Here is a 118,786-nt window from a genome sequence, read left to right as displayed (position 1 = left end):
AACTTTTGACGGGAACATTTTCTGTTCCTGTGGGCAAACTCCATCCACACTGAGTGGACACTCAGTGTGGGTGGAGGAAACATAAATACTGTCTGAATGACTCATTTGTCTTGATTTTAATCACCGGGTCAATTTGACCCTGAACAGTATAAGTGTCTCAAGTTCAATTATAAAGATCACCTATTGAAAAAAAATCTAAATGTAATATAAATATTTTTTTACAAAAGATCAATTTCAAGGAAATTATTGTTTTTTTGTTTGTAGGTTTTTTTCAGTGGACATAAAAAACGTAAATTCCATTTTTTATGTCCAAATGAGTAAATTGTCGTTATTGATCCTTTATTTGTGAGAAATAAAACACCATTGCACAAATATTGATTGAAATGTTTAGTACTGGAGTTAATAATCAGATACAAAAATGTTTGAGGAATCTTTTGGTTTCTGACACTATTGCATGATTAAACACTCCCTGAGTCAAATTGACCCACGAACATTATTGCTGTAGCCTAGAAACAAACATAACAGGAGGGTTAAAGACAGTGGTCTGCATGAGTGAGGTGCTGATAAGTAAGATCATTTTCAACACTGACGGAAAATTAACCATCTTTAGTCAAACTTTACAAATGCATTATACAGAGGAAAACCTAGTCTAAAATGTTACATTTTTTGTTGTTGTTATTCCTAGCTATAAAAGGAGAGGAACATATATTCCTTTTCCTTCTTCTGATTGGCAAAGATTTGTGTCTGTGCATTATCGTCAGCTGCACGCTTCATTGTTGGGCTGATCGACTCCTGCTGCAGGGCAAGAGCAGGGCTATAATAGTGTATGTCAGATAAACACACATTGATATGCAACTGTAGGGCGAGGGTCAGCCATGTTGGCTCAAAGCGAGCTCACATAGACATCAGGTTTTTAAATGGTTTCTCAGCACACTTTGGATGAATCAGGCAGTCAGATCTGCTTGTTTGACTCTCTGTTTGCTTTGGAGCTCTGCTATCGTCAACAATTTGCAGCCCTGAGACGTGCTTCCTTAAAGGGTTTAGTTAAATTAAGGAGACATTTGTCTTGCTCAGAACAACAACTCAGCTCCCAGATCTACTGATGGTGCCGATTTCCTACCATGTAATTGTGTTAGCTTCAAATGCTGCAAAGAATACGTGAGAGAAATTAGAAAGCTGCTGCAGGCTGTCGCTCCCAGAGGACATTACACACCCCACTGTGTCCCAATTTCAGGGTAAATAACACGTTTTTATGTTTGAGCACGTTGCATTTTAAATATGAATTCATTTATCTCATTTATATACACACATTATTGCATATGATATAGCTTAAATCCAAATGTATCTGATTTTCATTTATTGAAGGTATTCATCATTCTGTTTCAGGGTTTTACATTTTCGATGTCTGATTACTTTTATAATACCCCTATCTCATGTACTGAAGTCATTTGTGTGATATCTGTAACATTTTCATTTACTTTTACATATTTTTCCTATTTTTATTTCATTTAATAAATGTTTCAAAGCCAGAAAAGAACAACTCCAAACTCAGACTTCCTCTGATTTAATGCAGATCCTCACTGAGCGTTAAGCTTGAATGCCCCAGGAGGTTTAGGTGTTAGGATCTCAGGGTTGTTAAATTGTTTTGTTGTTTGATTTCATTTTAGTTTCATTATTATTTTGTGTTACTTTCTTATGATGGTGAAATCTGTCTTGTTCCTTATTTCAGTTCTTTTTAGTGTTTCTAGTTATGTTGATTTCTTATAGTTATTCTGTGATACTCTAGTTTTGGTGGTTTGTTTTTTTAGGTCAGTTATTCTTTAGTGTTAGAATTATTTATTGTTCCTCTTTGTACTCTTCCTTAACCCTGTGCCACTTTCTCTCTCTCTCCTCAGTGTGCCTCCTGCTCCCTCCACTCTTGTTCAGCGTTCAGCCTCCCTAGTATTTAAGCCGCTCATTCTCACTCACTCCCTGCCGGATCCTCACGTCTCCTCCCATCTTTTCTCTGTTTATTTTCCAAAGTTTCTTTGTAGTTTTCCTGACTTCTCATTGTGTCTCCTAGCTGACTTTTGTTAAGGTTTATTTTTGTTCACCTTTGGATTTCCATATTTTTGTAAGTTTGCCTTTTCAGTATTTTTTCATTAAATATCATAAAATCACCCGTTGCCTTCCACTCTGCTTTTGGGCCCACTTTAAAAACATACAACATGATGTTATTCTCACACCAAAATAACAGAAAGTCTCATTGCATCTTCTTGACAAAACAGCATTATTTTAGATCACTTTCACTTTTCTGTGTTATTGTCCTCCCATTCATGTTATAAGACAGCAAAAAACACCACCAGAGACTCATTTTATTTCTTTAATGTGCATATTGTCACATCACATCGTTAAAAGCCTCTATATTTCCATGTTTAGCGTTTCAGCTGAAATATTTCTAAAATCTAAGCATTCCATTGACAGTCAACGTTAGTGAAGTAATGTGATGTATTTAATGTGTTCCAGGTTTTGATGAAATATAAACCTGAAGTGAAGGAGCTGTCTCCTGTTTGGTTCCTGTCTCCTGACACAAGACAGGAAACCATGTCTCCTTCACTTCAGACAGGTAGGAGAGATATCTGGATCTTTTACTGTAGACATCTTAATTCTTTTCTCTGAAAAGTTCAAAATATCTTTTTCCTTTGACATCTTTGATTCTGCCTTTCTTGAAAAGCCATCAAAATGTGAACACAGGTGATTTCATAGGAAAACTAAAATGAGATTTTCTAAAGATTGTATAAATTTCAATTATGAAGTACAACTGAATATAGGTATTGTCAGAAACATTGATATAAAAATTTTACATCTTTTTTTTTTCTGATTGTATGGCTTCTAAGTCATTTAGTTCTAACTGATTGTATGTAAATTGTGTAGTGTGTAGATTAGATGAAGCAATGGTGATTTTCAACATGCAATAAACCACAATATACCAAAAATATCAGGTTGCCTATTTATTTACTGGATAATATTTTCCTATAATGATGGAATAACCTCTCCAGTTTATACTAAATTCATTTTGAGGTATCGGACAGTTGAACTTTCTTTCTTTATTTCTTTTAGCATAATTTTAAGTTCAGAATTTTTTCAGATTTAAAGATTTCACCGATATTTTTGCAGCAAACGTAACAGGATCCTTTCTACTATTTTAGCCAAAATAAAACTTTGTGCTTGTGATAATGATATCGATTTGATATAAAGCAGGATGAGAAAGACAGAGGAAAAAGTTCTCCATTGAATTGATGCTGTACTGCATCCAAATAAACAAAAACTAATAAAAAGGTGACAAAAATGCTAAATAAAACAGCAACACTGACTGTAAACATCAGAAAAAGAGACAACATAATAAATAAACATCTTTTGCTCTGCTCAGAGTAAAAGATGAGCTCCCAGCTCTGCTCTTCATCTTGATAGACCCAGAGGATTTTAATGCTGCCAAATGAATTCAATTATTTTATTGTGCATTTAACATTTATTTTAGCAAACTGACCTTTCTATGTTTGTATGCTAAGCTGCCGTGTGGGTTTTTTTCAGTCACTAAATGAAGTTTTCTAAAGGTTACCATTTCATTTTGAAGTTTTGGATTTGTGTGGCTCCTGTAACTAATCATTTCTGCCTTAGAAACAAAACAGATTTACTGACTGATTAGATAAATGACCAAATAAATAAATATGAAGAAGGACACTGATGACTCAGCTCAGTCGGATTGGTGATACACAGCTAGTGCAAATGGAAATGATGAAACTGAACTCATCTTCTAGCCTCCTACACACCTGACTGCAGGAGGAAATGTGTGGAGGTGAAGAGGAACTGACCTTGAGAAATGTATGGTACTATTAAAAGCTGTGTAAAATAACTTGCTCTTGAAAATATCAGTTCCCAACGAGTGAAATGTAAAGATCCAAAAACAGAAGTAAGACTGAACTGAGATTTTATTTCTCCCTCTGACATCATTAATGCAATTATTCAACTTAACTTGACTCTGATATGGAGTTGCCTTACAATTCTGCTGTTACATACAGGTATGAGTCAAAATAGCATAAAATAAGTCAGCTTGAATAGAAAAGAATAATCTGATATTGGAATAAATAAATAAGAGCAGGGAAAGTGTTTTGAAATTAGAGAGAAAAGACATCTGGATATATGAATATTTAATGTCAGCTTTAACAATGCTGAAAACAAAAAAAAAATTCTGTAAAATGCAATTAGAAGGTTTATGTGATGAACAAATTAGAACACTCCCATATGTATTCTCTCTTTAAAACACCTAGCATTGCACATATCAATCATTTTGAAGGAGGCCTTGTTTATACCTCAGACATTTAATTTGGTCTGCTCCTGACTGTTGATGTGGTTGTTTGAGGCCCTGAGAAGGAATTTTGCAGCAGATTAGAAGTTTACAAGGGTTTTAAAAAAAATTTTAATGTGCAATTTCAGTACACAGAAGAGATTGATTCAAAACAGCCAACCTGCCCAGGTCTAACTGTCCAAGCAAATTCACCCACAGACCACAGGATCCAAAAAAAAAGTCTCCATAAATCCTGAAAAGTCATATTGCAGGGTAGATAGAAGAAAGAAAAACAAGTGGGAAAATGGCTCATTTGTATTGCTTCTTTTTTTTTCTTAAGAATCATGATTAATCAGAATTCAAATAATAATAATAAAAAAAAAATGGAATGAATACCATCTCAAATTACTGCTGGTCAGACCTCCGGATTTTCTCAGCAGTGTTATATAATTCAGCTGAACGAGGTTGGTATATAATTTAGAATTTGGCTGCAGAGTTAGTCTGAAAGCTCTGACTTTATTTATTTTGTCGTTTTTCCAGCATGAAAATACTTCAGACTAAATCCCCATTAGATCCATGAGCATGAAAAATGACCACTTTATATCCCTTGTCAGGCTCAGTGCGGTTTCCCTTCATTTTCTCCACTTCATCTGATCAGTTCCCTCCTTCTTCACACATCAGTCTCCTCCTCCCACCCTCGCTCCCCTTTTGCCTCATTTCTCCCCTCTCCTTCAGTTTAGTTGTTGCAGCGATGTACCGGCTGCCTGGACTCCTCTGCTCCTCCTCCTCATCTTCCTCCTTGTCTCCTTACTGGTCATCCAGCAGGGACTCTGAAAGAGCGTTTGGGGGGAGCGACGCTAAAGTGGACCTGCTGTGATCCAGGAGGAGAGAAACACCCTGAAACCTGGATCTGAAGGTAAGACAGCAGATTGGAAACTAATAAATGTTTAAAATATTAATTTTCAAGTGCAATCAGGGCTTTTACAATTAAATGATTTTCTGGATTGGGAGAAATTTTCGAATCATAAGTTTCTCAAGAAAGCAGGTCTGCATTATCTCAGTTTTAAAAGTTGACTTGAACTATTTTCTTGTTATTTTACCCCCACATTTTTTTTTCCTAAAACCCATTCATCATCATATCTGGTGTCAGGAAGTACTTCTGGATTCACTCTTCTTCTGCGCTCCAACCGCAGGTCAGGATTTTGGCATTCAACTCAGTAACCAATCTGCACAGACATTTTTTTTCCCACTGTCATCTGTTGGCAGCTCATTTTCTCAGGACTTCTTCGTCTTCTTCTTCTCCCCGTAATACATAAATAAACATTTTACTTTCCTCCAAAACATTTAAAGACACGAGCCCTGTTGTCATGTAAAACACTAGCTGCTGTGCAGTTAGGCCATGAGCACACAATGTCTTAAAGCACTGTTGTTTTAGGTGATGAATAATTGAGAGACGTGCAGGCAGAGTTTGGTTCGCCATCCTGGGCTCCGAAGCCCCCTGCAGAGCCGCGTCCTGCAGCCTCCAGCTGCATCTCGAGAATAACCTTTCAGTCAGTAAGGACCATCCCACTGATCGGACGGAGCTCATCTGTTCAAACACTCATCTGCTGAGAGGTGGAGATGATTCTGTTGAGACTTTGAGTTGTTTTATTGCCTGTGCAACATATCTAGCTGCCTGAAGGATGATATAATAAAACACACCTGGAGTGAGAACGGTTGATCTCTCCTTCCAGTATCCACAGCACTCTCGGGAATGAAGGTGTCAGGAAAACGTCTGAGATAAAGGAGATTTTGGCTGGTCTGCAGGATGTCTGCAGGATTATTGATCACCACGAGTTTGCAGGTCTTTTGTCTCACGTTTAGCCAGCAGCCTCACAACCTTCTTATTCATGGTGATCATCTTTCTCATTTCTGGTCCTGAGCTGAGGCACGTGAGGAAACAGATCAGGTGTCTTCACACCCTGAGCGTTAGTAAAAGTCTTCAAATTAAGCTCCAAATGTAGAGAAAGTTTTGTATTTATAGACTCTGCTGGGACACTTGCACACAAAGAGATGTAAATATTCCAAAATATATTTCTCTGATGAGTGACAGGACTCTTGGATAAAAAGTAATATTTTAGACAGATCTTTAGGGATTCCAGTTTGTCATATTTTTTATGTTACGACTACTAACTTTAAAAACTTATTCCCATAAATGAAATCTTGTGCAATCAACTTATGCTCATCACATTTAGTCACTATTATACTCTAGTATTTCTCTCTAAAAGTGTGTTTTCTGTGGTCATCACTGTCATTGACTGAATTTTTGGTCTCTGTTTTGTTCACATCATAGACTTTACATGTTTCCATTGTTTCTACTTTGCTGTCTTACCTTCCTGGAGTTAGCTGAGCAATTATTACCTTTTTCCCTCTCTTCAGGTTATCCACTTAGCTCTGTCTTTCTCACTTTCACCCTGTCTCACTCCAGTATAAAACACCTGATGGGACTACTCCTGTCTCTAACTATATGTATTTTGCTCTTCATGGTGTAGCTTTTACTACTTACTCAACCCTGTAGGTTTAGCTGTAGTTATCTACGTAGTAAATTAAGCTACTACAGGAGCTTCTGCTGCAATTAACACTTTAAGTTTTCTTATCATAGAAAATACTCCTCGTCCAGTCTGTCAAAGTTTTTATTGTGTGTACTTTGTCTACTCAAACCTCCATTTGGTTACTGCAGTGGCTGGTACTACTGGAGAATTGCTACGAGCTGATGACATGTAATCAACTATCCACTGTTGTTACATGCTCATTAAGTATGAAGGATAACTGTAGAGTCAGTGACTAGATGCAATCAACTTGGATTCTTTTGAAAAAAATGTAACTACTGCCAGAGTAAAACTGCCCTTTATATCTAAAATCAAATTGGGATTTATATAATTGGTCTTGACTCTGTCTATTTTATTGGATTGAATTGACCTGAAACAGAAATTGCAGGAGACATTTTGAGGGTCCTGTATCATTTTCCTTCCTCTTCCCAATTACGATTAGTAGTCTGGGGTTTTAATGTCACAAAATGTGGAGAAATGTAAACAGCACAAATTTGTTTGCAAAGCAGTGAAGAAAATAATAAAAAAAATAGGACGGAAATTTTGTCAACTTCTGAGGCAGACATGCTGTATAATATCATTTGATCCATTTTGATTATTTAAAAAATAAAAACTTAAATTACCTTGTTTTTACTGTTAAAATAGCAGGCAGAAAGATTACTATTTTAACTCTGAGTAAAGAAATCTGGGATGTCATGCAGGACTGCAGATGTCACATGCTGTTTGTAAGACTGTGGCACCTTGTGTCACACAATGCAGGGATGATGTATCCCTGCAAACACACACTCCACCTCCTGCGGGAGCCGTGTGTGCCTATTAATACTGAACAGGACATTTTATCTCATGCTATTAGATAAGGAAAAATGAAATGGGAGAAGGTTTTTATCGATAAACAAACTCCCTAAAAAAGCAAGAAACTGGAACGAGCCTAAGCTCTTGTTTCCTCCAAAAGTTCAGGGATATGGCAGCTATTTATGGTCCCGGATTGAAGTCTCTGTGAGAGTTCAGTCTTGACAAAACAGTAACCAAAAGTCATGTTCTGGAGCTTTGGTCAGATGAATGTTACGTAAATATCTTAGTGTGTCTTTGTCCCTTCCTCCTGACCTTGCAGATGTTCTTCTGTTCAGTCTCTTAAAGCCATATAGACATTATTTCTGCATGACAAAAAAAGCTTAAAGAAACCAATCCTCATTTTACTATTTTTTTCCTTTAAATAGCACAGTAAGATCACAATATGATAATGGTTTTATTTTATAACGTGAATCGGTGCTGAAGAGCTGACAGGCTTCATGTTTATCTTAATCTTTCAAGTTTGCTTTAAGTTTGCAGACAGTAACTGGCTAAATCTAGCATTCACAAATGTCCAAATTCATTCAAAATAGAGTGCATTAAAATCTTGTGATGCAAAACATTGCACATTTTAAAACTCCACAGTATCTCTTATCTCAATAGCGTCTGTCTCTAAAAGCCCGTTGCAGTTGCCGTTACCATGTGATTTCATCTGGTGGAGCATGTCATAGTGCCAAAAGTACTGAGGCGACTGCCTTCACACATAAACTTTAATGACATCACATTTTTTATTAAAAATTTGTTAAAGCTACAATAGGTTTAAATCTTCCAGGAAGTCTTTTTTTTTATATGGTTTAGGAATCTGTTAACTAGGATTTTTTAACATCCTTCAGAAATGCATTTGTGAGCTCAGACAATGATGTTGGCTGATAAGACCTGGCTCACAGTTTCCACTCGAATTCATCCAAAATATGTTCTATAACTTTGATGTCAGGACTGTGTAGATTTGAGTCAAGTTCTTCCACATCATACTTGCTTATTTGTGTCTTTATGGCTGTTGCTTTGTGTACTGGTGAATGAGTGCGTTGACTGACACTGTTTATATGTGTGTTTCAATACCACTCTGCAAGTGGTATTGAAACAGGAAATGGGTAAACCTGCAACCTTTACCTCAAAGGATAAGGTTGGTTGGGGCTGAAAGGTTGCACCACACAAAAAACTTTCTTTCACCAAGCTGCACACATATCACAAAAAAAGGAAGCAAATTTCACAAGAACTCAAAGTCAAATGTAATTATCAAAGCTTTATCAAATTACTAATATAATAATGATCCATGGATATTCAGTGCCACACAGATGATGAGTAGATCTAAGTGGACAAAGTGAACACTGAACACACTGAGTTTTAACTTAGTGTGTTAAAACTAAAACACTAAGTTTTAACTTTTAATTACTCTTTTAAATTCTGCTCAATTAGCAGAATTTGATAAAACTTTGAAATTCCCCCTCTGAGCTAGCAGACGGCAAAACCTTTCACACTGACAATAAAATGATATACAAAGAATAAACATCTTTCAGTTAATGAGTCTTTCTGTACATATTTGAAGCTTTGGGATGATGCAGTCAGAAAAAGATGAATTAGATGCAGGAAATTATAACAAAAATCATTCCTGTTTCATGTGAAATCTTAAAGCTAACTGGAACTCTATCAAAACTTAGCAAAATTATTTTAGTTTTAAAATATCTCATAATGAGTTTGGGAAATCATTAAAGGTCTTTTCAATGAAATAGTTAAGAAACCTTAGGTTTTGAGGAAATATTAAGCACTAGTGCCTGTGAACTGGAGCTTTATGGAGCTGAAAAGCTGACAGGCAAATGTGGATCGATTAAGGACCAATGGTTCTACTGCAGAATGCCTGCAGATCACGAGGAACTCATTTCAGAAGGACATGAAGCTGTCCTATTCCTGCTGACCTGTTCTCTTTATATGCCATTAATTACATTCATCTTCATAACTGCAGTTCGGTCCAGGCCTTTCTGCTGGTGCTAAGATGAAATAAAGCAGCCATCCACAAAGCAATTCGATGCCCCTCTGTTTTATCAAATTACATCTACAGGCACTAAACGTGCCAGTCATCAGGTGCTTGTGCAGAGTTTTGGCACATAAACAACCTTTATGATGGCCTTAATTAAATACGACAAACTGCTTGTAGTGGTGATTGCCCTGGTTGAATCGGGGGAGCGTGCATGAATGAGTAGACTTTAAAGTGCTGTTTATACTTGCTGTGTATCCGCGCATGGCTGAGAGATAATACAGTCCAAATTTGGTGACATGGATGAATGAAGAAAATTAGGAAAGCACGTCCTGGATTGGCAGATGAAGAAAGGGTGAACAACACTCAGGTGGAAAGGTCAAACTGGCAAGATAGCAGTATATATTGAGAAACAGCAGGTTAATAGGGTCAATGAGTCAGTCCCATCTGTTGTTGTGAACCTGCAGTTTAATTGAATGAGTGCATTGACTGACACTGTGTATATGTGAGACTGTTTGGCCGTGCAAACAATGTTTCTCTGAGATTTTCCAGAAATCTCATCAGCACAAAATAGCATTTCATCCACGATTTTGTAGTTTTCTAAGTGAAAGACATGACAGGGACAAGAGAGAAGACTTCCACTGTAATGTTCGCACATTTTACATCTAAGACCAAAATTATTCATGCCCCTGGCAGACGTAGATTTCTAATTATTGCTCATGTTTGTTAAAGGTTGTATGTTGCATATGTGTGTGTGTGTGTGTGTGTGTTTGTGCATGGTTGTTTGTCTTGTGTGTTTCTGTGTTGCCATGTGTTAGACTGGTGACCTATCCTCTAAGAAAGTCAGCATCTCAAAGTGACTAAGTGAAAGCTCCAATATGGGTTTTAAAGGCTCCCTTTGTGGCTCAGAACAGAAGAAGTCAGGTAGGTAACGCAGGACAGCAACTTCAGTATGGTTTTAGAGTGCCTTGTTATGTGAGCTAATGAGTCGGTCACTTTGACATTTTACCAGCTCAAAAATGATGACAGCAGATGTTTTTCAATCATTGCTAGTACAATAATTTTCCAACAGATCCTGTCACAAAGACTTCTAAGAGAACCTATAATCTATACTTCTATTTTATGTTGTTTTTTTAAAATACTTAAACTAATTTTTCTTTGACTTGTATTTTTTTTGTTTTGTTTTTCAGAAGAAGCACAAAGGCCATGATCGACTGGCCTAATGTGACGGCGTCCAGCTACGAGGAGCTGGTCCTAAAACCTGAGGAGCTGCAGAGATCCAAATGTGTCCTTGGCTTCATTCCGGTCATTTACTACAGTGTTCTGCTTTGTGTGGGAGTACCAGGTATGCTGTTTGTCTAATTCACAGTTTGTATGTAAATTAAAGGCATAACTAGAGAATGAATAGAAATGTGAATTAGTGGCACATTACTGGTGCTAATGGGTCAATTAGTTAATATACTGGTCATATGATGTGTTCTTCCAACATAAGAACCAACAGCATATTTGTGGTCATAGAAAAATATATAAATTAATTAATAAAGCCAACCACTGTTAGATTTTTTTTCCGCATCGCTTATACCAGCCCATGGCATATAGTATAAGCATATGACAGATATGCTTTTGTCATTGCTTCTTCCTATATAAAACAGATTTTTTGGTATCAATCTGAAGGAGATTTGCAGTAATCCTAAAGACAGGCAGAGGTATCAGTGACCACTGAGCTCACTTTACTATTTGTTCTCAAAGGTAAATAAATCTACAGTCAAGAAAACAGTTTGACTTTTAACCAATGATAGGAAAAGTCCCTCTTTTGAAAATGAGAAATTAAGCTGAAAAATAAAGCTGAATAAAGCTGAAATCCACAAATACTTGAAACTTCCCTAAAAAACAATTAGAGCTGCCTAATTTAATAGGTAAAACACCAAAAATACCTTAGTATGCATTAATATGCGTATTGGAAGCCATCGGTCACAGAAGCTAATATCCACAGATTTCTTTTCACCAGCCTTGTGTCAAGTAGTTGCACTAAGGTATTTCACCATGCTACATTTTCTTTTGAATATTTTAGATACGCTCTACAAGAAATCCACAAACAAGCACATTTCCAGAGAATAATATGGAGTTTCGTTCCACGAAATCCACGAATAGATGATATTAAATTAAATGCAAGCATGCCAGTAATTTTTTTACAATGTACTGAAACAATGCAAAAGGAGAATTTCTTTTGAAAAGAAACTTGAGTAAAACATGTGAGACACCAGGCCAAGAGGGCCGTAGTTGGACACTCTTGCTCTGTGGCTACTGACATTCCTGCTTCTGTCTTTGTTTGATGTTTCAGTAAACATCCTCACAGCAGTGGCCCTGTGCAGACTGGCATGTCGCACCAAGAAACCTCTGTACTACTACCTCTTAGCAGTGACAGGCTCAGACATTCTTTCCCAGCTCTTCATCATCTTTGTTGGATTCCTGCTAGAGACGGCTGTTTTTCACCGCGACGTCCCTACCGTCCTGCTGCACGTGGTCAGTGCTGCAGAGTTTGCTGCTAACCACGCCTCCATTTGGTCCACTATACCCCTTACTGTGGACCGGTATGTTGCTCTGTGCCACCCCTTGGTCCACCGACAGATCAGCTACCCGGCACGGGCCAGGAAGATCATTGCAGCTGTGCTGGTATTGTCGCTAACGTCGGGCATACCTTTTTTCTGGTGGTCAGACGTGTGGAGAGACAGTCACCTTCCCACAGTGCTGGACGCAGTCCTCATATGGACACATGTTACCATCATCTACTTCCTGCCATGCAGCATCTTCTTGGTGCTGAACTCTTTAATAATCCGCAAGCTGAGGATAAGGCAGAGGGAGCAGCCCTGCCAAGAGGAGCGTGGGCCTCCACGCCGTCTAGGAAAAACCACGGCCATGCTGCTGGCGCTCACCTCCGTGTTCTCAGTTCTATGGGCTCCTCGGACTGTTGTAGTCATCTACCACCTCTATGTTTCCTCGGTTCACCAGGATTGGCGTGTCCACTTGGCCTACGACCTGTCCAATATGCTGGCCATGCTCAACACGGCTGTCAACTTTTTCCTTTACTGCTTCGTCAGCAGACCTTTCCGCAGCGTCGTGCGGGACATCATGCTGCTCAGAGGAGGGCCACTGCACCCTCGCCGGCCTCTGCCCCAGCAGCAGGCCCCCAACAATGCCTCCAACTCATCTCTCTACAGTGGGAACAACAAACGCTCGCGGCGAGACTCCACCCCCTTGTCACCTCGTAGAAACAGAAAGCCCTCGTGACCTGGTGTTTCCCCCTATTAATCCAAAACACCCGTCGTCCCACGGTCCCGGTGCACATCAAACCCCAGGGACCAGCACTGCGTTCAGGCCACTACTGTGGACAGTTGCCAGTCAGCCCTGGAGCTCTCTCCCAGGGCTCCAAACGATCTGAACTTTCATGGTTTTTTGTCTTCTCTGACCTGGAGTTGTTTGTTTTAGTAAATCAAGCAAAATGGCTGTTTATTTATCTTTGCAACAAAGAATTTGACAAAATTAAAGTGGGTACTTTTTTCTTTTCCATATTTGGTAGAAATTTTACATGTTTTTCAATCTGCTTGTCGTCAGGGGTAGAAAAATAATAGAATAAATCACATGCTTGCCGCTAAATGTAAAAAATGAGTCTGCTGTGTCGCTACAGTTGTTACGCAAGTCTAGAAAATGAAAAAATGGAGATTGAAATGTGACCAGTTCATTTGCAAGCGGTTTGTTATAAACCACAGATTTTAAGCCAGTCGAGCAAAGAAATTGTACCCCATAGCACGCTCTCAGGAACAAAATCTGCTTCTATTTGAATTACGAGTAGATTTTCTGTGAAATGAAATGAGAATCTGTAAACAAGGCAGGAGTGAAGACCTACTCTGTAAACAAGTCCTCAATCTGTGGTGACACCAACCAACTCGACTTCAGCTCTGCCGAAGCAAACTACAGATCGGCCATGGATGTGTGCACAAACACACACAAAGAACACGGTACAGCTTTTCATGCATGCATGATCATGTGCACGCATAGCCAGCTAGTACATTTCCACTTTCACCAAAGCACCGAATCAATGAAGCCTCATGAAAGCTGCATCAGTTATAACTGTATTTAAACGTTCTACCTGAAACTGTACGAGTTATGGTTTAATGCCACACCTGAATTTTCAAGTGGCTTATTGTATATAATATGTTTTGTATTATTCATGCAGTACAAAAGTAAGCGTTGGATGTTTTTTTTCTGCAAGTCATTTTACATAAAATTTTTATTTTTAAATTAACTGAATACATTTTTTATTGCCTTCTTGAATGATAAACTGATGCTGCAGTTTGTAACATTATACATTTCCTTGCCATACAAATAAAACCAGTACCCAAGCAGACTTTATTTTTCTTTAAAGATTGTAATCATTCTAGTGGCCTTTATTGACAGTTAAAAGAGAGAAATGGACAGAGATAGAGGAGGAAAGAAGACGTGCATCAAATGTCTCAAGGTCGGCAGTTGAACCCAAGATGGCCGCTTTGAGGACTGTAGCATTGCACCACTCAAAAATTAAACATTAAACATTTTTGAGGTTTTGATATTGTCTTTACTTGTTTCATTGACACTGAATAGTCCGTAATCCAGGTGTACCAATCAAAAATTCTTCAAAGAAAACAGTTTTACACAAGTCTTTGTATTTACTATAGAAATTCAGTATATCCTTGATATTTTTCATAGACAAAAGTGGCTTCTGTGCTGCCTTTGGCAAGCAAGCGCCTTCACCTCCCTGTCCAATTAAATGCCCTTCTCCACTCTGCTACTCCAGTCTAGCAGCAGCAGTAATTAGCAGACACCTAGTAGAACGACACATATGCTGAGCTTATCATTTAAAGTACTTCTCAGTCCAACACTCCTAAGAATGATTGTTAAAAGCATTATGAGAAGAATTGTTATGATGATGTGCTGAAGGCAGAGTTTCAGAAAGAATGGGAGCTTCTTAAAAAGACAGAGGTTCAATTTCAAGGCATCAATTTACAAAGTCAAATCGGTTGATACATTCAGGATTTTTATAACCATGGACGATAACATAATTTTCTGGTTGTGCTATCAAATGGCATTATGTGCTGGAAAATACATAATACCACTTCTATAATACTGAAGAGATTGTGGATCGTTTTGTATGTTTGGTTAGATTGTTTTTGTTGCAGCCAAAGCAATGGCAGATCGAGGTGTACATAGCAGGCAAGCTGGCAGGAGCGCTGCCAGCTCTGTGCCAGATAATTGGGTTTAGCTCTGGCAAGATCCCCTCATGGTCGGTCCAAGTTCAAATTCCCTGAACACCAGTCCATAGTGGTAAACACAACACAGATTAGCTACCACATCTGCTGCCAAGCTACTCTAGGTTTAGGAAATTTCCAGCAAGTAAGTAATAGTTTAGTAACATCATGTGACCAGACGATTTTGTCAGCTGACTACATGGAATATACTTAGTTGTTTTTTTTTCCTGGCTGATGTTTGAACTTATTCTAATTGCCAATTCCAGGATTCAGACTGTTAAAATGAGTGGTTCGATAAGAATGAGTCATTGTTTTTGGGTTCCTGATGAATCTTCTTGCTGGAGAAGACTTCACACAGCTGTTTAACTTTCAACAACATTCAGCTCTGAATGGGTGTAAATGTTGTGACATTACTTAAATTTTCTACATTGAATTGTGATAATCAAAGCTGTTGGTCTAAATATTAAGCATGTATCTTTTTTGATAAGTTATATACACTTTAAATTTCTTCCTCCCACACACTCGTATCTGAAGTTCCCAGTGTAAACCATCTGCTCCATCATTGTGTTTACAGTAGCAGTAAAAGACATAGTGCTCATTCCAGATGTCAGGCTCATGTGGCCTACGCTTAGAGTTTGTGCACAGATGATGATGTGAACCTTTTCTTGTGAGCCGTCTCCTGCTGTCCAGCGACAACAGAGGAAGGGAAGGAAGAGGGCATGTAATGACATCAAGTCGATGCCTATGGGGACAACGGGGAATGAAGAATGAGGTGTCTAAACAGGCTTTGATTTGTTCAATCAGAGCTGCTGCTGATGGTGTCTGGCTGCAGTGAGTTCAGGTGGAAGGTGAAGACTTCATACAGCATACAAACCCCCACAGCCACACATCCCTGTGCCTGTCTGCCACCTGTTCTTTGTGCTTGTTCAAACACCTGATGATATCCCCTGACTCAGTTCCTATTCAGCCCCTCTTCCTGTCGCAAAGCATCAAATGAAACACTTCAGAGGGTGACAGACTCACTCACACAAGAGAAACAGGAAGCTCAGGCTAATGGGCACTCAAGGGAAGTTCACCCAGTTTGCTTAAAACACGTTGTTCCCTGGAGAATATTCACAAGTGAATCAAAGAGGATGATGTTAGGGGAGGTGGCAAGAACCTCTAAAGCTCACTAATAGAGAAATTAAATTGCATTTGAGGGGTCACCAAACATCTATGACAACCATTAGACATGATCTTCATGCCAATTGTTATTTAGGAGGCAAGTCAGAAAAAGTCATTTTCTGTACTTCCATCGCCAAAGATGTGCCATTTTATTTTATTTTAGCTTATTTTTCTGTTTTGTCAGATGAGGCAACGATTAAGCTTTGCAACTGAAAACACTCCAGATGGTTTGAGCTTAAAACAAAGCTAGCTAAATTTGTGAAAAGGAACCTCATGCACAAGGATAACATGCAAACTTCATGCATGTTCTGGGATTCAAACCCAGACCTTCTTGCTGCAAGGCAACAATACTATCATCTGTGCCACTGTGTAGCCCTCTATGTAAATATTTTTCATGCAAAAAATATGCATTTTAATGTTTAATAATTATATTATATGAAGAAAAGCTTCTTTGAACTGACTTTTGGAACACTTTAGGCAGGCTTGAAAAATTTATCAAAGCAGTTTATTATGTGACTAAGAAAATTTTTCAGACACATAAGCATCCCGTTTGCAGTTATAGTGTGGGTGTCTTAAAACACTTTACATTGTTTATACCGAGTAACATCCATCCATCCATCCATCCATCCATCTTCTTCCGCTTATCCGAGGTCGGGTCGCGGGGGTAGCAGCTTCAGAAGGGAGGCCCAGACTTCCCTCTCCCCGGCCACTTCTTCCAGCTCTTCCGGGGGAATCCCGAGGCGTTCCCAGGCCAGCCGAGAGACATAGTCCCTCCAGCGTGTCCTGGGTCTTCCCCGGGGCCTCCTCCCGGTGGGACGTGCCCGGAACACCTCACCAGGGAGGCGTCCAGGAGGCATCCTGACCAGATGCCCAAGCCACCTCAACTGGCTCCTCTCGATGTGAAGGAGCAGCGGCTCTACTCTGAGTCCCTCCCGGATGACTGAGCTTCTCACCCTATCTCTAAGGGAGAGCCCAGCCACCCTACGGAGAAAACCCATTTCGGCCGCTTGTATCCGCGATCTCGTTCTTTCGGTCATGACCCAAAGCTCATGACCATAGATGAGGGTGGGAACGTAGATCGACCGGTAAATCGAGAGCTTCGCTTTTTGGCTCAGCTCTCTCTTCACCACGACGGACCGGTACAGCGCCCGCTTGACAGCAGACGCTGCGCCAATCCGCCTGTCGATCTCCCGCTCCCTTCTTCCCCCATTCGTGAAGAAGTACCGAGTAACATTCAATTTAAAATACAGCTGCTCAATTAAGAGCTCCAACAAGAACAATTGCTCACCTTTAATGCCTCTCTGGGGATTTGAATCGAGCAGACTGAAGTGATCAATATGAAAACAGTTTAAAAGACCTGCACAGATGATGTAATATAGGATGAAGTCAAGAATGAGATACAGCTGAGTTCAAATGTTTCATGATGTATATGTGGAAAAAGTCAATTGAGCAACCCAGTGAGAGAAAGTAAGGCCAGATGACAGGTTCTAAGGCCAGGTGGAGGGCTTCATTATGGGGACTGGAAAGCTAAAAGCATGACTTCCTGTCGGTGAGGGCCAAATGGAGGAGCTGGTTCACACAACGCAAAGATCAGCCTCCCTGCATGGGACAAATGAAGCTGCAAAAATCAGCTCTTGAGTAACAAGTGTAGGTTTCTGCACGGACTGTTATGGACTAAAACGTAACACGCCAGCTTGTACTTGTACTATTGTACAAGCTGTCCTCAGGAAACCAGCTTCCTACATCAGATTAGTGCTGTTTGAAGGAATACAACCAAGCACTCTTCACTGAGCATCAAAAATACATGTTTACCTGTCATTAGTAAATTTAATTGTTTACTTAAGATAAATATTGTGCAACAGTTTAATTTTTCATGCAGTTAGAATATTAAACTCTCTATAATATGAACATTATAAAAAAAATACTTTCAGTCATTTCCTCTATAAATGGTGACTTTTTTTTATTTTACTGATAATTGAAAAAAAACTTTTAATAGTATTTTAAAACAATGTCACTGTTCTTAGTGATTAATTTCTTTTCTTTATTCTTTATCTGTCTGTTTGCTGTAAATGGACGAAATGTAATAGATTTTAATAGATTTCTTCTTAAACACAGATATCAAATGTCTACTCACTCTTTAAAGTGTATTGTCTTTTTCTCTTTCTGTCTTTTTTTTTTAGCTTTCTCACTGCATCATTTTGAATAAAATATTATTTAAAATATAAATATAAAATTACATTTATCTGAACTATGGTCTGAGTATTAAAGGAGTTTTTCCATCTGTTGGTCCTTGATTTAGGTTCTGAATTTCTTTTTCAGATGGTAGCAGCTCAAACTCCCCATGAAGTGGGGGACACAATAGAAATGTTGCAAACTATCACCAACTTTTGAAACTCACTAAACTGATTTGATTTATAGAGGAAGAGCAAAGTTTTGTGTATTTATTTTTTCTGACCTTATATAAGTCTTTAGTGAATTGTCATCTTCTTGTTAATGACAATACTGAACATGCTCCGCAGGATCCCTTTAAATGAGAACCAAAATGGGTGGACTGAACTCCTTTTTAAAATCTACAAACAAATCTTTGATTTTGGTGATATTTTGTTTTAGGTAGGAGTTATTGCGCCACATAATAAACATTCAGATTAAAGTCTAGTCTAGGCAGGTTTATTCCTAAGATTCATGCCAAAAAATTGACTTGGAAGCAAGACATGAAAGGTTGGCACATGAATGAAAGAAATTTGAGCTTGGTTGACTATGAACAATGTAACAATGCTTCTTGGAAATGTGTCTAATACTGCTGAAAAACATATTATTCTGCCTTTAAGCTGTTAAATATTTGGAGGGGAAATGCATTCATAGGTTGAGCAATAGCAATGAATATGTGGGTGGGCCCCCCAAAAACATGTCTCTGTCTCACCCTCTGTCATGCACTGGAGAACCACACACAGCCACAACAGCCTGGCATTTCTTTTTTATGCTGGTTACTAGCTTGGCTGCACAATAAATGTTGTGCATGTCACAATGTTTAAAGAACTTATTTTCATAATGAAGGATTTTTTAAATGAAATTTTCAGTGTACTGGTGCACTAGAAGGGGGATATATTCAAGGTGGTTTAACACATCTCTAACCTGGGTGTCAATACGTGGGGAGAACACAACAACCAAAAAACAAATAGAAAATGTAAACATAAAGGCTTATATGAGAGTCATTTCTTCAGGGAATACCAAGAGTTGAGCAAAAGAATTAAACCAGCTACAGAAGCAAAATGACAAAGTATAAATACTGTAAGAAAAAAGGCTAAACCAGAATATACAAAGAATTTCACTTCACTTTTTATCAATTTCAGAACTTTCTGTGGTATTCGGTTTAGAGCGAATCTCAAATTGAACCTGGTTCAGTTATTTTCTGCCCCCTGGTGGCTAAGGTCAACAGTATTTATATGATTTAATCTTTTAGCCTGTAGCTGAGATTTTGTTGGTAGCGTTTTGTTAGTTTGACAGTTATTTTTGTTTTTTCACCAAAATCCTTGACTTACTTTACCTCCACTTCCTTCCTCTGCCTGTTCGACACATGTCAGTTTGTGGCAAAGGGTTTTGCTTGTGTAAAAGTTGAACAATTCATTTACAAAACAGATCATAGCTTCTGACTAACTTTATTCACTGAGACTGAATATCAGAAATTTCACAATTTTTGAAAAACTATTAGACAATTTTTGCTTTTAAACTAAAACAGCATGTCAAAAACACAACACATATTTCTGAGTGTGTAAGTAAAATTGTCTTGTTTATGAAGCTACAGTATGCAGTAAAAAAAACTGCTTGAGGAGTCTTTGTCTTTTACTTATTCTGTTGTATTCTTTTTTGGGGCTTGAAGAGCAATTTCCTCAATTTCACTAAGCAATATTGAGAGGTTCAGATCATTTTTGCACAAAATACACTATTATGACTGTTCTGCTGACCAGTGTGATCTTTAAAATTTCATGCACTGTTTAAACCAATATTCAAACGTTTTGAAACTAACAGAAAACATTGTTTTCATAAAGCCATAAAGTCATTGGGCATTTTCTTTTCTATTTTCCACCTCTAGGTGTCTCTATATGACACAATAATATCATCCAACCACTAAGTAGCCTATTTTGATGACATATAAATGAGTGAATAGATCAAATAATAGATAAACTAACTCAATCAGAAGTTTTCAGTGAGCTGGACATTTAAAGTTTTATATATCTGTTGTGGCTAAATCAGGATAAAATACACCATGTCTTGATAAAAGGTAAAAGAAAATCATGAATAAATTAAAAATAAAGAAATAAAAAAATATATTAAACCTAAATGTGGGCTACAAACAAAATTAAATATGTTAGTTTGCATCTAGATAGCTGAAAGAGTAAAATGATACTATTAAGATAGTCCTGAAATGAGGAAAAACATGATGAGATTAGTTGTACTGAAAGGATGATTAGGAGGCTTTGTAAGAGCATAAAGATGAATGTATTGTTCATGGGGACTGTTGATTAAATAAATCAACCTTTAAAACGACCCTTTTTTTAAGACCAGATGGAATCTCTCATCTGTGTTTGCAGTGAGATCGCTTACATGTCCGGATTTATGTCAGCAAATAAACCGAGTGCATGGACTCAGGACTGAATGTTCTCACTTCTTTGTGGCCTTTTCAAAATGAAACAGTACGTATTTAATTGTATTCAATGGACATTAAACATCTGGTACAGAAAGGAATATCAGCCCTACAGTACTTATACATGAGCAAAATACGCCCTGAGGGTTCACTGAGACTTAACTCTTTAAATTAAAAAAATCACTTTTAGTTTTTACTTTTAGCAAAAAAAAAATACAGTTTTAGAACAGAAAAAGGTGTCTAAATTTTGCTTACGCTGTGTCTGTCCTCAGCATTTTGCTTACAGTGTCAGCATGCACAGGTCTAATCCGTTTTTGAATAACATACTGATCTGGTCAAATAGACCAGAGATGTTTCCCTGTAAATCTTAAGAATAAACCCTGAGAATGGCTCTCAGTGCTGACACCTGGCAGAATTTGAAGTTACGGTTCAGCTTTAATTTTAACCCAGAACCCCTCTTCCTGTGAGGCAGGAGTTCTAGCCTCTACCATACAACTGCTCAACATAAGCCTGGTTCTGGTTCTACAGCAGGTTTCTTCCTGTTAAAAAGATGAGTGTCCCTTTCTACTACTGCCACATGCTCTACCTGGATGGATTGCTACCAAGTCAATGACTTGATGCAATCAACTGGGCCACTTAGATAACTTTTCATCAATTAGCCTTGTCAGCTGAATTTGATAAATTAATTTGATTATGTCTTTATGATTGCATTTTATTGAATTCATTTGATCATTTCCTCTGGATATGGCTTGGATCTGTTTGACTTGTAATATGCTTTCAGAGTACATTGTTGTGACTTAGTAACATAAACAAACTGAATTGGATAGAGTAATGATTAATATGAAAATGGACAAGCAAAGAAAATCCAGGAGTAGGTATAAAACCACATCTATTCCTGGCAGGTATAGTTTTAACCCCTTGTAAATTAAACTAACTAACTAAGAATGGGTTGAAAACAGCAAGAATAGGACTTAACTATACAGTATCAGTTGTAAGGAAGTCGACATTATGAAGTCGTTCAGAAAAAGTTACATATCACATCTTTCATTTGCTCCTGTTGCTCTGTAATTTAACCTTTTTTCAGAGTCCATTAACATATTTTTGTTGTTGGGATGTTTCAACTATTTAAAACCATGCAGTTTATCTGCTTTCCTTCTGCACAAGACCATAGTAAAGGTGCTTTTGCCTACATATTTTAAATGATTTAATTATTGCGTAACCAAAAGATGACGTCCTACTGAAGTTGGGATATTTCGGCATAAAGAAACATGACCGTTTGTGTGTGTCACACGGTAAGGGGTAGATTCCAACTTTTATCCCCTGGATTCTCCGTGGAAATGTAGTGGTGTGTGCTTGTATCAGTCCGCCACAGCTCCCTGTTGGACTTCTTTTTCCAGCGGAAGACTTTTTGTCCAACCGCGCGGCGCGTTTGTTTCAGGTGGAGCTGGGCTGTTCCCTCAGAGATAAAAACTACTGACAACATCAGGTAAGCCTCACCTCGCAGTGAGTTTCAGGTTTATGTTATGATAAATCCATGAAAGCTTTCTAAAGAAATACTAGTTTTTAGTTGGAGAGTGCGTTTAGGTTTGCGTGTTTTTGTTCTTTTTCCAATTGTGTTTGACGGGCTCTACCAGCTGTGTCTGTACAAGGGGTCACGGTATCAAGTCAAAAGTATTTACTTTGAATCAACATTACATTGAGTAGTACGTTTAATCTCATATTTGTTATATTTTCTTCCAAGTTTTAACCCATGTTATTACAATTTGAGTTTATTAATTATTTCTGACCTATTTCAAGCGTTTGGCTTATGTTAAGCTTTTTTTCCAGAGCTGTATTTGTTTTATAAAAGACATATGTATGTACATTTTTATGGATGGAGTACATTTCAAGTTAATTAGAATATTATTTAAATTCAAAAGTGATTTTGTTCATTACTGTGGTTCTTCTTATTCCCGGTGAGACACTTTCTGTTTTATGTTTTATTTTAAGCTATGTTCTCAAAATGCTGGTTGACTTTAAGTATAGCGAGTAATTAATACAGAATAAAAAAACGGGTTACACTTTCCATTAACTTTTTAATATAGGTCTAAGTTTACAGCTTTTATGTGTGTCTTTCATTTATGTTTAAGCAGAACATGATTTGATATGATTACAAGCTTAATCACATGGAAACCAATCAACTTTCTTGTCATTTCTTATAAATTAGTTGTTTTTGCTTAAATTCTTAACATTTTTTCTTTTCCTTTATGACTTCTTCACAAATTAAGCAAGGTTGTATAATTAATACTGTCATTATTTATTAGAAAAAGATCAATCTAAACTGAGGAAAACGTATCTTTTTCTTCATCTGGAAAAGAGATGTGGAGAGCTAAATAAGTAAACCCCATGACAACCACATGAAGCAACAGTCTGACCTGATCAGTCTCCATCATTTTTGTAGAGGAAGTTTCATTACCCTTAATCAAGCTGAGATCAAGACTTTGACTAAGCCATTCCAGGATCTTGTTTGTTTGCATCTTCTGCCAATATGTTGTAGATTTGCTTCTGTGGTTTGGATCATTGTCATGGTGTTGATCCAACTGGGACCAAACTGTCAAACACATAACCTCACATTTGTACCTAGAATGTATTTGTATTCAGAGGAGTATTTATTTCTACACTCTGTCTATTTTTGGTTTAATCTTTCCATTTAGTGAGTAATGTTTTTGTAAATTTGTGATTAGATTTTATCATCCTATTGTATCTGATCATTTTTTGTACAGTTTTTAATTAACATTAAACTATTCATATCATCTGATCAGCACAAATCTTACACACTGACAATCAGATTTTTCTTACATGTTTACCATTTAAACAACTAAATGTTGGGTTAATCTGGTTCATTTTATTTATTGTGTATTTGATGCCGTGTTTCTGGTTTTCTCAGTATAGTTTTTTGCTCCTTAATCCGGTTTGAGTTTTCACAGAGCTTCCCCTCCACTGAGTTACTTTATCTAATCTTTCTGAATTTCATTGTACTGATGGATGCAGTGGCGTGTTAGACATTTAAAAACCTCACAAAGTCATGGAACTAAACCTTAGGTTTTTTACCTTGCATGTTCAGAAATACTATAAAACATTTGTTGCTTTATCTCTCTAACAGCAGAGACACTGTGGAACCGAGCGTAGGAAATCATAATAAATATGAGCTCTAGTTAATGACCCTAAAACCTTGGACATTAATTAAAATGTTAATGACTCATGTCATTAACAACCTGGCAATATGATTGGGATTGTACTTTTGCTTCTTTCACAATGATTTATTGATTCTGATTCCATGGCAGCATCAATCAATACCAGTATGATTAAAAATATAATCTAAAGCAATGTTTTTTGCTATTTGGTGACCACAGTTGCATTTAACAAACCTGCTGTATTGAAGAAAGTCTAAAATTTAAGTCTCAGTTTAGAGTAATATGGGCCTCAGACAATATACATCGACATTCGTATTTCCACAAAAGCATTGTACTTTTAGTTTTATTGTTATAATAATAAATGCCACAAACCATATCAAGTTAACTGCTTTTTCCTACCTTCTTACCTCCTGAATTTATTTTTTTTCGTTTGATCATCTCTGCACTCAGTACTAACGTCAGCAGACACAGCAAGAACATAATATATCTCATAAAATATCTTTGTTCTAGAAACATCCTTGGTGTGATTGAATGATGGGACATCCGTCACCACACTTTATCGATCCAGCTCTGAGACTGGTCTGAATTCAGTGTAATTGGATCTGATGACGACAAACGGGAGCAAGCAGCAGAAGAACAAAAAGCTTGACTGTTCATTCACAAAGCAAATATTCATCTTTGTATGGCCAACTGAAATGATTTTAAACAGTATTGCTTTTTGATTTAATTGGAAAACTCAGTTTTTTATTTAGCCTACAGTCCTTATCAGTACAGCCTGTTACTGATTAACCTCAGGGTTGGGAGAAACTCCACTTGTTCTCTGGTTTCTGTGGTTTGTAGATGCAGTTTATCAGTGACATATCTTTCTGATTGCATATTTTCAAATCAAACATTCCAGGATTGTGTGTCTAAAGTGTGTTTTGACTCGTATAGGTGAAATATTTGACTGATTGGGTGGAGACCACAGTGTTTCAAAAGAGTTATCTCTGATGACGTATTGTGAGCCTTGAGTTAATATCATCCCAGATCAGATCCTTCTCAGTCACTCCCCGTCTTTCTCTCTGAACAGGTACAGTTCCATCCACAACGTGTTTTTGGCTCCATGGCTGCTAATATGACCCCTCAGGGCTGCGGCCTCGACCTGGACTCCCTCTACTACAACCTGTGCAGCCTCAGTGCTGTCTGGGGCATCGTGGTAGAAGCCATAGCAGCAGCTGGCGTCATCTTTTCCTTCGTGCTCTTCGTTTCGCTTCTGGCCAGCATGCCCTTCATCAAAAGCCCCAACCATAAAAACTCTTTGGCTCTTCAGGCCAGCTTTCTGTTCTGCACTGCTGGACTCTTCTGCCTGACATTCGCTTTCATTGTGGGGAAGAACTTCTCCACCTGTGCCTCGAGAAGATTTCTCTTTGGGGTGCTGTTTGGTGGGTGTTTCGCCTGCCTCCTGATGCAGTGCATCAGGCTGAACATCTTGGCCAGGAGGAATGCTGGGCCCCGGGGCTGGGTGCTCTGGTTGGGAGCGCTGGGGATGTGGCTGGTGGAGGTTGTCATCAACACCGAGTGGCTCATCATCACAGTCGTTCGCCACCCGCTGCTTCCTGTCAATGCCACGACTGAACCCATCAGAGCCACTGCAACACCTTGTAACATTGCCAACCAGGACTTTGTCATGGCGCTGATCTACGTGATGGTTCTCATCCTGGCTACGGTCATGGCAGGTCTGCCCATCATGGCGGGCAAATATGCAGAGTGGAAAAAGGAAGGTGGTCTCATTCTGGTGATAAGCCTGATCTCTGTGGGCATCTGGGTGGCCTGGATCGTCATGTACGTGTATGGGAATGAACAAACTGGAGGCCCGACGTGGGACGACCCGACCCTGGCCATCGCCTTGGTGGCAAATGGTTGGGTGTTCATCATCATCTACACCATTCCTCAGATTTGCTGTTTTAATAGCGACGACGAGATCGAAGAAGACTATGGGGAGGATGCTTACACGAACCGGGGAGTCGGATATGAGACGATCCTGAAGGAACATAACTCTCAGAAAATGTTCATGGAAAATAAGGCTTTCTCCATGGATGAGCCAGGCCAAGGTAAGTGGTCTGTATGTCTATTCAAAGCTTTTGCTCAAAGGTTTTTTTTATAGCAGGCACTCTTGAATTCAGAATCCTAAGAATTAACAAATCCGTGAAAAGAAACAACAGAGCTAAAATCTAGGGTTTTTTTTCTTTTAACTGATAAAGTAAAATAAAAATAAAATAAATTAAATCCCATTAAAAGTGGCCAATAAAGGAGGTGAGGATGGTTTTCAATTTCTATACAATTTGTAAATATTTTCTATTTAATGTACAATCCTACGTATTGCATGTATCTCGAAGATGCAAACAAACTTCTGAAAAGTGACAAATATGAAATAAAATAACTTGACCAGAAAGACTAAATACTAGAAAAGAAAATAACAACTTACAAATAAAATAAAGTCATGAACAAAGTTCAAGTGTTGGGAATGTGTCTTAACACAACTTGAACTTTATCAAATGTCAGCGTATCGTATTAGGATTTTGGGTGATAGCCAAGCACAATGAATTACATAATGTATTGCATAATTAAAATATATGTGTTTTACTTTACAAATAAAAAAATTTAAAAAATGGTGGTATTTGTATTCACCCCCTTGACCTAATACTACCTGTTGCTGCAGTTAACTCAAGAGAGATATGTAACGATTTTTTTGTAGGTTTTGCTACAAAAAAAGTTCTAAATTGGGTTTAGGTCAAACCTTTGACCAAGTCATTATACATCATGAATATGCTGATCTATTATTGTAGCTCTGGCTGTAGATTTAGTATCATTGTCCTGTTGGGAAGTGATCCTTATACTTTTTACATCCTCTTACATGATTTATTCCTCAATTTACCTGCAAATGGCTCTGTCCATCTCTATCGTTGTTTTTAAATTACCTTCTCTGTCCCCATTAATAAAGGCATGCCCACAGCAGGACACCAACACCATATTCTACTGTGCTGGTGGCATGGTATGGTGGATAATCAGTGTTGGGTAGCTTTATGCTTCTCACGAATTCGTAGAAGCATTCTGTAGCAGTGACACGGAATGCTTGTACTTTGTGTTGGGTTATCACATGAAACACCCATAGAATAAAATTAAAGTTTCTGTTCACTCTGGCTAAATGTGAAGTCCAGATGATATTAAAGCAAAGTAAATAGAAATATAAGACAAAATGTACAAATTGTATGTACATACAACAACCAAATAAGAAAAAAAAAAGTTTAATTAACTATTGCACTAAATTTCATAAATGGTCTTGAATAACAAATTTTTTAGCTTTTATTGTATTTAGCTTTTACTGAAGTATTGTGAGCTGTTGCTTGTTTTTATTATAAAAGGCATCAGTGAATTCCTCTAAAACCTTATTTCTGTCTGTCCAAGAATAACACCATAGTTCAAGAAACGCCTAACATTATTTAAATAATGAGACATGACCACATTATGTGCTTTTCTTGTGTGATTGATGACATTATCTAACCAGTAAATATTACTAAGCATGTTAGATAACCTCACATTCATCTGTATGAGTGGTGTTTATGGTTTTCGCAAAGCAAATACTGGCCCTGTCAACAGACTGGACATTTTTCTATTCTTAAACGCCCTGATAGGTGAAGGGAGGTAAAGTACAAAAACATGATGAATCGTTCACACCCACCGTCTCCTCCTTTTAAGTATGTTATCAAATCTTACCATTAAAGCTTTATGTCCACATACTTATCAGATTTCATTTAATGACCTGTGCGTTATGCGACTGTTGGAAGAACACCAAATCAAACAGAAAATATCCTGAGAATGTTGTTTCCCGTCTGCATGATGACCACACAGAATGTGATACGCTGCAGTTCCTCCGCAGCATTGCAGAAATATCTGGGCAACTATATAAATCTGAGAAATATATTGCAAATTCGCCAGTGGTGCCAAGGTTTGATGATTTGCTTTACATATTTTATATGTGGAAAATATTATTGGTGTAAACAGTGAGGCTCATAACTTTATTGCTACTGAATTTATCATTTAGATTTGAGATTTTCCTTTGGACATATGGGGGTTTTGTTTTTTTTTATCTTAACACAACTTGAACTTTATCAAACTTTAACAAATGTCAATGTAAATCTGAAACTTATAAAGTTTCAGATTATATAATCTGATAAATTTCAGATTATATTAAAAGAAATGTACTGTTGGATATCTAGGATATATTGCATCTATGTAGTTATAAAATTTAGTGTCAGCTACTGTTTTCTGACTTGATTAAACTTTGACTTCAGCTGCGAGAAGTAACAAACATCAAAGAATAAATGTCAATGAAGTTGCTTAAAAAAGTAGGATAACAATGAGCAACAATTTCACAGTTTTATGGTATTTGCACTAAAATGAAAGCAACATTTTACAACATTATTCCTACTGCTGATATAACATACTGATTATCACAATCTTCCACAATATAATTTCATGTTTTTTTGGTTTTTATATGTATACATTTAAAATGTAACTGACCCATAGCTCCTGGGAGTATTTTCTGCAAATGTTTAGTTTGTTGACCCAGTTGCTTCCAACGGCTACTGTAGTCAGCCCATGAAGCTGTTTGAAAGAGATGGAAAAAAGGAAATCTAACTTGACCTACTTCTGTGCACAGTAACAATAGCAGGTCAAATTGGAACAAAAGCTTGAAAATACATTTTTCTTGAAAATACTGATGTCTTCAGCTTTAATTTGACTAACTATTAACTACGTTAGTTAATTCTGAGTAGTCCAGCGCAGAGTGGCATTATTAATGATTAACTCCTCACACATTCTGTTTCTCTCTGCGCCACCAGGAAACACCTGTTACCTTGCCTGAAAAATTCAACCTGATACTGAATGTCTTAGCAGTGTTTTTGTTAGATTCAGATGTCGACACCCTCCTCTTAATGAGTATCTATCACCCCGCTCTCTGCATCCAATTCCCAATAGGTACATCACATCCTGTCTTTGCACTATTTCCGCAGAGAATAGGGCGTGGCAACGATTTTGTCAGAGGCAGAGTTGTTTGACGCGATAAGGTGTGAAAAAGTATCAATTGTTAGGAAGACCACCAAAAGCAAATGTACAATTAATGTTTTTCTGCCTTCTTTGCAGGAAACAAGCCTGTGTCTCCGTATAGTAATTACACTGGTCAGATGCGTGCTACGGTCTACCAACCAACTGAGCTGGCTCTCATTACCAAAACAGTTGGAAATGTGAGTATTAAATGTTCCAAAGCCACATTTGAATATGTCACCTGAGTTGCGGCTGCAAAGCACACTTTAATACACGCACCAGCACCCAGTCTTTTCAAGCTGTAGGGAAATAAATATGGAAATCAGGAACCTTTGATCATGAAAGCATTCTTTTGTTGGAAAGCAACAGAAAAAAAAACAAATGAGATGGACAATATTCAGAGCATAGTGGCAGACACAGGTCTGTACATGAAAAAGGGATGAAAAATTGTTTGTCTTCAGCTGCCCCATAACTCTTATCCTACTAATTAGAATGAAGCAAACCCAAACAAAACAAATCAGTCAGTAAGTGGCAGAAAGAACATTGGTTAAATATGATCAAATAATACTTCAAGTGACATTATGCATGTTAAAAATAAATATACACACAATTAGATGAACAGAAACTACTTCATAGATTTGAAAAGCTAAATATCATGTTGGAAAAGGTTACAATCATTTATAACATGATTCGAGACTGCTGCTGAATCCATGTCTTCAATGCATTTATTACAGAAAGTAAAAAATGCAAAAACAGAAAAACAGTAACTTATATGAGTGACCACAGAGACACGGAATTATTTGGAAAACCGTCTGGTTTTGTTTACCAATATACATGAATTGATACACCGTAAAAAATGGAGGCATTGTTTTAGATATTTAAATATTTAAAATTTTGATGTGCTAAAATGATAGCAGATAAATGTATTACAATGCAGGATGACTCCAAAGTGGAGCACTATGTCATTGAGCTGGAAAAGATAGCTTGAATTATGATATGGGGTTACAGAGAAGGCATCTTAACAGCTTGTTTTTTTTTTCTTATTCTTTTTATTTTTCTTATGGCTCTTGTTTTGACTTCACACAGCAACAGCGTGAGCAGTCCTTTGACATGATCATTCCCAGAGCTTCCATGGCCTCTGCAGCCAACAGCGGGAGCAGTACCCCCTCTACACACACTGAGCATGGGAACACTTCACGCTTACAGACAAGCGTAGGTCAACCCTCCGCTCCTCCTCCGACACTTCTCCTTTTCTTCACAGTCCTCATTATCTCTTGCTGCCCTCCAGATGCCTTCCTATTCTTCGTTTCTGAGCATGTCGCTCTCTCAGCTCCTGCTGTGTCCATGGCAACTTCTTCTGCAGTTTGACCATGAATCACTTCTTTGTCTGGATTTTTTTTTCTTACCCTGAGCTGTCTCTTCTTTCAACGCCTCGTGTCTCATACCTGCTCTGTGCAGTGCTCAACACATATTTTCGTTTCTTGATCAAATAGAAGAAATAATTCCAGTAAAAAGAGACATTGATTGCGCATTATCTGTCTTTTATGGGGCTGACTGAAAAATTAAGTCTCTATGTCTTCAAGTTTAATTAAGAGGCTCTGAGAAATTTGCAGTTTTCCCTTTTGTTTAACAAAACCCAGTGCTTGTATAAATCTGTTGAAACCCACAATCCTTACATTTCTATTGATTAACAAGCTTATCTGTTAATCAGTTGAAATGTATGGTCTTATTAATATTTTGTTAGAACTCACATGTTCAAAGTCTAATATGGTGTATTATACAGAGGGTAAAATAAACATTGAACATATCACAATTTTTCATAGTAAAAATATTTCTAACAGTGCTATTGACAAGGAATTCTCACTAGATGTTGGTAACAAGCCAAGTAACCAAAACAAATAAGTTTTGAAATTAAATTATGTGTAATAATGTGAAATGCTATAAAGTTCCTTTTCATGAATATTAAATTTATCTTTAGATTATTTTGTGAAAACATTATTTACAAACTTATTTCCACTAACAGACACTAGTTGACTTTGACAGGATCTGATTATTAATCAGAGTACTTGATGTTAGATAGTATTGATTAGAATCAGTTAATCAAATTTAAATACAACAGCTTATGAGGACATTATTAAATATACTTTGAATCTGTTATTAAGACTCAGTATTGTTACAAGATATCTATTTTATTCTTGTCACAACTTAAGGTGTGAAATGACCAAAAATGAATGAGCAGACTGTTTATTAAGGCCAGATGTAATCATTAGCCATCAGTTAGTAGTCAAAGTCAAACCAGATGCGACATACTTTGCTGTCAACATTAAAACAGGCCATAATATAAACTATCCAAATATATATTTATAAGAAGTGTTTACTCTCAGTATAATGATGCTGTTTCCTAATAATTGATATGTAATCAGTGATCAGTAAATGGGCTTTTGAAGTTTGAATAAAAAGTTTCTTGGTGATACCCTTCCCATTAATGATCTGAGACCACAGTGAATGCTCCAGTTTCAGAGTTGTGCTTTATGTCTTGTTCTTTGACATAAATAAATAAACACAAATCATGCAATATGACATTGTTTTTTATGCAGCAATTCTAACATTTCTGTCTTTCTCTACAGGGTCAAACTGTGCATAGGACGCCCCAGTGGTGATCATTACGCTACACCTGCAGCTCGACTCGACATCTGCTATAACTTTGTCTCATTCCTTCTCATTTGCACTGGCTGACTCTATGTTTGCTGTTTTTCACGGTTCCCTAAGCTGGCTCTACGAGGAACCCCATAGGCCCCAGCACATGGAGGTGAATGTTAGATCACCCCAGTGATGGTGGTCAGATAAACCCTCCATTGACTGATTGTGTGGACCACTGGGTGTCAGACAGTAGAGGGCTTAATTCAGAGGAGAAATCCCAGGGATGAAGCTTTGCTTTCTGGAACAAAGTCTTTGTTGCAGAAAGAACAAAGACTTTCTGCAACAGACACCATGTGCTGACAACAAACTTTCAGCTCTCAGCTGCAAACACACAGATGCACAAGGATCGTGCTGACAGTGCAAGAATTTTTGGGGCACAGCGTACTCTATATTCACACTTATTTAATCATTGAATCATATTCCACCAGCCAAAATAAAGAAACCAGTTGCAAGTGCTTATGATTAATGGCTGCAGAAATTTAGGTTTGATTGTAGGAGTAAATGCCATCATTTATGTCTTCACAAAGTTGAATTATTGTAAATACAGTATGTTTGTGTTGGTATCATTAGTTTTGCACTGCATGGAAGTATTGTAAGGGTGTATGTTGTAATTCTATTTAAAACGCTGCTGTGTGTTGTTTAATTGTTTTAAATTTCTACCAATCAAGCAATCATGAGATTTCAAAACTGAATGGCTGTCTTGTTAATTTGTTTCTTTCTTTGCTCATTAAGTCACCAAATTTCTGACACTTCACATTTATTATTTCTGAAAATAATGCAGGGACAGTTGAGAAAAAAAAACACTAAAGCACCTGCTGCTGACAGGAATGAAATAAGTAATTTTGCAAATTACTTTTATTAGTCATGTGAAAAAAATAAGACACCCTATTAAATATTCATGTCTTTATGTAGAACTGTCCACATATCAAACTTCTAATTTATCTCTGGAATATAATGTGATATAGTTAAACAAAAACTCATTAAACAAAAGGCAAAAAAAAGTTTTTTAAGCTGAGAAACTAGGAGAGCCAACCTCCCTAATAGTTTAATAACTTCAGTGAAATACTTGCAGTAATTATCTACTAGTCTCTACATCAACCTGTCATGTCACCCCACAGCAAACGTAATTGACATCTGGGTCTCTACTCATCCCAGGACATTCCATTTCTTTATACTTACACAATTCTTTTTGGATTTTTTTCAGTAGGTTTTGGATTCTTGTCTTATTGAAGGGTCCTGTTATGCTTCAGCTTCAAGTTAGTTTTTTTTTTTTACAGGTCTAAGAATTTCCTTAAACAGATTTATTTATGGTAGAATTCACAATTCCTGGTTTCTGTACTAGTGAGCTGGCCGGTTTCTCCTTCAGCAAAGTATCCCCATCATGACACTTTCGGCTCCAACTTCATACGTAAATTAATGTATATATAAAAAAACTGAATCTGAAAGTGACTAACAACATAATAACAATGACAATAAGGTACACAAGCACAGACAAAAATATTTTTGTAAATTGCCATGTGAATGATGCATCAGGGTTTCCAGTGATTTCTAGGAAGGACAAAAAAGTGTTGTTGTTATTGATGGAATTACTGTGACTGACAGGCAGGCAGCAAACCATTTTCACCCATCAGACATTTACCCTGAGAGTAAATATTGAATAGTTTCAAGGGAGCAAATCAACTATGTAAACTCTATTCCTGTTGATCATTTACTATTTTAAAAAAAAACCTATAAACAAGCTAAATATAAATGTGCTTATCTAAAATCTTCACTTACAACGATACCTACCTTTATAGACCAATTGTTGGCTCAAGTTTAACGTCATGTATGGATTTTTGTAAAAGGTAAAAGAAAAACTGCACCACTGTTGCTTCAGTTAGAGCTTCCTCAGCATAGATAAAGCTTCTGCTTGTATGGTGGTTGTAAAACACTTCAGGATGGGGGATCATTATCTGTAGTGATTGATACACTACTTCATTGTATTTATGTATCAAAATCTTATCAATTTAATTAATAAAATAACTTCCTCTCTCTCTCTAATCTTGAGGGACTGTCGGCCTCATCCTCACAGTAAGGATGCTCCTCTGAGGCTGGGATGCTGTTAGTTCTGTGGCATAGTAAGAAGCAAGAAGGGTTTCTTTTGCAGGAAATCAGGCCCAAATCACACAAAAAATTTGATTGTGGTCTCAGGATCAGGCTTGTTAAATATTGAATCTACTTCACTCCCATCTTCTTCCTTCATCCTGGCTCAGCACTAGTGCTCCCTCACATACATCACCCCATCATGACTACGGAGTGGATTTGCCACCTCTCATACACTAGGAAAAATAAATTTGTAATTTTTGTTCCTTTCGCTCACACCTCTCCTACATGCATGCTTTCCAAAAGAGGAAACAGAATAATTCAATCACATTCAGAAGCTTAATGTGTTTAACTTCATTTCTAACTAAACAGCTGTGAATGCTTCAATCACTTCACACCGACCATCATAGGAGCCTCAACTTTGGAATAAAAAGATCATTTCAGCTAAGTGCAATGTCATGATGAAATCACGTTTTACAAGTCTGGGTCAAAGTGTGGCATCTCTGAACAAAAGTTGGGTTTCTGTGTAATGATACATGAGCTTGTTTTAATTTGCTTGTTGCATTTTTTTTGTTGTAGATTTGAGAAGTCAAAGGTATTTTTTAAATACAGACATGCATAGAGCTAACAATATATAACAGTCTGATGTAAAGTTGCTGCCAGGAAAAGCCCTGCGTACCAATATTACTTTATTTTCTCACCAGAACACCTAAAAACTCTGAAGTTTCAATTTATTAGTGAATAAGATTTGACTTGTTGACTTGGGAAGTAGGGAAGACAGTGAGTCAAGGATGGATGCAGCAATGAAGTGTTGGGACAGCCAGCTTCTAGCTTTCTAAAATATTTAACACATTATTATCCACCAACAGTTATGAAGTGTCGGCTGGTTGCGTAATCATGCTTGGGTTTCGATGTTTTCCAACAGATCTGGAGCCTCTCCTTCAGGCTCATTTTTCATTGTCTTCAATAAAGCGGCTCAGGCTACTTGCTGCTGACGTAACACCCTGTTGTGGGCAGAGATTCATGCTGGAGCCACCTGCTGTGGCCTGATAACCTTCAGGTGTCTCCAGGAGATGAGGGGACAACAATCTGTTTCTATTTTTAGCCTCTGTCTGTGGTGCGTTTTGATCAGGAGGAACAAGTTATGCAAAGAAGTTCCTGCTGGGGACAAGATAAGTCAAACGTTCAATGATTTAAAAAAATAAAAATAAATAATTTTCTTTTAAATTTGCCTTTATATACAGTCAGATCTTTCTGCTGTTGTAAATAAACAGCTGAACCATCTTGCTATATGTGGTTTGCAGGTGTATAGGGAACATATTTCTCTATTTTTAATCCCCTCCCCCAAATGTGGCCACATTGTAAAGTGGTTAGTAGGACTATGTTAAATTACTAGTGTGAAAAAATTCACTCTAAGAAAACAGTTTAACTTGAAAATGTAATTAATATAAATAATTACATTTTATCTATCTGTTCCTAAACAGATAGGAACAAATTATCTTTCTGAATTCTCTGTAAAAAGTAAATAAAATAAAAAAAAGTAAAAAATAAAGCAATTTCCGGCAGAGAATAAATTTGGCTGATTTTGCAGAAATAAACTACATTGAAATTGAATTGAAGTTAATTATGAGAAGGTAGATAATAGATAGTACAGTGCTGTGAAGGTTTAAGTTTCACAGTTCTGTCTATTTTTTTATGTATTTACAATCAAAATGGAACTTTTGGTTGCAAGTTTTTCTGTAAAATTAAGGAGGATTATTATTTGAAGGCTAGTCAAACATGTGATGTTAAAAACCCAAACCATAATAACCTAAACTTAACAGCAGTTTGCTGCTGTGGGAAGATGAAGGGAATACATGGTTCCCAGAACAGCCGTGCCTGGTAGTGTGAGGGATGTCTCACTGTGAGCTAATTGATGCTTGGAGCTGAAGTCTGCATCCTGCTGATATCAAGCAGAGCAAGCTTGTGCAATCACTTAGAGTAACACAAACACAGTTTGTGATTGAGACCTGGAAATAAATGGCTGAAATATGAGACAAAAAGCTCCATCTACTTTAATAACCTTACACAGTGTGTTTACTTAGCCAACACAGATAACAAGGAGTACAGTGACTGGTTGTTTCCATAATACAAGAGAGCTTCAGCAGGTGAGACTAAATGTCCAGCAACTACAATTAGTTAGATAAAAAGCTCAAACACCAAGCCCAGTGAGTGTTTCAGTGTGTCCACATTTTACCAGAGCTCCAAGGAGAATCCAAATCTTTTGTTTAGTTTGTCGTGATGCTGCATTGCCAACAACAGGTCCAAATTTGGTTTTTACAGCATGAGCAAAGAAGTAAGACATGTAGATTGACATGTGGCATACTGTCACATTACATAAACAAGCCTCGATGATTTAAGTGAAAAGTGACTATGTACTGTGTAATTGTGTAGTTGAAGGAAAATGAACTTAAGTCTTTGTTTTGTTGCAGATGTATTCAAGATTTCTTACTCATTTACTCGTAAACAAAATCAAGTGCAACAAAGTGCCTTCACTTATTGTGCATACAAAATCTATTTGTAGTTTAACCTCTGGATGAGTACAGCTGTTCTTTGGAGGCATTTTGAGAACAAACAACACCATGAGACCAAAGAACACAGCAAAAATGTCAATGAAATAAGCTAAACTTTGGATTTCTAATGCTATAAAATGTGAAAAGGCTCAATAAACTACAAATATATTTTTTCAAGGTACAGAACATATTTCTAAAGTTTATCTAACTCTTTTCACAAGTTTCGGTATTCCAGTCATTTTTGTGGTGCTGCATAGTAATGTGGCTGTTGAATGTAAATACGAGTTTTAATAGTTGAGTAAATGTTTGTTTTCACTGTGTTCCTTTAGACTGTGCTCTTTTTTTTTGTTTCATTTTATTTATCTCGGCACCGACTGATGAACTCAGCCCAGTAAAGTTGGCAGCACCTATGTGGCGCAGAAGTCAAAATAACCCAAAGAGGAGCCGAAAAACCACCACAGCATCCAACACCGCAGGCTTTTCTCCAGATAAACAATTTTACAGCCCTCGGCTGCATGAAGGCTTAAGTCAAAGCTGTTATTTGTGAGCATATTGTTCATTGACACCTTTACATGCTGGTGCCTCTAATAAAAAATTTAAAAAAACATAAAAGTGTCTCTGGCCAATGAATGTAGGCCTCTGATTGGTCACCCTGGCTGAAGCCCCTCAAAACACACAATGCATTCTGCTGGCTGCAGTTTCTCCACTGTCACAGGCCTTCACTTGACCTCATGAGCAAACTGGAGAATGATTTACCAGCAGAGTAAACATACGGGGAAGTCACTAACACTGAGGTTTCAGGGTCATTTTGAATGGCCACATTGATGCAAAACGTGGTGCATTCATTAAAGTACATTTGGTCACTGAAACATAACAAAGGAAAAACTTGAGCATCATGATGCATCTTCCAAACACAAATGAATTGGTCCTTTGCAGAAACAAAAACCTATTTCCTGTTTCTTCTTTATGCATAAAATCCTGGTATTTACCCACCAGCAGGAAATGCAAATGTATCCCTCTAGTCATTGGTGGATTTGTTTAGCTATGACAGGTACTAGTTCTACCTAGTAGAACTTGGTAATCCTAACCGTAGGTAGAACTAGTACCAGTTATGATCTTTGCCTGATTAACCAAAGAGATTACAAACCAGAAGAGAAGAGGAAAGTCACCAGGAAGCAGATCCTCACATTCTGGACTTTAGTGTTGAATGCACTCCTTCATGAGAATCCAGATAAATGTTCCTGTTGCACTTCCTGGAAGCTCCTGTTGTTCCCTTCAAAACATCTCTTCATTGCTCCCGTTTAATTGGATGTTTCCTATGTGACTCTGCTTTGTTTGTTGTTACCAACTCGTCCTTTGGGGGGGAAAGCTTTAGTTGTACTGTGAGAGGCATTACAGAATTTGATGAGTCGGTTCAAACAGTTGGGTGTGAGGTTATACAAAATGATGGGATGCTTTGGGTTTCGGTGGAATACCTTCTTTAGTGTTTTAGTTCCAGTTCAGGATCCACAACTGTTTGGCAATGAATGCCTCAAACATGCTTCTTTCTTCTGAGGCATCATGCAAAAACTCAAACGAAATCAACTGATAGGGAAAACAATTGTAAACTTTTATAAAGGTTTCTCAAACTGCAGTGATTCCTGAGCCGTATTGTTGTATTTTCTCAATATCCTTCTCATTTTTATATTCCTACACATTAAAACAGCTTGCCATACACTCTGAATTTTCTGCAGTTTCTCTCAAACACAAACATTTTTCTCCTGATTGTTATAAGTCACCATCCAACCTGTTTCACCCATTAATAAAAGCTTTCTGGCTGCATACAGTGCAGTCTTTGTGCACTTAGGACAAAGCTGGTGCTGTTATTCTGTCAGGAAGACTTTGAAGGATACCTGAGGACTAAAACATGTCTGAAAGTTTTTAATTGCAGCCTGAGCTACACAAACTGAGGCAGATTATGCTTTAGATTCATTTCACTGTTGCATTTGAGATTCAAGACTTTTTTGCTTTAAACAGCTGCAGGAAGAATAGCATCCAACGATGTGTCCAAAATGCAACCAGAATGTTTTTTTTACATTTACATGTGACTGTACAATGACTGATTAAAATTGTTAAATGTTCAGAATGCAACTGATATGTAGATACATCATTTTTTACAATCTCCTTAGGCATTATAATTTCATACATGAGAAGTTGTTTCTCAAAGCTAAGTAAAATGCATTTTCATTTACATGAAAAATGTTTCTGTTGTGTAAATTTTATTTTTCTTTTGTGTGTGTGTATGCTGTGTGAGATTTGTTTGAATGTCCTAGAACACTCCTCTGTTTGCACAGATACTCTCTGATGTCTGATTGTTTCTCCACTGTGTCGGTTGGCTCTGAGGTATGAAGCTTTGTGTGAGCTCCTGTCTGCCGGTCCACTGGATGGAATCACAGGGGAGATAACACAGTTTGTCACCATGGACACAAACACTGAGGTCTGTGGGGAAGTCAGCTCACAGCACAAACACACACTCACCCCTACATGTTTCGCTGACTGACTCAAACAGTTGATGGGGCTGGCATCATTAACAGAAATACCACATCAGAGGAGGGTTGGCTTTCAGTTTCTTTACTGATCAAACCAGTTTAATAGAGACTCTTTCAGACCCAGTTTGCTTTAACTTCAGTCAATGATTTAAAAGGGTCTCTAATTTTTCAGCGGTTTCTACTTTTTTACATAACCTTTAAAGAGCTTCACTTTCCTGTATCAGAACTGGAACCATCATGTGGTCTGCAGCTTCCTCGGCAATTTTTTTCAACGCAACAAAGCAGACATTTACATACACTGTGTAAAAAGACACATAGCCACTTGCCCATCCCTGTCTGAGTTTAGTTAGGATTAAAGCTTTTATTTCCCTTTTCCAATCATTGGGATTAGCTTTTTTTTCTTTGTCCATACAACAGGAATGTTTAAGTGTTTTTTAAACAATTTCCAATAGTTAATATTTTCTTATTATTTGGTAGAATTGGATATTAAACTGTATGACTTTGGTCAAATGTTTGGTCAAATTTGCAACAGATTGCTGGAATTTTAGCCCATTTTTCCCGGCAGAACTGGTTAGACTAAGCCAGTTTTCAAGGGAGTTTTGGTTGTACACACCACTTTATTTGGCTTTGATGAGGGTTTTGTGATGGTCACGCCCGAAATATTGACTTTTTTCTCTTAATGCTACTTTATAAATAATTTGGTGGCATCCTATGGCCTTTTAAGACTAATTTCAGCTCAAACTTTTGCTTTTGTTCCGGGGTTGATACAAATATTTCACACCAATATGACACAGAACATTTGGACAAAACTGCTGCTAATTTCAGCCCATTTTCTACGTAGCCACAAAAAATTACCACAACAGAATCCAATTTTTTATTAGTCACTGTAGAGGTTCCTCCATCTTTTCCCTAGATGGAGGAACTCCATCCTCCACTTATGTCCTCCAGAGAGAGAAGTTGGAAAAGATGACCTCATTGGCTCAGGAACATATGCGTGTCTCCCAACAGAAGCAAAAAACCTGGTATGATCAAATTGCTCATGAGAGAAGTTTTGAACCAGGTCAAAAGGTATTGGTACTGCTACCTACTGATGACAGCAAGTTTTTGGCTCAGTGGCAAGGTCCATATAAGGTTGTTCAAAAACTGGCACCCACCACCGACAAGATTTGTACTCCAGATCAGAGACGCGGTACAAGAGTTCTTCACATTAACCTGCTAAAGGAGTGGGTATCAAGGCCTGAGGGGAAGCAAGATGTATTTTTCTTCAGAAGTGTATCAGATGAGGAGGTGGAAGAACAATACTTGCCTCTACCATCAGATTCTGCTTTTGACCTGAGTCATCTCTCCCCAGAGCAGCAGTTGCACTCTGGGGAGTGAGAGCCCTTTGTGACATCAATGTTTCATGATAATCCTGGTCGTACTGATTATATTAAACATGATATTCGTCTGAAAGAAGATGCAGTTGTGAAACGAAGGAGCTACAGGATCCCTGAGCGTCTCCTTGGCCCTCTAAAAGAGGAGATTGAATTAATGCTTTCTCTGGGCATCATTGAGACTTCTTAAAGTGACTGGTGTAATCCTATTGTCCTTGTACCAAAAAAGGATGGCACCATGAGGTTCTGCATAGACTTCCGCTATTTGAAGTCTGTTTCCAAGTTTGACTCATATCCAATTCCCTGTATCGATGACTTGATTTGCTGTCTTCGAAGAGCAAAATATCTTACCACCATTGATCTCTCTAAAGGTTATTGGCAGGTTCCCCTTACCACCAGGTCTCGTGAGCTGACAGCTTTCTGGACACCTTGGGGCCTCCATCAGTTCACTGTCATGCCTTTTGGGCTTCATGGAGCACCTGCAACCTTCCAGAGACTTATGGATAAGGTACTGGATGGTTTTTCAAATTTTGCATCTGCTTGTTTAGATGATACTGTCATCTACAGTAACAGCTGGGAGGACCATCTGCAACATCTTAAGGCTGTTTTTGAGTCTCTTCATGCTGCAGGTCTGACTGTTAATGCAGCTAAATGCACCCTTGCCAAGAAGGAAGTTCAATATCTTGGACATATTATTGGCAATGGAGTCATCAAACCTCAGACCCAGAAGGTTCAAGCAATTCAGTCATGTCCTCTGCCGTAGACCAGGACACAGCTAAAATCCTTCTTTAGGATGTCAGGTTGGTACCATAAGTTCATTCCTAACTTTTCTGCCAGAGCTGCTGTGCTTACAGATATGACCAGTCCCAAGAGACCCAATCAGCTTCAGTGGTCGGAGGAAGCAGAGAGAGCGTTTAAGGACATCCGAGGTGCCTTGAGTGGACCTCCAACATTACACTGCCCTGACTTTGACCAGCCATTTATTTTGCAAACTGATGCATCTGGGCGTGGGCTGGATGCAGTGCTGCTTCAAGGGCCTCCAGGGGGACGTCATCCTATTGCTTTTATAAGCAGAAAGCTCTACCCAAGAGAAACTCGATACTTCACCATAGAAAAGGAGTGCCTAGCTGTGAAGTGGGCCTTAGATTCACTGAAATATTACCTATTGGGAACACAGTTCATCCTAGAAATGGATCACAAGGCTCTGAAATGACTTGAAAGAATGAAAGACTCAAACCTGTCATGCTGGCCCATGGAGTTTCCAGAAGAGGGGAAGTGTGTGGAGGTTCCTCCATCTTTTCCCCAGTGTTAGTATTTATTTAAATGTTTTCACACAATATATTTATAATTCCACTCTTTTTGTGGTGCTTATTACATTAGGTTGTTTGCTATTATGGGTGCACACATTTAGTAAACACCTTTTGTTTATTTGAATCATTAACTACTTTGTTTTGCTGAGTTTGAAGGACTGGCTGGGGGAGAGGACTGCTTGAAAGGCAAACCAGGAAGTGGAACAAACCATTAGGCTGCTGGAAGCAGGGGACTTGGTGTTAAAGAATCTGCATCTCTCTCCCCTAATAACATAACTGCTAAAACATTTTTGGTGTTAGGTTGTTTTGTTTTTACAGTTGTTTTGTAGTCAAAATGTGTTGGTTTGAATTACTTATTTATGTTTATGCATTGTTTGTCTTTGTCTCATCTCCCATCCCTCCTCGTTTGTGTATAAATTTCCCTGTGTGTTCATTGTGTGAGGTCAGTTTTGGTTTGTTATCCTGAGTTAGGTATGCCTTAGTTGATTTCTTTTGAGCTCATTTTGCTATATTTTTTTTAGATTTGATGCTGGAAGTCTTCTGTGAAGAATTTTTTAAAAATAAAGTATTTTTTTATATATGCCTTTGTCCTTTTGCCTTACTGGTCGGACCGTAACAGTCGCATACTGAATGTTTTTATTTATATTATTTTTCATACATTTTGAAAGTTTCATCAAGAAAAGCAGTCTTTAATGGAATCTTTGTTCATAAAGCTGTGTGTTCTGTTCAAACAAGGCAAAAAAAAAGAAAAGCAGCAGAGGATGAATGATGACCAACCTAAATGGAAAATCTCTTTCATGTTGTGTTTGTTTAAGTAGAAGTAGAGACAATAATTACAAGAATAAAATGTACAATGCATCTAAAGACCACTGCATATATGGGACAGCGAGTCATAAAAAATTTGTTTGTCTCGACCTTGGTGATGCTGTTCTGATCAGACATATTCAGCTCCCTCCAATTAGTGCCACCTGCTACGTACTTCATGGCAATGAGAGAATATGAAGCTTATATTTATTATGATCCCTGTCCAAAAACTGATTACATTTTCTGGTGATGTACTGTAGATCACTTATTCATACTTATAAAACGGATTGATATGGATCTGTTTATATATAAAGCTTATTAATATATGATTTACATAATACGCTTAGTCAGAGAAATCCAAAAGATACATTTAAGTAGCTGATTTATATATTTTTGTGTCGCTATTTGATCTTTACATGAGCAGAAATTGAGATGTAGAGATGATGCCATCTTGCGGCCACACAAGAGAAGTGGCGTTTATCGTGTTCAGCCCGCCTATCGACTGATTCAAGTTGCCCATTGGTTAAAAAGAATGAAGGAGTAGCAATTGGTTGGTTATATAATTTTCTATGGACCAATCAAAGCTTGTGTTTACAAGTGTTTGTGAAAGGTGAAAGTTGAAAATAGGAGTGACGCCACAGTTCTTTCTAAGGTTAAAAATACTGAATTTATTTAATCAGAGAAGCGAGATGATTGATAAAAACGGTGGAAAGAAGGAAATGAAAGGAAAAGACACATAACCGGGAGACCCACAGACCGGGAAGATGTTCTGTTTCGGGGTTAAATCCGGGAGGTCGTCGGTGTCTTTACACAAGGTTGGATGCTAAGCTAACACCTGCTTTATTTCTGTTATACTAGAATCAATTTAGTGATGTTTGGCATACGTGTATACTTTTATTCCCTGTATGATAAAGACGAGAGGTGGCCTTTAGGTTTTTTTCTACCAGAATGTTCCTAACTAACAGACAAATTATTCGTAAATATATAGTTATTTTAACTTTTAACAGTAATAAACAGGGAAGGTTTTTTTTTTCTACTACATTATGCCATAAAAGGAAGCCACAATTTGTAAATAATTCAAATATATGTATTAATCTAGACTAACATTAGCAGTTTGTACACAGAAATATAAGGTAAGATCAGTCCAAACATATAGAGAGATTAAAATGTAATTACATAAATTCAATGTATATCCTATTTATACTTAGCTAATTAGTTAACTAATAAAGGTTGACTTGCAGTTGATAAAGCCCAAAATTCAGTTTCTCAGAAAACTTGAAAGCCAGTAAAAATGCAGCCAGTAAAATAATAGTGGATTCTTGCACTTCATGTTGAGAAAGCAGATATTTATGTTTAGCACTAATTGTACTCTGCAGACTCATTAAAATGGGTATTTCAGTGAAGTTTAAATGTGCTGACATGGTGTAGACCCCTAATCTAACACAATCTCTTTATTAATATGGAATAAAGAATGGAAACATCTTCTTTTCACCTTATTAGAGCTTTAAACGATATATATATTTATATATTTATTTATTTATTTTTCCCCTTGGCCAAATAAGCCAAGTAGTGCTGTGAGAAAATCACAGTTGTCTATCTTGCCTTTAAATTTAGTTGAGATGAGAAGCAGAGCATATTTCTATAGAGACATTTTACAGGGTTTTAATCTCTGAAAAGTCAAACTTGGTTCATTTTATCAGTAATCAACTAATAAACTGCTGCTGTTTTGGGAATTTTGTTACTGTTCCTCATATTTGAAATGAAAAACCTGATGAATAATTAAAGCAATCTTGTGTTTTCCAGATCTTTTTTGTATCCTTGTTACACATGAAAGCTCATCGCGTCAGTCTCTGTCCTCTACATTTATGGAGACATTGTCTCCATAGTGGGATCATTCGCTCTTTGCCAGCCGGACCAGAATCCTCTCCTCCTTCTGCAGTGACGGACCTGGCTGACAGCGCCTCCTTAGATCAGAGCCAAGACTCCTCTTCTACTTGGTCTCCTGAGCAAGGACCCCCACCTGCTCCCACCCATTGCTGCATGAGCGGTTGCCATAACTGCGTTTGGATTGAACATGCGGAGCAGCTCCTGGCGTATTATCATGATGGAGGAGATAGAGCGCTCGCTGCCATAGAGGAAAATGTTCTTGATGAGAATCTCAAGGCATATCTTAAGATGGAGATCAAACTGCTGAAAAAGACGTGATGCTTTCCATGGACTCCCACTCATGGACTCATGTGGTCAGATTTTTATTCAGTTTATGGGCTTTATGTAGACTCACAAGAAAATGTCGAAGCGTCCTTTGACGATGATGCATTGTGTCTCTTTAAGTAGTGTAAAGTTTTGACTGTGGAAAGTATCTGTTTTCTTTTCTCCAGTCAGTGTCATATTCCTGTAGCTTTAATTCACAAATGCACATTTTTTGAAAATCATCTGTGTGTTGTAATTTAGTTACGTTCTATTTTAATAAGTTTCTCAGAGATTTTTTTTCATTAAAGTTTGTTCTATTTATTTTAACTTAAGGGTTCCTACTTTTTTTCCCTTCTGGGCACAGAGAAATAGTCCAAATAGCCAAACAAACCTATCAGTTATGACTAAAAACAAGTAACTATCTGGACAGTTCAAACAGTAAAAAGGCTGAAGGAATGAGCTGCGGTTGTCTCGAAGTGTCGATTCAAATTCAGTTTTAGATTTCGCGACTTATACCACAAAACTTCCTCCAAAAATTACTTGTGCAAGTGAACAGGTAGGGTTTGTCCACATGAGCTATGTGTGTCAAGAAATATGTCATGATGGTGTTTGAGATAATGGCTGAGAAAATGGCACACATTCTAACCTCAAAACAGGAAATGTCACTGCATTTTCATGGTCAGTCATAGCTTTACTTGGTAGAAGTGGTTGCGAAACACAGTGGGAGGAGTTTTCATCTCAAAGCTGCTTCCCCACTATTTCCTATCTTGCCATATATGCTGATTTAACACATTAAACAACGTATTAAATGCATCTAAACATGAGATCCACTTAGATATTGTGGAAGTCCTCTCTTTGAAGTACATGTGCTACTTTTGATGCACAGGAATAGTGTGTAAATTGGGATCAGTGGTGTGGAATTTGCTGTCTTATGTAACGTCTTGACACAACAGAAGCCACTGTCTTGTTTGCCATTTTTTCATGACTAGAAACTATATATCAATGCATTGAGTCCCTAAGTGGTCGCCGAATTATTAGTTAAGATGAGCAAAATGTTTTCATGACAGTGGGAATAACAGAGTAATTTTTGGATTGTATTTCTGTGGTATTTTCACAAGTTTGAAAATGTACCAGGAACTTGAGGCTTATGAACATTTAGCTGGTCATCTTCTCATAACTGAAGTCTCATCTATAGTCATTCTCATGTCAGCAAGCTTTATTCAATGGATAAGTTAGAATTTTGAAAGTAGCGTTTTGTGGGAAGCTTATGACTATTGAGTAATGTTGCTTTATCAGGGCAGATCTTTGTAAATTTTTGTCTCAGTTCTTTTGTCTCAAATATATTTGACCCACAAATATCTCTGAAACTAACCTGTTTACCCAAAAAGTAGCTAAATTAAAAAATTAATTTATGGCAAGATATTGATTGGCCAGCAGGCTTATGATAAGGCTGCTAGAAAATCTGAACTTTGTCTTCATGGAGCCAAAACCTGAAAAATGTTGAAGCAGTGTGTGTCTCATATTTATGGGATAACTCAACAAAAAGGCTAAGAAAGTTAAAAAATTTATGGCCAGCAAAACTTGGTTCAGTTTTTAAATATGAGCAAATAAGAATAAGAGAACCGCCAACTTTTAAAACTATAGCATTGTTCATAAAACATACAAATTAATTAAAACGTGATGTCCTGCCTTATAATTTTAGTAGTGCATCCATACAGCTCTTCTGATAGGTCACAAAACATTCAAACCTATCAGTGACCGCTAGAGGGAGTAATAAAACCCAGTGTGAAAGTTTTCCTGACTACTGAAATATTTTCTGGATTTTTGTGAATAATTTTACTATTATACAGATTTTTTTTCCCCATAAAGTCTGTTTCTCTGCTGTTTGTTGTAAAATACAGCTTCTAGCACATTTAACTAATAAAACCGAAAAACCTTTTCTGTGTCACTGACTTGCACTTCAAATATTTATCTTCCTAGTGTTGATGTTCTCCTGGTGTTAATAGGATTTAGAGGACTGATGCCAGTATTGACGTCTGTCAGTCACTTAGCTGGCGAGCGCTGCAACCGGCCTGCCGTCCCTCACATCTAGATCGCCAAGGTAACGGTGACCCTGATCTCATGCTCTGAGTCAGCACTAGCGTAGTAACACAATACAGTTGTACGGTGTTAATAATACAGTGATCAGTGCTGCAGCTCCTGCCTTGCACAGTGATGCCCTGATCTGGGTTATGCATCGGATTTTACTGATCATACCCAGTAGTCTGAACTAGATGACTCTGTCAGTGTCGGATAAAGTCGAGCCAGATTATCACTGATGCCAAGGCTCCAGTTTCACTTTGCGTCATGGCAGTGTGTATTAATTAGGTGGCATACATCTGTGTAGATGTGCTTACAAATAATTGAAATCCTCATTCGTTTGGTTGTTGTCAACTTCAACGTTGGCAACAAAATAACTAAACGCTTAGCAGATAAAAACAAATATGTCTGGAGTTGTGTTCTATAATTTTGGTCATCCAGCAATTCAACAACAGAGATATGGGAAGAGTTCAAGGTGTTCAAATGCAGAAAGTATTTGTTTAATGAAACATACCAAGCCAAGATCAGGGCCCTGCTGGTATGTCAGTAACTTAAAAAGCCAAGAGTACTTACTGGTACATTATTTGCTTTTTGCAGATGAATTGGTTGTATTGATACCATAAAACCGCAACCTTCTGTCCAAAGTGTGATATAGTCTTCTGGTTTTGTTAGAAATTTGAGATGAGAATATTTTGTTTCTGTCCTGGTGGAATAAAGGGTTTCCCACATTATAGCAGTGTAAAAAATAAACTATTTATCAGAATGCTGTACATTTTCATATTTAATATAACTGTTTTGTTTACACAATTCATTCACCTCTGCAAAACAAAGAAGAGTAAAACATATTTTCCCTTCTGACTATCCTGCTAAGGGATTAGAGCAGGCCTCAAGTCAGCTGCACAGACTGCCTGGAGGCAAGGAAAAAAATTCACAGCAAAACAAAAGAAACATTCATTCATCCATCCATTGTCTACTTGCTTGTCCTTGCAGTATTACAAGGGCGTTGGTGCCTATCCCCAGCAGTCATTGGGTGAGAGGCAGTACACCCTGGACAGATCACCAGTTCATTGCAGAGCACCACAGACACACACATCTAAGGACAATTTGGAAAGACCAATAACCTGACCGTGATGTTTTTGGATTGTGGGAGAAAGCCAGAGTAACAAAGTAACAATACTGCAAAAATAAAATGGATCATGGGTGTTTCCATAGCTACTTTTCTAACATTTGTATTTTACTGAAAGTCAGAAATCAGATTTGGTAAAGACCTCACAATTTTCTATTCCATGTTTCATTGACTTGTCTTCAGTGAGTAATCTAACTACTATTAACAGTGCAAGAAGACAACATATTTTTCAGCTTTTGATTAATTCAACCACTAAACAATCATGTCCACAAACTTTCAGCAAAGTTAATGTTTGCCGTTGTTGTACTAGGACTAAACTGTTTATTATTGTTACTTTCGCTTATATGAGTGGTAGCCAATTTCTGGGTCAGGGTTTGTGGAAACTCCAACTTTAAGAAGCTTCCTGTTAGATAGTTGGATAACAAATCTGGAAATTCTCTCATAACAACACAAATACAGCACAATAACTTCTTCTAACTGCTAGCTTAGCTGCACTGCTAACATTAGCTTGGACATGAATGAAAACAAGTAAAGATTCAGCTATTTTTGTGTTTTAACTTTTGTCGACTGTTATTACTGATACAATTGAAAACATTTTAAAGAATGTTATTTGTAAAAATATCTTTTAATTTATTTATTGTCTGTTGCTGTAGTCAAACTACTGTTGAGTGAATAGCATGTTATGTTTGCACTATAGACCATCCAAAAAAGTCAACTCATAAATAAAATGTGAAAGCTGCAACATTTTTTTTTCTTTTAATAATGGATAACAAAGTACTATCTGTCTCCAATTTGCGACCTCTCTGTCTGTTAAGTATTTCTTAGGGTAGGAGATGAAATTTTTTCCTAAATGAGCTACTGGTTTTAAATATAAACTTTCTATATAAACACAGCAGATGTTTGAGAATTGCATTGCAAACAGCCATTGAAGATTCTAACGGCATTAGGAATCCTCCTGTGACATTGATAATCTGCATGAACATAATCTGGCCTGTGTTATCTTGTCTTGCATCCTCATTGTCTTCAGTCAGTAGTTTAATTACCTTCCTAGCATTGACATGAAATTTCTAAAGACCTTTGGAGACATTTCTGGAACTTAAAGTTTTATAAAATTTCCTAACAGCGTCTGAAAGTGGGAGAAAGCCATAAAAAAAGCATGTCATGGCTTAAAACCACTAAATTATGTTATAGAAATGTTAATATAATCCAGAGACTACAAGGTTTCAACATATTTGGTGTTCTTGATTGTAGATGAGCCCCTTTTAGGCAGTTTATATTGAAAATGGGCACAACAGTACTCTTCAGTAACAAGAGGTAGAAAGTCATTACAGATTTAATGTACAAAGTAACATGAAAATTCACAAAAAGCAATCAAAACTGCACTAAGATAAAAATGTATTTGAACCCTGAAAAATTCAGTTTGCCTCAAGCCCAAGCAATTGATATGTTGTCATAAGAGTTTGGAGGCGGCGCCTTCATAATCGCCTGCTGGAGTCGGGTTATAAGAGGCCTTGAGGTCCAAACTACCCCTCACAGCGAGCCTAGCATAGAAGTCCACTCATCTGCTAGACTGAGCAGTGCTGCACCCACATCCACTCGTTTGGCTGTGCTTCAATCAATCAGGTGGTGAGTACATTGGAAGTCAGGTGGATTTATTATTTATTTGTGCATAGAAAACTTGGGATGATCTGCGGATGAATGGAAGTCACATTTATCTCTTATTTGCAGATAATTTATTAAATTATCAGACTTTAAGAAAACATCATCTGATTTTACCAGCTGATATAATAAATTTAACTGTACTTTTATTCTGTCAAAATTAGGTTTGAATTGGAATGTACCTCATTTAATTTTAAACCGTCTTTGTCTTTGAATTTCAATCGATTTGAATATAAATTGAACTTGCTTTTATTTTAAAGTGTCTTGGATTGTCCTTTCTTCTGAACTGGTGTTACACAAATGCAATAAGTCAAACAAACTAAGTTAATAAATCTAATAAACTGGACATTTTATTAGAATATTTATAGACAGAAGGTAACGTGAAAATGTTAATGTTTTCTCCAGATGAAAAAAAATTATGTATTGTAAATATACAAATATTGATATACCTGTTTTTTGTTGCTTTTTTAAGAAAAGGAAACTCAAATTATTAATATTTTATTGAATTTTTTGAAATCAGTCTGTGGTCCAAATATACTTTGCTTATACTGCATGCTGATTTCATGAACTTGTAGCTTTGTTTTCTTAATGCATATTGCAAACTGAATGTTCCATTTACAGCTCAGCAAAAACATAAAAACATATTTTATTTTCAAAATGTATTTATTTATTCAGGGTATTTTTACAAAAACAATATACAACACCTTGTATTACCTAAAATTGTCCCAAAGCACGTTTGTAAAATCATGAAAAGGTTTCTCTTTTAGGATATAAACTTTACTATTATGGACTGAGATTCAAATTCTGCACCTTTTTATTGAAATCCATCCGCAACAACATTAAGAGTAAAGATCCACATCGGTCAGTCATTGTAACGGGCACAGATTGTTCGATTAGACCCTCAGTGCACAGCTCAGCAATTCCTGCCAGTCGTCCTTGTTTTAACAGGATTACATGAGTGCAACCAGCTTGAAATGGAGAGGGTTAGAACATCTTATCTTGAGCCAGGGATTAGAGAAAATTGGGTCGTCTTTGGTGGACAGGCTGCAGCGTGGACCCCCAATGACTTTCAGTTACAGGAAAGCGTCAGATCCATAAGAGGATTAGAGCTGATAATGTCAGACAGAGGTGACAGTAAATCTTACATCAAATCAAACTGGACTTGGAGGCAGGAAAGAAGACCGAGGTGACACTTTTTGTCAAATCGTAACATGAGTTTTACTTCCACAGATTTCATCACAACAGCTTCACTTCTGAGAAACCCAAAGACTTACCTGCGCACGTCCTTTCGGAGTGCTCAAAATGAATCTTGAGCCACCCAAAGCTGAAATCAAATCAGCCACCCGTGTAACTGGAGGCCCTGCCACTCCTCGCAAGGGCCCGCCCAAGTTCAAGCAGCGGCAGACCCGACAGTTCAAGAGTAAGCCTCCAAAGAAAGGAGTTCAAGGGTACGTCTCGACTAAAGCTTTTTCTCCTTCAGGTCTTACAAAAAAATGAAAATAAATGAATGCATGTCTTGATGTATAATCTGTAGTGTTCTTTCAGATTTGGAGATGACATTCCTGGCATGGAGGGCTTGGGCACAGGTGAGTTTGCAGTAAGACTTAAAATGCAGAACATTTCAGCGATTGAGAAGGTAGCTAAGCACCTTCATATTTCCACCTCTATCCCCAGATATCACCGTCATCTGCCCCTGGGAGGCCTTCAACCACCTGGAGCTGCATGAGCTGGCCCAGTACGGCATCATCTGAGCCTTCCCATTATGGGCCGAGTGTTTCCAACCACCTGCCTCAGGCCCCATCCCAAACCTCTAAATGGAACTGTTCTAAACGAAAAACCAAAATAACGAACTGTAACAAACATAAAAATCGGAAAAAGAGAAAAACGTGACCAAAAAAAAAGTATGTTCTCTGACTCTGGACTCTCCAACTCTTACACAACATCTGCTTGTTTAGGATCTGTTTGATTTTTTTTTACAACTTCACTCAGTAGATCTGCTCTGTTACTCCTTCATCAACAAAACAAAGAACATCTTTGCCTACTATCTGTTCTTTTGCTTTCTCTTCTCTCTCTTCTCTTCTGTCCTGAACATGGATAAAAACAAGAAACATACGCAAGCAAGGCAGCCTCACAGTGAGTTTAAGTGACAGACCCGTGAAACAGGTGGGCTCCCGTTTCACGTGCCTCGGTGCCTCGTTCTCCATCTTAAGAGGGTTCTTCCATCGATGCCGAACACATAAAATCCTGAACCTGAATTCTGTAGAGAGCAGACACCAGCTTGCCATTGCTAAACGTAAGAACAATAATCAGAGCCCCACGATGCAAAATAAAACTACGCTTTATACTGCACATATCAAGACTATGACATCAGCTCAAAAACTGGCGTGTTATCACAACTTATCACTGTACCTCTACTGCCGTGTTTTCTTGTGAGGCCAGTATCACCTTTCTACCTTGTAAATTTCCCTTGTATGATGTTGATCTATGTCATTTCAAGTGTATTTCTCCTACTTCCACATGACACTGTTGTGTCCTGTGAGTTTATATTTGGTGTTGTGAAGCTCATCATTGTAGCTCTCGTTTGTTTTTCTTACCTAGAGTAGGACATTTTTCATTTGTAAACTGTGTCCTTCATCTGCCGTCCATCACTCTGCCTATGATTCATCTCCAAATCCTCTTTGTCGTCCTCACACCACTGACATCTACAGTTATTATTTCACTGCAGAGGAGAAGACGATTATAAATGAAAGAGTGAAGGAAGGCAGAGGGATCAGTGGAATAAATACTAACAACAAAAGTCTGTTGAGATGTGTAATGGAGCTTTGTTCTCTCTACAGGACGATGGAACAAAAAAAAATAAAGAAAAAAAGAGTAAAATAAAATTGAATCTGTTTCTTCATATAAAGCTCTTAGATTATTAGGAAAAACTGAAAAATGTAATCTATCTTGGGGGAAAGGTAACATTTTATAAAGCCTTAAAATGTTATTTGAGCAAAAGTGACAGGAGATACGGAGAGGACATTACATGTGGAAAGAAAAGAGTCAAAGGCCATGTAAATGCAAATAAAACAACAAACGTGCAGTGAGGATTGCTGTAAATTTGTGTTTTATACAAGTATGTAAGCTAATTTATAAACTGATATAGACAAATGTTAAAAAAACATAAAAGAGAAATGGGTGCTCTGATTGTTGCTTAATTGGACAGGGGCTCTAAAACAAAATTGTTGAATCTGCTTGTAGGAGAAACTAACTTAAGGGAAAGTCGGGCCTACGCGGAAGTTAAAAGAAAAGTGTTCAAGAAAACAGAAGTAAAATGGATCCTGTTTCTGAACAGTTTTTTTTACACTGTCTGGCTACACTAAATTAGCAACACATTCACCAAACCTTTTGAAGTTACTTCCTGAACCTCTTCAAGGTTTTGTTTCTTGTCTGTTTCATTTTTCAGGAATTCCTCAGACGAATGACCAAAATTATGCACATGTATCTGTGTTAAGTATAAAAATGAAAAGGTTTTTAATTATTTGATTTTATCTATTTGAACAATTGACAGTTCTAATAGTTCAAATTGGCAAATGAGGTACCTTTCATTTTGGCCATGCCAAACTTAACAAAAAATTTTACAAACCTCAGTAAACTGGTCTAACTACCTGACTTCTGAATACCACATTAATTAAGATGCCCAGATGCGACACATTATGAAACTTCAGAGCTATTCAACCCTTTCTTATATATGTGCTTGAAATAAAGAGCATACCGGTGAGTGAGTTCAGTTTAAGGGCAGATAAGAAGACTGCACTATAAAAAGACAATAAAGATAAGATGAGCAGGTGTGTACAGGCAGGAATTGCCTGAATCGAAAGATCGAAAGAATGAAGATTAAAGCCAACACCACATGAAGATGGCTAACAAACAAAAAGATGAGAAACTTACACACACACACACACACCCTCCTCCACCCCCACATACACACACAGACATATATAGCCTATATATATATATATTTATGTGCTATATATGGAGAGACTTTTTTGTGATCATCAGAGTGAAGTGCATGACACCGTTGTATGTTCTTGTGTTGCACAAATTAAGATAAAATCATGTATAATTATTCTGTACGAGTGTAGCGATGTAAAAAAAAATCCGATATCAATTGTTTTCCTTTGTCTCTTGTCCCCTTTTGATTTTTGAAACAGCTGTGACGCCTCCGTGGTGTTTTATTGTGAAGGTCTGAACCGGAAACGGCTAGTCATCCTAAAGCTAGCTTTATCCGCCTTGAGAAAAGTGACAGCGGGACGCTCCATTCGAGCACACGGCATCTTTTTCTCCTCCTTAGGACGTACCTGGAAGTTGGATAAAGCTGCAGCGATCACATTGTAGCTTTCAGTAGCCACTATAGTTCTAGTGAATATATTAATTCCCTCTCCCGTCGATAAAATAATCCAGAAACTTCAATTGCGGAAGAAAATGAACGAGAGCGAACTGAACCTTTTTGATTTTGAGCGACGGTTCGATGAAACTCGAGCTCTGGAATGGATGCAGGAAAACTGGTGAGTGCATTTAAAACTATCGTAAATAGGATAAAACACCAGAATTGGCTGCTGTGGCTTTTTTTTTTTAAACCGGCAACATTTCGTACTTTACAATTACAAATTCGTTGTAAAGGCGGGGCATTTTAATTTTAGGCACTTCCTTTTCAAAAGGGTTTCAAGGATGCAAAGTATTACTCACCACACCTTGAACTTTTTAACATTTTGTTATGCTGTAGCCAAAACCTAAACTTTTATTTATCTAATAAGGAAGACAAAGATACATGATTTAAAAAATAAAATAATACAAACACAAACCGAAACCATACTTTCAGTGTGGTATGAATCTGTAGAGTTTGCACATCAAGAGACTCGGTCAAGTTGGCTGGAGAACTCTGATCAGAAAAGCATCACAGGGAGGTGCTGCCATCAACAAGAGCAGCACAGAAATCCTCAGATCAGATGGGGGGCATCTGTTGACTGGATATCTCCACAAATCAGGATTCTATGGTAGACGGCCAAGAAGAAAGGCTGTTGAGAAAAAGCCACAAGACTGCCGTCCACTACAAGCCATGTGGGACACTGCAAACAAACGGATAAACAGGCCATAATTAATGGAGATCACAATGTTAATTTTTGACCTGCATAAAAAGTGGCAAACAATTAAAACTGCAAATTACATTTAACATTCCATTACCCCTGCAAAACATGGGGGTGGCAGCATCATGATGTGGGAACGTTTTTCTTTAGGAAAAACTGGGCATCTCCCCAGAATTGATGGAAAGATTGATGGAGTTAGATAAAGGGTAATTCAGGAAGACAAGCTATTGGAGCCTGCATATAACCTGAGACTGAGGTGACGGTTCACCTTCCTTGACAGCAGTCCTAAACATACACCCTATTTGCAGCTGTAGTTGCATTGAACCGTACTCTCTCAGGTGGCAGGATTACAAAAGCAGGGGCACGCTTTGTTTATAAAAAGTGTTAAAACCATATCTCATTGTCTTTCTATTTTGCGGTCACAAAATCCAAAGAAGTTTATGACTTTAATGTGGCAGAATGTAAAACAATAGTGTGAATTCTTTCAAAGGGCACAGCTAGCGTTCTTCCTTGTTACCTATCTGGGTGCAACAACAACATCTTTTGAATTATTTGGTTGTGCAGCATTCCTCACTATCCGCATCTGCGTATCACCTGAACAACACAAAGGCGTCTCCTTTATCAGTTTGTTCCTTGTCTTCAGGTCTGATGCAGTTGCAACTGTATTTTAGAAGAAACTCGATAACAATACTCCAAAAAAATACTCAATGCCGTTTTTAATACTAAGCAACATTTTTTTTGAAGGCACGGGATTAATTACAATATGACAACATTGTAGCTTCTTTAATTAGGGGCCTAGAGTAAGAGCTGAATTAGTATAGCCCTAATTTAAAAATAAATAATTGAAAAGTGCCGCTTCCCTGTTTGCTAAACCAGTAAACCAAGTGTTAATGTCCTTTTTTGGAAACATTTACCTCTGATTAAGATGTATCCTTCCATTTTTCTTTCAATTTGAATATATTTGTGGATAAAAAATTAATTTGCCTACTTATAGGGACGTTTAGTTTTTTTCTTTTGTCCGTGTGCCTCATTGGGAAACTACCTCCAAACAATGCTATTGCCTCGTCATCAAAAGAGGGTCACATATGTTGTTTTTTTTTCTGGGATGTATCCTCCATGTAGAGTTCATGTTTTTAATCGGGTATGGGCTAAGAGTATCTTTTATTGGAGCTCTGCTGCCAGAAGAAGTGCGACAATTTGGGAAAATGAGAATGGATCAGCTTACGGATGTTGCTGCAAATGAATATCTATGATTAATTCATTTTTCTAGTATCGATAATTTCATGCTCTAAATGATTGTGACATTCCTGCTCCTCACTCCCAAGACTTTTTTAAGATCCTTGTAAAAGTTATTTGAGAAGCTGGGGTGAACCCACAGAGGAATCTGTCAATCTCAGGTTTGGCTGCATTTTTGAGGTAGATAATGATCCAGAAGATAGTAGCAAGATTAAGAAGATGCTTCTCAGGTACACAAAACGTTTCTTTCCCCTACATTTTTCAGCTAGTGAAAGAATAATGTTCAACCTTTTCGAGATGTTGCTTCAGTAACTCATTGGAAAGGTTTCCTACTTCACAATTATATATGCAGTACAGACCAAAAGTTTGGACACATCTTTTAATTCAATGAGTTTTCTTTATTTTCATGACTATTGACATTGTAGGTTCACACTGAAGGCATCAAAACTATGACTAACACATGTGGAAATATGCACTAAACAAAAAAGTGTAAAACAACTGAAAATACCCCTTATGTTCTAGTTTCTTCAAAGTAGCAACCTGTTGCTGTGATTACTGCTTTGCACATACTTTGCATTTTCTTGATGAGCTTCAAGAGGTAGTCACCTGAAATGGTTTTCACTTCATAGGTGTGGCCTGTCAGGTTAATAAGTGGGATTTCTTGCCTTAAAAATAGTCATGAAAATAAAGAAAACCCATTGACTTAGAAGGTGTGTCCAAACTTTTGGTCTGTACTGTATAAAAAAAATTGTTTGCCTCGGTCTGCCACTTTAAATCCCAATGAGATACATTGATGTTTGTGGCTTTAACTCGACAGAATGTGAAAAGGTTCAAACTTTGTTTTAGCCCCAGATGCATTCAGACACTTGCAATATATTTACTCATGAATACTGAAGATTACCAAAAGCCTAGACTTTGAAATTCAATATGGCTACCCTGCTTATAAAACATAGTGATAGACACAATAGTACATAGATAGTAAATTGTTTATTTGCACTTTTGATTAAGTGTATGCTATTAATCCCGTCTTACTCATAGCAATCTTCAGTATTCATGAGTAAATATATTGCAAGTGTCTGAATGTGTCTGGGGCAAAAACAAAGTTTGAGCCTTTTCACATTCTGTCAAGTTAGAACCACAAACATCAATGTATCTCATTGGGATTTAAAGTGGCAGACCGAGGCAAACAATTTTATATATATCTAAAATTCCTATAATTTGAAGTAGGAAGAGAATTATGCATGGTTTCCAAAGCTTTTTACAAATGCAAATTTGAAAAGTGACATTCCTCTGTATTCACACCTGTTTAGTCTGCTATCCCAGAATAACAGTCCTGTGAAACCCAACTGCCTCTGAAAGTTGTAGATGAGGGATTAAATATTAATCCATCATCTGAAAATGGAAAGAGTATGGCCCAACTGGAAACATACCATGTTATGGATGTATGTGATCAACAACATGTGAATAGAATAAGTGAATTTTCCTTAAATTTTCTAATGATTTTTGTTGGACCACCTGGTAGATAATAAAATCTATATCTTGTTACAAAAAAAGAAAAATCATTTAGAATGCTAAAAAACTACATTAATCAATGACTTTCTGATTATTTTTTATCACCCGACAGTAACTGTGTCAAACTCCTCTTGCATAACAGTTGGCTTGTGTCGACCAAAAAAGCAGAACTACAAAGCAAACATGACTTCATCTGACTGTTTATTCTCTGAGCCCCTTTGGACATCAGTCCAGTTTAAAAATACACTGATCGTTATACATGTGAATATTGAACCGTGGATGAGGTAACTGTTTGATTTTCTGGATTAGGTGTTTTTGTTTACCCTCTTCAAGACACACTGCTACCCCTCTGGCCACATTCTGAACAAATTTAAATGTATTTTATGGAGATTGTATGTGATAGACCAACATAATAAGTACTGAAAGTCTTTTGGGGTATATCTTATCTTTCCAAATTTTCCTTGCAAAATACCTCAAACTTAGTCAGACTGATGAAGAGAGTCTGTGAACACTGATTAATTTGAAGTAATTCAAAGCATTGTATATTGGTTTTATGTCTGGACTTTGGCTAGGCCAGTCTAACATGTGACTACGCCATTGCTCTTGCTGTTTGCTTAAGGTCATTGTCCTATTGGAAGGTGATCTAACAGATTTATTTATTTATTGTGACCAACTTTGCCGTACATTCAGTTCCAATCCTTCAGATGAATGGAACTAACTATAGACCATGAGATTTTAAGATAAAATTTGTCACGTAGGGGTGTACTAGTTGTGTAACGGGCAGATTTTCTACCAGTGTTCTACATCTCAGCAGCTCCTTCAGAGTTATGTTTCTCGACTACTTCTTAGAAGCTCTCCTTGTATAGAATGAAATTATTTTCACCTAACTCTGCCTTAATTTTCTCCACAAGTTTATCTCTGCCTTGTCTGCTGTGCTCCTTGGTCTTCCTGAGGCCGTTTGTTCACTATGTTCTCTAACAAACCTCTGAGTTCTTCACTGAAAGTAAATAAAGACTTCAATTAATTTGAACAGTTTAACTAATTAATTGGTACCTTCTTATGTCAAGTAGGTGCACTGATTTGTATGTCGGTGTCTTAAATTAAGGGTGTAAGAGCATAAAAAGCCACAATTTTTCAGATTTTTATTTGTAAATTATAAAAAATACCAAAAAAACAATTTTTCTCCTACAGTGGCTGAATGGATAACAGTAGGACAGTATAGCTCTTTTGCAGAGGCCCGTTTGCTGAACGGGGTGAACAGGGTATTAGACTTTTAAGTGACTTATTTGGTGGGTAACAGCCAATAAAAAAACTAAAATTATTTCACTCATGCTAAACTATCATAGCATCCCTGTGTGTTTTAGCGTGTCGAGTGTGTTGCATTGTTTGGAGTTTTGCGGAGGGCTTGGGAGCTTACCACCTTTTTCCTCTCTGCAGGAGCAAGTCATTCATATTTTGTGGCCTGTATGCTGCGCTCGTGTTCGGGGGTCGACACTTCATGAGGGAAAGGCCAAAGCTGAACCTACGCCGACCTTTGGCATTGTGGTCGCTGAGCCTCGCCATTTTCAGGTGAGTCCAACTTGCTCTGTGGTGAACTAAAAGCTTTTACTCATCAACCCAGTTGCTGCCATAAAACAGTTAAACATCCAAGATTCTCTGTTTATTTTCCTGCTCTCTCAGATTGTTTCTTTACGAAGCATTTTCATCAAATAAAACATTTACGATGTTTAGGTTGATTATTTCTTACAGCTGAGTGGTGCAGTTTTCTTCACAGTTTATGTCATATTGAAGAGTAATTCAGAGTTTTATGGTTTATCAAAGTTTATGTATTCATTAAAATATTAAAATGTCCTTTTTTTCCATATTCTTTCTTCACAATTCAGTATTATCGGAGCGGTCAGGACTGGAAAATACATGCTGCACATTATCACGAAGAGCGGTTTCAAACAGTCCGTGTGTGACAATAGTTTCTACAATGCACCCATCACCAAGTTTTGGTCCTACGCTTTTGCTATTAGCAAGGCCCCTGAGCTCGGTAAGATTGCCTCTGTTTATTTTCAAACGTTTTGTTTGAAGCTGGATTATAATTCTTGTTTTTATATTCTTAATGCCCTGCATGGTACTAGTTGGTCAATTTGAGGTTGAGCAACATAGTGGTATGAACCAGTCCCAAAATGAAAATATCAACATTTACTCAGGAGTTCAGGGAGCAGTAGAATAGCACATATTACAATACAGTAGAATAGAATAAACCTGTACTGTCTTTAAATTGGGAAATTCATAGTGCTCACAATGCCTGGCTCTGGACATCTCCGAAGAGAATCTGTGGGTCAGATGGCGCCGATTGATCTATAGAAAAAGAGCTAAATGCTCAGGCAGTGAGAAAATTGTTTTAGTGCAGGAGTGAAATGAAGAATGTTTCTTCAGCTGCAAGCAGGAAGGACGTAGTCGCTTTCCCTCTGCTCGGAACTGGAGGATGTTTCTTTTTTAAAGGGAATGGAATTGGAAAGCCATGACTGAGATGTTCAGCTTAAAAAATGAAAGTATGATTTATTTATTTTATTTTACATTTTATCAAGTTTAAATGGAGTTGTATAAATAGATTAAGAAACATAAACAATACAACACAGAGGAATTACTTGAAATACTTTAGTTTTAGCGGTGACGTAACCCAATTTCCTTTTTCGCAAACTAGTCACTAGAACTAATTGTGAAATATGTCACTTACCATCATGTTGCAGTAATAGATTTATTTTTGAAGATTAAGTTACGGTAACTGACAATTTTCTTTTTTTTTTGTCAGAAAATTATTGGCTTAAAACTTTTTTTCTGTACAGACCAGATAAAAATGACTCCATTTGCACTAACCGTGCACTGTACCTACTGTTGAACATAAAAAATGCACATGATGTGATAAAAATACATTCATTATGTTGTATAGATTTTTTATCATTAAAAAATAAAATATATTTGGTTGACACTTTCGCTCCCTTTTGTAAGCTAGCTACTTCTTGGAGAAGTGTTGATGGTGCCAACAGCTGGCAGGGTTGATAGTAACATATTTTTTTACTTAGTAAGCTATATAAGCCCACATAATATATGTTTTACAAGTTTTACAGTAAGAGCACTTAAAGTTGACATCTGTCAACTTTCATTCAACAATTCTTTACAAACGTTAAGACAGCTATGAGCGCTAATACTTCTGAGTGTTCTAACATTAGGGTAGAATTAAATAGGACCTTTTTGTGAATGAATTATCTTGTCAACCTGAAACTGATCTGTACAAAGCACAGTTGTATGCATCCAATTAGCTAAATCAATAAGCTTAACTCCACAGTTTACTACTTAAAAGCCATAGTTCCTTCTATAAATACAGCTAGCCATTAGCATCAGTAGTACTGTTGATGCTAACATCCAGTCCAGTTGCACAGCTAATGACGCAGGTAATCTCTGGAAAATGACTTTTATACAGTGACAATTATTCTAGACTTATTTTTAGAAGTTGCTAATTACTAGCTAATGGAAGTACGTGGATCTGCAGCAAATGTGCTTTTGAAATTCAGAGATTCAGTGAACTAAGACTTATTTTTGTTCTGTAAAATAACCTTGTCAGTAGGAACAAGAATAGTAGTGGTGCTAAATTGCACCACTACTATTAATGGTACTTATGGCACCACAGAGTCTACTATAGTTGTAGACTTTGCTGAGAAGGTGTGAGGACACATTAAATTACATATTTAATGACCAAATAAAATATGGTCATTATTTTATTTGATAAAATAAAATAATGACAGTTTTCACTGTGAACACTGTGAAATGTGAAATTACCGTTTTCACTGAACTGTGAAAACGGTAATTTCACTGAACTGAAAAGGATATTTAAAAAGTAACTTTTGCTTTTAGATGTCTTTGCATATGTGATGCTCATTTTGTTTGCTAACAGCGCTAATAGCTCTTAAAACTAGCACAGGGTGGACAAATTTCACTTTCCATTGTGCAACTATGGGACTGATCTTGTGAGGAAAAATATAAAATGGAAATGCATCAAATTATGTTTGTTTACATTTTGATTTCATAAAGCATATAAATAAGAATAAAATATACACTAAAAATAATTTTTTAAAAAGAGAAAAGCAAAGAAGACATAACAGAAAATCCTTTGAGACACTTTAATAAAATTGCCTTTTTTATAGAATTAAGTGTGTAAATGTGTCCATTACGCTTTCATACATAAAAAGATCTGAATTGTGAAAGAAATTGTTAAATCATAATTTTTAAAATACAGATTCAATTCTCTTTCCCGACTCACCCAGGAGACACGGCGTTCATCATCCTGCGAAAGCAGCGCCTCATCTTCCTGCACTGGTACCACCACATCACCGTGCTGCTTTACTCCTGGTTCTCCTACAAGGACCTGGTGGCGGGCGGTGGCTGGTTCATGACCATGAACTACATGGTTCACTCCATCATGTACACATATTATGCGGCCCGGGCAGCTGGACTGCGGGTGCCCCGGCCACTCGCCATGATTATCACTACGGCCCAGATCCTGCAGATGGTAATGGGCCTGGCTGTGCTAGGCTTAGTCTACCTGTGGATGAATGAAGTGCACTGTCCTTCCAACATGGAGAACATCATGTGGGGCACACTCATGTATCTCAGCTATCTGGTACTGTTTGCTTCCTTCTTTTACAACAGCTACGTAAAGGATCCATCCAGAGACAAAGGATCCAAGGCAGAGTAATGTCTAAGAAGTAGTTTACTGACTGTTTACTGTTTTTCTCACTTTTATCAGCCTCTGCCTCTTAAAGCAGCGATAAATCAGCGACAGTAGACAGCTAGGAGCAGGAGAAACACACAGGTCATTCTGATATAAACTCACAAGTATTTGGAAGTAAAGTATGAGGAATGATCAAGGAAGAAGATAAACAAGCATTGTTATAGGGCTCGATTCAAAACTTTGCCTTGGTGACTCTCCACCAACATCTGCTATGAACATGTAATGGCCAAATATTTGTGAAATGTGTTCGGCAAATGTTTGTGGTCATCTGCTGTAATAAAAATGGCCTTAATGTAACTAAAAAACAACAACTGTGACATAGGGAACAAACGCACATGCTAATTTTATGTTCTTTAAGGAAATGCTCTATTTTATTTATTCAAGCTTGTTAGTTGAGAGCCTTAGTGTAACCTATGATTGAAAAAGCTTGAATCTACAACTTTAACACAAATTTATTTATTATAATAAATATTATTTATTATTATTATAAATAAATGTATAAATAAATTTATAAATAAATAAATTTACTGTAATCCATGAATGATCAGAGATACTTTATTCATTCCATCCAGTTCTAACGATTTTGCCCATCCACCGTCCAAATTTTTGCTTGTTTATATTTGAAGCACAGTTCATCAGATATGTTTTAATAAGAAGATTCTGTTAAACACAAGTTATGAGTGTTTTTTGTTTACATTTCTGTATTCATGACCCAAAGAATTAATGGTTTCCCATTTTAGTGAAGTAAATATTTTACTTCACTACAGTAAAATATTTGTATTTTGGTAAAACTATTTTTATTTTAGTGAAGTAAATATTTTACTTCACTACAGTAAAATATTTGTATTTTGGTAAAACTATTTTTATTTTAGTGAAGTAGATATTTTACTTCGCTAAAGTGGTAAACTAGAATTGATATTTTTCAGAATATTTTCCTTCTGTTGCACCTGTTAACAATATGATTAGTGTCTCTGGTAAGATTTTAGGAACCGTCTAACTTGATATTTAGACACATAAAAGACAAAATAGAAAAATAGTTTTGAAAAGATGCAGACTTATTGATTGAGAGGAAATTGTGTTTAATAAAAACAGCAGCATGTTGATCTTCTAACACATCCACAGCCAGTTTCTCACTTGTAGCAAAAATATCACAATTACTTCTGTCAGCAAGGAAATCCTGCTTATGCAAAACTGCTGCTTATTCAGATTAAATGCATGCAGTATTTTTCCATTTAAAGAAGAAAATAAGTTCATACTTACAAATTTGAATGTATCAAAATAATTCAAGTTAAGATTTCTTTTTTTTTTTGTCGATTCCAATTTTGTTGTGATCATTTGCAGACAAATTTGGGACTAATAAACACTTATGTATAAATATTATCCAAACGTTTTTGCTTCTTACTGACCAGACATAATTTCTGTAGAAGGTGTTGAAATGTAACATCTCTTCTCTGGTTAGAGAAAATAGCCAGTTGAAAAATAAACCCTAGAAATAATTTGAGTCATTAGGAACATTTTAGCAAATAAACTTCATTTGAACATGAAATAAATACTTAGATTCTAAAATATGGTGCGATGTCTGGTCAAATTCAAAGGGCTCAATGATTTTGGTTTGTCGATGCTTCTTTTAGCACACTCAGAGTGTTTCCTCCCAAAAAAATTTTTGGCCGTTGAGTTTTCACTTTGACAATTCATAATGAAAATCTGACGAGCGGATAGAAACCGTGCCGATGCTTTTGATTTTAGAACACGCCCATAGCGCAAATATGGTGTGAGCTTGTATGATGAAGTGAATACGTTTTCATATGTTTTGTCAAGTACGCTATGATACATTACAGGAAGTGCATTCTTTGATACCTTCACACTTTAAAGTGTTTCTAAACAAAAATGTTTTCATATTGATGACAGGTGCAAAATCTTTTTTTTTTTTTTATTTAGTGTTGACTGTTGATAGTTAATAGTTCATAGATTTTACATTTGTCTTCTTACCTTAACATGACTTTAAAAGAATGAGGAGTGTTAAAAGATGAGTTTAGAAATTTCTGGAAATGTGTTGTTAGACGAAGCTTTGAAGGAGAACTGTGAATTTAGTACAACATTAACATGATGAAATAAGGTCACAAATGCTAGTAAAACCATTGGACTCTTCCTTTCAAACTCTTTAATTTCTGCGTGATAGGCACTAAAAGAGAATAGCAGTAAGCAGTCATATTAAAAACATACGCATCACAAAAGCACTGACAGGCTGTAGTAGGGTGATCACATTTCTCTCTACGGCTGACACTGCACAGCCTTTTTGCTTTGTCTCTTAAACCAAAACCTCAACCGGTGTTTCAGGTTTTGCCTTCAAAATTCAACACCGAGGCATTTCCTAAGTTTAGTCTGTGAGGAAAACAAGGAATATTTTACCATTAAGCACTTTTTTAAAAAAAACGTAAAACAAACTTGAGTGTGAGTCTTGTTCACAGTAAAATTTTGCTACCTTGTTGTCCCTGGAGTAAACTCCAAAAAGTAAAGCTTCAGTTTTGCAGGTTTTGCAAGTTCTCATTCCATTTTATAAAAAATATTGTTGTACTTACTTGTACTTTGAGAATGTTTTTTGGTTTTGCATTGAATTATTTCCACTCCTATAAAAAAAAGCATCTCTGTGAAATATACAAATTGTAATTTAAAGAAAAAATAAAGTTAAAGGGCTTCTGGTTACAATAAACCCGTCTTTGTTTTAGCAGACTCAGTTTTTTTTGTCTTTAAGGTAATCTTGTAAATTATTAATCTAATATATAATATATATTTATAATATATATTCTATTCACCTTTGGAACCGACTTATTGCATATTAAATATGGAAAAAAGAGTTTGTAATTAAGTTCTTTTTTTTTTCATTACATTTCTATTATCTGTACACATTTAAGATTCCCTGTACTATAGTAATGATAATGTCATTGTGCAGTAAATTAATATCCAGTTGATTTTCTGACTCAGAGAACCACAGTGTTCTGTGAAGTCCCATCAGATGCCCCCAAGCAGAGAGTGAAGCATCCTGACGGAGAGACAGCCTGCTGGGAGGCCACGGGTTGATGGAGGACAAAACTCTGTCTCAGCTGTGGTGAGAGACGCCACAGATCGTATATTCTGCATCACAGCTGGGGTTTTTTTATCCATGCCTGTGACATTTCTATTGCAGCAGTTATGTTCTTATTTGTATTTTTCTCAAATAATGCATTCAGGTTGAAGATCTCAACCAGAGATGAGGCAAAGATTTGGATTTGTTTTTCCACTCCCAAATACTCCCACCACTAAAGTTAGGTTGATACCTTATTCGGTTTAAGATTGTTTTTGAATCTCCTCAGTTAATTTTTGCTTTTCATTTCTCTTTCGTCCCCCTCAAGGTAATATTTTCTCATAGTTTTCATTCCCCCAAAAATGAAAACTTTTTGGGGGAAAATGGTTTATATTCATCTAGCACATTTTATTTTTAAGTTGTTTTCTAAACATTATTAGAGCATAAGAGGACAAAGCTCTTAATTGAATTGCATTATTACTCAATATTTATACAAGCTGCAATACTAACAATACTGTGACCTTGACATTGAAAAATCAAATTCACTTTGACTTTCAGCTGTGAAAATTTTTTTTAAAAATATATTCAAAGTTTACAAGTTGCAGTAAAGTAACATGCTAGTTTCAGGTTCTATGAAACCAATCTGTAAGTTATGGAAAAGTAATATAAACATTTCAAGAAATTAAGTAAATTATGTGTAAGTCCTGGGAAAAGTAACTTGAAAACTCAAGAAATGTAACTGGTTTGATATAGGAAAAAATAATATGAGTTCTGTGGAGGTAAATGGGGAGTTACTGGACTGTTACCCATAAATTCATAGAACACAATCCGTAAGCTATGGGAAAGAAACCTATAGATTAAAAAAAGAAATGTGTAAATCCTGGAATGGTAACCTTAAATTTCAAGAAATGTATACTATGCTTTTAGGAAAAGTAAAAAACGTTCTGGTGAAGTAAATGTTAAATTCTGGGAATGTGCCCAGAAATGTTATTTATATTTATGGGGGGGAGATTATTTAAATTCCAGGACATTAATCTGTAAGTTTAAAAATATATATCTGAAAATTACAAGAGAACTAACCTGTAGGCTTAGAGATAGTGACATTTTTAAAGTTTCTAGTAAGTTGCAAAAAGAAAACAAAAAACTAAACTTTAGATCCTGGGAAATTAACCTGTAAAATATGGATTGAATTATATATTTATTTTGTAAAGTATTTCTTATACACATTTTGTTCACTCATTAAACATTTTTACTTTCGAAAACGTGATTTCTCAACTAAACACATTGACGGTATATCCAGGACTTAGCGCCCTCTTGTGGCTTTGCAGAGTTTTTTTTCGCCTTTATTTTTTGATCTCCACTCCGTTGCAGTGTTTCTTGTGTTGCTGCCTTGAGTATTTACATTTCAGCACGTTGAGGAAAAGCAGCGGCAACTCACTCAGACACTCAAGAATCTGTGCGAAACTGTTTTGGAATCGTTTGCTTCTTCTTTTTTTTTTGTTTTTTTTTTGTCTAATGTAATTTATTTTTGTTACATTTATGGAGCATTTTGAAGTTATTTCAACTGGCAAACAGATTCATTATTGCTTCACAACATTGAACTGTCAGTTAGAGTGACATTGTATCTAGTATTTGCCTGGTTGTGTTCCATTTTAACTTTTACCTTTTTACCCTGAAACTGGGTTAAAGCTCAGTTAGAGAGCCCGCTGTCAGTATAAATGTACTGTTAGGCCAAAAACAAAGTCTAAAACTGAGAAAAGGCCAAGAAACCTGCATTTGTGCTCCTCTGGAAAGCACTTTGGTCTAATGAGGACCATTTTGACCTGGCTTAATGAGAACAAAAACAAAACAGACACACGGTGCAGATTCCCATTTTGAAATTCTCAAAGAGGACAAAGTGTGCTGAACCTTTAGAGCTACTGGATCCTGGACTCTACTTACTCGACTTCAAAGTGAAAAAGAGGATAAAATCGACCACTTTCCTTACACAAATAAAATGAAAATGAGAGTCAATATGTCCAGCGATAACATTCCATTTACTCTGGGGAGAGAGTAGAGTTGGGAGGAGTTAGAGGTACCACGGTTCTGCTGCTCTCCTCCTTGGATCACAACGCATTCGGGAGAGAGCCAGAAAGAAGTGATGAAAGACGACGAGAGAGACCAGCAGCTGCCTCGTTCCTGATCTTGATAAGGCATCAAACCTGCGGCAGTTTTTCTTCTGGACAATGAAACCGGCAGGACCAAGGTTTTCTGGCAGTGAGGAAGAACTGAAATGAGACACAGAGACTGAACCCTTGAATAAAGAAAACAAGGTAAGAGTTGTGTACTGAAGCTGTGTATGTAGGAAAACCTGGAAAGCATAACTCTGAGCTTTGCTAATGAAAGACATCAAGGCATTCAGATTGGACTGGTTAGATTATATGGTTACTTGGGGGGGGATAGTGTAAGTCCCAATATTTGGATATGAATGAGTCAGACTTTCTTGTAATCTCAATCACTAATTCTCATAATATTTTTCATTAGTCTTGACCGCTTTTTCACTAGTTTACTGGAAACGTCCCATTCCTTCCCTTAGTATGCAGTGAGTCCTTAAAATATTTGAAAAATCCAGGATAATTCAAATTATTACACTACGGCAGACAGTCTGTGACTTGACCAAGGAGAAATGACAACTTGTTGCAATAGACTAAAGTTACTTTAGAACTTATCAATGGTGGTGACAGTTTCAGTTAAAAAGGTAAGAGGCTTTCAGTCCACTGTTCATAATGCGTATGAACTCACGTGATATGCCTTGTTTTTGTGCAAAGATATACAACTTCATTAGAGCTAAGAGTCATTAAACATTATTATCGCCACTAAAGACTTGTAACTATCACATTGTATTCAAAATCTCATGATCAGTCAGTAAGGAGTGTGTCACAGCTCACTGCTGGCACGCTGCACTGATCTTTTTCTGTCTTATCTTCTCTTGCTTGATAGTTGCATTCCTAAATGATTTATCCCTCATCCATTTAATCTGTAAAGTAGCACAGACAGTTTAAAAATTCCCAGATGTCTCTGTTTGTTTGACTGAGAAAAACTCCCAAGAGTTTACAGAAAGTAGAGGAACATTTTTGGTATATTTAAAGTATAGAAAGTTTATGATATGATAAAATATTATTTATTCAGTTCTTATAAAAAATTTGAAGAACAAAGGCGTATAAGCTGAAGTAATGTTCGGTAGTGCATTCAAAGATGTGTTTATTATGACGACATTTTTCTAAAAAAAAAATCTTTTTATTGCAAATGTCAGAATTTACGTTTTGAGTAAACAAAAAAAGAAAAAGGTACAGAAATATAAGGTTTATCATGATTGCAGCTGTCTTTTGTACCATATTAATCTGGTTGGTGTGTAAATGTACTACTTGGATGTATTATTTTTTTGGATTATGATATTTCAGATGGCATCTGTCCAAACTACATCCCAACTGTGATTTACTGTGGATTTATTCATGTAAAACAATTTCTTTGAAAATGTCAGTTTGCTTTCAACTGTTCCAGAATTGCACCAACGCAATGTTATGCTTTGATCTGCATGATCAAATATCATTTATGTATTTTATAAAGTGCAAAGGACCTAGCACAGCGCCTTGTGGTACCCCACTGTTGATCTTAAGTACATCAGAGTCAATATTTGCCATCTATATGAATCATTTCCATTAAATCTTTCAACAAGGAAGGAATCAAGACAGGAATAATATATGTGATAGACATGTTAGGATCGGCATTAGATTTTCTTTGGTTTTTAATATGATTTAAGATGATTTTGTGATCTGAGGTCATACTTAAAGCATATTGTTGCACTTTACTATCATAAGTGCATTCTGGTTGTGTGATTAAGAAAGATGAAATTTGGGATGAAATGTGTTTCTCCTGAAAGTCACGGCGGTGGGCCCTGATTGGTCCTACAGGAGTGAGTATCTGCCGGTGGTCAACATGTCTGTGTGGATGATCCTTCCAGTCAGCCTACCAGTCTTCACCATTACAGGAATATGGGTCGTGTGAGTACATTCAGACTTTTTCAGAGGCATGTTTCTTTTGATTAGAAAAGTTGTTTTGTTTTTTTTAAATGCAGCAAATTTGTCACAATCTAAATTTCTAATTAGAACTTTAGCTAAGCAATGCAGAAGTTTGTAACAAAGCAAAGCTGGGACAAAAATGTAATGTTGCTAAATGACATATTGCAAAGACAATACTCTGGCAGCAAAGTAAACAGAATTTCATCAGAGGATGGTTTTGTTAGTATTTAGGTTTTTTGAGTGTGCACTTTTAAACTTCACCGCAATTTTAGAAACTGTTGCCAGAACTACTTTCTTCTCTCCAGTCACAGTGCTGGGTAAAAGATAGCCACCAATGTCTGATGAAAGCCAGTGAGAGAAGGCGCCTCGTCTTACTTAAAGTTTGTAGACCTGAATCTGCCGTTAGTCACATTTTATGCAAAGATAGAGAATTAAGCAGAATTACACACACAACAAAGCAATGAAAAGATTAATCTTTTTGCTCTCCTGTTTCACTTTTCTTTTATTAATATTATCTTCTTTGTTCTTTTACAGATATGCAATGGCCCTCTACAACCAGCATGTCTGCCCTGTGCACAACTGGTAAAAGACATAAACATGTACACAAATAATAATAATAATAATGTAAGAAAATGGATGGATGGATGGATGGATAATTGTTATTGTTATTATGCTGCATATGTGAAACATTAAAGGTGGAAAGCATCCACTGAACATTGTCAAATCCAGCTGGCTGTCACCTCTTACTAGAAGAAATGTATAGGCTAATTTATCTCTTTGGTTTGGTTCCCCTCATTAGATTTTATTTGACATTGCTCTCATTTTATCTGCATACAGATAAGCAAACCCTTTTTAAATGACCATGTTTCAGATGCTACGGTGAAGCTGCTTTGCTTTAAAACCTCATCTGTTCATGTAAAAAGAAACGTATGTAGGATGGCATGCAGCCTGGGTCTTGGCTTTCAAAACAGAGAAAATGAGTTGTGAAATGTAGACATTTCACCCAAGACATGTTTATTTCCTGAGCAGTCTCTACTCGACACACACCAGCGCGTCCTCTCTCCGGGGTCAGTTATAATCTCAAGGAAGGAGAAATTAAGAAAAAATGCTTTTGAAAGTCTAATGTTGAAGGTAGAGGTTTACAAATATATATAATTAACCAAATTATATATGTTTGGTTAATTTTCTCCTGTCAATTGAGCAAAATGAGAGCTGTGACGCGACAAGTGTTCAAGCCCGTTTTTTAACCATTAACAGTGTGTTCAAACATTTATTTCGCTCACAAATAAAACATTTCTGCATCAAAAAATGTTTTATAATGAACCTTTAAGGTGAAAATATAACTGGAGATTGGAGTAGTTTTCTTCAACTTGGAATTGTTTTAAAATACATTTTAGATGTGTTTCATCTTAGGAGAGATATCTTATGAATGTATGCAAACACATATTGGCACCCCTAGAATACGTAAAAAGCCTAAAAATGTTTTTAACAAAGTCGCCAGTGGCACAACTATTGGTACAGCCAACAATTAGTCACACAAATACATAAAAAAACCATTTTTTAACATACACTTTACATTTAAAGTTGATCAGATTTTCCATATTATCCAGAGTTAAACCCAAAATAATTTAACTTTAAAGTAATCTTTTAGTGATCAACATGTGATTCTGACTGGAAGTAATATTTAGCAGGTAATTTTTAATTTGGTTTTGGAGTGATGGACTTGAATCTGATAGAGAATCTGTGGAAGGAGTTAATGATTAGCGTGAAGGAAACCCCAAAAACTTGGAGCTCATTTCCAAAGACAAATAATCAAAGTACCAGCAAAAACAAAGGAAAATATTGAAGGGAAAAAAAAGAAACACCACTGGAAACATGCAAAAAGCTAGCCAAAAAACAATAGAGTAGTTCTATTTCTGCAATCCCAATGAAGATCTTCACATTGATCATAAAGAATAGTTTAATCTTTCAACATATTATTTTACATGAACCTTGTTTTTTCTTCAAAACCAATACTCTTATTAGTACGCTGTTTTATTTGCCGTATTTACAAAAGGGCGCTGTACAAAGTAATGATTGTCGTGATACCATGGTGACAGATGTGTCGCCAGTGATTTTCTTGAAAAAACAAATCACTTTTTTGTTGACAAGGTAGTTTATCTATATTGATTAAATGTTCTCAGCTTGAAGATTATTCTTATTGTTACGTTTACCACAGTCCTATCAGGCACATAATGAGACTCTCATTGAGATCCAATTCAAATTTAATTCAAATTGTAATACAATCAAAGGTAGTTGATAAAGCTATCCATCTACAGATGCCCAGCTGATTGAACTGAGTCGCTGAGGTAGCAGTATGTGTGTTTTGACATTTGTCTCATGGTCTCACCAAGTGGGATATAAAAAGGAATTGCCCCAAGCACCCATCTGTGCGGTCCTTCAATAACTAAACTGGTGTGTGAGTAGAATTTACCACTAACACCAGGTGAGTCTTCAGATTGAAATTAGACTACTGCAACAACAAATTGTTTCCTTTTAAAGTTTTCAATATATGTTATTTTTTTTCAGGGAATCGTATCTGCACACTGAATGAGTAGACTACATGGACATGTGTCTTTGCAGGTTGTATAATGAGTCCTGCGAGGAACAGCTCCCATCACAAAGAGGACCTGAACTGTGCTGCACCCTGGACAACATACCCCTCATCAGGTCAGCGGTGTCAGGCTTCTTGCGTAAAGAGTTCAGCTCTGTTTGATGTGTATTCACATGCAGATTTCATGGTTTTTCTAATCCCTGTTCTGCTATGCATTTTAAGTATGCACAGGGGAGGCACCATAGGGACACAAACTGAGAAAGCCCTTTAAGCTCTGTCAGCATCTTTCAAACAAAAGAAAGTATTCAGGGTGAATAATCGTACATATCATCTGACATGGCTGTTGGCTTTTCTGCAGTGTTGTGCTTTCCTGTCATTTTAAATCTGCTTTTAATTCCCCGAAAATGAAAATAAATGGGAACTGTCTTCTTCCTTTGTGAATATGTCCTCCACTTGTTTTTCTATGCAGGACTGGAGATTAAAACAGTATTAAGTTGGAGTTAGAAGTTTATTTGGCAATCAGATTGTATTATTTTTGTTTGGGAAAAATATTAAAAAGAAAAAAAAAAGTGCTTGGAGTCAAGTTTCTAAGAGTACCAGGAGAGTCACACGTGTTGAGGGAGAACATGCTGACATGCTAGTGCGCAGCTCCCCCAGCAAAAATTATGTTTCAACAAAAAATGTTGATGTATCATACTAAAAAAATGTAATTGTGTTGCCTAGTCATGTTGGCCTTGACATACAAGATTTAAAATGCTGATAAGTTTGTTTTGTTGACCTTGTGTTACACAACCAGCCTGGTCACTCAGAACAGTAATTTTCAAAGTTCCCCCTCATTTCCTGACCTGTCATCATTTAGAGTTCCTACCTTTCAAATGAAGAAATTTCGCTAATGAGGGTAAATTCTGCCTAACTGTCGATCACGATCTCGACTGAGATCAGAGGGACCTTTTCACCTCCACGATAAATGGAGCTCGTGTTGCAAATAGTAGATCCTTCACCACTCTTTGAATTGCCACCGCAGAATGCAAACAACGATTTCCCCCCTGCAGAGGAATGAGCAAGGAGTTTATGTTGGACACATTTCCAGCTTTTTTTCCTCCTAAAGTAACGATGTGGTTTGTTCATAGTTCACATATTACAGCTGATAAAGATCTCACAAAGTTATTGAAGTGCAGCTAAGTTACCATTAAACAGCAAATGTGCAAAATTGTATTATAGCGCAGCTAAGGGATTCAATTCATGACTACATATGAATGCTGCTCATTATGACTGAATTTGAGACCAACTGAACTAGGACATTAACCTACAGTGCTTTGCTGTAGGCTCATGCTTCTGTCTTTTTCTGTTGCAGTAAATGTGGAACTCTGCCACCTGAAAGCTGTTTCTTCAGCCTCATATGCAGCACAGGAGCGTTCTTGGGTAAGCGTCTTAACAACTAATGTTAGAGAGACACCCACTTTTACATGTGTGCACAGTGATCATACAGATCAAAAAGGTTCAAGCTTGTTTTCCCAGCTGCAGCAGCTCCAGCTTGGTCCTCTCTCCCCAGAATCCAGAGCTTGATCCAAATCTCAGTCCATAATCTGAGGGGGGAAAAATTTACTCAGTTCCTTGAAGGACACTTTTTTTTTTATGCCCCACATGAACCACAAACATTCCCCCTCTGGACAAAAGGGGCAGCTTTTCCGTTCCACTGTGTGCCAAAACTTTTTTAAACCATCTATTTTGGGTGGTCCTCTCTGAGTTCAGGACCCATTGTGCGCTGTGTATGTTGGTTTTATGGATTTTTAAGGGAGGCCTACAGGGAAGAGGAAGAGTTGGCTGAGAGGGTACAGGAGCTTTTGGGAAATGCTCCACACATGTTCATGTCTTGTTGTACGAGTTTGGAGGAACTGGTGTTTGTCCTGGGCCTTACAGAGCACACTTAGTGGGGTTCTGGCATCAAAGAGGCAGAAGCGTGTGACAGGGGTTTTCCTAACAGGACTGAGAACAGCTTTGACTGAAATCAACACATTAGGATTTCATGTTTTTCCCATCTGATCACATAAAGTGACTTTTAATCACACGGCCAAGCGGATTTTTGTTGTCCCTAACCAGTGGATATTGGTGGTACCTTATTGTGTATGTATATTTTCAACTATGCTATTTTGATATCATATATAAAACGTTTGAGCACATGAATGAAATGTTGCCGCAAAATAACTGAATGACTTGGGCCGGATGTTTTGGATTTTCTTCCAGAAGCCTTTCAAAATAGTTTGTGCAATTACTCCAGATTGAGCTGGCCTAACTGAGTCAGTTTTTCCTCAAACACACCATTTGAGCTTTGCTCAAAAGGTTTATGGGACTGAGATCAGGGCTTGTTGATGACTACCTCAAAACATTGACTTTCCTCTCCTTGAGCCACTTTGTAACTTATTTAGCTGTACGCCCTGAGTCAATGTCTGTTCGGAAGACTAATTTGTGTACAAGCTTAACTTTGTGGCTGACGTCTCCAAATTTGCACATAATGTTCTTTCCTCATCATCTGTTTTCTGAAATGCCTCAGTGCCTTCGTGCAGTAAAAGAAAAAAAATGCTCACAACGTGAGGCTGCTACCCTCATGCTTCACTGTTGTTGGTGTTCAAAGGCCTGAAAGCTTTCTTTTTTTTCCTCTAATGAAACATTGTCATAATGGGAAAACATTTTAATTTAGTCTCTTTGTATTACAGAAAAGGTCCTCCAAAAGCATAAGATTTTGCTCCAAAAGTGCAATTGCCAACTGTAATTTGGCTTTTACAGCAATGCGTTCTTCCTCTTTGAGTAGCCTTTCCCCTCATGCTGGAATAGAACTCATTCATTGTAGGTATTGATACTTTCTTGTCAGTGTTAGCCGGTGTCTTCATAAGGTTTTCTGTTTCTTATTCTGAGGTTGATTCATACATTTATTATCAAAATACAACAAGAAAAATCTCCTTTTTGAATATAATTATGGCTGGTCTTTCCGCTGGTGGTTGTGCTCGAAATTAATTGTTTGAGATAAGTGCGGCACCTTCTCACACCTGGAAATAACACATTTAAGGTGTTGCCTACAGAAGCCAACAAAGTCAATAATGGTGTAACTTGGGTTTTTTCTAACTGGTACAAAGCATAACAATTTTAGTAAAGTTCTTCAGATTTTGAAGAAAGTTAGAGCGTAAGACATTAAAACCACAAACTTGACTCTTAATGGATTTTATGTGATAGAAAGACACAATGTACAATATGACTGCAATGTGGAAAGAAAGGAATGCATCATTTTAATTTTTTATTAATCTTTTTTTCTCCAAAAAAGTAAGATTTGAAAAGTGTGACCAGCATTTTTTGTTAGAATTTTGATAAACACTTACAATTTACCTACCAGCTGTTAATTATGTGCGTTCTTGTGTTGGTCTGTCACATTCTCACAGAAAATCTAAAGGATGCTTCTGTAAATTTTTCAGGAATTAAAATATTCCTGCCTCCTTGATAGCAAACACAATCCGGAGTTTGTGTTTGCGTTTGTGAGTTTTTGGGGTTTTTTTGTTTTTTTTACTCAAAGATATTAGTATAGATTTGATGAAAGGCAATTGTCAATGTCCTACAAATCAGAAAGTATGTGCCTTACTGTCCAACTACCCTTTGAAATGCTCAGAATATCCACAAATTTGAACATGGATTTCATACACAGTGTTCCCTTGATAAACAAAAGCTAACCGCTGCATTCAGTTGGACTGCCAACAGGAACGTCCAAACAGGCTCTCTGAGCAGTTTGTAGCATGATGAGCGCCAGATGTGAACGACGACGATGCTGTGAGGCTTTGATGGAACTGTTTGATAAACAAACTGCAGGAATCTGCAGCATCACACCGCAGGAGGAAACTGCGAACTTGCTGCTAATTCTGTCGCAGCTCATATCATGCAGCAAGCTGGAGTTGCTTTGAGCAAAACTTCTTTTTTTTTTTTTAAGCCAACAAGAAAACGCTGTAGAGGCAGGTTAGATAAAAACATGTGGGGGGAGGGGAGGAACAAAAACAGGAACAAGGCTGGAACTGACAACAGTGTATTGTGTTTAACAGAGGCTGAATTTTTCCACCATATTTCCAAAAAAAAAAAAGAGAAACAAAAGAAAAAGAGGCCAGGTGCCTAGGATAAAGAAGGTGTGATCATATAATGATGTGTAATTTTCTCTCTTTCTTTTCAGTGATGCTAGTCACTCTGTTGCGTTACGCTCACGTGATTGAGAAGCACCAGAACTGTGTTCTGAACATGGCCAGCCTTTCCACTGGGTGGATCTGTGCTGCTGGTCTCGCCATGGTGGGAAACTTCCAGGTAATCGAACACCTATGAGTTCAGGTTTATCTCTGGATCCTTAGCAGAGAAGCACAGTGAGGGGTAAAGATGTGTTTAGGATTCACCTTTGCAAACAGTTTTCTCTGGTCCTGTTATCGTTTACTGAATGTAAATTAAGAGTAAGATGAGGTTAGGTGACCCGTTTTGAATTCTACAGGCTCCAGGTAGTCTGCTCACAATTATGTTGGTATAGTTTTGAGGTCTAACATTTTAATTAAAACACTAGTTAAACATTAAGATATATTCAAATCAAAGGGCAGGGTGAGGAAAAAATGAGGCCATAATAACATTTTTAAATGGAAAAAGGAAATCAAATTTTAAAAGCTGTAATAATCTGGTGGCATAACTGTGCACATGTATAAACTAATTGTTGAGGCACTGTTTTATGTGTGTGCAGATTATAGAGAGTCAAAAGCCAACTGTTAAGAGTAGGGAGACCAGTTTGACAGAAAACAAGGCTAACTTAGTGTGACTCAAACAAGAACTGCCAATGTGCCTCAGGGTTTTCTGGGTAGTACTGGTTGTGTTCTACATGTTACAACTAAATATTCTCCATATATTTGGACAAACAAGAAAGGGTTGAATGAAGTGTTTTCTTCCAAAGAGACCATGCAAGATCTGGCAACAATCACCCAAAACCTTGTGAAATAACATCTTGTGCTCTGATGAAACCAAACATGAGTTTCTTTTCTCAACAATTCCAAAAATGTATGTTTGAACAAACGACACAACACAGCACCTCACCAAAAGAGCACAACGCCCAAACTGAAACATGGTGCTCTGGGGTTATTAAAGCTAAACTTTTGCCAAGGTAGAAAAATGTATGAACAAAAACTGGTCAGTTTTTACCGAAAACCATCAGGTTTCTGTTGGAAAGCTTAAGATGTATTTTATTTTTCAGCAACATCAAACATCATGAATATTGAAACTGAATCAAAAATGTTTTACTTTAAGGGAGTGCATAGATGATAGATGTGGAAAAGGTTTCGAAAGGATTCACAACACTCATTTACCTTAATTAACTTGCTATTTTACCAGGCGTGTGTAGATTTTTCATATACATAACTGAAAGTCTATGTTGCAAACAACATAGACTGTTGAAAACATCCATCCATCCATCCATCCATTTTCTGTTCACCCTTGTCCCTAATGGGGTCGGGAGGGTTGCTGGTGCCCATCTCCAGCTACGTTCCGGGCGAGAGGCGGGGTACACCCTGGACAGGTCGCCAGTCTGTCGCAGGGCTGTTGAAAAACATTAAATACATTATTTTATATCTGAAGATGAGATATGAGATCGTCAGAATCAATGCATGGAAAGTTAAAAGATACAGTAACAACACCACAGACATTCGTCTTACTGGAATTTCATGTTGTTGTTTTTTTTGTTCTTTCTACCATGACAAGTGGCTGTGAGAAAAACAAATGCAACTCTTACAAGTTACATTTATTTTAAGACTTTTTAAAACATCTATGGAGTTACATAATTTCCAGTCAGACTGTAATCTCATTGTGAGTTATTCACACCACTTCCAGCTTTTGTGCTGTTGGTTTGTTTAATATTTACGTTTGATCTTGGCAAGAATTTCAAGTCTAATCAGAACAAAATACCAATAGGATGTAGAGTTATTGTACATAGCAATATGCTCTTTGATCTCTAATTAGAATTTATATTCATATCTATATGATGTGTAATTTCACACCTCATTGATTAAGAAATGGAATCAACTATTCCATGCAAATGTTGGTGATGAAGTAAAACATTATTTATGATTTATTTTTGATTCTAGTGATCAATTTTTGATACTCAAATGATAGAATAACAGGAAATCTTGCTCACCTGTCCAGAAGATATGGGTGGGTATGTTGGCAGGAAGTTTAACAGCAAAACAATCACACACTGAACGTCTCAAAAGCTGTTATTAAATGCCACTGGGATTGATAACACTCTCCCATCGTGTTCCCATGAAGACTCTGCTGTGTGCTGACTGCTGGGCCCATCTAGCGTTCTCTATTGTCCATTCTCTGTAGACCTTCCAAAATAAATGTTCTTTCAAGTTCTGTTTGTTCAGTCTGAAAACACCCTTGCTGTGGTGGGATCTTAAAAGAATCATTTCTGTAAGAAGTGCAGGACAGCTGGTAGATTTATTGAGGAGTCATACATGCTTCTCTTAACTCAGATGTTACAGTGTCGAGTATCTCGGGATTTTTCTGACCAAAAAAGTGTGAAAAAGTGGGGCTCGGGGGCCATTTGTAGCTCCTGGCTCCCAACCACAATGTGAGGGTGTTACATATCTCACTGACCAGCAGAGGTGGTTGGTACAGGAGGAGATTTTGTTTACTGACCAATTAAAATCTTGTTTCAATAGTAAATGTTAGTAAGAACAACACTGTATTTATAATAGTCACACTTTTTTATACATATACTTGATAGTAATTTTGACCACCTTTATTGAATGACTTTTACTCAAAAGCAAACTCGTCTTTTTTTTCATAAAGTTAAGCGTTGCTAATGAAAACATTCCCAATGAAAATGAGTCAAATGTCAAACAAGAAAAACATAAAAACAATCCTATACCAAGAAAGTAGGGGGAAAAAACCCATAATGTATTAGCTTATTGGAGACTTTTCATATTACAAGGCAACCATATAAAACTCTGAGTGTTTTTATCTGCAGTCATCTACCCATTCAATTGTAAAACACTGACTCCTTTATTTCAATAATCATATTGCATGATGTTTAATAGGTTTTATTGTAGTAAAAAAAAAAAATCTATATTTGAATACTTTTTACTTGACAAGTTTTTACTTGATTTTGCCCATACAAAACCTTTGGATGCTGCTGTGTTAGAGAGTTATCTGGTGCAGATTTGATTTTCCCAACTTGTTCTGGTTTACTTTTTGTCCCATAGGATTGATCACTGATTGAATCATTACTTCATTGATGAAGTAATGAGGAGTTAGAATAACCTGTAGATGAATACCAGCTTTATTCCCTACTAATCTATCCACACAAATGTATGGTGTAAATCCAAATAAATTCCCCCGATCTAATATAAATTAAATAAATGTTTGCACTTTCAATTATTTATTTCTTCACAATTGACAGCGAAGTAATAGTCTAACATTTGTTGCTTGAACATTTGCAATGAGGCTCTGGTCAGCAAGTTTAGAAAAGCACTCAGTAATCATTCAATACGGACATGTGAGAGCGCTATCTTGATTGGACAAGAAACAGTGCTGATCCATATTTGTGGGTCAGAGGTGAAAACAGATGAGTGTATAACCTGAAACAACCAGTTTTTTCTAAACATGTTGGGAACATTTTCTAAAACAATACATTCAGTTGGGATGTTAGCAGGAAACATTTAGTTTCTTAGAAGTTACAAGCAAGATTTGTGTCTTTGTAGGTATTGTTGTCTTAACTTTTAGGTCATATGATCAAGTAGCTTATCAAGTGAAGATAGTACATCAGTGATTAAAAGGCTGAGGTTCAGGAAAAACAAAAGTTTGTAGAAAATAAACTTTATCCTTTGTCTCTGTTCAGATTACTAATTATTTGTGTGTTTATTTCAGGTGGATTTTGCCAAAGTCCTTCATTATGTAGGTGCTGGAGTGGCGTTCCCATCCAGCATGCTGTTTGTGAGCTTCCAAGCGGCTCTAACCTACAGATTGGCCAAAACCCAGGAGGAGTATTGGATGGGTCACATAAGAGTGGGGATGGCTCTGTTTGCACTGATCGCCCTGGTGCTCAGTATCCTCTGTGTGAAATGTTATTATTTTTCTCTAAAGTTTAGATTTTCTTGAGCAGTTTGCTGAAGGCCTTTAGGGTTTTGTTTACTTGCAAAATCTTACTTCTGAGGTTGCTCACCGCCCTCTCACAAGGTAACTTAACATCACCCTCTGCTGGAGAACAGACTGCTTTACATGGCAGTGACACAAGATCTTAAAGTTATTGCACTTGAAAATTTTCTAAAGTCTGTCAGCTGGAAACTCCTCCAAACTAAAATGCTTATATTTAGAAGGGAAGGTTTCATTCTTAGACCACATGTTCTAGATTTGTTTGCTTCTTTGATTTGTTTGCTTCAGTTTAATGCCCTACTAACCTGTCTGAAATCTACTGAGTGTTTACCGTCTATATTTTCAAACATTTCAGGTAAAATCAGATATGAAATTACATTACCTGCTAATCAACAGACTGTGACGGTGCCAGTTTTCACTCAGAACGCAAAAAAGATCTGAAATAAGCTCAACACAGGCTCAGATAGCAATTAACATGACATTTTAAAGCTGATAACTCAGTTCAACCAATCAACAACGCTCGTTGTATTTGCTTTGTCCTGCCCATCAGATCTGGGGTAGTGTGTTGTTTCTCCTTAACCTCCCATCACCAGGTGGAGTTTTTTTCTGCCAGGAGAGTTTCTCCCTGCAGCACACCTCCGCCATCTTTGAGTGGATCTACTGCATGGTCATCATGTTCTTCTATGGGACGTTTGCCTTTGAGTTTGGAGGGGTGTCAGCCGACACCCTGATCGTTCTCTCCAAAGGAGGGGGACTCCCCAGCTTCTCCCTCACTGCTCACAAGCCGGAGATTAGCGGCGGGCCCGGCCACCACCAGGGAGAGAACCTGTCAATCCTTTAATGGAACCTCACTGGAGGTCACTGTGTAAAACATGGAGGGAGACCCTAATTGCTATGATCATGTTGCACATTCAGTAGCCTCAGCACCAGAGACACTCATAGACTTGTAGTCTGCTACGCTGCGTAACATTGCACAATATCACAAGTGCCCTCCTGAAGACAGAGGCCAGTTACGACCTATACGTGTGGACACAGTTCTCGCTGTTTGTTTTATTTTGTCCTTATGTAATGATCACCCTCTGAATCCTCAGCTGGAGCTGCCTTTCATCTGAACAAATATCTTCAAAAAGTGCCTCAGATGTCTCTCAGAGTTGAAATGTTCAGACACAGAGCCTGGGTATTGTTTTCTGTCAGGAAGTTCTGTTACATCACCACCTCGCACCCTTTCCGTCGGCGCTAAGGTGAGGTTTTCCAAAAGCTTCAGACAATGGGTGGACGTAACTGGGTGCCAAGAATAATTTTCTTTCATCTGAAGTGGACTTTCCATCCAAATCTTCTGGTATGAGTATTTGTTTCTACTCTGAACAGCTCATGTGATTTGTTTTTCAGATTATAATATGCAGGCTAATGCAACATAATGTCGAGGTAGATGCCTCGATTTTGCATATAATCTCAGCTCTGTTGCATATTTGATCTCATCAGCTGTTGTTTTGAGAAATAAAATTCTGTAGAGAGCATACAGACTAGAAAATAAAGCAAAATGAAAAATGGGCGCTTGATTTTTTAATGTGTGAAATAAAGAGTGGCCAGACTACTGCATGTAAGATAAATAGATTTCAGTTTGCCATAGATCAACTAAATAATACAGCAGGACACGTGAAAGAAGGAGCTCTTCTTTCATGGGTCTGCACATGAAAGACACAGATCTACCACATGTGCAGATCTGTGCACATGTGCGCAGATCTGTGAGTTTTTGCATTTCCAAGTTAGATTTCTTCACTGCAAGGTGTGCAGAATTTTAATTTTACTCAAGTAAATTGTTTGGCTATCATTTACAGTGCTTTGTGTAGAGGAAACCAGCCACTCTTAAGAGCCATTGAATGAAACATGGTTATGGCAGTATCATGCTATGGGGATACTTTTCTTCAGAATGCATAAGAAAGCTGGTCGGAGTTAATGCCTAAGGTGATACTGGAAGAAAATCTGTTTAAGGCCACAAAAGACTTGAGATCGAGGTGAAGGGTTATCTTCCAACAGGACAACACGATATGCAGATGTAATTTTAGTGAAATTTTTAGTGGTGCAACAAAGTATTAAATCAAAACCCTGAATGCTAAATGAGATTTTTGTTTACAGATTTTTTTTTTTTCAAAGACTGCATCTTTTCTTTCTGCTTCACACTTATGCACTGTTTTTTCTTTCTTTATAACCCCCAAAAACCTCAACAAAATAAACATGGTCAAAAAAATAATGATATCCTACTTAGCTTTTCACACATTTCCGACAAAACAAAGTATAGGTAAAGATTAAACTAATTTCGAAAGCATTGCATTTTATTTTTCGAAGCCCCTCTCCCCATCCCTATCAGTTCAAAACCCCTCCCGGTTCGTGCATGACGTTTCTTCCGCTGGGCGCATGCGCAAAGAGGAACCTGTCCAGGTTTTCTTCCGGTGTTAGAGCAACGAGCAAAATATGATTTCCTTGACGACTTATAAATGATGTTTGCTGTTAAGCCCGGGATCGGGCGGCACATTTTTAGCTTACGTTTACATTTTAGTGCATGAGGGTAAATATTTACAAACCGGAAGAGGACTGAGAGCGGTGGGGCTTGAGAGCGACGCTTGCAGCTGGATGCCGGTGTTACGTACTGTGTCTGCTGCCAGGTGTTCTTGGACCTTATGGCCGAAGCTGCGCAATGGTCTCCGGCCTGTTTGTGCGTCCTCTGCGGACTGCCTGCCGCCGGGAAGTCAACGCTGACCCGCAGGATTGTGGGTACCGCGGCGGAGCGCGGCTGGAGAGCAGCAGTCGTGTCCTACGACGAGCTGATCCCCGAGATGGCTTATTACACCGACGTGGAGGAGGATGGTCTCAATCTGACAGACATGGTAGTGGCTTGGATAGGGGGGATTTAAATTAGTTCGGATTATTCAGTTGCATTTGAACAAATTTTGGTATCGTTGAAAATTTTATTTATTTCAAAAAACCTGAAACTCCACACAAAGACTGATATTTTCAAGTCTTTATGAGCTTTCACTGAAAACACGACATCTAAGATTTAAATATTAAAACAGACCGATATGAAACGGTGGGCTAAGTTAAATGAAATGAAACGTGGGCCAAATGAAAAGTGTGATTAATAATACCTGCTTGAAGGCTCTTATTTTCAAAAGGCACTTTTGATCTGGCAAAATCAGAAGTGCCTTTTGACTTAAATTTCTCTAAATATGCAATTTTTTTTTTATCAGTGATCATGTATTTTTTTATTCTCTTTCAGCACTCTAATTGGAAGTCCTACAGACAAGCTGTGTTGCAGTGCATAGAGCAGGTCTTGGAGCAGCCTGAAGTGGTGGTAGAGTTGCCAAGCAACCCTCTCATCAATGGAGCTGCATGGCAACCATGTGTTCAAGCTCTACTGCAGCCTAAAGAGTCGCACACTGACGGGACGCCACTGCTCTTTCTTTTAGATGACAACTTCTACTACCCAAGCATGAGATACGAAGTGTACCAACTTGCAAGAAAGCGTAAGGACTCTTTGTCAAAAGAATATGCTCCTCAGCACCCTGAAGTGTTTTTTTGTTTTGTTTTTCTAAACATGTCAATTGTGGTTGCAGTGTCGCTGGGATTCTGCCAGGTGTATCTGCAGTGTGATTTAGAGACCTGCATCAGGAGGAACCAAAGCAGACCTAAGCCCATTCCCATCAAAGTGATCATGGAGATGGAGAAGCGTTTGGAATTTCCAAATCCACAAAAGAACCCATGGGAATCCCAAAGCATCTCGCTCAACTCGACAAACGACGTGTCCAAGTCCGACATGTAAGAGAGCAGAATTAACAGCTTTTGGCTCTTATTTGTTAAATACAAAGTGATTTACAAAGCTTTTTTTTTCCTGGGTTTATCTTCCTGTGTGACTTTTTATCAGCCAGAGAGTAATGGAATTGATCTCTGTGGCATTAGACAATCCATTGAGCCCAGCTGAAGACAACAGCGAACAAAAGGTGTGTTGCAGTTTCTCACATCCGTGAAACGCAGTGAAACGGAAGTCAAAGCTGAAAAGTTGAGATGTGAACAATTTCTCAGAAATGTATCGTATTGATGTTGCAGGAAGCTGATCGTCTCAAGTGCGCCACCAGTGTGGTCCACCAGGCTGATCAGGCCTGTCGACGTCTGATATCGGAGGCTATGAAGGCTGCCAGAGGTCAGCTGGGAGCTTAACCAATTGACATTTATTATATGCGTTTTTCATGTTTCATAACAACGACCTTTGCTGGCTTAATTCGTAGAAAATCAAGTCCCTTCTGAACACATGCGGGTTCTGGCTGCTCGGCTGAACGAATGCAAAGTGACTTTCCTTCACGACTTGCGGAAACAGTTCCTGCAGGAGGTGTGTTTCCTTCAAGAGGAGGACATCGGTGTGGAGCAGGTGGTGAAGAATATTTTTGATGACAAAAAGAATGAAATCCTGTCACAGTTTATAAGCAACCACAAAACAATGTGATGTTCTTTTTCAAGATAGCATCAAAGAAACTATTACAATGAATGGTTGATGTCTGTATATATTTAAATTCAAATAAAATTTATTTTTGCTGACTATTTGCGCTAAAGTTAATTGAATCATGTTGAAGTAATTTATTACTTTGGAAATACACATTCTATTCATAATCTCCTCTAAATACTTTTTTCTGGCCTTGTAGTCTCTGTGTCACATCATATTTAAACCCCAGGGAAACAAAAAGTCATGCACTGACACTAAATACTTTGGTTGCATTTGTTAGAGGGATTGTTAGTGTCCTAATGTGGTTTTATTTAAATTATTTCATTAAATTAGTTATTTTTAAATTAACAATATAAAACATACATTTTCCAGCTTTTTGGTGAGAATATTAAACATCAGCAAAAGATTAACTCAGTTAAAGGCTTTATACACTTCAGAGCTGTACGTATAACAGTAAGGTGGCAGTGTATATTTAAAGCTGGTTCGACAAATACTGTTTTGGATTCATATGTACAGCAGCTTACTAAGCTGTTGGTAAAATTCTTATAATCCCCTCTAAATTGTGTCACAAATACCAAAATGTTGACAAAATTTGGACGGGATGTTGAACATGACGAGACACGATCACATTTACAACCTAGCACAGAGAGTTTGTGTTACAAACTTTGCGGTATTTCAAACTGAGAGGCAATTTATATGTTTATACAACGAAACAATGACAGGTAGTGACTAGAAAGTATGTGTTTTGTTTATAGTTGATTAATGATACAACAAAAAGAATTAGGAAAGTTGATTAATCTGAAGTTGCAGAATATATTGTGAGAGTTTTCTATTTTCTGTTGGCACCTTAAGAAGCCAGACAGTAGAAATTCCTTCTAATTCTTACAGTGAAAGCAGATAAGTCCTTTGAAAATGTCCTGAGTGACGTAACGTTACAGATCCAGAGTCTCTAAGTCAGGCCCACAGATGATTTCTCTAAGCTTTAGAATTACCACTTCCCTAACAACCTATATATGCTTACTGCTGATGTAAAAAACACAGACCAGGTTTTTCCAACTCTTTTAAATAAATGAAAATCTGAAAAGTGTGGTATTCATTTTTATTCATCCCTCTGAGTCGCTGAGAATCACCTGGTGCTGCACTTACAGCTGCAAGTTATTTACATTTGCGTTATGTCTCTAGCAGCTTTGCGCATCAAGACACCTTCAGTTTTTTTTTTTTTTAATCATTTATTCCAAAACAGCTCAACCTCAATCAGAATGGTTAGAAACATCTGAACATCAGCTTTTAAGTCTATTCATAGATTTTCAGTTAGTTATGTTCTCTAATACATAAGTATGCTTTGATATAAACCATTCCATTGTAGATCTGGCTGTTTCTCCTGCAGGAAGATGAACATCCACTTAGTCACATGTCGTTTTCTTCTAGTATTTAGTTCAGTCCATCGTCACATTAACTCAGCAGTTTTCTCTGTCCCTGCTGAAGAAACGCAAGCCCTCACCATAATGCTCCCTCCACAATGTTATACCATGGAATAGGCGCCTCTTACATTACAACAGTCCTTTCAACCTGAGCTCTGGGTGTCTGCAGCTGCTCCAGTGTACTTGGCTTTTCAGTTAAGGGGGGAAGCCTTATCTGGTTTCCAGCTGTATTGTATTCTTTTCATTGTCAGGTAACGCAATGAACAGTGCTCTGTTTCCACGAAAGGTAATGGGTGGGAGTGAAGTGTCTGTGTTGTATTCAATAAAACCACATATCGGCTTCATTTAACTTCAAATTGAGGCACCACATTGTGTTAGCCTTTAAAAAAAAAAAAAAAAGGCAATACATTGAGGTTTATTGATTTGACGTGACAAATCAGAATAAAAGCACAGGAAATCCGTAACTTCAATTTCATTAGGTTTCTGTGTACTTATTTCACTTCTTATGTTGTCCACGGGCAAAATGGCACGCAAAATTGTATTTGTCCATGCACATATGACCACAGATGTTGCATTGGAATGGATGTTCGTAGCCGTGGCAGCCCATGTGAATGGTATAGATTATGTTATCAGAAAAGCGGATATCACAATGCTGGCATCTGTGCAAAAGGTTTTGCTCTTCTTCGCTTGGAGCATTTGCAGCGGGCGTTGGTGTGCTCGCCAGGCTGTTGCTAACACTGCCATTCCAAGTGTTGATGTTAGCATCCATGCCACAGCCAGATGCAGGACTGTAGCTTTTATGACCTGAGGTGGGGGATTCTTTAGGCGGAGACGTCTGCACGCCGTTGGAGCAGACTGCCACCTGCTCCACCAGGATCGGTTTTTCGTCCGTTAAGGACTGCCTGTCGGTGGACGCAGGACTTTGAGGCTCAGCGAGAGCCTCAAAGTCCTCTCCCGCAAGAGCAGAAAGCTGATCCAGCGAGTTTCTAAAGCCGTTTTCACCCCGGCTCTGGCTCTCGTTCTCATCAGTCTTAGGGGGCGTTTTGTATTCGCTGCCATTCAACTGGTGGATTTTGTGTGAAAACTCGCTAAAATAGTCGGACCTGGGCAAGACGACTGAGGGAGGGCTGAGATTGATCAGGAGCCGTCGACCGAATCCAAGAGAGCCCGTCCTCTTCTGCAAAGAGCTCAGCATCCTCTTGTTGGCGAAAGGGGAACGGGCCACTCTGGTGGGCAGAAGCTTGTGGCGGCGGCGGCGGTGGTGTGACAGGTTGCTCCGGTCGCTGCATCGGAAGGCGCAGAGGTCACACTTGTAGGGCTTCTCTCCCGTGTGGGAGCGCATGTGCGCTTCCAGGTGGCGCTCGTATGCTGAAGCAAACGGGCACAGCTGGCAGCGGTGAGGCTTTTCACCTACATGAAGAAATATTTCCAGTTTTATTGCCCAACGTACTGCAAAAACAGAGGTAATAACATTGCATTACATGTATTGTACTGATAAGTACAGTTGAAAACCAGATGTTGGCACACACCAAATAAAATGTCACACACTGGGCGAGAAGATGGTAAATGCACCTCATGCTTAGTATGACAGAGGATCTGTGATGCTGTGGGCCTATTTGTATTACAAGGGTCTTGCTAATGTAAGTTGAGAGATTTTAAGATACAAAAGTATAGGATGATTTCACTTGGACAAAAATAGGTCAATCTATAGGATAATGCATATAACATTTGGCCAAATCAACAAAGAAGTGGTTTATTAAAAACATTTGTTTTCCCTCCTCCCCCTAAAATAACGTACATTTGAATAAAAATACCCTTTTTCCTTACAAAAAATTGTATTTTACACGTTTCTATCAGGAATGCCAACAGATTAGGGTTGAAGTTTGCAGCTTGTTATAATGCCCTAGAGTGTTAAAATGTAATGGAAGCTCTGACCTGTGTGGATGCGTATGTGCTCTATTAAACGAGCCATGCCCTTGTTAGCATAGCTGCAGTAGCTGCACTTGTATTTCCCATCGCAAGTTCTCTCCAGACTCTCCACTTGTATATCTGATCCATCCTCCATTGGCAGGCTCACCTCCACAGAAGGAGGGTCCAGGACATTGTGCTCACATCTCGGGGCAACTACGAACACACACACACACACACATAGATTATATGACCATGGCTTCAGAATAGATATTTATCTGACACTTATTCCTCTTTTGTTTTGTACTCCTTCCCACCGGCATGGAACGGCTCCGTTGTCTCTTTTTCTCCACAAACAGAACCCGAAATCATGTTGACATGCTGAGTTTGCTGGGTTAGGTATTCCTGAAACTCTTTCACGAAATCCACAGGCTCAGTTTTTATCTCCTCCATTTTTTGTTTTCTCCGTTGAATCTGAAAGAACATCCAAAGACACCTAGACGGAGTGTCGTAGCTGCTCGTATTATCTTCAGTAGGTATCTATTAGTAGCATTGCTAATGCCTTGTTCCTTCTTAATCTCTCTGAAGTTATTCTGTAAAATTCAAGTTTGAAACCATCTTCACCCGAGTTCCTATTTGACGTTTCGGATTCTAATGTTACTCACAGGAACATGAAGCTCATGCTTTATTGCTAGATAGCCGTTACCATAGCTCATGCTTTATTGCTTGATAGCCGTTACCATAGACATATGGTAACGTCAACATGGCCGCCATATTGTGAGTGGCATTTAAATGTGAAACATTTAAATATGTTATTTAAAAACAAATTGCTTTTCAAACTTAATAAGTTTAAATGCTCAGCAATTAAATACGAATGTCTTTAGTTCAAAACAAGCACCTGACTTCTAAATATGCAGTAATAATATTGTTAATGACAATCTTCCAATTTTATTACACACACGCCCACACACACCCACACCCACACGCGCACACACACACACACACACACACATATATATATATATATATATATATATATATATATATATATATATATATATATATATATAGTTTCTCTGTGTGTGTGTGTGTGTGTGCGTCGTTATTATTCATCCATCCATCCATTTTCTTACACCCTTGCCCACTACGGGATGCTGGTGCCTTTCTCCAGCGAATGTTTCAGGCAAGAGGCGGCTTACACCCTGGACAGGTTGCCAGTCCATCGCAGGGCACCATTATATTGCTAAACTTCTGTTAGGAGAACCTTGCTTTCAGGTATGATAGTATTAGTTTTTGTGCCACTCACAATATGGTGGCCGCTGACGTATGGCTTATATGGAGGCAATAAATGCGGCATCTACCTTTTTACATCTATGCGTTCGAAACGTTGCCTTCTGGTAACATCAGACAAAGTTTGATTCAGGCACAATTTCTCAAAAATATTTAGGACATTTATACTAGAGCAAATTTCCAGTATGTGTTATATTAATATATTATAGGGCTTTATTGATAGAAAGTCTAAAAACCACATACCTTAAAAAAGAAGACATAATTTCTGTGTAACAAAGGGGAGATTCCATACCTCCATGAAGGCACCATCAGCCTAACTATACTCGCAGTTTCATAACAAACCATGGCTGCCCCGTTGGTCAGATTTTTGTCAAAGGTGAGACTGTGCTCTGTGTTTCTGTGTGCTCTCATATCAGGCTACTGCGCCATACAACGGAAAATCTGTATTTTTCACTCATTTTGTCATTAATTTTATATTTATGTCACCTAGCTAGCTAATCACTCAGTAGATGCTAACCTTTGCTAAAGCGTCAACCCACTTGTGTGATATCATAAACAACTGACTGGTTGCAAATGTATTGATAAGTAATGGAAATTATGATGGACACTCGATGTGAATACAGTCTTCCCTCTCTTGTTGACTGTCAGTCCCTCAGGCAGATCTCTCGTCCATCATGGGGGGCATGTCAGTCTGGATTGAGGAGCAGGACTACTTCTGCCCCAGCAGTGGCTCCAAACCAGGCAGGTGGAGTGGTGGCCTTCCCTCCCCTACAGACATATTCAGAGGAGGAGAGCATGATGAGGGACGCAGGTGAGCAGCAAAGCTGTGTTCCTGCTGCTGCAGAGAGCTGGAGACAAAACCTTCTAATCTATGTTACTGATTAACAGTGAGGAAATATGCACAAGAGCGCATCGCCCCACTTGTGCCAATGATGGATGAAAATTCTGTCATGGATGAAGAAGTCATTACATCCATGTTTGAGCAGGGGGTATGTACACTGCATCTTAATATATTCCAAAATAGCATACATTTTTTAACGCAGTAATGCCAGACTCCTGAAAGGTACACTGGATATTAAATAGCCTTTGTTAATCGCCTCCACAATGACTTCCAGCTAAGGAAAAACATGCCCACAGCATGATGCTTCTACTGCCATACCTCACTGGGTAATATGGATCTTCTGGTGATGTACAGTACAGTGTACATTTTTTACCAAACACCTCTTGGAATTATGGTAAACAAAATTACACCTTGGTCTTATTATACCAGAAGACATTTTCCCACTTGCTTCTTGTAGACCTAAAATGTGTTTTTGCAAAAAAATAAAAACACAAAATGTTTTTCATAGTGGCACTGGCTGTTTTATACATTGTTGTTTATGCACTTTTCTCTACCACACATTTTCCTTCCACCCAGCCTTCCATTGTTATGCTTGGATACATTAGTTCACATCCTGTGATTGTGTAATCCATAACCATGGCATAATGTGTGTGTTGAAGATATTTTTTTATTGATTTTCATGTAATATACTTACTGAGAAACTGAATGTTATGGGTTGTGTTAACGCTAACCCCCAATCTTTAAAATTAATTGAATTAAATGGCTAAAATGTGTAATTCTACATATAATAAAATAATATATTTGGATTTCATGTTTTAACCGATTTATAAAATAAACTTTTCAGTGGTTTGTTGGTTTATTAATAAGCAATTATTAAGTAATTATCTTAAATATTCTTACATTTAAAGTTATTCTGAGTATTTTTGTTTTTGTTCCTTTTTCTGCCCAGCTTATGGGGGTGGAAATTGACCCAGAATATGGCGGCACTGGCTCCTCGTTTTTCTCCTCTATCCTGGTGATTGAAGAGCTGGCGAAGGTGGATCCCTCTGTGGCTGTGCTCTGCGACGTCCAAAACACACTCATCAACACACTGTTTGTGAAACTTGGCACGCCGGCTCAGAAAGAGAAGTACCTCAACCGACTGTCAACTGATATGGTGAGGCAGTTATTACCGTATCCTAACTCTGAACAAACAATAATAAACAAACAATCTTATGTCTAAAGAAGGGATGCCAGAAGTGAAATAATTACAGTTAACTTCAATTCAAGAGATGGAGGGTTAAAATAGAGTGGTAGGTGATATCATTTAAACGGATTAAATTTTTTTAATAAAGTTTCTTCAGCTTTCACTGAACGGCCATCTTTTGTCTTTCACTGCCTTCGGATCTCAAATTTCTAACCGCAGAGGCTCAAAGTTTACTGCAACCACTTGGTGGACAGACTTTTCATTTCATTCTGAATGGAACAGTGTATGTTTTCATGACTGGGACAAGACATGATGTCTGAAATCTACTGAATGTGTGTGGGTGGGGCAGTAGTCCATCAGTAATCTGGTACACCTGGGCAGAAGAGAAACTTATTTCTTAAATGCATATTACAAGATTACACTGGTATATTTACCATATCGCAGTACAGTTCCTGTAATTCTTTGTATCTTGTGGCTTCTGACAGATTGGAAGCTTCTGCCTCTCTGAAGCCGAATCGGGGAGCGATGCTTTTTCTCTGAAGACACGAGCGGAAAAACACAAGGACTATTTCATAATCAATGGATCCAAGATGTGGATCAGCAACGCAGAGCTTTCAGGGGTTTTCCTAGTGATGGCCAACATAGATCTCTCTGCTGTAAGATTCTATAAAGCTTCTTAATGCATTTTTATTTCATTCCCCAATCTTGGGTTTGGAGAATTACTCAAATCTAGTAACATACCAGAATGCATCAGATGGGTTCTTGTGTCTTGTGCTAAGCATCAGTTTAAGGCTTCTTGTTTTGTTTTGCAGGGATACAAAGGGATTACCTGCTTTATCGTGGACCGGGACACGCCGGGGCTCGAGATTTGCAAAAAGGAGAACAAGCTTGGCCTGCGTGCATCCTCCACCTGCCCTCTAAACTTTGACAACGTCAAGGTGGAGCCAAACGCTCTGAGCTGAACTGGACTGATGTAGACCAGGTTTTTTGTTTTTCTCTACAAACCTTCTGTTGTCTGTTGTAGGTGCCAGAGGCGAATATTTTAGGAGAGGTCGGTCATGGATACAAATATGCTATTGGAATGTTGAATGAAGGCAGGATTGGAATTGCTGCACAGGTATGCAGCAAAAATTTGGGACGTTAGTGGTTTTCAATAAAATGCGTTCAGTGCAACTTAGTGATGTGTTCACTTTCCCCACCCTGGACTGCAGATGGTTGGCCTGGCTCAGGGTTGCTTTGACCATACTATTCCTTACACCAGACAGCGGGTGCAGTTTGGAAAGCGCATCTTTGACTTTCAGGTGTGTGGGATCTTACAGACAACTCCCCTCTTCTGTACATGCACATTCACTTTTGAGGGCAGTTTGTTAACAACGCACTATTCTGTGTCCCAGGGCATGCAGCATCAAATAGCTCACGTAGCGACCCAGATCGAAGCGGCGCGTCTGCTGACGTACAACGCCGCCCGTCTGAAAGAAGCCGGCAGACCTTTCATCAAAGAGGCCTGCATGGCCAAATACTTCTCCTCTGAGGTGTGCTTTTTGATTGCTTAGAAAAGAGGAAGCTGTGTGCATTTTCCTGTCTCTGACCCATGCCTCTGTGTTTGTCAAGAAATCTCTAGTGGAACTTGACGACATCAGCTTGAGTCAAGCATCGTGAAGTATTTGTGTTTTGTATAATATTATCCAGGTCGCAACTCTAACTACGTCAAAATGCATCGAATGGATGGGAGGAGTCGGCTTCACCAAGGACTACCCCATAGAGAAATACTACAGAGACTGTAAAATTGGTGAGCCTCAACGAGACGTTGCACCGCTTCACTAAAATTGGCTTGATTTCATGTGATAGATGTGAAATCAAGCTATATCTATGCCACCAAACACATAATTGTGTTGCGTTACATGATGATAGCACCATCATGTTGTGGAGATGCGTTCATGATCTGGGACAGGGAAGCTGATCAGAGTTGGTACGTGCATAGAGAATGTGCCAACTCTATTATTTTCAATCCACTTCACAGTTCTGCATCTTTTTGTGTTGGTCTGTCACAAACAAGCCCAAGAAAACACACTGGCTGTTATGTTTGAGACAAAATCTGAAAATGTCCATGAGGAATAAACACATTTTCAAGGCTCTGTTTGTAGAGAATAGAAGTATTATAAGCTGTATTAGGGACACACACATTTGGGTGTTTGTGATTGGACCAGAGTGGGGCTGGGGACTGCAGCAACTGGAACTGGAACTCAGAAGGAATCCCCCACACACAACTGCTGCCCCCAGTGTCATCACACCAACACAGTTTAGTGAAGCTGCTGTAAATAAAAAAGTAAGATCTGTTCTCATGACACATGGGCTCCCAGTTTTCCAGCTGGTGTACAGGAATGTTGACCAGTACAACAATGCCTGTTAAAGTAAAAAAAAATAATAATTTAAATATTTTTTACTGAAAAAATGCACAGAAACAAATCCCTACAAGCTCTTACCTAAATGAAAAATCTACATGAAAAAAGGGGTATTAAAACACATACCGTGTATATCGTCTACTGTATAATCACTTGCTTCATTCAGTTTCACTTTTAGGTTTAACGTTTTTGACTTTACAAAGCTGCAATCTGTTCAAATAATGAAGCTAGAACATATCTAATGCATAACTGCATACCAGGGGACAGGTGCAATCCTGGAATAAAATCACATTTTTCTGTTTTTCTCCACGTTCAGGAACCATTTATGAGGGTACAACAAATGTCCAGCTGTCTACTATTGCCAAGTTCATTGATAAGGAGTATGACCGCTGAGACCATCAAGCCACAAACTGATTGATTCCATTTTGCTGTTGCACTCTGTACTCTTGTCATTTTTGCAATGACTTTATTAGATTCAACCCTGCAGAATTGTGCTGTTGTAGAACTAGTCTAGTAGGGTTCTGTTGTAACGTTACAAAGTAGTTCCTATAACTGATGTCACGGATTCTTTAAGGTTTAAAGTTGAGTTGTTGTTTTTGCATTTTCTGCCAAATCGGTGCAGAAAGGAGCTTGGTCACTTTTAAGCCTTCACAGTATCATGTATCTCCCACATTTATTGCATATGTTGATGTCTATTGATCAGTTTTGCAAGCATAACATCTCCAAGGGTTGGAATATGGGTTTGAATGTTTTGAGTTTGATCAAGTTATTCTTCAAATGATTCAGTGCCTTCAGAGAATTTTGTCTTCAATGGTTGGATTGTGGTAGCTCAGTTTGTTTCCTTACATACTGTTAGCTGACTGATTTTACATTATAATAAAAACTTCCATAACATGCTAATATATGATCTGTCTCTGTGTCATCTTTACTGTGGTTGAGTTCAACATGGAGAGGGGGGAAAAAATTATGTACATCAATCTGTAGCCTGTACTCATTTGTCCCTTCATACTCACAGGAGTCTTGTCCATATCCATGTATCTGAGAGTCCAAAAATCAATTAATTCGAGTAACTCAGATCAAAATAGGAAACCTTCTTTCCTTCCATCTAGCTTTATATTGCCCATCAGTTTGTCCATGTTATACTGTATCATTCATGCTTTCCATTATCCATGTGTTCCTCTTTCTAATCATTTGCCCAACATTTTCTCTTTCATTCATCTGTTTCTCAATTATCTATAATAATTGATAAACATCTCCTTTACCAATTTGATATTTTTAATCATACACCCATCTACCATTTCATCCATCTTTCCTTCAGTGTGTTTTTTGCAGGTTTTGTAACTAATTAATGACACTTTAATGTCATTAATTAAAGTGTATATACCGTACATTTTACGGTATACCAACCGTAAAATATTTCCAGTGAAGCAAACTTTGCGGTTGATAGCTAATGCCAAACCTTTACGCTAGATGGCACCACTTCCCCAAGCAAGTTCCGTACTCTGTTTGCGGAGGCAGCTCCTTAATGACAGTCCAGTCAATTATTGTGTCTTTTAACAGCCTGTCACCTCTAATGATATTTTATATCAGCTTAATTATGCTGGTGCTTCAGATGAAAAGAGCCTACATTGCATAATTCACTCACTGATCATTCTGTAGCTAAGGCTAATTAAATTTGCGCAGCCTCAGCTGTTCAGAATAAGCTCCATTGTTTAAGCCACGGGCTATTCCCGAAGAGCACAGACCCAGTTAGTACACGCAAACACTTAGGAGGAATTATAATGTTTCTTGCAAGAATGTCCTGTATGACAAAAGGCGAACACTGAAAAGAATACCCTTAAAAAATGCTTAAGGTTTGCAATGCTAGTGTCAAATATGATGAACGTCTGTAGCCATGTCACTCTCTGAACCTCTTCCAGGGTTTATATTAATACATACAGTAGCATGCCACTTAAACCTTTTCCTATTTCGCCCCCCCAACACCCCTAAAGAAATTCAAATGCAAACAATCATCTTCAGACATCATCTAATTATGAAAGGGAGATCTGTGCAATTTAATCTCTGCATAAAAGCAGCTCTTAAAGCCTTAGAGGTTTGTTAGAGAACATAAGCAGACAAACAGCATGAAGACCAAGAAACACAGCCGATGGATCAGAAATAAATTTGTGGGGAGGATTAAAGCAGGGTTAGGTTTTAAAAAGAACATCCCAAGCTTTGAAGATCTCACAAACCACTGTTAAATCATCTAAACTGACAGGCCAGGAGAACTTTAATGAGACAAGCAGCCAATAGGGCCATGGTCACTCGAGAGGAGCTACAGAAGTCCACTGCTCAGTTGGGAGGATAACTATTATTTGTTTAATCTACAAACTTGAGTGTAAAGGTTGAAGGCAGGCACAAGAAGTCCCCTTGGCAGTTTGCTACGAGCTTTATTAGGGACATGGCCAATACGTTTAAGAAAGTGCTCTGGTCGGAGTTCATGGGAAGATTGATGAAGTTAATTCCAGGGTAATCCAGAAAGAAAACCTGCAAAGGCTGTAAAAGGTCTGTTTTCAAAATTCTCATATCAAATTTGGCCTCCATTTTGCTTCACAGATTACTCGCTTCTCTCCTCTGATCCATTCTCAGCTGTCTGTTTGATGAACACAATCTCCTGAAAACACACAACTGCTTTTCACTTTGCCTCCCTAAATGCAGCTCAGCTAGCCTCTCTTCTCCACCCCCATCTTCAACACAGCTATGAGACCTCTAATTATGCAAGGATTCAAGTAGCTTTTCACAAAACACTGTGTTGTCCTTTTGCATTGGAGAGCGCTCGACGAGTTAAAAGGACAGGCTGTGTGCATGCAGGTTGAGCAAATTCAATTTGGCTGATTAATTCTCTTCGTCTGCTACTGGTTTGGTTTAAACGACAAATGCAGTGTTTTATAGATTTGTTTTTTACCACCTTTTCTTAATTAATAATATAAATAAGTCCAGATAATATACTGATATCCTCTTTCTGCACAGTGACATGAATTAAAACAGAAAACATCTACACTAATCTCACCACCAAAAATCGCATTTCACCTCTTTCCACTCATTGTGAGCACTTAGCTCTTCATTTCTTAAATCTTTAGGACATTCCAGGCATTAATGTAAGGGGAAGCTACATGGAAATGGTTTTTAAAACCCTTAAAAACCGAGATATGTTTGCAAATACACTCACAAAAATAAACATTTTCTCAGCTAATATATTTTAATTGGCCCATTACCCACTCAAATGTCCATTTTGAGGCATTCCAAGTATCAGTGGATTTATTCATGAAAAAAAACCAAGTGTGAAACATTTCTCAATATAAAATCTTTTTACAATATCGACTATTTGATTGTGTAGATTATCCAAAACCAAAACGAATGGCTAAAAAGCTGTTCTTATTTCTAAATTTAAATCACTGCTTAAGTGAGGACAGAAGACTTTGTCCAATAACAATGTTATTATGTAAAGTTGAGTGGAAGGAAAAAATGCATAAAAACTGCACCCATAAGAAGACTGTGAAGCAAAGCCAATTTAAGAGTCCATGGGGAGATTTACAAAGCAAGATGCACCACACACTTATATATGTCTGGACATGGGCTACTTCTGTGGTATCCCTTATGTTAATCCACTCAAGAGTGAGAGACAAGGTTAAACTCCTTTTACCTAGATTAAGAATAAAAACAAAATTGAACTCTTTGATTCCAAATTCTCCTTTCAGATTAAAGTAAATTTTACATTCAATTTGAAAATCAAGATCTAAGAGAGCTGAATAAATGCAGGGGCACAGAATCAGAATCAAGGTTGCTATTTAAGCAAACTGGGTTGCCTTAACAACTCAGCAGTCACATAGGTTGATTGCCTCCACACCATGCCGCACTGATGCACTGTTTCATACAAATGGATCCCCAACCAAGTACTGAGTGCATTTACGCTCTGCATTGCATATACATACTTTTCAGAGGGCAGGCTTTTCTGTAATAAAAATCCTTATAATCTTGAACTATTCTGAAAATTCAATTTTGGCTTTTCTTTAGCTGTAGGTTATAATTGTGAAAATTAAAAATAAATAAATGTTTGTAATTTATAGCTCTGTGTGTTTTTTAATCTATTTGCTACAGAAGTTTTGAAGTTAGCCAGATTGTGTTTTAAATTAATAAGATAAGATAAGATTCCTTATCTTATCTTTTTGTTCACTGCGTTAATTTTGGACCCATACTTTTGTTTGTAATGCATACTGCAGGAATTTAACAATACATTGTGCATCATTAGCCACATATCCAAGAAATCAGTTTCTTGCTCTTAAAGGAGTGTCCCGTTTTACTGTGGAACCTTTCAACCTCTTAGTTCAGCACCAAGGGACCGGAGGAGTGCTGCAGGGGAGGGGTAGCCCTACGAAATGGGATTTAGCCCCACGTTTCATTCCACAAATGTCATCTGCTTCATTCATGTGCTTTTATATTTCACAGGGACATTACTGTTGTCATTCGCATTAGGTCACCTGTTGGGGTTTTTAGTACAAAGCTGATCTGAAAGGGCTTTATCAGGATGGAAGGCATGCAGTTTGTAACTCGCCTGCAGCGTTTCCTGTCTAATAAAATTACACTGAAGTCAATAAGCTCTGGTCCAGGTAAACTGCACATATTTCTCTGCTGAAGGTGGAACAGATGAACCACAGCCTGCATCAGAGCAGATACCACTTAAACAAATGAAATCAGTAATTATCTGATGGCTTTTTGTTTTTTGTGCTTTTAAAGACACTATCCAGAGGTCTTGTTTTTCAGTAAAAACATAGCTGGGTAATTAAATATCCCACAGCAAGATTTCACAACAGGTAAGGGAATTAAAAATAAACTTTATAAAAGGTTTCAATTTATTAAAGGAAAATGTTACCCAAACGAACCCGTCCCTACATAAAAAAGCAATTACCCCCCCTTATTAAATCACAAAATATGTAATTAAACACATTTTTAGTTCAATTTCAGGAGTGACACCATGCCTAATTGCTGGCTGACCTGTAAAATCAAGAAAATACTTACCTGTCTGTCGACATGACAACGATCTCAAAAACCAACATTATGGAACAAAAATATTTGAGAACTAGGAGTCTGGAAAAGGCTAAAAAGTAATTCCCAATGTTTTGGGACTCCAATAAACAGTGAGAGTTGTTATCAACGAATGGCCAACTAAAATTACACTAAGAGCGCATCAGCAACTAATCCTGGAGGTCACAGAAGATCCCACAATAACATCTGATGCACTGCAGGTCACTCTTACCTCAGTGAAGGTCAAGGTCATGTTGTGGTGGTTTGTTTGTATAACTGTAAATTTCTGTATTTTAAATAATGTATATGTTTCTGGACAGGTTGTGAATCTATACAGTTATATGATGTTTTTATTAAAGAAAACAAGTTACCCACTAATGCTTCAGAAGTGAAGAACTGTTAAATAAAAGAATTAAATAATTTAATAGTGAAAATATCCTGATGTTGAAACTTACAATGCATGGATAGGGAACAAAAATTGTCTCTAGCCCAGGAATCACATCCTCCTTCTTCCTACCCTGGTGTTTCAACTATAATTAAATGAAGTTTGATGTGTTGTTGGGTGAAGTTCTTTCAATATTCTTTTAAAATACTTTGGTAACGCTGTGCGTAAGTGTGTGAACACGGAATTTACAAAACGAACCAAACCTTCTCTGTGTCATCCACGTTTATTCAATTTACTGCCAGGTGATTGTGGTTTGCGCACGGCCTCCCGAGCCCGCACCGAAACCCAGAGAGATTTTCCTCTTTAATCTAATTGGATGATAAGTGGGTGCGTTACTATTGAGCCCGGAGCCAAAACGCTTGCGCGGCCTTCTTCTAATGTTTGGATCCTGTTCCCGTCACAGCCCCCATCGCGTTTCCCATTTGCTATTGTACCTACCCAATAGCAGAGACCGAGCGCGCTTTAAGTCAGATGGCATTTCCATTCTCCGTCATTACAATACAGCGCGACTTTGACGCAGTGATCCCTGCGCTTTTTCCACTCCAAATCATCCTCCGGGGAGGCTGGGACGCAACTTCTTTTTTTTCTTTCTTTTATATCCTCCTCTTTGGTAGATTTTCTTAAAATCAACAACAAGTTGGAAGTAAATGTTTTAACTGTTTTTACCTCCAGAACTTTGTAGATGGTCATCCATAACGGACAATAAGCGGTAATGGCAGAATCTGACACGCAGGAGACTCGCCAAGCCGCAAAGGATTCGCCGTTTTCCATAAAGAACCTGCTCAACATTGAAGACAAACCCTCGAAGCCAGCACCCACCCTCGGGTCTTCCAAAGGAGTGTTTGAAGGCACATTTTTCTCCAGGCTCAGCGACCTGTCTCTGCCTAGATTTGAGCTGCCCGGGCAGAGGATCGGGCTGTCAGCGCAGTATTTGGAGAGAGCGTCTGCCTGGTGGTATCCATACACGTTGGGAGCGCATTTTAGGACTGCGTCGGGTAAATATTTTTTCCCTAAAGAAAAAAAAAAAAGTTAACGTTTTATTTTCTAAATTTCCGTAAAAGGGTCTAACTGATAATATGTTAATTCATAAAGAAATAGCTTACTGTTTATTCAATTTATTTGGCTACTACAAACAAACTGATTCGTGCAACGTTTATGCAGTAAAAACCTACTCACATGTTAAAGTTTATTTAATAATATATATTTTTTCCTTCAGCAGGTTCGGAGAAAATCAGCCAGAGGGAAGAAGACAGGCGCTCGCCGGACCTCCAAAAAAGCGACCAAGATGCCAAAGAGGAGAGCGCCGACGACGACCTGGCGCTGGACGAGAGCGACGCCGATGAGTCCAAGAAGGAAACCGACCAGGAGGAGGACTGGAGGAGGAAACCAGACGAGCTGGACCCCGACAAGAAGCCCTGTCGTAAGAAGAAGACGCGCACGGTGTTCTCCAGGAGCCAGGTGTTCCAGCTGGAGTCCACCTTCGACATCAAGCGCTACCTGAGCAGCTCGGAGCGGGCCGGCTTGGCCGCGTCGCTGCACCTCACCGAGACGCAGGTGAAGATCTGGTTCCAGAACCGGAGGAACAAGTGGAAGAGGCAGCTGGCCGCCGAGCTAGAAGCGGCAAACATGAGCCATGCAGCGGCTCAGAGGATCGTGCGGGTGCCGATACTTTACCACGAGAGCGGGGCCTCGGACGGGAGCGGCAGCCCCGGCACGAACTCGCCGGGCAGCCAGTCACTGCTGGCTTTCCCCCATCACATGTACTATTCCCATCCCACGCCGCTGCTGAGGCCAGTTTAACACTACTTGTGTTTTTAAATGGGAGCAGTAAAAAAAGAAAAAAAAATCACATTTTGTACATTTTGTATATTATTATTATTATTATTATTATTATTATTATTATTATTATTATTATTATTATAAGACCAAAAACATTGTAAATAAAATCTTGCTGTTGATTCCCACAAATATGGTGCATATATTTTAATGTATTCAATTTTGGGGGAAACATAAACTTGTTTTAAACGGGAGTCGTTTGTCTGTATTTCAGAAATTTGCGTCAGTGTTTGCAAAAAAAAAAATGTGGAAATTAATATTTTAGTATCTTTAAACCGTGCAATACTGTTGGTTTGTCAGCCTTTTATTTTTGTCACAGCTCAGTTTCAAAAACGCGAAATATTGCTTTTTTTTTTGTTTGTTTGTTTTGTTTCGTTATAGTGAGGACAATCATGTGATTCTTAAACTGAACGCTGTACAAAACATTCATTTGCTTTTTTGTTGTTGTTGTTGTTGTTGTTTTTTGTTGTTTAGTTTTTATGACGGCTGTATAGTTTAAAAGCTACGAAAAAGCCAAAAATAACCTCGATTTCTGCCTCTATGTTTTTTTTTTTTCCTGATATTAAAATTCTGTATAGACCGAAGCTCAGTAAAGTTCATTCTAAAGAAGTTTGCTCATCTGTTATTATTGTGAAGTAATAAATAATTTAATAATTTTTAGTTTTACCAAAGTATATGCAGCGGGATCAAAACTGAAGCCTTTTATGCCAACATGTCTTATTTAAAGATTTAAAGAAAAAAACATTTCCATATGCTGGGAGCGCAAATGACCCAAGTTAAATATTTGAGCCTTCATTTTCAATTGGGTACAATAGTCTGTCTTAATTAGTCTTTATGCAGATAATGATGCATTATGGTTAGGTTTTTTTTTTTTATGTCAGAGGCCTCTGTTAGTGTTTTGTTTGTTTGTTTGTTTGTTTTTATTAATGTATTTCTTTTGTAATATATATGTCTGTAGTTATAGCTTCCCGAACAGTAACCAAAAGACCAAAAAGCAAGGGTCATTCAATTAAAACCATTGCAAAATCTGTCATAGCACTGTAAAAAATAATCTTGAGAGGGTATTAAATGTTAGCTCTTAAAATTCATGAAATGTTAAATAAGTATTATAGGTTCCAACTGTAATTTTAATGGTTGCATTCTCATAAAAAAAACATGTACTTTTAGTAACAAGATTTTGATTTGAGATGTTTGTTCATTCAAATCAAATTCATATGTGTTGTGTGTGCTGTCCAACAGAAAATTTTGACAGTGTTTTTTAAATAAATATATCAATATCAGAAAGGTTGTAAAGGTTCAGAACTGCCGGTAGACTTGCTGAGGATGTTCCAGGAATGTAAGATTATATTTAGCTTTACCTTGTTTAGAAATACCACTGATGCTGAGGTCAAATTTGATACCAGAGAAATTGTTCTATATCGTACCTATGGTTGTTATAGGGAAAATTATTACATGTTACTTCGTCAGGTTAAATTTTAAAAAGTTTAAAACCATTTTTTTATAACATTCCAAGCACCAATTACAAACCAATTCTTTTTTTCTTTTTTTTATAAGCAAATTATGAAAAAAACACACAAAAAAACAAACAAACAAACAAACTAGAATTCAGTTGAGTAAGTATAATTCAAAAATTGGGTTGAACTTAAACTTTTTTGTCTTTCAGTTTCATTTTGTTTTATCAACAAATGTCAAAATTCTGGATGCTCTGTGTTCAGATTTAAGCATTTATGGGAGGCTCTGAAAGTTTGGGGGTCCTAAGCAGCTGTTCAGTTCACTTATGCCTTGTGAGGGCTCTGGTATGGATGGCATTACACAGTGATAAAACATGCTGTAGAATTTAAAATAACATTGCAGACATAATTTGGTTGTATTTAACATTAAACTACTTAGAAGGAAGACCACTTCTGGGTATGTCAGAGATAATGGTGTATAAATCAGGTACAGACAAAAAGACAGAAGGGCCAGAGAAGAACAGGGTAAGTGGTAGTTGGGCCATCAATAGTTTCTTGAAGACACACAAGAACGTCCCTGTTCTGGTTGCGCTTCGTTATCCCACCATCATGGAACAAACACCAGTCCTCCTTTGTGCAGGGACTGCTAGACCACAATACTTTGACGACCGAAGTGAGAAAGTCATGACAGTTAGGTCTTTTACAACAACATTCAAGTAGATGGGAATTGTTTCACCTTGCATTCAATGCAGGTGGCACATGTATTTCTGTAGAAGCCACACAAATTACCTGACATGGGTCTCCAATTTTTTTTCTTACTAATCTGCTTTGCGATTATTGGAAAATGAAAAGCAATTATTGATTATAAGAAAACAAGATGGATATCGGTATCTAGGTAGCAAAACTATGGTCAATATAAATAATTAATTATTATGCATTGGGTTAATTTTTAGGATTTTTCTTAATTATGTATGTATTTAATCCATTCTCTGAATGTATTTATTTGAGATAAGCCCTGCAGTTCAGGATCCAATTTATCTCCAACACCAAACACAGTGATGATTGCAGGAATGAACTACACTTCTGACGATTTGCATTTCACTGAAGCAGTGACGCTTCTGTTTGTGAACATGCTCCTTTACTGTTTTAAAGCGAGAAATATACTGATCATTGCCTGCATTGCTAATAGTAGCACCACAGCAAATGGTAAATCCCACTGACTTTTCAACTTTTAGAGTTGTGTCTTCTAAAAAAAACCCAAATGGGATAGTATGACAGTTTTTAACGATATTCATAACATTTACTAAGCACATTATTATGAGAGACTGTTTATAATTGTCCTCGTGAATGAGAGCGATGCTTGACTAAACCAGGATAATCAGGTGCATTCTAATGTATGCAGGATCTGCTACCAAAGCATACCAGGTAATAGAATGAATATTGCATTCACAATATGCATGCTTCATGGAAAATGTGAATACTTTTTATGAATAACGATATAGTGCCTAACCTAATACTCACTACATACCAGAGTTTTGCTACCAAGATACCGATATCCATCTTGTTTTTTTATAATCAATAATTGCTTTTCATTTTCCAATAATCGCAAAGCAAATTAGTAACAACAAAAATTGGAGACCCATGTCAGGTGATTTGTGTGGCTTCTACGGAAATACGCGTAGTTTTAAAGCAAACCAATGACGTTGCAGGCGCCAATTTGAACGCTAGCGTCAGCCAATCAGTGAGTTGATATTGTTCCTTGTGCTAGCAAGCGAATTAGCTACACGCGACCGCCTCGCTTTCTAGCATTTTCTAACAGTGTTCTTCAAATTTTAATTTGGTCTGAGTAGTAATACTTAGTCCTGCTGGACATATTACCCAGTCGCTCTTGTACAACACGAAACTGAAGCGGTAAGTAAAGTAAAAAAGCTACCACGAATGTTTGTAGCCACTTGCTAGCGCTAGCTGAACTGGGCTCGGTGTAATTACTGGAGCTGTATAAGAACAGTTATGACTTTAACCCCGGCTAAGTGAAAAACAAATGGCCCAGAAACGTGTGAAAGAGTTTGACGTTTGTTAAAGCTTGTGTTTATGTCATATTTATGCCGTAAATATTTGTTCTTTAGAGATTTGGAAAGTCATTGCCTTTAAGATTGATTCCACGAATAAACTGCAGCTTGTTGTTGAGTCTTTCTTGTCCATTTTCTTAACTTTAAACTTACTTTTAGTTTAATTTTCTAGAACGCAATTTAGACGTTCTAGAAATTATTGTTGTCATTAAGTCAGCATTTTGTAAATCTATTCGTTAAACTCTTAACGTCCCTGAGTGGAACACAGGGTTTCAACGCTTACATAGTTCATTCACTGCCCATGCCATTACCTAAAGCTTTTGTTAATCTGTTTATCCATTAATTATATAATTAATGGATAAACATTAGACAATTGTCTAACTGTCCTTCATCAGTTCATCTGTTTATCACTCCATTCATGCTTATTACGTTTCCCAGGCTTTTGTTTTTCCGACGTTGCTTAAGTGTAAAAATATCTGCCACAGATTCATAGTAAGCTTAAAAAATATGTAAGTCTAATATGTTTACCTTCCTCTACCTTGCACAGCTTTTTCTCTGTTGTTTTGATTTAAATCTTGCTCCATGTTCCATATGGCTGTAATAATGCATAAAATTGCCAAAGGGGTTCATATCAAGACTTTGCTACAGAAAACTTTGGAAGAGATTGTGTTTTTTAATATCTCTGTTAGTTACATTGATCTGATTGTTATTATAAACTGTTTTAATCAACATCCAGAATTATTCTAATCAGCTTTTGACTTTCTGATATTTATGGTTAAGTGTAGATTTACCTTATCCTCCTTTTCCACAGATGACGGGCTGTAACGAATACAAGTTAAACCAGGGGCCAGAAGACAGCATCTCTGCTGTGAAGTTCAGCCCCAGCACTGCCCAGTTCCTCTTGGTTTCCTCATGGGACTGCACTGTACGCCTCTACGATGTGGGAGGAAACACAATGAGGATGAAGTACCAACACACAGCTCCTGTTCTTGATTGTGCTTTTTATGTAGGTTGATTTGCCTTCGACTTAATGCTGTGACCTTATTTAACGAGTGTGATGCAAGTAGATAATGTCGAGTTTTGCTTGCAGGACCCAACACATTCTTGGAGTGGAGGTTTAGATTCCCAGTTAAAGACTCATGATTTGAACACAGACCAAGGTACGCCTTTTAGGTTAAGCCTTATAAGCTTAAAATATGTACTGCTTTGATACATGTTGTATCGCTCTGACCTGCCGATAATGATTTAAGACAATTCCTTTTTCTCTTCTGAGCCTCTGATTACAAATCAGACAATTGTAAATTTGGTCAAATTTATTCATCTGCTGGTTTCTTCGTGTCTTTGTATTGCCAAGTAAGTTGGTAATACAAAGAATAAAATGTAATTTGTTTACTTTTATTCTTTGAACAGATGCAATAGTTGGAACACATGACGCCCCCATTCGTTGTGTGGAGTATTGCCCAGAGGTTAATGTCATGGTAACGGGCAGCTGGGATAGATCAGTACGACTGTGGGACCCGCGGACGCCCTGCAACGCTGGCACCTTCACTCAGCCTGACAAGGTAGCAAAACACATTAAAGGGGACTGTATAGATTTATTCCCTTTAACATTTTACTGGTTTTAAACCTGCTGGTTTTTGTGAAGGTTTACACCCTCTCTGTGGCCGGAGACAGGCTGATCGTTGGCACAGCAGGAAGACGGGTGTTGGTGTGGGATTTGCGGAATATGGGTTATGTACAGCAGAGAAGAGAATCCAGCCTCAAGTATCAGACTCGTTGCATCAGAGCCTTCCCCAACAAACAGGTACACTTTGTGCTTGATAAAGAAAGACTCCAGTCTGTATCAAATTTCTTCAAGTATTTACTCTCAACTGAAACTAATGTTATGAATACATATTTCTTATTGAGATTGAGGCTGGATTGTAGTTTCCTTTCTGTTTTTCGTCTTGGCTTCAGGGTTATGTGTTGAGTTCAATCGAAGGCCGAGTAGCTGTGGAGTACCTGGATCCGAGCCAGGAGGTTCAGAAGAAGAAATATGCCTTTAAGTGCCACCGGCTAAAGGAGGAAGGAATTGAACACGTCTACCCTGTCAATGCCATTTCTTTTCACAGTGTTCACAATACCTTTGCTACAGGTACATAGAGTTTTCAGCAAACTGCATTGAGGTTTGTGGCTGTAAAGTGTCTTTACAAGCTGCCATTTAGATATGGTGTAATTGTAAAAGCATTGGAATTACAATTTGGACTCCTAAAACTCCAAAAATAACCAGGCAAACTTTTATTTTTCAGATTTTATGTAGGTCTGATATCTAAAGCAAAATGGTCTCAAAAAAACTTTAAATTTTATTTTTATTAGAACTTGAATTAAACAGTTTTTCTTTCAATATATTGCTAAACTGATTCTATTTTGAAAATCTTCTTTTGACCTTTTGTCACTGACTTGTCACAATCTGCTAGTAAAGACCTAATCTCTATTCTAACGGTTTTAAACTTCTGAGGTTGACCTTGAGCCTCTCCTCTCTCCAGGTGGCTCAGACGGCTTTGTGAATATCTGGGATCCATTCAACAAAAAGCGCCTGTGTCAGTTCCACCGCTACCCAACTAGCATTGCTTCCCTGGCTTTCAGCAACGATGGCACTATGCTCGCCATTGCCTCGTCCTACATGCACGAGAAAGGAGACATCAGCCACCCAGAGGACGCCATCTTTATCCGTCAGGTCACAGATGCTGAGACGAAGCCCAAGTGAGTTTTCTAAAAATTTCTTTCTTTTTTTTTTTAACCACATTGAGGCACACTATAGCAATTTACACCACCCCCATCCCACCCGTTATGTTTGCAGAGAACATGTCCAGCTGCAGACACACCGATCTGTATCTCTGTCCACTTTTCAATATCCGACAGCTGAAAGACACAGAAGAGAGTTTCAGCTTTCCCATTTGGAATTCCCGTGACTCTTGCAAATATACAGCAGGACCACATGAGTTAAAACCTGATTAAAATGCAACCAAATTCATTATTACATATATAAAAGCTTCCAGTTGCATTTGGACTACTGTCCCACTCAGAAGTGTAAACTATGCATTTACAGTCGGTCCTTCTGACCCACACTGAATATCTTGCACATCATAAAGTTTCTGCCTTTAGTATAATTTTCTACAAATAAAAATCTTTACTGTTTGTGGTAATTTTATGGCTTACTAGATGTATGCAATAATAGTGCTCATGTTTTTCCCTTTGAACTACATGACCAGATCATTCACTCACTAATGGAAGACCATCCAACCCAGGGGTCTGCAATCATTATAATAATAGATGACAAGTTTTTTAGATGCATAACTTTAAATTTATGAGCACATTTATTTGAATTTGGGTTTCCAATCATATATAAACATCAGACCTCGTTATAAGGTTCACTTGGAGCCTTAAACAGTCTTAGTAGACTTTGAAATATTTGACACCCAGAACAGTAAGTTTATACATTTTTCTCCACAAATGTAGGTACAATTGCTTTTTTTTCCCCCTGTCTGAAACGTAATTTTGATCCCTTATATGTCTAGTACATGCGACATCATCACAATAAAGTAGACTTTGACTTTATGCTATTAGTAAATAAGTCTCAAAATGACAATATTATCACTTAAAACAATTTTTGAATGTATTAATGTTTATGGATGCTCTCATGGAACAAATTGGTTAAATAGAAAAAAAAGACAATTCTATCAATGCAACCAGTTTTTGGAGTTTTCAAACATTAATTTGAATCTGTTGTAAGAAATTAATCATGATAATGATAAAGGATACAACAAATGCCTAAATACATAATGTCAAAGTTCAACAGCTAGAATTTCTTTGAAAGATACGTTGCTTTCTGTTCTGATCGCTAATGCTGTTTTTTTTTTTCTTCTTTAAAGGTCAACCTAAAACTGAAGCATACTGGACTCCTTCAGCATCCTGGATTTCTGTTTGCATCCTGTGCTTTATCTGCCTTGCCAACTCAACTACTTGTGATGTATGTTTGCTATAACCTACATGGTAAATATTTCTTTGTTTCTTGTGTTGTCTTGTATTTTCTTCAGCGAAGCTGATTTAAACTTAAATACACGGTCTTTAGCTTATTTCCCTATGTTTAAAGTTCATAATTTAACATCACGTTGTGTCTGTCCTTTACTCCTTGTTTTATCACTGATTGATGGGTAAAGTTGATATATCAATAAAAATAAAACCTTTTCATAAACTTTGAGTATGAATTCAATCCTTTCTCCACTGTTTGTCGCATACCAGGAGGAGAACATGAGGTGTGCTAGGAATGTGTCAAAGCAGTAGTTTTACTTCTGATGATGTGTCGAGACAAAGTGGGGATTTTCTGGTTATGCTGGGGGCTACACTTGCCCAAGACAGTGACCTGTGCTGATAGCCATCACAGTTTTGTGATCCAAGGAAAATTCTTGTTTGTTACTCAGCAAAATGGTAGAGAACCACAAAACTGACTCCCCTGACATGGTGGCAATCTGCCAACAAGGAAGAATGTTGGCTCTAAATCAGAAAGCATCCTGAGATTATTGTAACACCTCAATGATGGTGTTCAGATTTCTAAATCCGCTTAAAAGTTTTAATGAACTAATGCATGAATTTGTCCAAATATTTTTGTATAGATTTAACAAGCTCATTGATGTTTTGGAAATGCTTTTCCTGCTTTCTGGAAATGATTGGTTAGGTAAAATTATTGAGCACATTTCTGTGACTGTCTGAAACAGGCCAGCCTTTGACATCTGACTATAGCTTGATATGAAGTGGCTTTCATTTTAGACCATAATTACAGCCACTGAGGCAGATGCAGGATGGCAGGGAGTTTGTTATTGGGGTTAAAGTGAATTATTTATTTTCCTGTCATCTCTGGCTGCTGCTGAATTGTGAAGTTGCGTTTGGGAGAACATATCAAACCTGTTAGAGTTTGTCCATTTTGTGCCTGCTTTTGGAAATAAAAGTAATTTAGATTTTATTTTAAAAGTCACACGTCTTCAATTAAAAATACCTGCAATTGCATTTAATATATTTGCCACCTTCTAAGGCTTAATATAGCTTTTTCATGTTTTGCAATCATAAATCTTAACTTATTTCGCTGGAGTTTTGTGATAGACCAGCATAAAATTTGTATTATTCTGATGTGGAGTTAAGGTTACACATGGTTTTATGATTTGTCTGAAATGTGTGGTGTGCATTCAGATGTGTTCAGCACCTTCACTGTGGCCCCTTTATATAATATCTGTATGACCTTGTGCGTGGCATGGAGGTAGCAGCATCGAGATGTAGAGAGGTTTGACTTCACCTGGGATGAGGAATCTGGAGTCTTTTTTTATGTGTTGAAGTGGCCTAGACAAAGTCCAGACCTGCATTAATTTAAGAATTCGTAGCTAAGCTGTAAAACAGGTGTTCAAAGATGCTTTCTATTCTGACAGAGTTTGAATTATTTTATAAGGAACAGTGTCTCCAAAAATCTCCAAATGTGCAAAACTGATGAAATATATAAGCACTCCACACATGAACATATTTCAAAATCCTTTGTTTTCCATTCCCAACAGAATGTATAAAACCTAAACTGACACTATTAAATTTAAATAGTATTAACACATTTGCAATGTACTGTCAATTTAATCAGTTGAAGTATTTAATTATGCTTTATTAATTGTCAGTATTCTACTACAAAAGCCCTCCAATTTTTTCCAATGCTCATGTGGCAGCCGTCCAGATAACCACACCAGTGTGCGGCTTGTGTGGCTGAGCTCTGGTTTCCAGCAGCTGAAGTGTTGCAGACAGTTTGGCTCTACATGAAACCGTTACATGACAATTAAAAAGGGTGACTCCGCTGCAGTGGCTTGTCAGGTGCATTTAACCTGACCACAAAGGGCTCTTATGTTCACTCAAGAGGGCACTGATGACCTTCAGTCAGACACCTTATCCCTCAAGACCGGCTTCTAATACAAAGGCGATGATACCATCCTTCATGAGCCGCTGTAAGTTATGGGAAGTCATGTGACGCGTCAGGAAAATATTGACATTTTGTCTTTAATTTCATTACTCCAGACAGTTGTCAGAATGCTAACAATTCATTTATTTATAATTAGAGGTAGAGGTGTAATATTGGATTTCACATTATAAATGAAGGCTTTTGTTTCATTTTTTCCTAAACAAACTTTTTGTTATAGTTTCATGGATGTAATAGTTGACATTTGTAAATAGATTTCTGAATAGATTTTAGAAATTTGTAAAGATTGGATCCAGATTTGGCATCAGTATATTTTATATTAACCATGCTCATTTTGGGAGCAAAAACCTTTCATAGATGAATTTTGGATAATGTTTCTCTAATGTATCAAACACTCATCAAAGGCAGTGAACAAGCTTTGGTTTTGCTTGTAAAATTGAACAAAAAATATTTAAAGCAGAGGTATTTTACGATTTAATGGACATGATTACTTTTTCACAGTTCTAGATTATTTTTTAAAATTAAATTTATTTTGATCAGAACGAAGATCAATATAATATGATCATGATAAACTATTGTGTATAAATAGTTAAGATGTGTTTATTTTCCAAATTGGAAATTCTGATTCCCCCCCTGCCTTTAACCAACAACACACTATTTCCAGTACATTGAAGCAGAAGATGAGGAAACCTGACCCTTTCTCTTGGACATGGCTGTGGTCTGCCACAGGACCTCACTCCAAGCTGTCCCCTGCTGCCCCAGGGAGGCTTTTAAAGAGCCTTGGCGGGCAAGACAACATCTTCTCGAGAGCATTGTAGTTACATTAGAGCCTAATTAGACGATAAACCTCAAGGCCATGTAACCCACTGCTAGGTGTCACACTAACAGCCATCCATCTCTGTCCGGGCCCGACAGGCAGCCAGTGCGGGTTGACTAGTGAAGGTTGCGCTCACCCGGCAGCTGGACTGCAGTAAATCACAAATCTCTCAGCGTGGCAAGAAGCTGGGAAATATATTTGGGATTCGAGGTTTCAGTTTGGCTCTGAGGTGTTGTGAAGGAAATGAATCAACTGATAAATGGGATGTATGGAATTGGTGTTTCTACAAACCTTTCCAGAATTATGAAGCCCAGATTTGGTTCTTTACAAGCAGCATTCTGTCATTTATTCTGAACAGAAAATGTGTGTTATGCTGAGACAACACTACAGGGGTAAATGTCATAGACGAATTGTCCTATCTGCTCTGTTAAAGCAACACAAAGGAAAAAGAGATAAATAAATTATATCATTGAAAAGTTTATTTCAGTAATTCAGTTCAAAGAGTGACAAAGAGTAACTTTTTAAACTACTTAGCTCTGTCATTAAAAAAAAAAGAAGTTTGTGTTCAAAATGACACATCCAAGTATATTTTAAATGATTGAGTGGAAGGAAAAAGTCAAATTTGGGGGTGATTCATAAGATGCACCAAGAATATCCAGGACATTAACCACAGCTGTGGCATTGCTTGTGTTAATCTAGACACAGTCTAAAGTTTCTGTTCTGGGTTTGGGGGGAAATAGGCTGGAGTGCTGTTCAGCAGTCTGAAATGTACTTATCCGGTAACCATAAATCTGGATTTTTATTTGTATTTTTTCAGTGAATCTTCAGTATGTGACCCTGATTTCCAATAAAATGACTCCTCTAAACTCTTGAATCAAAATGATAAATGCTTCGTATAAAGAAGATGAGAAACAGAGATCAATCTGGTTACGTTTAGAAATGTTTTGTTTAATAACTTCTAGAAAAATTGAGACAGAAGATGAAATTGCACACAAAATATGCATTCCAGTGGCTAAGAAAACCAACTCCATTTCATACATTTATTGAAACATTTAGACTTAGTTTAGGGTGTTGGAAAACAAAGTTTATACCGCAAATAGTTAACATTCCCAGGTATTCCCTGTCAAATTCTACCCGGCGTGGTTGTGAACGTCCCCAAGGGATGGAACAACATAAACACGTGTCCAATAGAAAGTTCAGTGAATTTCCTGCATTAATGACAGGTAGATTTGGCACATCCAACAGTTGTTCTCTCCACTCAGACAAAAATCAGATTGTACTTTTCTTTGTAGGCTGTCTGTTTCTACGAAGCTCCTTGGGTTATTTAATGACTTCATGGCCACAGGGCCAGGGTTACAGTTTGTCCTTTCCTGCAATTAGCATTCACGGTTATCTTAGCAGAACTAATGCACCGCAGTCTTTGAGGCTCAGGTTTCCCTTGTGCCCCTGAGTGACTGCGGGCAAGATTTAACTGACTGCTTGTATCCATTTCAAGCTGCTTTAATAGATCTTACTTGCAAAATCCCCAAAAGAATACAACATCAAGTCAGCTATTATCAGCGTAGATGTCGCAGTTTTGCTCTTTGGGAAAAAAAAAAAAAAGGAGATTATGAATTTTATTTGTCGGTAATGCTTTTGGTTATTTAGTTACACAGCTGTTGACACAAGTGTCTCAAAGGATGTTTGACAGAGCCGCGTATCCAGATCAATATGGCGCAATTACAGTATGTCTGCTTTTATCTCTCATACATGTCTCATAACATCATTAATTGATTAGTTTTGTGCTTCGTCCACTGACATTTAAGCAATTAGGTCAAAACCAACTGATATTATGGATATATTTGGCAGACAGGAACATTTACACCAAAGCTTATTCATATTTTTGGGGGGGGAAGAGGGGGCTACATAAAAATTCTTAATCAAAATTGTAATTCAGATTATACATGAATACAAATACTTTATACATATACACATATATTGATCTATGCATTGATAAAACTTTCAAAAACTGCAGTTTTGCTTTTAAATCATCGGCATATCAGTCTAATGTAACATAAATCTGCATGTTTTTGCTATTTATATCACACTTAAATATTTCAGATCATTAAACACTTTTTTTGTATCAGTCCAAGATAACCTGAGTAAATAGACAAAGTTGAATTTATATCAGGATTTCATTCAAACAATTAAAAAGCTATCCAACCAAACCTGGCTCTCTAAGACAACCTGATAACCGAAACCCTGAACTTGATCACCGTCGGTGCCACTTTAAGTGGTATTGCTGTTGAGTCAAGAAATCACATAATTAGAACCTGTCTGACAACATAAAGTGGGCTAAGGATCTCAAAAAGGGATTAAGTGTTTACTGGGAGTCTTTTAAATCCCTTTAGAGAAATTTTGACTAACTCAAATTTCTTGAATTGTTGAAGTTATATCCTATGTTAAATACAACAAAAGCTGAGATTGACAAATTAGCAACATTGTTAAAGCATTTAAATTAGAATTGAAATTGATCTTAAGTATCACAATATTTTTTTTTAGAGTCCAACAACATGTTTCGAGTTCCCCTTTCACCGATTTAATGTCCTTTATTATAGAAGTGGAAAAAATGTTTTTTCATTTTGTTCCACAATGTGTTTACTCCTTCTAAAATCTATGATATTGAATATAAAGTACATTTGTCACTTTCTAAGTGCATTCTGTCTGAGCGATCACTGTTTGTCCTGCATTATGGAGGCAAATCAATGCCGCAAAAAGTAAGTATTTTCATAAATAGCTTTTGATTATTGGACATTATTAACGTTTCTGAATTCAGTTAAAGTGAAGCAGTGCTCTGCCCCATCGGCTCAATCGCAGATTAGGCAAAGTAATGTGAATGCAGGAGATCAATCCACTCATCTAATAATGCTTCCATGTGCGCTGCAGCGGGGCATTGAGAAGTCTGGTCCTAATTCATCATCGTACACACACATTATTTTATTATTGATGGCTGTTGCCTCGGGCAGGTCCATTTGTTTTTTTCTTTTTCAGTTTTGTGCCAGGCGGCAGAACGCTGGATGGAGGTTTATTCGGGCGGCCCCTGCCAGCAGCATCACACACAGCACTCTCCCATTCAGATATTGATCATCATTTCTCCCGATAATCCGGCACCTGACACATTTTTACAACATTATGTGGAACAGGTCAGGGGACAGTGTTAATGAAACAGCATGATGGATGTTGTTATCCACAGCATCAAGAACGGGATTTATAAGCGCACAACTGCAACTCTGCAGAGATTATGAAGACTTAAGCAGTGAGGTGGTCCAAAATCACACTGAAGGTGGATTTAGCTGTGACATACTTATTTCGATTAATTTACTGGTTCCAGATCTTGTTAAGTTACAACCACAAACCTTACTGCAGTTTTTGGGGATTTCCTGATAGACAAACACAAAGTAGTTCAGAATTGTGACTTGGAATGAAAATGATAGTTTTCAAATTTTGCACAAATCAAATTCTGGTCTTCTATTGAATTGGGTCCCTTTTAGCATGATACCCCCAAATAAAATATAGGCAATGATCTTTTGGACGTAGTCATGAAAAATGCCTAAATCTCTCATTTAATTTATTTATATTTCATTTTCTGTGGATTTTCTTTAAATTTGTATTATATTTTCATGCGTTTATTTTGAAAACCAGTGTATTGTAGCTCTGGCTATATTTTGAGCTTTGTTGAACCTCCACATTCTTCCTGGTTTCTGTGCATGGCTATGTCTAAGGTTTTCTAGTCGTACAAACTTTTTAAATATTCCGATGTTAGACTCTACATTTCTCCATGAGATGTTCATATTATCTTGTGGAGATAAGACGATATTAATTTCAGGTATTGTTATTGAACACAACCCTGCTTTAACCCTTTAACAACCACACCAAGAAAAAAACCTGTGAAAATTTTTTTCTTTGCATTTCTTTTACCCTAGGGTGACTCATATACACAATCAAAATTTTTTTTTCCAACAGACCCTGTGGTTTTTAAAATATTGATCTCTACCAAACAGTTGAGATGTCACTTGATGGTTTAAGTATATGACGTAATAAAAATACCAAGTACAGTAGATAAATTAAAATAAAATGCTAATTTATAAAGAAATAACCAACAAAAAATGTCTGGGGCATTGGATACAGTTTATTTCTGTCAAAATGCCACAAAACACTGGTTTTAATTTCAACCAAGGAAAACATTGCGTCAAACAAGGAAATATTGCATTTTTAATCTTCCCATCTTGACTGTATCTGTATTAAAGTGCCACAGCACAAAATTCTCACATTCAATCCACTTCTGATTATAGGTAACAGTGCAAAACATTTATTTTTACATTCAAAAAGGAAAAGAAAATACTGCAGAACAATAGAAACATTTGTTGCTTTTATATCTCAGCACACCTTTTCTGTTTTGGTGCAACAGCATGTATTTTGGGACACAAGTGTCACGTATCTGGAGGATTGACTGAACTAGTGTTACTTGTTTTCATTTAAACTTTGAAAAAACATGGCAAACACAGAAAAACATTACCAAACATATTAAAACATCACATTTCCAACCTTATCTATGTGTTTGCAAAACAGCATTCTTTTTGTGCATTAGATGCACTTTACCTCTGGTGATATAACTTAAAGCATTCCTGGTTTGCATTCAAACACAGGAAGACATTGCATTTCACACTCCCTTTGGACACAGACTGCATCTCCCTCATAAATGAATGTACCGCCGTAACAGCTGGAATCTCCTCCTTGGCATGATGTCAGTGATCAGGTCGAAGCGTGATTCACGGTGCCAGTAGTCCTCCAGTGACGGGAAATTGAAAACACCCATAAAAAGAAGGATCACTAGGAAATGCTCTATCTTTTCAGGACTAGTCTTGATTGGATCACCCAACTCTTGAGCAGAGTACAAATTGGTGTGATGTGCGATATATTCAATCATCTCATCAGTGAAGAGCATTTTGAAATACTGGAAGGGTGAGGGCACAGCTTCAAGGGGTTCAAATCTTGAATTAAGAACCTGGAACTCATCAATGTCTTCCTGCTTCCAGATTCTTCTTGTTCTTTTGTTGGGGCCGGGGGTGTAACTTGGGTCGTCGTTGTCATTTGGTTGCTCCAAGGGAACAGTTTTTAGTGTGTGTTTCCCTTTCCTGCTCCTTTTACGAGGTGGCTGTGTAGAAGATCTGCTTTTTGAGGGAGCCTCCTCTTCATCCAGGGATTCAAAAGAGCTGTCTCCAGTATCATCTGCTTGTGTGGGCTGATAATCAGGATCTTCTACTTGGTCATCATCATTCAGATCACAATCAGATTCTTGAGGATTTTCTGGTACAAGGGTGAGAAGAGTGCGTGGCTTTGCACCATAGAAGGATTTAGTGTCCCTCTAGTGGTGGTTGAAAAGTTAAAATTAGTTAGTAGTTGTGAAAATTATGATTTCCCCACATTTATTCTAAAATTTTACCATATTTGCTAATATCAACTCAGAAAGGCACAAAAATTATTTTGTAAGATAATGATGTTATAATTATTCTTAGTGTATAACACTGTAATAACACTTATTGTTTCATATTTACACCAATAGATGAAAATTACTTTAGATTTTATAGCAAAAAAATTAAATGTTAACTACATTAGCTTAATTTGCAACATTTACCAGAAAGTGACAAATCAACCGTTTGGTCAAGCATATTTTAAAAAAATTATTAGACCTTTAATTTAGCTTTTTATGTGGTATCAAGTAACATAATTCTGTTTAGTAAGGTCTATAACACTATTATATGCCAGAAACCTATTTATACCTTTCAAAGTTTTACCACAACAAGTCGATATTTGTGACAGATTTTTGTGTTTCTGACTTCCTGGTTGGAGAGGGGAAGAAGAAGAATACTATTTAAAGAAACAGTGCCCTCTCGTGGATTTCTTTAGCATATCGTACCTCAACCAAGCGGCAGAGATGGCTCAATCAGGTTAAGCTAAGTTAGGCACTCCTCATATTGAGATATAGAGACTCAAAATGTGCTAAATCATATGGTCGAGTGGGCAGTTAAAGGGTTAATGTTCTCCAAAGCTTTATCTCTGACTTGTTTTGTCAATTTTCTGGTCCTCATTATGCTATTTGTTTTCTAATGTTCATCGGAGGCCTTCACAAAACACATGGGTTTCTACTGAGATTAAATCATACCTCATTTTGCAAATTTTTGATTCTGAAACACATTTTCATTTAATTCATAATTATACTCTGAACTTTGTGGTAGCTGTTCAGATCAAATCCCAATGCAGGTTTGATGTTGTAACATGACAAAATGTGGAAAAGTTCAACAGTTATGAATACTTTTGCACGCCAAAGTAGATTTGAATCTGCTCAATGAGACAAAGACGAGATAAAACTGAATAGATGTTTTTCTTGTGTGTTTTTTCTGTTCAAAAGGGTAACAGCAAGCAACGTGGTAAAAACCAGGCTGCGTGAGAGCACTGGGAGTGAAATCATAAGAGAGGGTCTAAAGCACCAGGCGTGAAGTGAGCTGTATGACTGCGAACTCTGTGCTCCACTCCCTCTCCACCATACATCCATCCCTCCTGGCTAATGTATCCCCTCTCAATAGCCCGGGGACAGAGGAGAAAAGACATTGGTTTGTGTGAAGCACAGAAAGCCCCATCATTCGCAGCACTAATTGGCAAGAAAGCTTCACTTCATTCACTGCTGCGTGTCCTTTGTTGTCCTGTAAAGTGCAGTGCCTTTTGAGGGGTTGTTTCAAAACCTGGCTAATTTCTGCAGACCTCTTACCTGAAGCTGCCTTATGTGGCCATGTCATTATTTGTTTATTTTGTAAAAACACAATGACAAAATACCTTTTGTTTTTATGTCTGTGTGCAAAAACAAAAATTTTACGGAATTTCAATGAGTTTTATTCTTAAGCATCTGTAAGAAATAAAATAATAATAAAAAAAACCCATTTAATCTCTGATGAATTCTGCTTTTCACACTTGGGGAGCTTTGCAGAGACAGAACAGAGGTCGGTGGATGAAAAGAGACGGCTTGTCCTTCCTTTCATCATCACGCTCGAGTGGTTGTATAAAAGCCTGCAAAATGTAGCTTGCAGTTGTATTTTTGCCACAATTACACTTTTATCCTGTTGTAAAATGCATTCAAAGGTTTTTGACTGTGTTTCATTGGTCCATTATTCTTACAGGCTCTCTTAACCCCCTCACACATGAGTTTTGTATTAACCCATTAAGAGTTGAGGCATCCTCTGAAAATGGGAACCACTATGGCCAAATGTATCATCAGGTGCTAATGGGTTAAATACAGCTGCTTAACAGCTATTTTATTTCACAGTTCAGCTGCTATATGCTGCATTACTTCTGGAAATGGTCCAGGGCTGTATGGAGCTCTGCACAGAATTTCATTTGTGACAGCCACTAAATTTCACCAATCTTGAAAGTTCAACAAATATCCCCTTTATATCATCCATTCAGACATTTATATTTTATGTAACATTGAACAATCATTTTGTGGATAGGGTTGAATTTATCATGGATTTTTTCCTATATGGGCCAAAATATACAT

The 118,786-nt window shown here is 37.6% G+C and overlaps 11 protein-coding genes across 18 annotated transcripts; 10 read left to right on the top strand and 1 right to left on the bottom strand.

Moving 5' to 3' along the window:
* The first annotated feature begins 5,083 nt into the window (after positions 1–5,083).
* Positions 5,084–14,285, top strand: gpr142 (G protein-coupled receptor 142). 2 transcript variants are annotated; one of them, XM_028029951.1, is made up of 3 exons: positions 5,084–5,240; positions 10,924–11,078; positions 12,075–14,284. In XM_028029951.1, exons 2-3 carry the CDS (start codon positions 10,940–10,942, stop codon positions 13,019–13,021), a joined length of 1,086 nt encoding a protein of 361 aa, XP_027885752.1. In that variant the 5' UTR covers positions 5,084–5,240; positions 10,924–10,939; the 3' UTR covers positions 13,022–14,284. The 2 variants fall into 2 exon arrangements, with proteins under 2 accessions (XP_027885752.1, XP_027885753.1); XM_028029952.1 differs by lacking the exon at positions 5,084–5,240 and having other exon boundaries at positions 10,925–11,078; positions 12,075–14,285.
* Positions 14,286–22,124: 7,839 nt separating this feature from the next.
* Positions 22,125–35,070, top strand: gprc5c (G protein-coupled receptor, class C, group 5, member C). Of its 2 annotated transcripts, XM_028030225.1 has the most exons (5): positions 22,131–22,305; positions 25,061–26,084; positions 29,176–29,276; positions 30,163–30,288; positions 31,704–35,070. In XM_028030225.1, exons 2-5 carry the CDS (start codon positions 25,097–25,099, stop codon positions 31,734–31,736), a joined length of 1,248 nt encoding a protein of 415 aa, XP_027886026.1. In that variant the 5' UTR covers positions 22,131–22,305; positions 25,061–25,096; the 3' UTR covers positions 31,737–35,070. The 2 variants fall into 2 exon arrangements, with proteins under 2 accessions (XP_027886027.1, XP_027886026.1); XM_028030226.1 differs by lacking the exon at positions 30,163–30,288 and having other exon boundaries at positions 22,125–22,305.
* Positions 35,071–43,015: 7,945 nt separating this feature from the next.
* On the top strand, positions 43,016–46,553 carry oxld1 (oxidoreductase-like domain containing 1). Its single transcript, XM_028030313.1, has 2 exons — positions 43,016–43,240; positions 44,229–46,553. The coding sequence occupies exons 1-2, from the start codon at positions 43,190–43,192 to the stop codon at positions 44,628–44,630; spliced, it is 453 nt and encodes a 150-aa protein (XP_027886114.1). The 5' UTR covers positions 43,016–43,189; the 3' UTR covers positions 44,631–46,553.
* Positions 46,554–49,350: 2,797 nt separating this feature from the next.
* On the top strand, positions 49,351–52,361 carry pde6gb (phosphodiesterase 6G, cGMP-specific, rod, gamma, paralog b). Its single transcript, XM_028029118.1, has 4 exons — positions 49,351–49,446; positions 50,710–50,927; positions 51,025–51,065; positions 51,154–52,361. The coding sequence occupies exons 2-4, from the start codon at positions 50,782–50,784 to the stop codon at positions 51,228–51,230; spliced, it is 264 nt and encodes an 87-aa protein (XP_027884919.1). The 5' UTR covers positions 49,351–49,446; positions 50,710–50,781; the 3' UTR covers positions 51,231–52,361.
* Positions 52,362–53,740: 1,379 nt separating this feature from the next.
* LOC114151949 (elongation of very long chain fatty acids protein 6-like) lies at positions 53,741–65,495 on the top strand. 2 transcript variants are annotated; one of them, XM_028029507.1, is made up of 6 exons: positions 53,741–54,026; positions 58,791–58,922; positions 59,237–59,388; positions 61,667–61,911; positions 65,116–65,239; positions 65,361–65,495. In XM_028029507.1, exons 1-5 carry the CDS (start codon positions 53,944–53,946, stop codon positions 65,209–65,211), a joined length of 708 nt encoding a protein of 235 aa, XP_027885308.1. In that variant the 5' UTR covers positions 53,741–53,943; the 3' UTR covers positions 65,212–65,239; positions 65,361–65,495. The 2 variants fall into 2 exon arrangements, with proteins under 2 accessions (XP_027885308.1, XP_027885307.1); XM_028029506.1 differs by lacking the exons at positions 65,116–65,239; positions 65,361–65,495 and having other exon boundaries at positions 61,667–64,863.
* A 1,808-nt stretch (positions 65,496–67,303) lies between these two features.
* On the top strand, positions 67,304–81,548 carry LOC114151947 (transmembrane protein 150A-like). Of its 4 annotated transcripts, none has more exons than XM_028029503.1 (8): positions 67,304–67,506; positions 69,145–69,234; positions 69,787–69,834; positions 71,875–71,961; positions 73,200–73,267; positions 76,050–76,177; positions 79,772–79,949; positions 80,590–81,548. In XM_028029503.1, the coding sequence occupies exons 2-8, from the start codon at positions 69,170–69,172 to the stop codon at positions 80,835–80,837; spliced, it is 822 nt and encodes a 273-aa protein (XP_027885304.1). In that variant the 5' UTR covers positions 67,304–67,506; positions 69,145–69,169; the 3' UTR covers positions 80,838–81,548. The 4 variants fall into 4 exon arrangements, with proteins under 4 accessions (XP_027885304.1, XP_027885303.1, XP_027885305.1 ...); XM_028029502.1 differs by having other exon boundaries at positions 67,305–67,506; positions 69,114–69,234; XM_028029504.1 differs by lacking the exon at positions 67,304–67,506 and having other exon boundaries at positions 69,114–69,234; positions 69,787–69,851.
* Positions 81,549–82,221: 673 nt separating this feature from the next.
* On the top strand, positions 82,222–86,293 carry pstk (phosphoseryl-tRNA kinase). Its single transcript, XM_028029501.1, has 6 exons — positions 82,222–82,881; positions 83,271–83,517; positions 83,608–83,809; positions 83,916–83,991; positions 84,098–84,191; positions 84,277–86,293. The coding sequence occupies exons 1-6, from the start codon at positions 82,675–82,677 to the stop codon at positions 84,489–84,491; spliced, it is 1,041 nt and encodes a 346-aa protein (XP_027885302.1). The 5' UTR covers positions 82,222–82,674; the 3' UTR covers positions 84,492–86,293.
* On the bottom strand, positions 85,574–88,586 carry LOC114151945 (zinc finger protein Pegasus). Its single transcript, XM_028029500.1, has 3 exons — positions 88,135–88,586; positions 87,845–88,033; positions 85,574–87,319 (listed from the first exon to the last, which is right to left on the bottom strand). Exons 1-3 carry the CDS (start codon positions 88,301–88,303, stop codon positions 86,406–86,408), a joined length of 1,272 nt encoding a protein of 423 aa, XP_027885301.1. The 5' UTR covers positions 88,304–88,586; the 3' UTR covers positions 85,574–86,405.
* Positions 88,587–89,367: 781 nt separating this feature from the next.
* acadsb (acyl-CoA dehydrogenase short/branched chain) lies at positions 89,368–94,438 on the top strand. Its single transcript, XM_028030153.1, has 11 exons — positions 89,368–89,483; positions 89,756–89,918; positions 89,996–90,096; positions 90,898–91,104; positions 91,620–91,790; positions 91,947–92,072; positions 92,159–92,251; positions 92,346–92,435; positions 92,529–92,666; positions 92,824–92,923; positions 93,853–94,438. Exons 1-11 carry the CDS (start codon positions 89,451–89,453, stop codon positions 93,927–93,929), a joined length of 1,299 nt encoding a protein of 432 aa, XP_027885954.1. The 5' UTR covers positions 89,368–89,450; the 3' UTR covers positions 93,930–94,438.
* Positions 94,439–99,391: 4,953 nt separating this feature from the next.
* hmx3b (H6 family homeobox 3b) lies at positions 99,392–100,877 on the top strand. Of its 2 annotated transcripts, none has more exons than XM_028029122.1 (2): positions 99,392–100,037; positions 100,262–100,877. In XM_028029122.1, exons 1-2 carry the CDS (start codon positions 99,755–99,757, stop codon positions 100,840–100,842), a joined length of 864 nt encoding a protein of 287 aa, XP_027884923.1. In that variant the 5' UTR covers positions 99,392–99,754; the 3' UTR covers positions 100,843–100,877. The 2 variants fall into 2 exon arrangements, with proteins under 2 accessions (XP_027884923.1, XP_027884922.1); XM_028029121.1 differs by having other exon boundaries at positions 99,393–100,037; positions 100,259–100,877.
* A 3,187-nt stretch (positions 100,878–104,064) lies between these two features.
* bub3 (BUB3 mitotic checkpoint protein) lies at positions 104,065–108,628 on the top strand. Its single transcript, XM_028030258.1, has 8 exons — positions 104,065–104,240; positions 105,210–105,404; positions 105,489–105,558; positions 105,809–105,960; positions 106,044–106,202; positions 106,355–106,532; positions 106,924–107,140; positions 108,310–108,628. Exons 2-8 carry the CDS (start codon positions 105,210–105,212, stop codon positions 108,317–108,319), a joined length of 981 nt encoding a protein of 326 aa, XP_027886059.1. The 5' UTR covers positions 104,065–104,240; the 3' UTR covers positions 108,320–108,628.
* The last annotated feature ends 10,158 nt before the right edge of the window (positions 108,629–118,786 follow it).

Source organism: Xiphophorus couchianus, chromosome 10 (assembly GCF_001444195.1).
Source record: "Xiphophorus couchianus chromosome 10, X_couchianus-1.0, whole genome shotgun sequence".
In the NCBI taxonomy this organism is placed as follows: domain Eukaryota; kingdom Metazoa; phylum Chordata; class Actinopteri; order Cyprinodontiformes; family Poeciliidae; genus Xiphophorus; species Xiphophorus couchianus.
Note: the sequence above shows the minus strand (reverse complement) of the source record. Positions and strands in the feature narration are given on the sequence as shown.

Coding starts and splice junctions, on each gene's coding strand:
- gpr142 (XM_028029952.1), top strand. CDS start 10,940: ATGATCGACTGGCCTAATGTGACGGCGTCCAGCTACGAGGAGCTGGTC. Junction 11,079..12,074: donor GCTTTGTGTGGGAGTACCAG/GTATGCTGTTTG, acceptor TTGATGTTTCAG/TAAACATCCTCACAGCAGTG.
- gprc5c (XM_028030225.1), top strand. CDS start 25,097: ATGGCTGCTAATATGACCCCTCAGGGCTGCGGCCTCGACCTGGACTCC. Junction 26,085..29,175: donor CATGGATGAGCCAGGCCAAG/GTAAGTGGTCTG, acceptor CCTTCTTTGCAG/GAAACAAGCCTGTGTCTCCG. Junction 29,277..30,162: donor TTACCAAAACAGTTGGAAAT/GTGAGTATTAAA, acceptor GACTTCACACAG/CAACAGCGTGAGCAGTCCTT.
- oxld1 (XM_028030313.1), top strand. CDS start 43,190: ATGTTCTGTTTCGGGGTTAAATCCGGGAGGTCGTCGGTGTCTTTACAC. Junction 43,241..44,228: donor CGTCGGTGTCTTTACACAAG/GTTGGATGCTAA, acceptor TGTGTTTTCCAG/ATCTTTTTTGTATCCTTGTT.
- pde6gb (XM_028029118.1), top strand. CDS start 50,782: ATGAATCTTGAGCCACCCAAAGCTGAAATCAAATCAGCCACCCGTGTA. Junction 50,928..51,024: donor CCAAAGAAAGGAGTTCAAGG/GTACGTCTCGAC, acceptor GTGTTCTTTCAG/ATTTGGAGATGACATTCCTG. Junction 51,066..51,153: donor CATGGAGGGCTTGGGCACAG/GTGAGTTTGCAG, acceptor CTCTATCCCCAG/ATATCACCGTCATCTGCCCC.
- LOC114151949 (XM_028029506.1), top strand. CDS start 53,944: ATGAACGAGAGCGAACTGAACCTTTTTGATTTTGAGCGACGGTTCGAT. Junction 54,027..58,790: donor GAATGGATGCAGGAAAACTG/GTGAGTGCATTT, acceptor TCCTCTCTGCAG/GAGCAAGTCATTCATATTTT. Junction 58,923..59,236: donor CTGAGCCTCGCCATTTTCAG/GTGAGTCCAACT, acceptor TTCACAATTCAG/TATTATCGGAGCGGTCAGGA.
- LOC114151947 (XM_028029503.1), top strand. CDS start 69,170: ATGTCTGTGTGGATGATCCTTCCAGTCAGCCTACCAGTCTTCACCATT. Junction 71,962..73,199: donor GACAACATACCCCTCATCAG/GTCAGCGGTGTC, acceptor TTTCTGTTGCAG/TAAATGTGGAACTCTGCCAC. Junction 73,268..76,049: donor CAGCACAGGAGCGTTCTTGG/GTAAGCGTCTTA, acceptor CTTTCTTTTCAG/TGATGCTAGTCACTCTGTTG.
- pstk (XM_028029501.1), top strand. CDS start 82,675: ATGGCCGAAGCTGCGCAATGGTCTCCGGCCTGTTTGTGCGTCCTCTGC. Junction 82,882..83,270: donor GTCTCAATCTGACAGACATG/GTAGTGGCTTGG, acceptor ATTCTCTTTCAG/CACTCTAATTGGAAGTCCTA. Junction 83,992..84,097: donor AAGACAACAGCGAACAAAAG/GTGTGTTGCAGT, acceptor TTGATGTTGCAG/GAAGCTGATCGTCTCAAGTG.
- LOC114151945 (XM_028029500.1), bottom strand. CDS start 88,303: ATGTTCTTTCAGATTCAACGGAGAAAACAAAAAATGGAGGAGATAAAA. Junction 88,034..88,134: donor AACGGAGCCGTTCCATGCCG/GTGGGAAGGAGT, acceptor GTGTGTTCGTAG/TTGCCCCGAGATGTGAGCAC. Junction 87,320..87,844: donor GCACATACGCATCCACACAG/GTCAGAGCTTCC, acceptor TTCTTCATGTAG/GTGAAAAGCCTCACCGCTGC.
- acadsb (XM_028030153.1), top strand. CDS start 89,451: ATGGCTGCCCCGTTGGTCAGATTTTTGTCAAAG. Junction 92,252..92,345: donor GGATTGGAATTGCTGCACAG/GTATGCAGCAAA, acceptor CCTGGACTGCAG/ATGGTTGGCCTGGCTCAGGG. Junction 92,667..92,823: donor CCAAATACTTCTCCTCTGAG/GTGTGCTTTTTG, acceptor AATATTATCCAG/GTCGCAACTCTAACTACGTC.
- hmx3b (XM_028029121.1), top strand. CDS start 99,755: ATGGCAGAATCTGACACGCAGGAGACTCGCCAAGCCGCAAAGGATTCG. Junction 100,038..100,258: donor GCATTTTAGGACTGCGTCGG/GTAAATATTTTT, acceptor TTTTTCCTTCAG/CAGGTTCGGAGAAAATCAGC.
- bub3 (XM_028030258.1), top strand. CDS start 105,210: ATGACGGGCTGTAACGAATACAAGTTAAACCAGGGGCCAGAAGACAGC. Junction 105,559..105,808: donor TGATTTGAACACAGACCAAG/GTACGCCTTTTA, acceptor TTCTTTGAACAG/ATGCAATAGTTGGAACACAT. Junction 105,961..106,043: donor CCTTCACTCAGCCTGACAAG/GTAGCAAAACAC, acceptor GTTTTTGTGAAG/GTTTACACCCTCTCTGTGGC.